Source organism: Anoplophora glabripennis, unplaced genomic scaffold (assembly GCF_000390285.2).
Source record: "Anoplophora glabripennis isolate ALB-LARVAE unplaced genomic scaffold, Agla_2.0 scaffold1208, whole genome shotgun sequence".
Classification (NCBI taxonomy): domain Eukaryota; kingdom Metazoa; phylum Arthropoda; class Insecta; order Coleoptera; family Cerambycidae; genus Anoplophora; species Anoplophora glabripennis.
Window position 1 is genome coordinate 1 of NW_019417282.1, and position 101,629 is coordinate 101,629.

Genomic DNA, 101,629 nt, shown 5'->3' on the forward strand with positions numbered 1-101,629 from the left:
CTGTCCAGGCCTACACGAGATGAGGCAGGATAAAGAGGGATAATCCCCCTCGATCCCAAATCATTGAGGCCAATTTCTAGCCATAGAATAATGGCGCGCGACTGAGCGCCGGGCTCCAAATCAGGCTCCAAAGTGTTTTCACCAAAGTCGCTCTATAAGCCAGTCTGAGCCAGTCTAGGTGGTTTGTGGTTCGAACGTACTTAACGCCAAGGGACGTTCCAATATCTCTAATAGAGAGATGAAGTGATGAACTCGATTACTTTCGATCCTGCAATTAACGGTTACCGAGCACTTACCGTTACCGAGTAACAGATACTTACATTACAAATTGACATAACATCTGTCATCATTGAATTAAACCGACTAACCTAAAAGTTTACGTTTTCATTAAAAATAAAAACAGTTACAAGTAGCATTTAGAAATAGGAATGAAAATAATAAAAAAATGGGTGATATAAAAATTATATTAAAATGGAGTGGTAAAGAATATGAAATCGAGATAAACGAAGGTGACAATGTGTTGGATTTGAAAAAGGAAATCGAAAAACAGACAGGAGTTCGACCTAACAGGCAAAAGCTATTGAACTTAAAATTGAAGGGTAAAACTAAAATGAAATTAACATGTTAAATAGATAAAGTATTTTTTTATTTTCATTTTAGTAACTAAAAGAATTATTCTCTTTTATATATTAAAAAGCTACATATATATAAAGCTTTATATAATAAACTATTACTAAAAAAAGTAAAATATTTTTGCTAATTGCTGATTCATATAAATAAATAATTTTAATCTCTTGGATAAAAGCGGAAATATGATTCAGAGAAAAATATTCATTTTTAATTTAATTATTTTGGCTTCTGGTCAAGGAATTGTTAATGGACTATAATGTAGTATGGTATAATCCTAGGTAAGATGCCAGATGAAGAATGTAAACTGGGACAGTTGAAGTTAAAACAAAACTTTAAATTGATGATGATGGGATCCTTAGAAGAAGATATTGAAGAGGTTAATACAGCTCCAACCGATCTTCCTGAAGTTGTAAATGATTTAGACATAGAAGAAGAGGAAGTTGCTATAGAAAACCAAGAAGTATATCTAGCTAAAATAGAAAAGAGAATAAAAGATTATGAAATTAAAATGCTAAATGATTTACGTCTAGATAAAAAATTATTGGTATTAGATATTGACTATACATTATTTGACCACAGATCAACTGCACAAACTGGTGCAGAATTGATGAGGCCTTATTTACATGAATTTTTAACTAAAGCTTATGAAGATTATGATATTGTGATTTGGTCAGCTACTGGCATGAAGTGGATTGAAGAAAAGATGAAATTATTAGGCGTAAACAATAATCCTAACTATAAAATAGCATTTTATTTAGATTCTCTTGCAATGATCTCAGTGCATACTCCAAAATATGGAGTTATGGATGTAAGTTATAGTTCTATATTTCATAAAAAAAGTATATATACATAAGTGTTAGAGTTAATTTTAAGCACAATATTGTCAGTGAATATAATCATCAGACCTCTACGTTTTCGAGGCACAGGGTGTTGAAAAATTGTTATTTTCTCGAGTTATCTTGTGAATGGAAACAATAATTTTTTGCGTGGAGGAAATATATTGAATTACATTCTATAAAGGAGGTGATTTTAATGCTGATAGATTCATCAGTGGCATACTTATTGGATTCATTTTACTATTATTTTCAAAAAAATAATGACGCGCCAATGTTTTAATGGCAAAAGCTGATGTACTTTCTGAAAAATGCCATCCATTCAGAAATCCTGCAGCTGCAACAGAATTTTTTGTTGTGTAATCCATACACATAATGAATATTTGCATACTCTTTTTTGGTAAATCAAAATGGCATTTTAAAAATTAACAATACCTTACCTAAATTAGTTGCAAAAATTGATGTTTTTAAAACATAACGAAAAAACTGTTGACATCTGTCTGACTATCTTGAGATTAAATAATTGCAAGTAAAACTGTACAGAGCGTGTTAGATTAATGTCAGACTCAAGGGTATGTGGCATTATTTTTGAAAATAAATAGAATTTTTCGTATTGAGATAAGATTGGTGATAAAATTAAAAAAACCTTTAAGTTTTCTAAATGATTCCCAGATAAATTACCTTATAGGGAGCATTTATATGCTCAATTTTCAATGTATTTTTTGTCCAGAATTTTAGAAAATCTAAGTGTGTGTAAGACAACTGAAATCATTCAAAGTAAGGAAAAAAAAGCATATTTTTACCTCATATGTTTATCTTATATTTCCTGAATTTTGCAACATAGAAAATCACACACCCTCCATAATGCTTTTAGGAAACTATTAACGTGCATTACTAACAATTATTGAGTAATTTTACAAATTTGTTGGACACAACAGGAAAGGTATATTTTCTGTTGTTTACATGTTCTGCATGATCTTTCTCTGCAATAACAAAGCAAAAAATTGAATGAATTCTTGTATTCCAACATTATTATAATTTTGTTGGATTTTCTTGTTCCATCATTGCCATACTGAAAGTGCAATTGTCTATAAAATGCCAGCCTTAATATGCTGTAAATCAAGTCTAACAACCAGTGGCACCCTCTAGGGCTTTTAATTTTAAATGAAAAATCTCTTTTGACATTGTCTGTTATAGTTTCATGGCCAAATCGATTTTTTACATTTTTTTTTAAATTTTATCACCTTGTATCTAGGGATCATTTTTGGAAAAGTGTTATTTATTTTTAAAAGGTCTATCTTCTAGTTTCAAATCCAACATTAAATCTGTCTTATCTTGTATCGAAACTATTTTACTATATTTAAAGGAAAAATATGTTTTAGGTAAAACCTCTAGGTGTGATATGGGGTAAATTTAAACAGTTCTCCTCCAAGAACACCATAATGTTTGATGATATTAGAAGAAATTTTATAATGAACCCAAAAAATGGTTTACGCATTAAACCATTCAGGGAAGCACATTTAAATAGGGCTAAAGATAACGAGCTACTTCGGTTGTCGAAATATTTGAAAGACCTTGCCGAACACTGCAGCGACTTTGCTACAGTAAATCACAGGCACTGGGAGAAATATAAACCTAAAAGAAGACATGGAAGGGGTCATTGAATTGCTTAGTGAGATAATGTATCGATTATAGAAATTAATTATTTTTAATATACGATTAATTGCAATTTTATTTTTTGTTTTATTTTGCTAATAATAACGTTTTCTATCTACTTTCGCTATACCTAATCTTGTATTATTCTTCTTTTATGCAGTTGGTTATTTATTTTAACTTTTAGTTTAATGGTATCAAAATTAAAACGGTTATATTTTTTATAATAAAACGGGGGTCCCATCTAGGCCGACAGAGATCTTTCATGATGAAAAAATTTAATAAAATTTGCCAAATAAAATTAGAGATGGCCTGAGATCTCAAAAAAGGTTGCATTGCATTTGTAAAATATATTTTTGTTATAATCAACTGATGGATTCAATCAGTATTTTTTTTATTCTTTTGAAAAATTAATTTTTCTTCATAGTGATATGTATTTAAATTATATTTTTTGGTAACATTTAAATTTTCAAATTTTATTACTCGTATATTTGAAAAACGCATGTTTGTGTCAGTTGATTATGATGGAAATAATTTATTTTTTGCAATTAGAAGTAGATTTCTTGGAAATCTGAAGTTCAGCCACTGATATTTAAATATTTCATTTTGCAAATTTCTTTCAAAATGTTTTTTTCACAATAGTTTTCTATGTGGACCAAGAAATCACCTAACCAAAGTTTCATTATTAAAATATTACTACTTTAATTTATGCAAGCCGTCACTGATGAAAGGAGGAGGGCCCCTAAAGCCGGTTTTTGGCTGAAAAAAATCAGAAAAATTTTTTTTAGGACCTACTAGCAATACTGAATCGTTTCCATCCTAAACGGACCAACCCCCTCACCCTCCTTTCACCCCTTAAATGAGATGACGCACATTGACATTGAATAAAACAATACATGTTTGTGCATATTTTATTAGCCACTTTGAATTTCGTGATTCTGAATTTAATTGTAATCAGTGATCCAAGTAAGTTTCTATAAACAAATATTTGTTGTCCGCCATATGGAATACGTCATTTTGAATTTCGTAATTCTGCCTTCAGATTCGTAATCAGAGGCCCAAAAAACCCCACTACAAAAAAATTCATGCATTTTAAAGACATTTTAATTTTTTTGTCCGCCATATTGAATCCTCCATTTTGAATTTCGTGATTTAGAGTCCAGATTCGTAAGACCCAAAAAGCCCATTACAGAAAAATTCATGCATTTTGAAGACATTTCAATTTTCTTGTCCGCCATTTTGAATTTCGTGATTCTGAGACCAGATTCGTGATCAGGGACCCAAAAAATTCTTCATATGTAAGATTCAAAGGAATTGAATGTCTTTCGCATCTCTAAGCTTTTTAAAGATTTCTCTAATAAGCGATAGTTTCCCCGGCATTTAAGGGGGTGGAGGGGGAAAGGAGGGTGAGGGGGTTGGTCCGTTTAGGGTGGAAACCATTCAGTATTGCTAGTAGATAGGTACTAAAATAAAAAATTTCAGATTTTTTCAGCCAAAAATAAATTAGGCCAAAAACCGGCCTTAGGTGCCCTCCTCATTTGTAATGAAATTGTGATATGAACACATAAACGGTTTATAAAAAATGATAAAAACAGTTCACGATTTTTACAACATTGAAATTCATATATACTATAAAAAATATTTTAAAATATAGTCTAGTCTAGACATAAACATGAAACTCCAAATAGATTTAACTTTTTAGTTTTTTTTTCATTTCAAAAATTGAAAAAAATGAAGCAATAACGTAATTCGAGGAGTTGTCAAGGCTTGTTAAAATCGGAAAATTAATCATTTCCTCTAATTTAAAATGGTAAATAAGTAAAAATATCTAAAAAGTCTTGCAAGGGTTAAGATCGATTCTACAATAGATGCATTTCATTCTTAATCGACAAGAGGCGTCACTTTATATGCACTCTGAACTGTCGTAAAGGTATATTGTACAAAATTACGTTTATAATTTATTATATCTCGTGACATAAACATATAAAAATGTTTTATAAATACTAGAACTATTAATAATCACAATTGTAAATGTTTTTGCCATTTATTTTATTCTATTATAAGGTACATAATTTAAATTTTACTTATAGCTTTTTATTGACGTTAAAACGCTATCCAAAACTTGTCTGTTTATCAATATTTCAAAATAGTCACTCACTTTTTTGGATTTCTTGAAATAATATAATTCAACTTACTTGTCAATATAACTCAAGCTGTCAATATAATTCAATTTACATGTCAGAGTAATTAAACATTCCTGTCAATATAATTCAACTTACCTGTCATCTATTTTACAATAACTTACCTGTCATCTGTTTTAAAACTTACCTGTCATCTGTTTTACAACTTGCCTGTCATCTGTTTCACAAATAATAGATCGTTAGCTAACTTTTTCGTAAAAGCTGTGTTTAATTTTTGCCATATGGTTAAACATCAAACAAAATTTTTCAAATATCATTTAATGCCCGCTACATAAGACTATTTGCTGTGCAGTTTTTTGCAACAAAAGTTGAGACAGTTTTAAGACAAATGTTTCACATATATCTAAATTTTCATAACTTAAATACTTGATACTGTATGTATAAGGTGCTGTGTAATCTCGAATCTTTTGAGCTATCGACGCTTTATAGAAAATATTTTCAAGAATTAATTTGGTTTACGACATATTCTATTCTAAGAAATAGTGTCTATAGTTTGAGGCAGCAAACAATGTTATTTATACAAATCACTTTTAGTTTTATATTTAAATACTATTATTTACTAAATACTTACCTGCGTATGAGTGTACTTACCTGGCTTACCGTTAAAAGGTACCTACGTACCTAATATTCCAAAAAATCCTTTTTTCCGTTTTTGTTTTACCAGAAATTATATATAAATAGGTTATGTAGTTCTAAATGAATGTCTTTTGATAAATATTAAATTTTAGGTGACTGTAACACTTATAAAAAATATAAGGTCTGTTTGCATAAAATGTGTGTAACTGTAGATATACTTTAATTTTTCATATGGTATGAGTACACCATTTCGTATCCGGCACTATTTTTTTTATCGTGCATTGTACCCAGTGCCTTCGCCATATTTTTAAATATGATAGGTATATACTTCGACAACAATAAAAACATGGGATATACATTATTTTAGATTAGGTATCCTTTGAAGTATTTTATAATATACATTTTTTAGTGTTCTTAAAAAAATGCATCTTTTTTCGGACAGGTATATTAGGTAGGTACATTTTAAGAAGTTATGTATATCTTTTAATATAGGTACCTACATATAGGTAGTTTTACTTGTAACTAAATTTAAAATGTTGAAATTAAAAAGCAGTGCAAAGTAGTCGAAGAAACAGATTATTGGTCCCATTTACAGAAAATGTGAAATTTTTAATCGTTGCCAATGCCACTTGCCAAAGTTGTTGCTCCTTACTTTTGCAAATTGAATATCACTAATTAGGTACAAGTTTACTATATAAATTCTGAAATTGTATAATTATTGAATGATATTACCTGTCGTTTGAGTAATTAGACATTTTTAAAAATTCACTTCTTTCCAAACTTGATTAAACACATTAAACATAGAACGTACGTATTTTTGAAGAAACAAATTGTTGAAAAGTATAATTTAGATATTTTTCGTACCCAAATTTCAATAAAACGTCAATGATTACATTGAGAAACTATTTCAACAATGAGGTTTTAAGTTAAAGTAATACAAATATTAGGATTTTTTAAATTAGCTTTGCTTTCCTCAAACTCATAAATTTTCTTGAAAAATGAAGAAACCTGTTTAAAATGGCATATACATATTATCGCAGAAGTCATAAATCTCATTAAATTTAATGCTTTCACATGGAATAACAAAATTTGTTTACTGAAACTGTATTTACTAAATGATGTGATATAAATTCATATATTTTCTTGTTTGGAAAAGCTTCCTTTTACGTTGAAGAACTATTTTAACAAACTGTTTCTGAAGTAGGTATCTAACTAATTTAATACTAATTTACAAGGTGCCCCATATCGTGTTCAAATTATGTGGTTTAAAGTAGATTTAATTTTAAAGTTAAAGTATGTGGTTAAAGTTAAAAGTGGTCTTTCGATTTTATTTGTTCCGAAGTTACAGACCCCTATAATTATGAAATGTAAATAAACCAATTTAAATTTCTAAACCAAATAAAAACTTACCGTATTTGGGAATAGCATGATGGTGCTCCCGTTGCATGGTCACTTAGATGACCTAAAAATAATTCTCTAGATTCTTGTTTACATTAAAGAGGAATTGTAGGAGTTATTTGAACGTAAACTACGGACACCTTGTATATTAGCACAAAATGAAACTATGTAATTGTAGGGGAAAACTATTGAAATTCCCTTTCATTTTGAGCCTATTTAGGAAATTTATATTGAACTTTTTTTGCGATTGAAAAATTGTCGATATCAACATATAAAAAATGACATATTTCGAACAGGGTTTTGTCTTAGAAGTAGGAGATGAAATTGTATAAAAACAAACGGGAACATAATTCCAAAACCCTTAAATAATTCTAAATGTGCTGTTTCTAAAATCTGTTTTATACATATATACAAATTTTTGACCCAATAAATTTCTCGACAAATTGTCACAATTTGCTGTAATATTTATGACACCTGTTTACACGTTCCAATAAATTGCACAATTTATTGAAACTAGTAAATTTAACACAATGTTTGTAGGTACTACATACATGTACCAATATAACTTTGCTAAATTCTTGATTCATTTACTTATTGGAACAATATCGATAGGGGAGACCGTAGGCAGTTGTAACAGGGTACAATTATTTATACTATTAGATATATGACTACTGACAATTTTTTTTGTTTTCGATAGACCCCCGCCCTCTAATATTGAATTGTTACAAATTCCTCAACTTCAAATGTGTTTTTGACAGTTGACACAGTGCAAGTTTTTACAAGTTACAAATGTTGCGATCACAAAGCGAATAGCCTACTGCACATTTTATGAAATACATATCTAATTGTGTAGTAAATCAAATAGTTATGAAATTTTTAATAATTCTTAAACAGTCTGGTATATAAGAAAACAGCAACTTAAATTTCATTAACAGAAGTATAACAATAATTTTATAATAAGTAAAACGAAATAAGTTGTTTGAACTCAAGAGAATATTCTAATATTAATTAAAATTCAAAGCAATTAAGTTATTGGTTTGATCCGTTGAACAGTGAGGAGGGGGAGAAGGGAGGGGGAATGATCCCATCATCAATCTCGAATTTTCCCATTATTAAAGCATGGAGTCATAAATTTCCCCAAATCATGCTTCAAATCTTCATCATATTTCATAAACATGTATGTTTTAAAAAATTTTACTTTATATGTAATTTATGTGTCTATCTATTATAATAAAATATTATGTAAGTACATAGGTACTATCTGTGTTATGTAAATGATTCCATTTATGGAAAGCCAAAATTTCGGCAACGACATGCTTAAATGGGATTCATTCTCGTGGACCCCAACTTACGTCTTATGCACCCCCAATTTTTTATTTCGCTGACATAGATCCCTTGCAGTTCCGAGTCGACCCCTAGGGATCTATATAGATGCCTTTAGGGATCATTGATTTAGATCAATGTCCTATGAACCGCCGAGATATATGAACGATTTTAAACACGATTATATATTTTTTGTTACATTGCTTGTTGGTACAGTATTTAAGTATTTTATCATAAACTATGATGATACTTTTTTGAGAATGATATGTATTGGAGTAATGTAGTATTGGATATTATAGACATTTGTAATAAAAATAACTACATGTACAAAAAGTCTTGTATTTCTAGTGTTAAGTTCTTTAATAGGTTGTAAAGAAAGAGAGAATTCTTGGCTAAAATTCTTTAGTTGTCAAGAGGTATATTTCTGGTAAAAAATTGTTTTCAATTTTACATGAATCAGAACTTAAGATGTAGGTATTTGATAAAATGACTATGGTCGACATAAGTCAGTTAAACATATCCAAGCTTCAATCATGTGTTCCTGGCTTACCTTTGAGTACCTACCTATAATATAAAATATAAAAACTAGTTTAAATAACCAATGACCTTACCAGAAAATTTTCATCAATTAATTTATTATTTATTACAAACTAAGCTTCCATTATATATTTTTTTGTATGTTAAGCTAATTCAGAAAAATTAAAAATATATTCCTGAAGTCTTATTGAAGTTAAACAATGTTCTTTGATACTAAAAATCTAGGTATGGGAAAATATCATACCACAGAGAAATTCTTCATTATTCTCATTGTCAGTTAAGAATCTTGTTCATGAGGTTATACATATCATCATACCTACACATACACTTTTACAGTGTATGTGCATACGTTTTACCGTTTATATTATTATAGTGGGATTAATTTATTTACATTATTACCGCGAAAATATTTTGTAGTACCTATTTTGTTTGTTGATTTACAACTTATTTTTTGATAAAAACCGTTTAGTACATCGTCAGTGGAAAAAATACACATATTACGATACTGATGTACAACGCGTCAATTTGAAAGCAATTTCTTTCGTTTTGTGAGGGCAGAGGTTACAAATTGGAAGACTCATTAAAATTAAAATATAATATTCAAAAATTATGTCTGATTTAAAAAAGTCAAAAAATAATCTATCGAATCAGTGTTCGATAGAATAGAAAATAATTCTCGCAAATATTTCTGCAAGCTGTTGCCATGCCAATAGCCACTCTAGCCCTTCGTTTATAAAAAATTATTGAACTATTTTCAATTTACTATCACTGTCATGTGAGACTACTACTGAAAATTGTTCATTCTTTCTTAATGATACAATTGCCTCAGTGACTAATACCTACAATTGATTCGAGATTAGGGTCAACTCTATCATCAATCGAATTGTTCTTGTCTATAACTTTTTTTTGGGGCGACTCGTAGTTAAATATCACAATAGAAATGTATTAACCGTAAAAAATCTCTAAAAAAAAAATTTATCCTCCCTACAGTTTATTTTTTTTGAATTAATGTCAAATAAATCTGTTTATGGACTTTCCCTTTAATCGGTTTAATTTAGGGAGTGAACGTTGGAGGATCTCCTTCGAAATGTGCGAGAGAAGAAACAAATTATCAACATCATGAATTTTAAAGCCACCCCGTACAAACCCAATTATAGTTTCTGCCCGTGGAAGTTATCCTAGCAACGCCAGTGTGTTGTACAACGTTCGGCAACTATCGACTTGCCTTCCATCGTGTGCTCATAAACCTAACCTAGCTATGAAAAAATCAGACGGCTATTGAATGTACTCATGGATTGATTCGGTATATTCGTTTTAATTACTGCCATTTTCTTTCGTTACAAACCCGAATAGCAGGCGGCGGAGACAATCACAGTCATCGCGGTAGGCTGGAAGTAGATCACGGGCAGACGGCCAAGAGTGTCGTTATATTGTTGCACCACTCTCAATTGTTCTGTGTTTAACCTGTTGATTGTTGACATCGATCACCGCGACTCGATTAGTAATCAAATTAGAACTCGGGCCAAAATATGAGGGCAGCTTGCATGAAATGTGCGTACGTTGATTTCTCGAGTGGTGGATGTGCTTGATCCTGTAAGATTTCTTTACTTAGACATTTCAGTTTCAGAAACTGGAACCTCTTATTTGACAAAGTAAGTACCGCATTCCATAATAGGAATTATTTTTTCCTCGTGCACCCAGTGCATCCGTCAATTTTTTAAAAATTTATACCAGTGGAAATATGTAATTATATTGTATAATACATAGTCGATTATAATCTGTTTAAAACTAAGAAATATGCATTTTGTAGATTTCACCATATGCAACAACATATAATCAACATTTTTTATTCCATAATAGGTACAATTGTGGAGCTAATAACCATTTTTTTAAGTTTCCCATAAGATTAACTTAAGGTGCTTATTAGTTTCGCATCAAGTCTCTGCTACATGAGAGTTATTTAAGACTTTTTATGTGAATCCTTGTTAAACAATTGATACATTGGGATAAAAATATATTTTTATTATTCTGTTTTGATGCAAATGAAATGAACCATATGTTAACGTACATACATTTGATTATATCTACAAAAATTTCTAACAAAATTCGAAAATATCGTTTACATTTTCATTCATAAAGTTTTATGCGTTTGTGTGGATTTAAATATTTTCTTTGATGTTAATATTTACTTATGCTTGAATTCAGTTAATATGAATTTAAGGAATATGTCTAATATCAACCTACGCTTCTTTGAAAATATATTAAAATAAAATCATTGGTATGTTTATCTGCTGAAACTGAATATACCTATTCTTATATAGAAATTTAATATTAACGATCAGCTATGGGAGTAGAATACATATAATGATATAATTACACAGTTGCATCAGTTGAAATTGGTAAAATTTTTTGGGAAATTTCATAATCTTGGAATAGGGTAATATTTTTTCAAAGTATAAATAAATATGGCTTTATTTTTCAGCGACAATTAAATAAAATATACTAAACAAAAATAAATAAACTTCCCTTCGAAATTAACACACCGCTAAAACTTGACTCGAATTTCACAGGTGATATTTTCGTGAATGGCTAATGTGATTTTAATTATCTTTTTTAATTATAAGTTTATTGCTCAATAATGATGCTAAGGAAGACATTTTTATTGAAGTTTTAGTTTTTGGCATATACAGGAAGTAAGAGACTTTTTTGTCACATAAATATAAACACTCTGTAGAGCACACCAGCTACATTAATTATTTCGATGAATATCTACTTGAATCAAACCGTAGTTTTCTTTTCAAACCGTAGTTTTCTTTTTTGAACAATTTGGTTTTAAATTCATGTCATCATGTCTATTTTTGTTTGTTTATTGTAGAAAATTAAAAACCTAAACATCACTGTGTTAAAAAAGACAGAGACAAGACAGCACACTTGGGTACTTTACTAACAGATAAAAAAATAATTAAATAAAAAATCTTGCGCTAAAGGAATAGTCTCATAAAACATCATTGATTAGATTTTCACAAAAGTTTCAAAGATTGTTAATTTCGTTTTTTTTCAGAAATGTCAAAATCCTAAATTAACAAATTAAACAATGAACTGTTTAATTCCAATAAAATTAATTTTTGTTTAATAAAATAGAGTCTTCTATATTTACAAATTTTTCAGTTCTGTTCTAAAAGGCAAACTCAGTAGTATTGTGACTTATGGTTACGGTTGATGTCACAAACAAATTGATTAACCCCTACTCATTCCGGAATCATTGACAATCGTAAACAAGGCAGGGTTAATATTTACGTTCCAAAATCACGTCAGATGCGTAATGTTTCCTCGAAATAGATGCAAGATAAATGTGAGAGATTATAAGATACATAAATCTCGAAGTTTGATGAATTTTGCATGAAATCTTTAAGAATTCTGAAGAAAAATTCAGCGAAATTTGAAAAATAGAAGTGAAATGTTTGATAATGATTAAAATGATTTTATGTTTAATATAACGATATAGTGCTTGCACTTCATATCAGTTTCAATCAGTTTCATATAACAAAGCGTTCCGGTTAATAAGTGAACAAGCTATTCATGTATTTACTAAAAAATAAATGATGCTCAAATATTTTTATTTAAATAGGGGCCACTCCTTGAAATAGCTTGCTACGATTTTTTTTCCGGTTTTTCAAAAATTGGCTCCTAAAAAAGTGGAAGAAAGCGCATGATTTGCAATTTTGAGGAAGTTGTAGCTACAAACAGGCAGTTTTTCAGTTTTACATTTGATGAATCTATACTTTATCATATATATAATCTAGTTTTTTTTTTCCCACCAGTTTTGTTCTATTTATGTACAAAAGCAAGAGATGTTGAAACAAAAAAAAACAAAGCAGCTAGATGTTAAACAAAAGTTGAGTGAAATGTTTATAATTTATTTAAGACATCTATAAAATACACTAATAAGCTCCAAGAGACATTTGAGCTTGAATTCAGCGATGATTACGATTCATGAGTAAGACAGCACAGGTAAAGATAGTTAGCAAAAAAAAGAAAGGTTCGGCCGAAATCATAGTGAAATTCGGCGGAAACTGAAGCAAGCATCCAAAAGATTTGGTAAAATCGAATCCAGTTTGTGCAATCATCTTTAATTAAAGTGCATTTATGAAACAAAAGCATATAGTCAAGTATTATCTTATCCAACAAAATGACCCATTTTTAATATTCTCAATTGAAATAAGCAACAGAAAATTTGATGTGATACGGAAACTCACTTACTCTGTCCTTATTTATGACGTTTCTAAAAAATTCCATACTAGATTCGATTTGATTACAGAAGGCTAAAGCGTTGTCGGCGGCTAAATTCGAGAACACAAAAAAGGTTACATAATGCACAAGTGCCACATTCATTATATTGGTGTCAAAAGTGAGTAAGTTTGAAGTTCGAGAGTAAGTGAATACCTGTTATGAGGTCAAGATGTTCAGAAATGGAAGAAGCTTTGAAGCTTAATGGAAATTAACGGGAATTAATGGAAATTAAATATATGCGATATGAGCAGATATATATAAAAATAGCTGTGATGAAATGAAAGAAATATGTGTAAAAGATGATGAAGAACAAGGATAACATGGAATAGAAAAGAAGAACAGTTTACAGGATATAAAAAATTTCCAAGACATGAAACGAAGAATAGTTTCCATGTAATTAAGGATATACTAAAAGATTTTGAAGAATCTGTTGAAGAAGAAATTGTTATGGAGAAGTTATAGTCTATTCAGAAATTTGAAAAGTTGTTCGCAAAATAATTTATTAAAGCTGAAGGTAGTTCTCCTCCATCATCAAGATTGTTGGGGAAGTGTCAGACCTAAAACAATTCGAAGCAACTGCTATGGCAAATATCTGGCTCGTGAATGAAAACGTAATATCCCTAATAGTGAGACACCGAGGTGAGGAAATGGAGGTTTTGTTACAAAATAAATATACTTAAAATAATAAACTATTTAAACAACAAATTTACTTACTTCACTCTGATGTATCAGTTTTCACGTTTATTTTATTAAAACTGATTGTTGCTGATATCAAATCTCCATGCTTTAAATATTTTTTCATGTTGTCGAATCTTGTCGGCCTTCGGTAACGCATCTTGTATCAAATCATGTTCGCCAAAAAGTTATAAATTTTCAATTAAGAACCTAATGAAGGAATTAGTGAGGTATATGATCTTCCGTGTCAGTATGAAAATAAAAAGCTTATTTGAAATAAATTAAAAAGTAAGTTGAAAAATGAGATACGACGTTGAATTAAAAATAGAAGATACAACAAAAACACATATATTTTATTTTATGCGCCAATGACAAGATATTTTGTACGTCTATAAATTTTTAATTGATGACATTGCGGGAAGGTACTACTCTGGGGACTACATGCAATATCTAGTAAACAGCTGGAATCATTCGTCAGCCCCACGCCCAGTCATATACCGGTTTTATACTTATTAATTCTCGTCAGTATGTCATAGGTGAGACAACCGATGAATGATCCAGCGGTATAATTCTATACTGGTTGCGACATGTAGGTCGCACATGAGTTATTTTTTGTAATATAATCAGTTAAAAAATCAGTTTGCCCAGTTGGTAATAGGCCGTGCTTTCATAGTACCTGCGATATTACAGGTTGCTCTCTGCCAGTGTATTAAATATTAATAATGGAATAAAATTACAAAATTATTTATTTTTAAATAAGAACTTACGTACCTATTAGTGATTAAATAAAATATAGTTGCAGCATCACCTCATTTTTAACTCAAATATGAATAAATTCTTGAATCTACCTACAAAATTCTGCTTTGTGCAAGTTCAGTAAACAACACATAAGTATACAGTACATTTTGCAAAAAATACTGTAACAGCGCCTTCCAATGGATGGACTTGTCCCTCCACAATTTGTAAAGTATTTTCAGTATTTTCAAAATACTTTCCATTTTATTCTAAACACAGTCTAATACGCCTGTTAAAGTTGTGACGTACTCGTGCAATATTTTCGTGATTGTTGCTGATCTCGTCAGTGGCCAAAATATTCTTTGTTGTGGCACTTCAACACTGTCAACTGGAGAAGCATAAGCGATACTTTTCATATTTCCTCAAAAAAAAATCCATGGGTGTTAGGTCGGGTGAGCGTGCACGCCAAAGGACAGCTGCTTTATTAACGCGACCTATTCAATGATTGGAATATTTTAAATTAAGCCATTGCCTAACTGTTACTGTGCTGTGTGCATGCATGTATCACATTGAAAACACCCTGTATATCTTATACCGTAGCAGTTACCGCTCTATATAGTTTATGCTTTGTGGACCTAATGAAGTATAATGAAGAAATCGTGTTGTCAATATGTCAGTCACCTCTTTAGCTATACGAATATACTCGTAGAAAGTCATATAATCTACTATTCCATTAGGCGTAAGTATCCATTAATATTTAGAAATGTAATTGGAATACAGAAGAAACATGCATATGGAATTAATTAACATGCTACATGTACCATGTCATATTAGCTAGCAATGAGAAGTGAAAAAGTGTTCATCAATTTCTCTTATTCCATAATTTTAGTAAATATTCATTATAATAGACAATTTGTTACGTACAAATACGTTCTAACAAAAATATTTTAATTTACAGTTTGGAGTAGCTTACGTGAAATAATATTTTAGACGGAATTTGCGGTGGAACTATTTCCTAGGTATTAATATTTTACAGCTGTCAAACAAATTTATAGAACGAGGCGACAAAATCCAAAATATTTTTATTTTAACGTTCGTTTTATAAGTACTCCGCACTTCTTGACCTTGCTATGAAAATAACTGTTTCATGAAGAATATTAATAGCCCCTAATTGAGATTTTTAAAGAAATTGGCAAATGGTAACAATTTTTTTTAGAATAGATATGAAATATCCCGAAGGAAATTGTAAAGCTGCAGCTACTACATTTTTTTCAGATATATTTCATAAAACCGACAATTTATTTTCAGAAAGTCTCTGAAATGTTATTTGAGGAAATTTAGAGGGATTAGTTGTTCCTCAAATAGTCAGCTTTAATGTTAAATATAATATTAAATGAAGTCAGACAACTTCAGTTATATTTCAGAAACCACAAATTGTTTTCAGGAAATATATTCTGTATTTTAAAAAACAATATATTCCAGGCAGCTATTAAGTTATTATTATAGTCGTTAGTGTCCGACATTCAACTGTTTGTATGAAACCGCAATAATGGAATAATTAAAATCATTTTGTATATTTTGCCACAGTTTTTGAAAGCCAGCTTGACTTGTCATAAAATACCAGTGTACTTTTCTGCCGTGATAATAAAGGTAATCTTGCGAGAATTTTGGGACACCACAAGTAAATGAAAAACAGTTCAAATAAGATTTTTGACATAAAACTGTCTCTGAAATAAAATAACATTTCCTGAAATACATGTGAAAAGATATAGATGATAATATCGATGTTGCGGAAGAGGTTTAAACACAGTTTATTATATTCATATCTAATCATATCCCACATATACCAGTCCTAATTTACAAAAATGTAAACATTACCGTTTGTGGCTTGCAAATATATGAGTTTTTCAAGTATCATATGATGTATCTACATACAAATATGTGCGCAAGCTGTGGGATTTATATAGGGGACGTTAAAATAACATGACAAGCTCCTATAAAAATTTTCCCTATAGGGCCCCCCTATGGATACAGGCCCCTAAAGGACGCTCCTGAAAATGTAAATAAAAGTGGCATTTTTTTTATATAGGCACGGAAATAATGCAAATTTCAGCGGTTTATTTCTCTTTACGGATATAAAAAATCATATTAAACAAAAATAGTTTCTTCTCGAAAACGCAAGAGATTAAGGTCCCAGCTATCTAAAAATATTATTTTTGTGCCTTTATCGTAAAGAGTGTAAAAAAAATGATATTATTGTGCTACAGCTAGTCCGTCCCTGGCAAACCAAATAAGCCAAATTGTTTTCATGGGCCAATTTTTAAGGAATCTGTTGTTCATCGTATTAAAAAATAATTAAATTACCCAAAGTATTTTAAAAGATATAAAAAAAATTGATTTTCAGGGGCATCCTTTAGGGGCCTAAATCTCCGTAGGGGGGCCCTCTAGGGAAAATTTTTATAGGGACTTGACTTGTTATTTTAACGTCTCCTGCCCATGTATTGAGAGATTGCCCACATATACTGGGACACACTGTATATAAAAAACCATTAGTTGCCTGTAAAAACAATTTCAAAAAATAAAAATAAAATTTGAGAAATCATTTGTACAAACCGAAGCACGCAATTTTATTAATTATGTTATTTGTGTTGTTGTATAACTCCGGAAATTGCTACTTAAAATGATTTGTTTGCATGAGTTTCATTTTAGTTCTTTACAATAAATCCCAAATAGCAAACAGATTATTGCTGGTATATACAAATTAAAAACATTGTACCTACCATATATTGATAACTGATAAAATGATAATTTGTCTTTGAAATGCATAAATGCATTCCTTTAGGAATATCCTCGGAACGGTGACCTTTTCTGAAGATAAATGTCGAAGAGTGCTAGCTCTAATTTAGTTTCATATGGGTCTATGCCTAGTAAACGCAAAAGACAATAAGTTTACCAATATATTATAACAAGGGGGCATGTTAAATTTTGTATTGCTTTCTCTGCGACTTGATGTCATGCAACTCGCGTTCACTACAATTTTATTATGAACACAGTTCAAGGTTATTTACATAACATTCTATCTCCCTATATCTTTTTTACATTGCTGTCTAGGAAAAATGGTAAATACCAAAGTTTTAGGAAATTTCTTTGCGATTTCAAAGAAATATATTAAAAAAAACAATCGAGTGTTGCATTTCGAAAATATAAACCAAGTTTTTTGGGTTTTTAAATGGAACACCCTGTATATTTGTCGCTTCTTCGAATTTATTTTCTCTTTGTTCTAGTTACAGTGAAGTGCAGGGTGTCTCATGTATTACTGGCCTTACAAGGGGTGATTGTACAGACAAAATAGATGAGACTTACCCAAATACATTCATATCTAAAAGCTCACCGTTTCCGAGATACAGGATATACAAGTTTTCGAAATTTTTATTATATTTTTTATTTACTTGAAAATCCTTCTTGATAAAATAACAATTCTAGGTTGTAATAAGAAATGCATATCTGCGTACTCATTTAATGTAAATTCAGGCATATTTGTATCAATAGCTAAAACAAGCTTGAAAATCTTCTCTAACAGTGACACAACAGTGGTAAATTAATTTTTGAAAAGTATAATAATTGTTTATGTCATCCAGATCAAGTAACAATTTACGTTTTTCTTAATAGCGTATAGGACTTACATAAGAGCTAATTATAAAACTATTGACTAATCTATATTTCTGTAACAGTAATCATAGGAGGCTAATAAACCAAAAAAGGCTCCAAAGATTAACGATCTTCAAGTGATTCTCAAAGGTCAATGCTTAAAGAAATTTTAAAACATTATATTTACGAAGAATTTACTCTGTTATCTTTGTGCAAACCTACAGAGCTTAATGAAACTTACTCGTATAACTTATTTTTTTATGCTTTCATTATGCCATGAAAAGCTGAATTTGCCTTAAATAATAATCTCTAAATCTGTTTTATCCACTCACTCTTCAATGTATAGCTTGTAGCAAAACAGAAATGTGTTATACCAATAGAAAAAAGCATATCAGGTTAATGAAATTATTTTATAAGTTTTCAAGCGTTTATGGAAAGCTGGCTAAAACATGGTGGTAATTTCAAAATTTTCAAACGACCAACTGTTTACTGTTGAAATGTATAAAAGTAGTTCTAAATTTTGAGTACCTCTTATTATATTTAAAAATTTATGAAAATTCTTAAATTTTATAATGACTGTCTTTCTGAAAATCAATTTTAATTATTAATATTATAAAACTAAGTCGATACAATTTATGTGTACGTGAATACAGTTTTTACACAGAAAATAGTGACATAAATTTTCCTTTGTTTTTGTAGAAAATTGTTCAGAATACAGTGTCCCCCTAAAGTCGTGCACAAATTCATTATTAGGTAAACAAAAGAAATTCAATCCGTTCGGTTTCACTTAGAATCATGTTTTTTAATTAATTCAAAAATACTCAATATTTTAAGGAAGAATAATTCAAAATGGATTTACTTGTACAATCTTAACAAACTATTTAAAAATGATTGCCTGCAAGAAATACACGAGCACGTTCTATCAGGCAGATAAAATTAAAAAAGCATCAAAGAAATTATAGCAAAAAATAATGACATTTTAAAATAATATGTGGTGATTTGATTCAATTTTTAGTACGTTTATTTATTTGTAAATAAATTTAGTATTTGTAAATAATGTGGGTATTGTTGTCCTCCCTGTAACAATTAGAAGCAACTTGTGGTATATTTTTGGAATCAGCTCAGTTAGGGCAATCCGAAAATTGGAAAAAAAGTGGGGTTCCATTTAAAAAAAATTGTGATGACGTCATTACTCGAACATAGGTAATATATTATATATTATATGTATATTAAATTATTATTTGAAAAAATAGTAAATTAAATTCAAAAATCGACCTGTTTCGGGAATTTTTAATAATTTCTTTTGTTTACCTAATAATGAATTTGTGCACGATTTTAGGGGGACACTGTATACATGTGGTCAAAAGTGAACACTATGGGAAAATGACCCGTTTCAGAATAAAACTGTTCTGATTTTTTAAAATACTTGTTAAGATATTTAGCTCTTATGAAAGTAATAAATGAATCATTAAGTACTTGCGCATAAGTATGATTAGGATTAGTTACCTATGAGATTTTGTTGGTCTATATAAATCCGTTTGAACCTATAAATTAGCATAATTTCAGTTAAAATTAAATGTCTGCATGGATAAATTATTTGGTGCTGGGATAAAATCCTACAGTCCTTGTTAACATTAAACTATTTTATATAGAACCATCATAAGACTGCTTTATTGTGGTCTTATTATTCAGACAGTTACCGCCTATACTTATTTCCTAATATTTGTTGTGATTTGGGGAATATCATTACTTAGTAATTTTAAAATAATTTAATTTGGCTTTGAAAAAAATTACCAATGCTTTAATTGTGAATCTAATACTTTCACAACCCTCGCCCTTCCTTAGTTAGGGTATGCTTTTGTTGTTCTGGGGCTAGACTCTGTGGGGCAGATCCGCTATCAGAACCCTTAGACTCGCCCTGATCATTTTGGTTCTTATTGCTGGTTCTATGGCCGTTACGGACGGAACCGTTCCTGGTACAATGGTGGTCTTTTGAGATGTTCCATAGAGTTACATCCAATGCTTCCTAACGTTCTTCACTGCCTTCATCTTCAGTGGTGACTGCTAAAGCTGCCATTGAACAAATCAGCGTTCAGTATACTTGTTTGAAATTGCAAGAAATTTTCCTAAAACTTTGGTCTTTACTAGTTTTTTCTAGATAGAAAGGAAAGTAGAATGTTATGTGAATGATCCTGTATCAAAATATTCATGCTAAATACAGTTCCCAAAATTACAATCCTATACATTTATTTATTTCCTTTTTTTCAAAATCGATATAGAAACTTATGGAAATAAGATTTATCTTTTTATATTTTAAAATTGTTAAAATAAGGTTAACACTAGTTAACAAGTAATTAATTTTATATTTACTTCAATTTATTAATAAAATAAATATTCATTTGACAGCAGTACAGCGTTATAAAAATTAATTTTGATAGGATATGCGAGTATAACAATATGTTACCATCACGATGCAACATGATAACATCCTGGTGCGTCAGTAGATTGAAAATTACAATGCTCTCATACGTCAATGTTGTTCACCTGAGTTGGCTGTTAATCATATTTAATTTCTTGTACCTAATTATTTTTTTTCATATATCACAAAGTAACTCAACCATCCTATCTGTTGCCAATGTATCACAGATCCGTTGAAGTAGTCAAATTACCAAAATAGAAATGTTTTTGCTGACTAAATGAAAAGAAAAAAAATGAAGAAGTATACCAGATATTTATAAAAAGTACAATTTTTATATGAATCAACTCGTATATTTTGCTATATTTAGATTGTTTTCATATTTTAATGGTAAAAGGACAAGAATGCATACGTATGTAACTTTAAGTGGTTTCATTTAGGGGTACATGTTCCTCAGAATACTAATTTGAAATTATTATTATTATAATAAATAGTGAAATTATAATTCGTCATTTAAATTGCATTTGTCTACGTCACTAACTTGGTTGTAATGTGCGCTCATCAGTGTTACCTATTGTTACATTTTTACCAAGTATATCACAGTGGCAGAGAGTTAAACTACAGAGGAAAATTTTATAACAACATATTCCTTTGTATAACTTTATAGCACGTTATTTTAAAGTCACCATATTTTTTTGATGTCAACGCGGACGAAATGCTGAATTTTATATTGTTTTATAAAATTATGTAAAAAATATTAGAATTTGAGATAACAAACTTATGATATGCATTTCTAAAGATAAAAAGTTGACTTCTTGTAAATATGATGCCCATAGCCATCAAAGCATGTGAGAAGGTAACAAAAGAGCCCCAACTCGGTATAATGAAGCTCTCAGTAAATCCAATAGAGACTCATGGAGAAGGAAATTGTAAGGAAACACTCCAGAATATGCCAGAATGTATAATATTCTTTCTAAATAATTTTAAATTGATGGAGAATACGAGAGAAAACAATAAGATAATTACTTACCCAGTTATGACATGACTGAACTACCAAAATACAAAACTGGAACTTGAAGGTGGGCGTCTAAGGAAAATTGGTAGATAGTGAAATGGATGATATCTACAAGCAGAATGATATAGTTGATAAAGTCTTTCGTCTTCTCTTTTTAGAAAAAAACTACTAGTTAGGCATATTGTGGATAATGTATTGGTAAACCAACTTCTACATAAAAAAAGTTTGCCTATAGAGGAGGACTGTTAAAAGAAACAGCTCTTTGCCGACTAATGGAGAAGACTGAATATGTGTTGCAATACAAAAGGAATACATTTAAATACGTTGTTGAACATTGAGATAGCAATACTTCCCTAAAGTGGATATGTTGCTTGCTAAGAGGGATTTTGGTTTACCCTACCTCAAATGCAACAAAACTGTGATAACCCGGGTCAAAGGGGATGAGAACTGAATATGCCTCGCAAGAGTCTTTGACTCGTAAATAACTTAGTCATTATTGTTTAGAATAAACCAACAATATAGCAAAGATATAACGCAGAAGGCTTTAAATATTGTCATGTTACAAGATTGACATGTAAAGGAGTAAATAATTAGTCCTTCCAAATCAATCTAATCAGCATCTACCAGAAGAAAGCTATACGAACTGGGACAGTAAACACCTGCAGCTGCGAGAGAATAACAATATAGAGTCATCTTAGGAGACCTACTTGGAGCTATTTGCTGAATAGAATCACGAAGAGGACAAAAATCAGCTTTGGTATAGTGGATTAAGATCGAGAAGTGAAGGCGCTATGCTGCAGATTTAGGCAAGAGACACAGGCTCGTTTGACAGAAATCTTGCCTCCTCTTCAGTTCCTGGTAATTGGAGAGGTTGCAACGAATTCTTCAGGCTGTCGTATGCTCCTGAGGACTATTGAGTTCATATCAAGCGTGGAGAAGGACCTTATAATTCCATAGTTTTATCAGAAACTTTGAGGCTACAACCTAAATGAAATACATACTAATAAACGCATGGATATCACCTATTACAAGGTATACAAATAGGTCAAAGACCAAGCAGCTGATATCTTCAGTAAAGTAAGAAACAGTGGTTGTAGCATTTCACCCAACTTTGCACTAACTTCCGTTTTCAAATCAGTATTGTATGCAGTACCTCCTACATTGTACAAGAGAGAATAATATGAGGATTTATAGAAATAAATGGGACCAAGTCACGTCGTCACGTCTAAGCTTGTTTGGAAATGGCTGGTACCAGAAAACTTATTGCGGATAACAAATTAATTAGGAAAACCTTCGTCTACTCCTTATATTAGCAGTGAACCTGCTACGGGAGTTCAAAATCACAGTACGGCGCCCAATAAAGGAATGGGTCAACAATCAGCATAAGTTATATTGGACGAATTTACTCAAGCACCAACATGAAAACATTGTAATGCAATTAGAAAGATCGAAAAGCTACTGATATTTCAGAATTTAGGTACCACGTATTGTGACAGATCTCCTTACAGACAAAATTGGGCTATATGGCTAACACTACTTACTAATTTCTAGCTGTGTTTCAGTTGCAAGTTAAATCTTTATACTTTTCAAGCATGTTTTTAATACTTACTACTTTGAAGTTAAAAAAACATGTTTCTAAACTTTCTTGTACATTTTTATAACTCCAGAGTAGTGTTTAGTTTACAAATTAATTTGGGGTTTAAACATAATTTAAAATTTAATTAACAACAGTGCAACTGATGAAAGCTTGAAGGCAGGTTTTGTTATGGAGCAACAGAGACAATCTATTATATTCTGTATAGACATTGATCAAAAACAGCAGGTTCTTTATGGACCACCAACAGTGAGTCTACATAAGTGTAAGGGGATCTTGTTGAGTATATTTAATTTTCCAATGTTGGAGAAATTAGCTTAATATTTTAATAATTGCAATCAGGATTAAATTACAATATGTCGAATATGTGGTTTAATTTGACATTGGCTCCTTTAGTATAAAAATTATCACTTTTGTTTGAACTACTTTTGCCTGTTCGCATTATTTCTAATATTTGTCATTTCTTAGCAATGTTAACCTGAGTTTGATTATCATTTAACTGCGAAACATTATTGAATCACTAGCAGTTTGAAATATAATAATCAGAACACTGTATATTGTTTGAAAACTTTAAATTTAAAATTTTATTTTGAGTTTTTACGTATATTTATGTATTACTGAAATATGAATATGATACGTGAATTAATGTAAATCTGAAATATATCGATGGCCGATTACGAAGTACTGAAAATATCTTTTCTTTTCATGTAAAAATTTTCCTGTAGAATAGTAATGTTTTAAATTGAAGTTCTGTAATCTGAAGGATTGAACTATTTTATTATAAATTAAGTCTTCATTAGTTTCCCTCAACAACTTACCTCGAAGTTTTCAGAATTTCCGGAAAAAAAATATTTTATTCTAAACGTCGGGGGACACATTCTTGTATTTGTGGTATGTGTACCCTATATCTGCTTAGAAAATTCTGTAATTTTTATCTAACTGTTCCGTAATTAGAGTAGGTACTCAAATTGGCGCTATAGGTTGGAAATTAGTCCAACCAAATTACACTTGGAGAAAAAAAAAATGTTACCTGGACTTTTACAAGTGGAAATGGTAAAAGGGCTTATAATAAATCTAAAAAAAATAAATGCGTTAGCAGGGGCGGCGGAGGTTTGATTTGGGGGGTTGAAAAGTTATGAAAAATTGTATCATTGGGATTTCTGGCGAAAGTTAAGGTCAAACATAAAAGTATCTAATACAATAGTTGTAGATCATGCAAAAATCTACAACTTTTGTAGAGGTCACTTTTTAACATAACCTCAAAATTTCCGAGAAAATTGCGAAAAACTGTTTTTTTTTTCTGATTTTTCGTTTTTTATTTCTCATTTCCCCAAAAATAATTTAATTTTGACGAAACTTGGTGAAAGTATACCTTTCCCTGGCTTAAATAACCTCAAATTTTTGTAGATAAAAAGATCAAGAAGTTTCTGAGATATTCAATTTTATGGCCCTGAAACACTTTTTTTCAATGAAAAATTCTACTTAAAAAAATGATCGTACGGAGTTCTGCCGGTAATCATTTTCTTCGTTTTGACATATATTTTTTGGTGAAATGAAAAAATGTGTAATAACATTTCAAATGTCGGATTGCAAAAATGTTGACGCCACGCCATTGTATAGAGCGAAAAAAGTGGCATTGTAAATATGTAATTTATTTAAACAATTTAGCAAAATTTAGGGTTTTTCCGGATATTTCCGGAACTACCCGGAATTTTAAAACTTTCCAAACAGCATATTGTTAGGTATAAAAAACACAACTTTTTTCTAATCTGAGCCACCCCGTATATTTCACCGTTTCCTAAATCCTAATGCTATCCCATCTTTATCTTGGACACACTGTATATCTATGAATTCATCAAACTTTAAAAAAAATAAGTACACTAATCGATCCTACGGAAAAAAAATTATTATTTATTTTATTTATTCACTACTTATTCGACTTATGTTTATAGCAATACTGTATAAAAATAGTTTTGGGTCAAACAATGAGACAGTTTTTTTTAATTTTTTCCGAACAATTGAATGGTGTAATCAGTTTTTGATTTTTATTTAAATTTAAACAAATTAACAATTACTGAAAATTTCATTGCTGCGTCATTTTTTACTTTTTTTATTTTTGAGCATATTTTTGAATTGCGATTGCATTGTATTTCACCAAAAAGTATATGTCAAAACGAAAAAAATTATTACCGGCAGAACTCTGTACGGTAATTTTTTTAAGTAGAATTTTTCTTTGAAAAGAAAGTGTTTCAAGCCGAAAAAATGAATATCTCAGAAACTTCTCGATTTTTTTATCTAAAAAAATTTGAGGTAATTTAAGAGAGAGAAAGGTTTCACCAAGTTTCGTCAAAATTAAATTATTTTTGCGGAAATGAGATAAAAAACAAAAAATCAGAAAAAGACCAGTTTTTCGCATTTTTATCGGAAATTTTGAGGTTATGTTAAAAAATTACCTCTACAAAAGTTGTAGATTTTTGCATGGTCTACAACTTTCGTATTAGATACTTTTTTTTGTTTGACGTCAACTTTCGCCAGAAATTCCAAAGAGACAATTTTTCATAACTTTTCAACCTTGGGGGGTTGAAAAGTTATCAACCCTCCGCCGTCCCTGCTCACGCATTTATTTTTTTTCGTTTATTATAAGCCCCTTTACCATTTCCACTTATAAAAGTCCAGGTAACAATTTATTTTTTTCCCCTCTAAATGAGTTAATTTGATCGGTCTAAATGAGATATTTTATTCAGTATTATTCTATGATGGTATATCATCTTTACCATAAAAAATATTTTTAAAAACATGATTTAGTATCACCATCAGCAGTTTTCTCATATGGAAAATGTCAGTTTACATACTTTAACAGAAAAATTATTCTCTAATTACTTGCAATGAAAGTAATCACGCAAATGCACGGCAGATTGTTTTATTAAATTCGTACAATATATCACAATATTTATTAATATCGTTTACCAATATCACAGTAATTTTTACTCCGTAACTTACTACCTATCAATGTACAGTGACTCTTAAATTTACTTCAGGCCCTTCTCTGAGAATTGCATCTAAAGAAGCTTTGGTTACTATTAAACAGTTTAGATTTTCAGNTTTACCAATATCACAGTAATTTTTACTCCGTAACTTACTACCTATCAATGTACAGTGACTCTTAAATTTACTTCAGGCCCTTCTCTGAGAATTGCATCTAAAGAAGCTTTGGTTACTATTAAACAGTTTAGATTTTCAGCGATATTGAGGAAATTATCGCTTTTGCTCGTATTTATTCCGCAAAATGTAGACAAAGCGACCGAATCCATCTTGGACGAGAGCTCTATAGTACTTTGATAATTTTCATCGGATATGGTAAACAGCCAATAAATAGCGTAAGAGCAGTGTGGTCTCCTTTCAGCAGACCCAGTCACCATCAGCCAAAACGAATTTATCGGCACCTGTTGACAAAACTTGCTGCACGTCTTTATGACGCTCTGTGAACTTTTGGATTTATTAACGTCTATCTTGTTAATTTCGTAGACGGTGATCATCGCTAGGCAATGACTCAGGTCGTGTTCTATGATGGAAACGTTGCAGGGTATACACAATTCCTTGCCTCTTTCGATGTTGTATCTCGGAATATCAGCGTGTTCGTGCTTGAAGTGTGTGACGAAGGATGATAATGTTACCATTTTGTTGCATGGGTTATGAGGGCATTTTATTGGCATTTTTGACATCGACAAAAAGCCGTTTTGCATAGTACATATCTTGGGTTGCACGTTCCCAGCTCTCTCTCCGGCTGCCTCCAAGAATGTGCTAGAGTCCGTGCGGCGTGGCGAATCATTCCTCCGGCTCAGTATCTTCCTTATTTCCTCGGATGGGAGTTGGAACAGCCTCTCGATGGTTATTTTTGGCGGAGGACTGTGGTGAGTCGGTGCGGCCTCGTGAGCTCTCGAATAGTTGTGACCTCTGTTTATCAAATTCGTGTTGTACCTGTAAGGTCGTCCTATCCCTGGTTTGTTTTTTATCTTGTTTAGGAAATCTGTGTTTATTTTGCTTTGGGCAAATACTCCGGATATTTTACAAATCGTACAGGTCGAACCCCCCTTGATATTTCCTGAAACAAATATTCATATTGGCAATAAATATACAGGGTGTTCCTAAATATAATGTACATAAGGGAGGAAGTAATTCTTTGGCTTAATTCATGACTAAAAATTCATATGAACATAGGTCCGCAAACCCTTCGTTACCGATCTACAGGGTGTTGAAATTTTAAGATTTTTTTAGTTTTTTCTCCATAGCTCCCACAATTTTTGAGATATTTAGTTCAAATTTGGACTGTAGTTTACACTATTCTACAGAGTGATATTTTTTCGGGAGTCATGCCCCTTTTCTTCCCCTGAACTTTTGTGCGGTGCGCCACTGGTAGATTCTAAAATCAAAATTGAATTTTAGTTTTGTTGAGAAACTTTTTAGTCTCTTATCATTTTTTCGTATCAGCGACCGTTATCGAGAAAAAAAAAACGATTTTGTGTAATTCGTTAAATGAAATTAAAATACTTAAAATGGTCCAGTAGGCTCTGGCTTTATTTAGATAATCTCTTGTTTCTATTAATTTTGACAGTTTATTCGCCACTACCTGTTAAAAGCTGGGATGACCCGGTAGCAATGATTTATTACAATACAAAGAACCTAAATAATAACCATAACCAGGAAACTATGTTACAACAATTGTCGAAAGTATTCATTGATCATGTATCATTCTATTGGGATAGTCTAGCTTCTCTTGCATTTCCATTCGCAAGGCCATACATGAAATGCATTTCAGCCATTTCAAAATTCGTAAAATTTGGCATTGTTTTGAGATTATAATGAGTATTTAAAACAATTTTACACCTTACAGTTTATAACTTAAACCTTTAATTTATAAACATATACAGACCCAAGTTACGATTTCAAATGCGAGATTATGCAAATAAATCCAGGACCTACTGGGCCATTTTAAAAATTTCAATTTCATCTAACAAATTACATAAAATCGTTTTTTATTTTTTTTTTCTCGATAACGGTCGCAGATACGAAAAAATTATAAGATACCAAAAAGTTTCCCAACAAAACATATTTTACGATTTAGAATCTACCAGCGGCGCACCGCACAAAAGTTCAGGGGAAGAAAAGGGGACATGACCCCCGAAAATATATCACTTTGTAGAATAACACGACCATTTAGTATGCCCAATGATGTAAGCCCTACAGCGTAACCTATATTCCAAATTTGAGCTAAATATCTCAAAAACTGTAGGAGCTATAGAGAAAAAACTAAAAAAATCTTAAAATTTCAACACCCTGTAGATTGGTAACGAATTGTTTGCGGATCTATGTTTATATGAAATGTCATGAAATAAGCCAAAGAATTACTCCCTCCCATATGTACATGATATTTAGGAACACCCTGTATATTTTATTTCAATTTTGTATTACTATTAATAGTGGCAAGTCAATAAATCTTATGCAAATCTGTCTCGTTTGTAAAATTTCAAACTGGTTCCTAATTAAAATATATACATACATCAAAACATTATTCTAAATTTTAGTTCTCCAAATGTTCCTGTACAAATTTGAAAAACTGATAGATACCACCTTTGCCAGATGTACTTCAAAAGGCAATTTCATTTTAAAATAATCATGTACTTTATTCGGAGTGATAAAAATTGTATTTATTAATCAATTTTGACCGTTTTGCCTCAAATATAGAAGACCTAAAATTGTACCTCAAGACATACTGCAATTCTTATTTTAGAAATTAAAATTCAAGAAAATGTATTAGCACTTTTTTAAAGGAGTTTGTATTAGACGTTAATAAAAAAAATTATATTTTTGTAAATACATTTAATAACAAAATATTATAGTACATTTATTATTACAAACATTGTAAGCCATGGAATATTAAAAACAGATAACAAAATTAATTGTAGTAATATTACTCTACTAATATCAGAGACTTGGACCTCTTGGGAACTTGGTTATTTTTTTAAATAGAACAACTGTTGGAGATTAATTCTTTGTGATTTTAATTGCTAATAATGTCCTTAAAATTAATTTTGATGCCTGCTTTTGATGTTTATTCCATTCATTACTAAGTTTGTCTGCAAAAATATTTAAATTTCGTTTTTTTTTTTTAATAAAATTTGGTATATAATGTATGCAGATTTTATATAAAAAATTGCCACTACCTTTTTTGATAATAGACCAAAAGAAAATCACGTCTATGAATTTTGTCCAAAAGTACAATTTTTGGAGTTTATAGTATTTTTTAAAGAAAATCCGGTCAAAATCGATTAATAAATACAACTTTTATTAGGGCGTTAAAATTTGAAATTGGTCACTCGGTATAAATATTTTACACAAGCTATAATAATGAAAAAAATCTAATATTTATCGTTGTTGCGACTGAATTGACATGTAATGATAAAATAGGGCTGTCAGAACTGAGCCGCGGGACATAGGCGTACGCATTATTTATTAAAAAGCAGCAAATTAAATTGTCTACAATACACCACCATAAACACCAACGGATAGGAATTAATTACGCAACATGCGTACGATAACAAGGGCCACAGTATGCTAACGTGACGTGAACGTGAAAGGCATTCTGAGGCAGCGGTTGACGTATTTCTCGGTGGACCCGCTTGGCACGCCATTGAATTGCGGCTCTCTCTGACAGCCCCAATGATAAAAATAAGAAGCAAAACCTTATTCTGAATGTATTGTCGGCTTGTAAATTGCCTTTTCCCCTTGAGAAAACTTGTATAACTGACACAGTTAAGATATATTAATCCTAACTTAGATTTTCTAAAGCCCTCGACAAAATTAACATTTTCTATTATAATAATCATTTCTGTACTTTTATATTCAATTAGCTTTAAGTAATTTGTGGACATTGTTTTGGGCTATAAAGCCTGTGTTTGTCCCTTGTCCTTAAATAAATAAATAAAATGACAAGTTTTCTCAAAAAAAAAAAAAAAAAGACTGCTATAAATTCATTGAAAATTACGCATAAAAGCGATCCCCTTAAAAAGCAATCCCTTATGGAAAATTTAAGAAAATAATAATTAAGTGATCCTAGTTTATTATAAATTTACAGTAAAATGTCGAGTATATACAAGTTGCTTAGCGTTTTCACTAGTGCCAATACACCTACATTTCTTTAGGTACTATACATTCTCCCAAATTCGAGAAAAACGTAAATTATCTACTAGGTAATTTTTTTATTCTGGAAAAAAGAATAATCTCGATCGAATATACTGAAGCGAGGATTTAAAAAAATATTTATAAATGTCTTTTTATTTTGAAACATTCCATATAAGAGTTCAGTGTGTAACAGGAATTAATACAACTCTAACGGTACAAAGAAGGTACTGATGAAATATGATTAACTATAAATAACTTCAAAACATACTAATAAATAAAAAAATATATATTAATACCAAATTAAGACGTCATGAATGCAGTAAAATTCTTTAGAGTCAAAATTGTAAACCACTATAAAATTTTGAATATTCTTTTACCATGTGATTTACCATTTTTATTATCCTTATTTTTCTTTTAAATAAAAATTACCTACCACTCTAGCAGAAAATATGACATACGTCATTTTGATTATCTATTAATATTTACAAGTACATAACAGAATCATTAAAAATTTTGCCTGAATATTTTTAAAATGTTTAGTTTGAAATTGGGATCATTATTTTTGAACATACTTATTTGAACGTACATAATACGGGATTACTCAACGTAGTGAAGTGGGATACTTGAACCAAAAATATAACATGAAAATGTCAGTCAGTAGGTATTTTGCAACACTCGTCAATTCGCCACGTTTGTTCATTCATAAGGTGACTTATACAGTGTACTTATTTATGAATTTTAGGCAGGGGTAGTGTGAAATAGCAAAAGGGGGATGTAAAATAAGTTGGTACCTCTATAATTCTTTCTTAGTTCACTAATGCAGTTGAAACAGTATTGGTGCTGGAATGGACACTGATACAATGGTGCACTCTCTGGAATGACTCCACACAAACTACATTTGGCCATGGTGGCCCAATGAGCCGGATATTCCATGCTGTTTTATGCAAGATCGTAGCATCCAATTTCTTTACAGTTCATTGTCCTTCTACGCACTATACAAAAATTTTGTGTTTTTTTTTGATGAGGGATGACTGATGGTACTTTAAATTTTTAGTGAAATGTCACACTGCTGTCAGTACGTACTTACTTCATGAGAGTGACAATGGCTTATTTTTAACTATTTATTCGTACAGTTGCGGTACAAAAGGCAGATCTAACTCATTTTTCTCTAATATCCATTAATTTTCAGGTGTTTTCGAACCTCATTTTTGAAAAACGATTTGCGTCACTAACCTTGCTTATACAAACGAATTTAGAGTACTATGACAAAGGTCTCGAAATACTTTAATAATGCACAGCATACCTACTTAATTTCATATTTTTATTTCTCAGATTTCGGAACTACAGGGTGTGTTAAAATAATATCAAAACATTTTTGAGGGCGACAGGATATATGTTCATTCAAACATATATCCTGTTTCTGACGCGCAGAGGGTACATCAATTAAGTAGATGTAATTTAAGAAGAAACAGTTTTGAAACAGGATAAAATATTATACCATTCACTTAATGTTTCACTACCTACTTAAATAGAGGAAAGCCATCGCAAAATAATTGTATATATACAGGGTGTTGAAATAAGGGGAGAAGAAATCAGTCACACGTACAGTTTATCAAAATACGAAAAAAGTTTAAAAAAGTATTAAGCTAATTCAAACAAAAAAAAATAATTAAAAAAATATTGAAATATATAATAAATGAAATCAAACGAAGTTCTTTCATACCAGAAATCTAGGTATGAAGAAGATATCCAACTCCTTTCATTTCTTTAGCCTTAGCTAGGAATCTTTGACCTGCTCTTGTTGTTCTCCAGCTAGGCTCTGTGGGGGCGGATCCGCTATTAAAACCTATAAATTCGCCTCATTTTACATTTTCAACGCATTTTATGTTATTATATTTTATAGGTATGTATTAAGCAAATTCAAACAAATTAAAAAAAATAATTTTATGAAATGAAGTCAATCTGTCGGTTTTAATGTGGCTACACATGTCCACAAATGACCCATCTTAATAGTCCAGGCTGTATCGTCTAGGAACATGATTTTCATTCGATTTTTTTCATAATCTTACTAAAAAAATGACCCTTAAATCATATCCGCATGTTGCCACACGTTACTAATGGTCAGAAATTGTTTAAACAATTTTTTTTTAAACAAATTAGTAATTTTCGATTTTTTCGCTCGAAATAAATTCTTTTAGGCTTTTTGGGGTATCCTGAACAAAAAAGTTCCTATGCAACTTTTCTCTAAAATCTACCGTTTTCGAGATAATAATTTTTTGTTCGAATAAACGCGATTTTAACCATCTTCAACGTCGATAAACTATATTAAAAATTGCAATTTTTAGTGTTGCCAACATTCTTAAATAATCTTTGAACATCCCTTAACAAAAATCTGAAGAGTTACGCCGGCATATTTTATTCTGAAGACTTGTTTTTTTATTGTTAATAAGGCTCGCGCGCCGCGTTTTTCGGCCGCTCTTGGCCTCCTCCATATACAGATGTCAAGTAACAATTTTGTATTCAATTAATAAAATATAAATTAATGTATTGTAAATAACTAATAAAACTTTATATAATTTATAAATAATTGAATTACGTAGTTTTTCATTGATTTTCCAAACATATACCTGAGATTACTATTGCTTAACTTTCTTTACCAATAAGCTTTTGTAATTATTATCCTAACTAAATTATCAAATTGTTTTTCATGACAATGATTAAAAAAAATTAAGTTAATTGATTTAATCGAGTACTTATATGCTATATTCCAATAAAATATAATAACATTTAATTTAAAGTAGCAATAGTTTGGTTTTGAATAATTCGCTTTCTTATTAACATTATTTATTAAATAGTTTATTAATATTAAGTTTATTATTATCAAAAAACAACAAACCTACCGGTCAATATTGAGCGATACAAGCGGATCCTTAGTTGTAGGCTAGAGTATACAGGGTCGGAAAGTCCCCATGGTTCATCGGCCGTTACGTAGGAGCGATAAAGTAAGTCATAGAAATCCGTGCGATAGAGAAAGATGGCTATAATGAAGGTGTCCGATAGTCACCGCCCATTTCGCCCTTCCACAAATAAGAAGTGGATCTTATTTGTGGAAGGGCGAAATGGGCTGTGACTATTAGACGCCTTCATTATAGCCATCTTTCTCTATCGCACGGATTTCTATGACTTTCTTTAACGCTCTCACATAACGGCCGATGAACCATGGGGACTTTCCGACCCTGTATACTTCGAGTGAGTGCGAGAGAGACGCAGTATACGGAGGCGGCCAAGAGCGACTGAGAAACGCGGCGCGCGCGCCTTATTAACAAAAAAAAAAAAAACAAGTCTTCAGAATAAAATATGCCGGCGTAACTCTTCGGAGTTTTGTTAAGGGGTGTTCAAAGATTAATTAAGAATTTTGACAACACTAAAAAATTGTTATTTTTAATATAGTTTAGGTATTGACGTTGAAAATGGTTAAAATCGCGTTTTTTTTTTCAAACAAAAAATCGTTAATATCACGAAAACGGTAGATTTTAGAGAAAAGTTGCATAGGAACTTTTTTGTTTAAGGTACCCCAAAAAGCCAAAAAAAAAATTATTTCAAGCAAAAAATCGAAAGTTACGAATCTGTTTAAAAAAAATTGTTTAAACAATTTTTGACCATTAGTAACGTTTCTCAGCATGCGGATATGTTTCAACGGTCATTTTTTTAGTAAGATTATGAAAACAAATTGAATGAGAATCATGTTCCTAGCGGGAGCGACGATACAGCCTGGATTATAAGTATTACGTCAAAAGCGCCAGCCTGACGCCAGACCGGCCTAATAGTTGCAAGGACAAAGAACAGACGCGGGACACACCAGGGTTCCAGGAAAAGTCCACGGCAGATTGGCGTCAGGACCAGATACATATACATGCGAGCGACTCCATACCAAGACTCTCCAACGAACGTTCGCCCCGACAACATTTCCTTTCACTGTACTATCGTTTTCAATAAAAATACTTTTATTTTACCGTTGAGAGAGAGTTTCATTTTGTTGCACACCAAAAGCAACCCTCAATGTGATTTCCTTTTTTTTTTATTAATTTCTTCTACAGACGGACAGGACATGTTTGTTGATTTTCCGAATTTGTTATTAACTATTTACTATTTGTCAATCTTTTGGAAGATTGGGTTATATTGAATGCGACCTGTTAGGTTTTCCAGATTATCAGTTTCTTCTTTGAATGCAAGTAGAAATCTTTCCTCTCCTAATATCCATGCTAATTCAGGTGGAGCAATATGAAAATGAATGCGCTGCGAACCAGTTGGGGTATCTTCAACTTTTTTTTTTGTCACGAATATTTTGAAATTTATCCCTAGTCGAAATGAATATAATTGACAGTACAACTGATATGATGTTCTAATCTTATTTATAAATCGTAATTAGTTTAGCATATCTAAATTCTTATTCTTACATCAGATTCGTAAAACAACTCATAATCTGAATGAATTTTCTTTTGTTGAATATCACAAATATTTCGAAAGTTAATCATATTCAGCATAGTTACGACCACATAAATTCCATTTCAAAATGATGAATGTAGTACTTAATGTTTGTGCAACCACTAACTGTTAACAACGATTCATTTCTATTAACACTAAACCAAGAAATATGTTTTGCAGTCTTGGTTAATTGGATGCGGCTAGAATGAAGCAGATAAATCTGAACAAAACTATAGTTAATCTTTTTACTACGTTCCGAAAAACTCTTTTATAAAATCATGAGAACAAATCGGTTAATTAGTTATAGCTTGTGGCAGACTGCATTTTTATATTTATATAGTTTTTATTAATCCATTTTTGAACAGTTTAGTATACTACAGTTTCTGTATAATTGAAGAGATACGTTGAAATATTGAAGATACAGGGTGAATGTTATACATGTACATCTAAATATTTTAATCAGAGGTAGGTACAGTTCACGCAATTAATAGTAACAAAAAATGTTTACAAAGTATGAATTCTAGAATCAGTGATTTTGAGTTAATGTACTCGATGAAAACTAATTTGGACTGAAACAATACTCCAAGATCTTATATCCAGAAGCTTTCCTTAAAACTGAATTGGAGATATGATATTGACAAATAACTGAATTAATGTTACGGTTAAATGTACACTTAGAAAAGTTCAGATGCAATGAATTATTTACAACAGATCGCAATAGCAAACAATCAGCATATATTTACAATATTTAAAACAAATTTTTTGTATCGTTTACGTGGTACATTATTAAACACAAATGCCCCAGATAGGACCGGTGTTGCCAGAGCTAGTGCTTTTGTATAACTAATACTTTTTTGCACAAATTAAAGAACTAGTGGCGTTGTGAATATTTCTTGGTACCACCGCTCTCCTGACAATAAACTCTACTTATGCAGAGAAATACCATTCACAAGAGGAAATGTCTGAAAAATAGAACTGCTGATCCCAAAATTTAAATTTGGACAAAATAAAATTGTCAATATTTAAAAAGATATTATGCAGATTCAGATTAGAATGAGATTTAAAAACTTGTATAGTCATAAAAATTTACATTTAGTCCAAAAAATCCAAAAAATCAAGAGTTAAAAATTAAGTTCTTTACTGAAGGAGTTGAAATGTTCCAAAAGTTGTAGTTTGAAGTATACATTATTTGTTTTGTCTACCCCACGATAGTGCAATAGCAAAATATTTAGCAGGCTGAATTTAATAAAAACGAAACTTCGTAATCAACTGGTTTCTGAATCTTCTAGTAGTTTATTGCTTTCCAAAGAATTATTAAATAATGAAAAATGTGCAAGCCAAGTGTAACACTTTTAAGAAAAATAGTGAGTTATAATGTCAAAGACGGAAAATTTATTTTTTATTTTTATGAATAAAATAAAACAGTTCATAAATGTACAAGGTGTTCCCTTTTTATTGTTCTAACTTTAAAAATTGATGGAGGACTTAATTTTGAATAAAAATATTCATGTGAACATGGATCGTAAATCGGTTCTTAATCTCGATAAAGGTGTCGAATTTCTTTTTTTAAAACTTTTTTCCTGATGTCTAAAAAACAGTAAATACTAACGAAACCATATCGGGTATGTATTGTGTCCTTAAAAAATGACCTACAAACGATTCACTACAACCACCAGTAGTGTGGTAGACTGGTATTCAGTGCCCTTTTTTAAATAGCCTGCGAGTTGAAATTTCACGAGACTTTTGATGTCGCTGATTAATTTTAATCGAAACTCGTCCTAAAATTATCATAAGATAAAAAGAGATTACATTTTAAATGAACTGAAAAATGTTGATTATTAAATATATAAAGATAAATTTGTTATGGCTTTATTTATTTGAAAACAGGTTTTAAAAACAAATTATAGCTACAGAAGAATATAGTAGTAAGCAGAAATTAAGGTAAATGTATTAATTGGAAGCCCTTCTGTTTGAAAAATAAGTGGCATTTTAGACTAGGCAGTATCTGTTTTACTTTGGGTGAATCGTATATCCACGGAGATTTTTGGCTTTTTGGCTTTCATATATCACCAAAAATGAAAATTTTTCTATGCGCATAAAAAAAAACGTGGGCTTAACTTTTGGCGGCACAATATGTTAAAAAAATGGAAAAATGTCTTAATTTTCTTCCAATTTAATTATGCATCTTTTTAAGAGTTGATTTTAGGCGAAAATGGAAGAGGAAAAAATGTTTCTAATTAAATTTTACAAAATATGACTAGTTACAAATCGAATGAATCATGATTATTATTATAATAATCGAAAAAATCGTCTCAAAAATGGGCTTAAAAAACATTACTTTTTAGGGAATTATTTTGGGGTCTTTAGTTTGGGTATAGGACTTTCATACTTGGCTCAAGAAAACTCCATGTTATGTAGAATCATCACACCAAATTTCATCAAAATCGGTTAGATAGATTTTGCATAATAATTTTGCAATCCAGATTTTGAAAAAAAAATTGCAAATTTTCATAATTGTACACAGCAAAAACCAAGGCCCTTAGATACTTGAAAATTTAATAACATATACCTAGAAGGGCTCTCAAGCTTTCAAACTTTTTATGGAAAATTCGAATCCGTCAATTAGGAGGGCTCTGACGCTTGTTTAAACATTTGTCGAATTTTTGTACTTATAAACAATTAGAATAACTTTGTGAATATTCAATCAAATCAAATTTTTTAAAGCAAGTTTTAAAAGTTATTGAAAAGACGCTTCTTTAAAAAAAAAACAGTTCGATTGGTCAATTAGTTACGTAGTTCTAGCCGATCAAAGTTAACCGTCATTTACACTAAATGTACTGGGACATCCGGGCTAATTTTTCGAAAATTACCTTTGGTATTCCGAATACTTACCAGGTCTAAGTTTGCAATACTTTTCTTCATTGGCAACCTACTTTAAAACGCGTTTAAAGTTATTTATGCAAGCGCGAAATTCAAGAAAATCGTACGGGTCGTGGTGGTGGGGGAAGCAGAGAGCCCGAAAATTTTTTAATATCTCAGCTTCTAGAGGTCCGATTTTGATGATTTTTTTTTAAATCGATGGCTCGCGATTTAAAAAAACAATTAGCGTATGTTCAAATGCGTATCGTTAATAATTATTGGTCTTTCAACAGTCCGATAATTATTTATCTTTAAACTTCCTTTAATTATTATTAACTTTATTTTTTTTATTGTATCAAAAGTAAGTGCATAAACTTATGTACTGTTTCTTAAAGGTCAAAAACAAATTTATTTAAATACTCTAAAATTGTTTAAACAACAATTATATTCAGAACATGTCAAAAATTAGTAATTAATTATTAATTTAATCATCATTTCCTTTGTGATTAAAGTATAATTCAAATATTATTTACTGTTTAAAATATAAGCAAATGAGAAATTAACTCATTATATTATAAAAATACAAAATTATAGTACAAAAATTCGACCAATGTTTAAACAAGCGCCGGAGCTCTTCTAATTGACGGATTCGAATTTTTTAAAAAAAGTTTAAAAGCTTGAGAGCTCTTTTATATGTGATTAAATTTTCAAGTATCTAATGGCCTTGGTTTTTGCTGTGCAAAATTTTGAAAATTTGCAATTTTTTTTCAAAATCTGGATTGCAAAATTATTATGCAAAATCTGTCTAACCGATTTTGATGAAATTTGGTGTGATGATTCTACGTAACATGAAGTTTTCTTGAGCCGAGTATGAAGGTCCTATACCCAACTTAAAGACCCCAAAAAAAATTCCCTAGAAAGCAATGTTTTTTAACCCCATTTTTGACGATTTTTTCGATTTTTACAATAATAATCATGATTCATTCGATTTGTAACTAGTCATATTTTGTAAAATTTAATTACAAACCTTTTTTCCTTTTCCATTTTTGCCTAAAATCAACTCTTGAAAAGATACATAATTAAATAGGAAGAAAAATATGACATTTTTCGAATTTTTTTAACATTTTGTGCCGCCAAAAGTTAAGCCCACATTTTTTTATGCGCATAGAAAAATTTTTATTTCTAGTGATATTTGAAAGCCAAAAAGCCAAAAATCTCCGTGGATATACGATTCACCCAAATATGGACCCTTTGAAACAGATACCGTCTGCACTATCTACGCAATAATGACCTTGAGTTTGATAAATGCACTGGTGTAATGGATGATGTAGTATTTTGAATGCATTATATTAGTTCCTCCTTTGTATTTATTGGAGAAGAGTATTCCTGATGGTGTTTCATGTGACCCCAGCCAAAATAATCAAAGGGATTAATGTCGGGTGACCATTGAATTTAATGATAATTTTCCAAGAACAACTTTTCTTTTAAAATTGATCAGCGATTTGAAAAATGTCATAAAATTTCAAAAATATCCATAGACGTAGAAATTCTGTTTTAAAAATGGGTACTGACGACCACGCCACTGGTGGTTATAATGAATAGTTTATAGCGTATATTTAACGAACATCATGTAGCCATAAGATATACCTACTTTTATTCCGTTATTACTTGCTGTTTTTTAGATATATCCATAAACCTAGGTTAGAAAGCGATTAAAAAGGGAACACCTTGTTCATACGTATTGTTTTTGAAAATTTTGTGTACAATAGTTTTGGTTTTTTAATACTTACTATTATTATTGCTAGAAGATTAAACAGTCCTTATTTAGTATTTAAAAATAATGTGTAGAATTGTAGAATAATCTCATTTCCTACAAAAAATGTATTGATGGTTGCATAAGAAAGACGAAATCAGTTTCTAGTGACTTTAAATTAATCTGGTGTTTTTTATCTGCATCTAGTATCACGCTATTCGACCATTTTAACAACATTAAATAGGACTCTTATTTAAAAACATATTTGGATTATAACTGTCTTCTGCAATAAAGTCATCTAGGATCCACCACAAAAACAGCTTCCAAGACGCGTAAATGTAAAGTTTTGATATCCTTTATTTCATAAAATCTGTATTCATAGAATATTCTTAAATGAAAAAACGATTGCACTTCAGTCTTATAAACAAAATTCCATCCTTGTAAACAATCGCGTTCTGATACGAACAGAATGATGATATTTCAGTAAACGACCCCAAAAATATCTCCTTCAACATAATTTTCCTTTGTTTCGGTTATTCTTGCATTAAAATACCGCGGAAGCTCCAAGTAATTGCCCAATATTTTATTTTGAATATTCGGAGCGGATCTGAACAAATAAATGATTCCATTCCTAAAATTATAAACGACATGCTCGACAGATTTATTTATACTAACGGTTATTTCTGTGTCCGATGCGAATCTATCTGTTAAAACGGAGCTGGTAGTAATTCTGAAGTTGTTGGCCTTATCCCAATTGCTGGACGGATTATGTTGAGAATTACGAGGACATGGACGCCAGTGAAACTGACCTATAGTCAGTAAATATATACGGCAGGCAAAAATGTTACTTCACTTTCATTTAAGTGCTGATGATTGAGGACTGCGGTTAATGGCTTATCGAGTGGATACATGTGTGCTGCTTTGGCGTGTTGAATGACCGCGGCTCTCAACTGTCCATGTTTCTTTAGATTAATTAGATGTCTTAGCAGTACAAATTGTTTAGTTATTGCAGAATGTAGCCTTGTTTCTGTCCTTTTTTTTGGGAAAGCTCGCCAAACAGTAAGATAAACGAATATACATATGACTAGTCGTGAAACTTAACCCATTTGGTAACCTCGAATTTTTAGGTATAAACTATTACACTTATAATAAGAGTGATGTACGTATTTCAGCATATAGTTTTACTATATCTCAAATATAACAAGTATTAGTTTCTTCTTACAATAAGGTTAAGCTCCAATTGTTTTAAGAATAAGAAATTCTTAGAATTAAAAATGCATGTATACCAGGAGTCTCAATTGTATTGTTCCAATGACATATCTGCACCATTTAAGAAACCATAAATTGGAAATTTGGGGTATCTGATATACACCTAAATTTCTTTAAATTGAGCCTATAATATTAAAATGCTTTCATTTTCCGTTTAACCGGAAACGACCGTAACTATTTTATTTTAAATGACACCCTGTATATTTTTCGTAAAATTTCCCATTTTCGTAAAGTATTTGGTATACTCCAGTACACTTTATATTTAGACTTCAAAACAGAAATGCAATTGTGTTTTAAACGTTTGCAAAATTGGTATTATAGACAATTATGAAAAGCAAGTGCATTATTTTGGATTTAAATTTCAAAGTAGCAAAGATACACTCTCGAAAATTAGTATTTTCAAGATCTCTTGAAAATATGATTTTCAAAGATTTTGTTGAAGGTAAAATAATAAAAAAATAATGTTTAATGAATTATAAAGAGATGCTATAATTATAAAGAGATGCTATACAGGGTGTCCCAAAAAGTGACGCCCGTCGTTCTAGGATTTGATTAAGGGGACAAAAGCAAATTGAAAATCAAGAGTGGAAAATTTTCCTATTGTTTTTCTTTGTTGAGCTATTCAAAAAAATACTCAAAAAACTAAAAAAAGTGAAAATCCATTTTTTTCTCTCGTAACTGAGGTTTGTGCTTATAGGATTTTTAATCAGAGGACTGACTTGGCATTATTGGTTGCTCTATTACTTCCATAATAACAGCCTGAATAAAAACTACTGCCTTTTCAGTATTTCTATAATTTTGCTGCCAACTTTACCTTTCAAATACACCAATTACACTTAGCTGCATTATTAATAATAATAAAAAGAATTATTGTTTTTTTTCACAGCTTGGGAGAATGACGAGTACTATGCCAACTGAACCATGTTTGCTCTGCACTCATACATTGTTTACTTATTTTTAATGGCTTTTGAAGAATAAAATAATTGAGATTAGTTGTATTAAAACGAAGTGATCTAGTATGTTGTGGCAATCATAAGTAAATTATTCAACATGATGGAGCTCCGTCACATTATGGTTTACGAGTAAGAAATTACCCAGGTAAATGGCTTCGAAGTGGTGGACCCGTAGCATGACCTCCTAGATCACCATATCTGAATATATATTTTCTTTTGGTGTTATTTAAAAGAAAAGGTTTACAGCGGACCTGTTGTAAATCCAGAAAATGTAGTAATCCGTATGCACACTGTTGTCGCGTTAATAGACCAAGAGTGCTACAAATGGTTCGTGCTTCAATGTTCAATCGTTCTTCAATCATCAATATTCGTCTTGAAGAAGAACACCTTTTGTAAAAAGAATTTATATTATTTAAGCTCATTATGTTTTTAGTTTATAAGTTTTTTTTCTCTCCGTTTTATAAAATTGTTTTATTATTAAACTGTTTTTCTCTATCCTTTTTAGGTTAAAATAATTCCTTACACACAGGTACTACCATAGTTTCCGATAGTCGGTAACCGACTATACTTACCTACTATTGGTTATAAATTTGTCTTGGTCCCCATAGGCACAGACAGCAGTTTCGAGACAAGAATATTGGATTTTCACTTCTTTATAGTTTTTTGAACAATTATTTTGAATAACTCAACAAAGAAAGACAATCGGAAAATTTCCAACTCTTGATTTTCGATTTGTTTTTGTCTCCATAATCAAATCACAGAAGGACGGGCGTCACTTTTGGGACACCCTGTATATACCTATTAATTTTATTTATATTTACAACGGTATTTATGACCCTCTTGACACCAAAGACTAACCGTGAGCGACAGAAAAGATGCTAAAGAAAATGTTCAAAATATTGTCCATTTGATTCAATGCTACACTCGGCTCGATGCAAAAGTTCACGACAGGCATCACTTTTTAATAATTTGGCATTAAGATTCTCTTTTTTAAATCTTCCAAATCTGCAGGCGTCTGGTATACTCTATCCTTCAAATATCCCCCTAGAAAATAATCTAACGGTGTTAGATCCGGTGCTCTTGCAGGCCATCTTATTGGTCCATATGTGCCGATTCACTTGTTAGGGAAAATTTGATTTAAATAAGCAACTACAATTCTAGAATTGTGAGAGGGTGCCCCGTCATGCAGAAGATACATGTTGGCACGTATATTCAGTGGAACATTTCATGAAAACATGGAAATTCGCTCTGAAGGAATTCTAAATATGCCTCACCAGTTAATGTCCCTTCATAAAACTTTGGTACGATAATGTACCCATCGATCATGTCCCACCATACATTAATTCCCCAAGTTCTTAGAAAATTAGTTTCTCTCGTCCAATGAGGATTATCTACAGACCAATAATGGCAATTGTGTCGATTGACAGTTTCATTATTTTGAAAACGGGTTTCATCTGACCATAATATTGAATTAAATTATACCATCTTCAGCAGTAACTAGCCAAGCAAGAAACGCCAGCCTTCTGTCATAATGTCCTGGTTCTATTCCTTGAAAGGTCTGAATTTGCCTGATTTTAGAATTCGTTGAATAGAAGAATGAGATATATCGCATTCTATTTCAATTTCTCGAATTGAAATAAGTGGATTATTAAGCACACTTCCCAAAACACCAACACTGCTCTTCATCAGTAGCAGTCTTTCTTTTTAAAAACAGTTTGTTTTTTTGAAATGGCCATACATGTTGCTAAATTTGAAGCCAGACTTGTAAAGTACCTACATAGCACTTGACATACGTCTGTCAGGATAACGATCTCCGAAAACACGGAAGGCATTACATCTGTTTTTTTTTTTTTCATTTCCCATAAATCCAACTTTTTCTGATTTGTAAAATCGTCGTTATTCATTTTTTTCGAAGCATCTTATTAATACAAATTTTAATAACATTTCATGAACTGTCAAAGTAAACAATCAAAATTATTCAAATAATTTCAAAGTCTGCTATAGTTTCCGAGAATTGCCTTGATTTGTACAATCCCAATTTTGGAAACATTTAAAATGCAAGTTCACGTCTGTTTTGAACTCTAAATACTTCACGAAAGAGGGACTTTTTTGTTGAATTCAAATTTTAAGAAAAATATACAGGGTGTCATTTAAAACGAAAAAGTTACGGTCGTTTCCGGTTAAACAGGAAGTAAAAGAATTTTAATATTAGGCTTAATTTAAAGAAGTTTAGGTGTATATCAGATGCCTCATCAAATTCATGGTTCATGGTCAAATTTATGGTTTTTTAAGTAGGTAGGTAGTGGAAATATGCCGTTAGAACAATACAACTGAGACACAGAGTATATTGGGTTATTATTTAGAGAATTTTTCTTGGTTGAATCATATACAAGGTGTCCCAATATTCCGTGTGCACAAAATAAATAGATTTAACTAAATTTACGTCCATCCTAAGTTGCTACGTTTAACCGCCAGGGGCATAAAAGTTGATAAAAAAATGTGTTTTTTATTTCAAACAACTTTGAAACGCCATATAGATGTCACCTTATGACTTAGAAATGAAATAATTATGAATTAATCGGTGGTCATGATAAGTACAGCTTCTATTTTTGTTTCATCTTAAAGATGAAGGGTTTGTTAAAAAATTTCCCTCTTGTAAAATGTTTGTATTTATAATAAATTTGGTTTATTTTTTTTATTAGATCATTACTAACGCATTTTCGATTCAAACTTGAAATAGTCACCTACGTCATTTCAAAAGTAATTTATTTGATAATATAAATTAAGTAATGAATTTTTAAAACATTTATAAATAATAATTTCTCTTTTTTTTTCAATGGGGAAAATACAAAGAAAGTAGAAAGTAAAAAAGTACTGAAAGATTACCCATTTACAGACATCACTGTACAGTGGATATATCAGATAAATTATTAAACCATTGAGTAAAAAGTGATTCCATTATTCAATGGTTAAACACAAAACTAGTACCAGTATTAATACCTCAATATGGATAAGTCGAGAACTGTCATTTATCAGAGAATGAATGGTATTATATCTCACAATAAAGAACCTCTAATTAATTACTAAGTAAAAGTTCTCAATAAAATTATATAAGTTACGAGTTAAAGTGCAACAAAACAAGTTATAATTTGTAATAAATAAAACATGAATGATAAAAATAATTAAGAATTGCCGTCCTTTACAAAGTCTGATTATAATTGTATTGTGTGACACTTTGATGATATATTATCATTTGTTTTTATTTACTGCCATTCTTTGCATTAAACATGCGATGCAACGTTTTTAATCGAATCGTAACAAGGTTAAATAAATATGAAATTATGTCTCAAATAATTATATATATTCCTACAGGATGATGGATTTAATTCGGACAAATTCGTACAAAATCAGAGATAAATTACATACAATTTCGAAATCGCTTCGTTTGGTCGCTAGATGATCTCGAAGGTATATACTGATCGACATTGACTATTTTTGGTTTGTCTACTTTTGCTTTAAATGGGAGTTAAAGTGGTTTTTGAAACTTACAACTGCTAGAAAACCGATGTGTGGTGAAATGGGAAATATACGTCTATAACTTTTTGTCACTCGTATAATTTATGATAAATGAGCGGTTTAGGTGCAAAAAAATATGTTTAAATGATTACATATCTTGCCACTCATACTAGAAGTAATACTTAATAATTTGCTAGTAGGTTTTGATTTTGTATTTGTGAACTGATTGTGAGAAGAAAAATTACCAATTAATACGGTATCAATCTCAAAGAAAGTAGCCCAGTGTTGTGTACCCCAAAGCTATTCCGAATTTATTATATAGAATCAGTTCAATAGAAAGTAATCTTAACTATATAGATTTGTGCGTTTGTGCCATATGATTTGTTCTAGATAAGAAAATGTTTTACACTTCTTAAGCAACTAAAGATAATGACGTAGCGAATTATACAGATTGAATCTTAAATGTGTATACAATTTAAACAGTTGTACAGTTTACTGTGTAAAACATGTAATTAGTAGTTTTTTTTGTAAAAAAACGAATACATTATCTATCTAATATAATTAACTTAAAATAATGTTTCGTTTTTATTTTATTTAGTTTATTTACTTACTTTTTTTATTCTATTTCTAAATGTTATTATTACATCTAAGAATCTATAATTTATTTCATTTGTTTTCTTATTTTCGCTTAAAATATGCACTGGAGTTGAATGGTAACTCTCTTTGAAACCATATTTTATAACTCTGGTGGTTTGATTACGAGACCGGCGCCGCAGTGCCAGTATCAGCTTTTGGAAGTACTCTCCCGTACTAAGTTGTATAAAAAGACACCATTTCAAAGGTAATTTAACCGTGTTTTCTCTTAATATTCTTAATTACGTTAACATCAATTAAAACGCACAATGGAAGAGGAAGATCTTATTCTAAATAAAATAATCTTTACATATAGCTTGTCAAATGACAGTTCATTAATTGGACTCATATAGATTGTTATACCAGTAGTTAAAATACCTACCTATACACATTTAAAATTGACCACGTATATTTTCCAGAAATATATAAAAAAGTTAATATAATATACGTAAAGTATGGAAAGGAAAAATTTATTATATTTGCGACCTCTGCGTTACATGCTAGATAAAATTATATATTCCTATATCATCAAGGATGGAAATGTACAAACCTGAAGGTACATAATATTTTACGATGTAAATTCACTTTTAGAGAATGGTCTTGCTTTTATTATTGTAAAAATTTGTATGTACAACATTACAGTTCCAGTTAAAATTAATTGCCTAAGTGTAAGGTTGCAATTCATAATGTAACATTTAAATATCATACACATTTATATTTGTATAATAACCTTAGAATTTGCAATGTTACTCGTAATTTCAGAATACTATAGTCCTACATATTGGAATCCGACCAGTCAAAGATAGATATGATTAAGGTGAAGGACATTGCGGAAATAATTGCGATTTTACTGAAGCTAAATTAAAAATTAAAATTTGTTAAGTGACGAGGTAATTTTATTTATTGTAAACATTTATAGCGAAATTAGAACAGCCTGTTGTCCTGTTTATTTTGAAACATTTACTTCGTCTATGTAGGTTGAAGTATATTCACTAGTAGATTGTTTATGAACTATTGAATCCAAAGTGGTTGAATTATATAAAAAATCGCTTCCAGCACTTGATGTACTTGCAGTAGGGTCAATTTTTTAGCTAATAACTGATTTACGAGTTATGGACTCCTTAATGTAGCCTTCAGTTACAGTCGAAGATTTCCATCCACCTTGCATTTTTAAAACTGTGATATCAGTTCCTGAATTTAATAGTTTAGCTGAAATTCTGCGGAAACAACGTCCCGTATATTCGTGAGCATCCTTCAATTTGAGAAATGCATATTTAAAAAAAATCTGTTATTATCTATTTGTGTAGGTCTTGCGATATCTACTATATTTCCGATATATATCTAAATATTCGCTTACAATAAAGGATCCTTTTTTCCTTGTTTTTAGAGTTGACAGAGTGATCATCAATCTATTTCCCATATCTTCAATATCTCCAATTTTTATTTGAAGTGATTCATCACATCACAAAATAATAGTCGGCATTCTTTGTTCACAAAAATATTTCGTTTATAATGTCCTTTGTACCTAAATACGTATCATCAGGGGTCTCCATTAGAAATTTTTTAATTTATTCTTTTTCTAAAATGCACGGTATGCATCCGATTGCTGTTTCAAGAATGCTTTTAATTTTAGATACTTTCTAATATCGATGTTGTATAGCCATTCAGAGTAACTCGCATATATTGACCATAATGAAGAATATTTTATACTTTTGCTTAATTCAAGAAAATATACCAGTAGTACGTTTTATGAAAAAGACATAATGTTATTTTCAGCCCGGTAATCAATAATTTTTTTATATGTTTGCTGATATATCTTCTTCGATTTTTCTGGCAATAAATTACCCATTAATTATGACTATTAACGAAACCATTTTTATAAAAAGTAGCCTCATCGGATCGGAGAACATGACCCGTTTAAAAAAATCATCATCTTGATTTAACATCTCAAGTGCCCACTGACAAAACTCCAGTCTCCGCTGAAAGTCTACTTTTAGTAACTCTTGGTGTAATTGAATGCGATAAGGATGTGCTGTGCTGTGCTTTTATAAAATCCTATGTATCGACGTTGTACTAATACAATTGCAAGATCTTCTTGACACTGTTAGATAAGTACTTTTTCGAACTTTAGAAATAAAGAACCTGATTTTTCTGGAAAACTGTTAGAGATAAGTATGGACAACCTTATATCAATCGAAAGGGCATTCAATTTTGCATTCAGCCATGACAATTAATATGGGTCTTTCCATTTGAAGAAAAAGCTTTTCAACTCGTAAGATTATTAAATGTAGGTCTCAGTATTTCCGAGTCTGAATAACGTATACGTTTTGCTTACAGATGACAAGATATAGTAATTTATGCCAAAACGAGCTGTGAAAACTGCAGGTTTCTAACTCTTACGGTTTAGAGACCATGTACATTTAATAAACTCTACCTAATATTAACCAAGGAATTCAAAAATGCATTATCATTACGATTATCATTACGATTATCATTACGATTATCATTACGATTATCATTACGATTATCATTACGATTATCATTACTATTATCATTACTATTATCATTACTATTATCATTACTATTATCATTACTATTATATACGGGGTGGGGTATTCGATTTAAAATAACAAATTTATGTAGCGCCCACGCGAAATGTAACACTCTGTAAAGCTAAAAATATTTTCTTTACATGACCCACATGAATCCAGACAACTTTTATTAAAACCATTTTTTTCTAAATTTTACATTTGCAGTTACAGACCCCCTCTTAGGTGGAACACCCTGTATATAGAAATATATTCTCGTTCAATTTTATATAGGCGTTAATTTAATAAAATATAATAAAAATTAAAATAACCGATAACATAAATTTTCTTTTCACTACATAATTAAAAAAATACAGTACATGCGAAATATACGATTTATAGGATCGTATAATTGGATTGCTCTTTTTTATGTTTTAATGAAATTTTACTTGATAGGTTTCATAATCCATTTGGATGGCCTCTAATATGATGTATAAAAATCGGAAATGAAGAATTTTTCAATTGGCCTCTAGCAAGGTTGTTTAGTTAAGTAATTTACACATTTTAGATTTACGTTTGGCAAATATGAATTACAGACATCTGTCAGTGACAATAAATAAGAGTTGCAATACATTAGTTGCTAATCAGTTAGATACACATATTTTCTCTTTCACAGAAAGCTACAGCTATGACGTAGTACTCGAACGTTCCCAATATTTGACACTCAGATTGCTAATAATAAAAGTTAAGATTTGAATAGTTAGATGTTTTCAGTATCTATTTCAATTTAAATTCTCAGTTTTATCTGATTGCATATGACGTGCCAACAATATATTTTTGCTTTTAAGCATCCAAAAACCTGAGGCATTAAATAAGTATGATTATTTTGTTAACTTTCTATATTTTTCTCTAATTTCTAAAGACTTCAGTACCTATATTGTATAAAGAACTCAAGTAGTTGATACGTCAAATATTACATGTCACGTATTACTTACATCTTCAATTTGAGTTAAAGGTTTAGGCTTAGATGTGTATTTCTAGTTTTATGTGAACAAGCTTTAGGTTAGTTACCTTATAAAAATTTTTAAATAAATGAGACATGTACTCAAAAGTTCAGTCCTCTCCGAGTTAATTAGGCATGAAACGGAATTACGTCTTATGTATTTGCTAGAACAAACATTTTTGAATAGCTCAAATATTGACCTTAAATATTTTAGTACCTCTAACAAATTTTCCCGTAAGGCAACGTAAGTGCAGGTTCGATGTAAAATTTTGTGAAATACTTATTTTATTAAGAGCATATAAGTCTGTTTAGAAATGAAAGAGAGTAATAAAAGCTTATTATGTATGCAAATCGTAAATAAATGTAGTACTGGTGCTTATATTCAATATTTTTATATTATGTATTATCAGTATAGATGAGGTGTACTTTTAAAAAAACTTGTGTGACCGGGTTGTACTAAATTGTAGCAGGTAGCTAAAATTTAATACCCGACAATCCGTCTTTGTCTATGCCGCTTCAATTTCTGGGTCCATTTCTCTTATAAGTAAACAATATAAAAACAGCATTTCAAAACATGAGGCTACTTTAAGCATCATAACCGGGTTAAGAGGGTTTTTAGTAATTCAAATAAAATTATTCAATATAATCAAAATATTTATTTAAATTTAATGAATAGACTTTTATTCCACACAAAAATATATGTATTTTGAAAATTCAAATTATGGTGAGTAAATGTAGTGTTGTATAAATGTACAATAAAGAAAATAAAAAAGTAGGTATATTAAAATTCATCCTCTGAATATTCTGATGAATTATCTTCGTCTCCTAGGTTGATAACGATAGGTTCCACAGTAACGTCAATTAAATTATCGAGTTCCCACATTTTCTCCTCTTCTTTTTGTACATGATGTATACATTTTTGCCAGTTATCTGCAGTTACTCGTTCCAAGGAATTTTTTAACTCTTCTGAGACAGCGCACATCTTTTCACGCTTTTAGCAGGTACGTAATCTGATAAGCTCGACATTTTACCCAAACAATATTATATCCACTGGCACAATAGTCACTAAACACAAGTCGAATTTTACTCTACTGCACTAGCACGTCTTAGTATATTCAGCTCTAAGACTGGATTGATCTGTCACAATACACTGGCTCCTGCCCTATGATGTATCCAGTAAAATATACTAATGTACACCCATTACCTGTTAGCATTAGTGTTACCCGATAATTACCTGAAATGAAATATTACCACGCCCATGGCCGGTTCTTATCTCGGGGTTTTATTATTCTCTTTCATTTCCAAACAGACTTATACTTCACTTTAATATTTTTTATGTTGTCATAGGTAGTTCGATAAATGTATGGTCAAAGTTGTAAAAATTCATATATGTAAATATTAAACAATTTGCTTAGTGGGTTAGAATTCACAATATTTTTATGCTTTATTCTATACTATCGTATTTGTAAAAAAGTTAGGAAAACTTATATATTCTGTAATTGTATTAAGCGATTGTAATTAGTGCAAGATACTAAAAGATTGCTCTTTTACTTATTCTGAACAACAATTTATATAAATTATATGTAAATATATTTATATAAATATACAGGGTGGTCCAATTAAAACAGCCCATCTGAATTATTTTCAATGTAACAGGTTTTTCCGGTTTTTCTCCTCATTTTAAAGGTATTTTAATTCTCTTTACAAATATGTAGAAAATTTTTTTGTTCTGCCTTAAAATTAATGTAAAAAACCTGTTGGAAGTGTCGGTGAAATAAATAAAAAAAAAACATATTCAAAACAAGTTTTAATTGATTAAGTGTTCAAATTGCGACCCATTTACTTCCATACAGTAATAAAACCTTTGTTCAACAGGTTCCCAAACATTTTATCGTATTTCAGGGTTATTTCATCATATGCTACCACTATTCGGTGGTGAAGATCTTCTAAAGAGGTAGGTTTCGTTTTATAAACAGTTTTAAATGACTTTGCAAGAAAATGTCCAATGGTATTAAATCAGGCGATCTTGGAGGCCATTCAATGATATCCCATCTATCAATCGGAAAAAGGTTAAAAAATCACGTACAGCAGCTGCATATTGTGGCGGAGTGCCATCCTGTTGAAAAAGTACATCATTCTCTGGGATCTGATCGTCGATTTCAAGAATCTCCACAATGCGTGGGTATATGAAGTCTTGAAGCAAATTACAGTGCAACTGCACTGGTGTAAACCATAATAATTTGAATGGCTTGCTTCAAAATAGCGAATTATAAAAAATCAATGGATTTCACTACCTAAACAATTCTGATTGATGTAAAATCGGAACAAAACTACATGTAAAATTCTAATAAAACCCATCAAGACTTTTTTACAGTTTTATTATCCGGTGAGTTCTTTATTACTGTTTTACGATTTATTTCACCGACACTTCCAACAGGTTTTTTAAATTAATTTCAAGAGAGAACAAAAAAATTTCAACATAGTTGTAAAGAGAAAATACTTTTAAAATGATGTGCCATCCCCCGTGCCATTTAAGATTATTGAAGGGGTTGCCACCCCGTTTAGGGGGATGATCCTACATCCATGAATTTATTATGAAAAGATGTCCCCCTTGAAAGCAAAATTGACCCGTTTCGGGGTTTTCCGAAAAAAGCTGTTACATTGAAAATATTTCAGGTGAACTGTTTTAATTGGACCACCCTGTATATTTTATTTATATAAATTTTCTGCAAATAGGGAACTGCAACAGCAAATAAAATCTAAATTGTAAACTTTGGAGTGATAGTTGAGTAAAAGGTGATGGTTGAACATGAAAATTTTTTGTCTTTTAATAGTCGATTCACATATCTCAAGAATCACGAATTTTTATGATTTCTAAAACATATTTTTATTGAAGCAATTTTTTCTGTTGGTGTTTTCTTTGTTATAATTGCATGACAAAATGTTTCATTAAAAATCTAATTTGATATTCACCTAAAACTCAATTTTTCACAGAATTATCTATTATTCGTTTAGAATATTTTGAAGGTTACAGAGAATAAATAGCACGTATGAGCTTTATAAATAGTTAAAATATGACTCATTTTAAATCGAAACAGCCTTATAAAAAAGCTTTAAAACTTCTTATCATTTGTTATTTGAATTTATTTTCAGTTATTAGTAGGTACTTATTATTTTTCTTTGCTAATTTGAAAAAATTAGTAGATATTTTTTTATTTCAAATATAACAGCTCCACTGGATTATGCACCCTCTCAGTTTGATTTGTATCAAATTTAAAGAAAAAATATTCATTGCTAATTGTAAAATTATTATTGCTTTCTGACCATGTCAAGTAGCCTGGGATTCCCCGCTCGACCTCCTCCAATTTTACTTGGATGGATGTGTTTACATATTTGGAAGGAAGTTCTGTACAGTTTTAGCTCCAGATACCAAATATCTGAGGCAGCATATCCTTTTGACTGGAGCTACTACTGATTGCGCTAGTTTCGCCACGACAATTCTGAAAAATTTCACGTGCTCTTGCAGCTCATTCAAATTACACAGCCATACAATAAAAGAAAAAAAAAACCAAACCCAAGAGAGCCACATATTATTTCCGAAAGAATTCGAACACTAACACCATCCTGTAGACAAAATTCATGACTTCAAGGCAAATTTCGGAGAAAAGTGAAAATTTTGGACGAGAACGCCCAAATATGGGTCAAAACTGATTTTTCCCTAAATTGTGTCTAAATTTTTCATTTTCGTAGTATTTTGAGACGCTAAACACAATGCCACTAGTAAAATTCTTCTATGACCTCTATATTTCTCAGAAAATCCACTATTTAGGCGAAAACTGGCCCAAATATGGGTCAAAACTGATTTTTTCTTAAATTTTATCCAAATATATAATTTTCGTAGTATTCTGTAAGTATCGAGATCATAGGTAAATTTTACTAATGGCATCGTGTTCAGCGTCTCAAAATACTACGAATATGTCTCTTTTGGACTTTTTTCTTGTGTGGCTGTGTTAGCGGTGATGCTGAAATTCAACATAATACTCGTAGGTCACATTTTTAAGGCAAGTGATGAAAAATAAATGATCAAAAAAGCAATATATTATTCACAGTTTAATCTCAAAGTGCCTCAAGAATTACGTTGCACTGTGTTTGTGCCATATTTTTGGCAACTATAATAGAATAGTTACTAACAATCTAAGTCGCATGAGACTGCAGTAATATGACAATAATGACTACCATATTTGAAAATATATTTGACTACAAACTTCAAAAAGCCAAATATGAACCATTTTTGAAGTCGAATATCTTAAAAATGGATATTCTTTAATTGTGTTCATTTTGAAATCATCAGAAAAAGTAGATTTTTCTCTACTAGAATCATCTTCTTTTACTTTCGTGTCTCGATGATTAAGGCAAGAAAAATGCCTTTGAAGATGGCCCACTTCATCCTTTATGAAGGTTATTAATTCACTAATTATTTCTAGATTTGCATCATATTCCCAGATGTTAAATGCTTTTATTATAGCTTATTAGTTCATTATTGATTTGAGTTGGCCTCATGGAATCTGGATATTCTGAAGAATTAGCGCCAAGCTCCATTGGTCTTGCTGACCATACAACATGCCATCTTATAACATACACGTGAGGTAAATGTACCTTAAAGTTGTTTCAGGACTTTGGATGTGAGCAATAGGACCTTCAATTAAAAGAACATGCTGCATCTGGAGCTTAAACTTTTCGGATGAAAACTGGCCCAAATATGGGTCAAAACTTTTTCGGCGAAATATATCATTTTCGTAGTATTTTCGCCAGTTTTCACCCAACTAGTGGATTTTCTGAGAAATATCGAGGTCATGGGTAAATTTTACTAATGACAAAATTTCACTTTTCTCCGAAATTTGTTGTGAAGACATTAATTTTAACTAGAGTATCGTGAGCAGCTCATCAAATTCCTTCGGAAATGATATGTGGCTCTCTTGGGTTTGACTTTTTTTTGTGTGGTTGTGTTTTCTAAACTAAGCTACTTGACGTGGAATGACCCTTCTAATACACAAAGAGTGTAATTTATGTTCATAACAAAAAAACTGGTTTTTGAATCTTATACTGAGTGTGACTTTCTTTCAATATTTTTATTATTAAATTATTTTCAAAGCACCCTCGCTTATCTATTGTGATAAAGCGTCTTTCAGCACTGAATTCTACACAGGAATAATTATTGTGCTTATTATCTTGTTCATGGCAACCAAGAAAAATAAACCCGATACATGCCAGGTAAGACAAAGTAGGAATTATCGATAGGTATTACATTTTGCAAGGGTACATAATATGATGAAATTTCATACCCCCAACAACAAAACTTGACACACAATACGTGCGGAGTAACCAAACAAAACAAATGAATCGATAATTTGTTTTACGCGTTCTTGGGCAGATCTCTTACAAAATATATAAAGCAAATAGAAACGCGGAATGGAGTGTGTATACACTTCAGCTCGATAACTAAGATGGACGAGTTTAAATCGCTTGGATCGACGCTCGTGGACTGGAGAGACGTACTTGAATGCATAAAGGCTGTCTTGGGCCTGCATTCAAGTTGATTTTTACAGTGCCCCAGAAAGTTTCGTAGGTATGCAAATTTGACGATTTAGATTAAGCTATCTATACAGGGTGATTCACAACTTATCCAAAAAAATTTGGGAATAGATGTGGCATGAGAAATGGAGTCAATAAAGTAAAAAAAAATTTTTAAATTCCTTATAGTTTCCGAGAAAAAAAAATTATTGAACTGTAGCTTTTAACGTCATTCGCAATATGCGTAGAGAGCCACGTGGCCTCAACGACTCCGAATACTGAAATCCGATTTTACAATCGTCGTTGCGATAGTGTTTACAATAGTTTTTTTTTAGTAGTTAATGTCAAAAATGTCTTGCGTATATAGCAACTCGCAGTTGATGGATATCGTTATTATTTATGGTAAAGCAAGACAACATTTGTATTTATGAAACATTTATGTTATGGTGAAACAGGACAACATTTGTGTTAGTTCGTCGAAACTGAGTAAGATGGGCCCAAATGAGTTTACAAGTCGGTGGACAAAGTTTTGAACCACAAATTAATTTTATTAATTAATAATATTAATAGTGGCAAAAGCAGTTCAATTTGCTGATATAAAGTAGGTGCTATAAAATTCTATTTATTCCTTTCCTTGCGAAATTCTTTCAAGTTTTTGTCCGTTTTTATCACTCTTTGCCGCCGTCCGAGGACAGGTTTTACAGTGGATCAGTTTCCAGTGCCGTGTAGAAGTGTACTTTTAAATCATTTTCAAACTGCCCTTTTTAATTTTTTTCATTACAAAATTGTATTTGTAAGAGTCCCCTGTATATCCAATTTTTTTAATAATATAATAAGTTCTGAATCACCCTGTACACAAGTGTAAACGCCTACTAAAATGTAGGGAACCTAAAAGGATAGGTATATTTTGCATACCTACATTTTTGGTATCAAAAAACATTGTTTGATTAATTTGATAGATGCAAATTACAATAATTAAGCTAACATAAGGGTTTTTCCATTTTTCATTTTTTTTTATTTCTCCGGAACGACTTTAGACATTTGATTGAAATTTGGATTCTGATAAGTATTTAAAAATTGCATATTTTAGTATGATAACGGTATGCGGTTTCACTCCCTAGTGTACGCTCAAAATGGCTTTGAAAAAAATAAAAAAAAAATTGTACGTCACCGAATTTTTGCTTTTCAATAATTATTACATTCTTATCTAGACAATTAAATTGTACAATTAAAGTTACCTCTACTTTTTTATTACGAAACACCAATACAGTTGTGGTTATGTAACACAGATACGTTAGATGTCCTAATATTTACAATACAGGGTGTAACTCTGAATGGATATCATATTTATACCGATACTATCTGTGACCTTTAGAAACACCCACCAATAGCTTATTTTTTCGAACTCCAACGTGAAAACTTCATTTTTTACCTTTCTATTAGTAATGTTCATACCCCGCCGCTGGACAAGATAGTGTGACCTCAAACAATGGCGCGCGTTAGACGCAGCGCTTGCACAATGGGCAACTGGGCTATGCATTGTTGTCAAATATCATAATTTAAAGGAAAGTATATGAAACACTACTTAACAAGTAATCTAACAGAAAACTCAAGCAGTACTCAATGAACTGCACAAAAATAAGTAAATAATTTGTTTAATCACCTGAATTTTACAGCATGTAACACTTGAAATTTTGTAGCTAATCTTCCATGGCGTTTAAAATATCTGGTTCCTAATTTCTCATTCTCCGAGTTGGTTCCCTTTCAACATTAGTGTATTAGCGTTCAAAGATTCCATAATCTCATAAATGTTGAACCAATTTAACAAACAATTTCGTATCTGACATCGTCTTCTGCTTTTTCTGGGCAAAAAGTAGGCTCTAACCGTAACAGCTCTTTCTTGATTCGTATACTTTTCACAATATCATACAATTTGAAGATGAAGTCACAAAAATACGCTGGCACTTTACGAACAAATCCGTTTACCATCCCGTCATATCATACCAGGTCTGAAGATAATTTGCAGTTGCCGTCTCTCAGTGGCAATAACAATGGCATTTTAGAAGTATAGCTGCAGCGAACCTCCATTCCCTCCATTCGGGATATGATGGAATTCTGTTTAAATTTAAACTGTGACAGTGACAGTACTATAATCCAGCTAAACTAAATCAATGTCAGAGGTCATTGACACTGAGATTCACAAATTAAATACATACACTGCTGAAAAAAATTACAGTATAAACAATTAATTATAAGTCGACTATTTATTTGATTAAAAAAAAAAAGAATTTCATTTTCGTATTCAGGAGAACACGTACCCTAAAAAAACTGAACCCACTTAAGGTTCAGGACTCACACCACCATTGCGGATCTTTAAAACTTTACTTTCCATGTTACGTTTGACAAGTTCTATTTTAATACAATATTAAGACATTTTACATACGTTTTCCTTCAACGTTTGTATTGTACTGTAAATTTTGTAAAATCACATTTGTTATCTTCTCCTGTTTTAGTTTGACGCCATATTTTAGAAACATTCTTATAATGGGTTTTTATTACCCTATCTCATTTGGAAACGAAATCTATTGGTTAATATTAACCCCTCTACAAGTGAAAATTAATGTTTTAAATTAATCAAAATTGCGCTTAACTGAAAGTAGCAACAAATATCGTTTATACTTTTCTACTTGTAATATGCTATGTCTATAAAAATATTCTGCGAAGTTACTTCCGACATTAATGGAATTTTAAATTTAAAGTTAATTAAAAGTTTTATCAAATTTATTAAACGATGATGAACCCAAATTTTATTCTGCATAGGTTCCACCCATGATTCCATAAACAATATGTAGCGGTATACTGTTGTTGTTGGTACCCAAGTAGTATGCATTGGAACAATAAATTATAATCCATTTTAACTAGCAAAGTGTGTTAGTAGGTAATATACCATTTGTTTGTGAAAGTGTATATGAAGAATGATACATAACTGAATAAAAATATTATGAGACTGACAATTACAATTAAATAACGGATGTTGCGCCAACCAGTAGTATGGCGGAGTACTATTTAAAACCGAGTGGTGACTGCATAAACAAAAGTTTTTCCGTTAAAAATATTTTCAAGAACAAAATGCAAAATTTTTAACATACGTGCAGAAGAAATCTTGCATAGCGCATTATATTCAATAAATAGTACTAAACCACAACCAAATGTATTTTTTTGCTTTCAGTTTTTATAAAATTATTTTCCATTGCAATTCTGCTCTCTGTCATTTCGTTAATTTCATAGTTGGTTGGAAAAGGTAATACGCAATATTGACAACGTGCAAACAACAGAGTTCTGGAACTTTTTAGTGTCAGTGTAGACAATAATTTAAGTGTAGTTTAAGAAATGAATTATACAATTCGACTATTTATTTAATTTAACAATAAATATTAATAATTTCATATTAGTGTTCTGAAGAACATGTAAGTACTGTTATACTTATAAGCTGATTCTCACTTAAAGTTACACCCTGTGTATTTATTGAAGAGCTTGCTACATCAGTACCTTATGTATTCGAACTTTTCAATTATACAATGAAAATACTGGACAAAGTATTCTCTTATTCCTTGATCTTTTTTTATTTTATTAATCTCGAATTATCCAGAGTAATGACCAAACCTTTATGATCAGATCACTTCACTGCTTTAGAAAATAACATGCCTTAAAAGGACAAGTCACCGACAGAAAAAAATACGCACCGGGCGTTTAGAGTTTTAATTGCTAGGTACATCTATTTTTTTTAATATTTGTAAACATATTGGTAATTGGAAAAATATATTGAAATAACTAAATTAGTAAGATATAAAAAAATGTTGTTTGTATTGCGAAAATATGCACGTATGTAAGTCTGCTTGTTAATTTGCCGTCTACAATTTTTCGACCCTATATTCTCAATTCTGGGAATATGTAAACGAAGGTGAAACTTACTAAAAGTACTCGTAGTTCAACTGTTGTTAAAGTTCACTTAACGAAGACAAAATAAAATATGTAAATAACAGTATGTACCCAATAATCAATATTATCTCAAGGCTAAGTTTCTTAGTTCAAAGCTTAAAAAACTTCAGAAAGGAGAAAATTATTCAGCTTTCTCCGACTTTCGTCTAGTTTGAAATAACCCTGTCGAACTGTCAGATAAATAGATATAATATTATCTCCTCTGTACAAGGCGATTCTTTTACCTTGAGGAAAAGGCAAAATCAAGCAAAAAGGTTTATTCAAAACTTGGCCAGAAATGCCCGTTTCCGACCTTCAAAATATAAACCTTCAAAATTTTTTAATTTATTTTTATATTTTTTAAAGAACGTGCAATGGAAGCTTCAAAAAATTTGAAATAGTAATACCTAGTTTGCACTTATAAAACCATGCTAGTAAATCCGAATTTAGATTATCAGCGCGATATGTGGAGGTCAGTCTCTTTCGTAAACAGTTAGTTAAATTTATATTCAATCATCAAAGCCTACTTAATAATTTTTTAATAGCCCCTACGTAAGGGAAACCCAGCTAAAAGTAGTTGATGATGCTCGAGGTCATCTAGCCGACCATCCCTGTGAAGCATAAGCCTCTGAGCGGAAATAGAAAATATCGCCTATGTTTTGAATTTTTTGACTGAAACTGTTCGTTTCAAACATTCTAAGCTGCAGCAGACGATATCTGTAGTCCGATACCTAGTGTTTACTAATTTTTTTTTTCAACATACGTATTTATCCATGGGCGTAGGTAGGGTGGGCCTAGGGCCGTATTAACCTATGGTATGGCCTGGGGCTGCAATTTCTATGAACTTTAAAAAAAAGCTCACGCAATTAGTGACTTACCGATAGAAAATTTCAAAACCTTAACACGTTTTGGTTTGATTTAAAAAAAGTCACGCAATCAGTAACTTACTGATGAACATTTATAAACCTAAACACCTTTTGCTTTGGCCTGGGTGGATCTTAAGAGGCCAGCTGGTCAGCCGGCTAATCTAACCAAAAAGATATTTTTGGATCTTTTTTTTCTGGGGAATTATCTACAAAATATTTTATGATTCTTCTAATACCTATTTGTTTTTTTTAATATCTTTATTATTCAATTTAATTTGTATTCAATTAGTAGTTGTAGTTTTAATACGCATAAAACATTATTTTGATGACCTGTTATTATTTATTTTTAACATAAATTCCTGTGTATCTTGGTTGGCCTATGCTTTATTTTTAAAGCCATTAAAATTCAGTACCTATTCATACAAATTTCTCATTATCGTAAACTTTACCATAAAATATTTTTACTGCAAATCTTTATAGTAAAATTGCATTTAATTTTTTTTACAAGAAATGTTAAAGAGCTGTCTAAAATTTCTTTTATGTTGACAGAAGGAATAACCCAATAAATATAGGAAAATAACATACAGGGTATCCCAACGAAATTTGACCCCCCCTATAATTGGAAAACCGAATAATATTTCAAAATTCGCCGAGACCCGTCGATTTTTGTTCTTGGGGGAGGTTTTTTGACAGTCAAGCCAACTCGATATGTTCATCCCCCTAATGCCTAGCAACCCCAACTTAAAAATTTCAAATGCAACTACCCCACTTGTGGCACATCATTTTAAAGCCCTTTTCATTGCGAATACAGTGACGTACCGTTTTTAGAAATCGGTTGAGATTTGACAGAATTATTGGTTACAAACGAAAAGATGACAAACCAACTTACGCGTAGTAATTTCTACACAAATGCCCACCACTAATAAGTTTTTCATCTACTACACATGACCGCATTACCTAATTGTTATTGATGTGTCTATCAGTTTACAAAAAAGTCAGAAATGAAATAAAAAAGCTGAAGCAAATAAAACTAGATACTAAAATAGTTATTAGTAGAAGATACTTAAGTTTATAGGAATTCAGACCTTTTCAAAATAACAAAAAATCAGTACTACAAAAAAAGTCGGTGTTTTTTGCTTGTGACCAAGAAATCGTTAGTTTCAGCCGTTATTGAAAGTATTAACGTGTGTTCGAAATGGTTTATTCTATCGCGGAAAGAGTAGAAATTGTTGCAATTTATTATCGAAATCACGATTGCGCTAAAGCTACAGCACGAATTTTTAATGCCAATCATCCTGAAAAAAATGTAAACCACCAGTACGTTAAACACCTGATTGACAAATTTGTTGCAACAGGTTCGCTTTTAAACAAGAAACGTGAAGTAATTGGGCCAGTTCGAAATGAAGCAGTTGAAGTGGCAGTTTTGGGTCATGTACAGATGGATAATAAGCAATCGATTACAACTGTGTCTCAAGCTTCTGGCGTATCCCGTTCCAGTGTTCATCGAATTTTGAAAAAACACAAGTTTCATCCATTTAAGATGACGCTGGTTCAAGAGTTACATGAAGATGACTTTGATCGCCGTAACCAATTTTGCGAATACTTTAGTGAACAACTTCTACTGAATCCAAATCTTCTCTACAATACATGTTTCTCCGACGAATGCACATTTATGTTGAATGGCGAAGTGAATAGACACAATTGTCGTTATTGGAGTGATACTAATCCGCATTTAATCAGGGAATTTCATACTCAGACACCTCAAAAATTGAATGTTTGGGCAGGCATTTTGGGCGACCATCTTGTTGGACCATTTTTCATCCAAGGTAATCTCGATGGAAACACCTATCTAGAATTATTGGAAAGTACAATTGATCCTAGGATAACAGAGATTTTAGAAAGTGACGACAATTTACTAGAAAATGAAATAACCTTCCAACAAGATGGTGCGCCCCCGCACTATGCTGCTGCTGTGCGACAATTTTTGGATGACCATTTCCCGGGGCATTGGATTGGCAGAAGAGGTCCCGTCGAATGGCCACCAAGATCTCCGGATCTGTCCCCTTTGGACTTTTTTCTGTGGGGTCATTTAAAATCACGAGTGTACGCCACTCAGCCGGAAACATTGCAAGTGCTACGTCAGAGAATTGTAGAAGAATGCCGATTAATAACTGCGGATGTCTTTAATAATGTTCGAACAGAATTTGAAAACAGACTGTATTATTGTTTGGAAGTTAACGGGGGTCATTTTGAGCAATTCATCAAATAAATCTGATTTATTATTTGCTTCAGCTTTTTTATTTCATTTCTGACTTTTTTGTAAACTGATAGACACATCAATAACAATTAGGTAATGCGGTCATGTGTAGTAGATGAAAAACTTATTAGTGGTGGGCATTTGTGTAGAAATTACTACGCGTAAGTTGGTTTGTCATCTTTTCGTTTGTAACCAATAATTCTGTCAAATCTCAACCGATTTCTAAAAACGGTACGTCACTGTATTCGCAATGAAAAGGGCTTTAAAATGATGATGATGAAGTGGGGTAGTTGCATTTGAAATTTTTAAGTTGGGGTTGCTAGGCATTAGGGGGATGAACATATCGAGTTGGCTTGACTGTCAAAAAAGCTCCCCCAAGAACAAAAATCGACGTGTCTCGGCGAATTTTGAAATATTATTCGGTTTTCCAATTATAGGGGGGGTCAAATTTTCGTTGGGACACCCTCTATTATTATGAACACATTAAATTAACCATTCTGTAAATATTCTCTTGAAAAAATAACAGGTTCTCTCTGATGTTCAATCGCCTATCGAATTTTAAACAATACTTTAAAAATTTCGCTCTTAATCTATTGGTTTCACTGTAACACAATAGTGCACTGCAATATTTTACCTCATCTACGAGATTAGAGCTCTACTTTCTCTTTTAATAATACATACTATTATCTGCATTTATCACACTTTAAATCAGTTGTGAAAAAAATTATAGACTAGTGACTACTATAGCAAAGAGAAATAAACGTTATTAAATTGACAATATGGTTCAAGTTATAGAAAATGGGTACATAGATATACAACAATATTAAAAATATAATTGATACAATAGAAACATTTAACAAAGCCGAATTGCCGATATTATCAGTGTCTAAGCACCGACATTATTTGATTTTTTACTTTCTTCTTTTTTTTGTATAAAACTGTTTTCACATAAAATGTGCTAAATCAAAATGAGTATAGAAAGGCGTAAGAACTAACAAGTGAGAGGCAATTTTAACATAAGAAAACTTTCATTTGATATTAATTGGAAGTAAAGAAACTTGCGAAGTGGTCTATTTAATAAATTCCAATAAAATAAGCTGATAAATTAGAATTAATGAAGGATTAACGAAATTCTTTAAAAGTAATCTAAAAGTCGCTTTATATTATGATCGTCAGTACGTCAAACCAACAATCTACAAGATTATACTATTAAAATACAGTGTTTTCCTAAGTAAGTGGATATACAGGGTGCAGCAAAAGGTCCTTGTGAAGTCTGAACTATTACGTACTAACATAATGAAATGAAATAAATGTTAACAAATCAGCATACCGCTCGCTCGAGCCAGAGTCCGCCCATCACAGATATACAAATTGGTGATTTTGTCATCTACTTTCAGATGCCGTTTTCAGAATTTAAATCGAACCATTTTTGATAAATAGCCACGCTGTGCAAAAAAAGACCCTAATTTGTTTATAATGCAATTGTGCAAAAACTATGCATCGGACATAAACAATCCCGCTCACGATTAAACTACATATTATTATCTGTCATTTTTGAAAAAAAGGTCTATTTTAGAGGTTTTTCTAAATTTTTTCTGTAAAAAATGAACCGATGGGTCGCACAAAAAAACATTTTATAGCCATTTATACCATTCTTATTCTCTACAAAACTCCTATTGAGACGATTCCATAATTATTTTTCGAGATATAAAAAACCAAAAAAATGTCACTTTTTTGCAGTTTTTATTGTATAAAAAAAAATTAAGTGTGCCAAAAAATCTCTATTGGTTGGCCTAGTAGTGAATCGTCGCAACAAGAATCTAAATCTTTGTCTAAAGAGCATGTTTCGTCTTTAAGAAAGTGTTTCTGATTTCGTATAGGTTTCCAAATAAACTCAAAAAACGATAAAATTGAAAGAAACCGAAATTTCTGAAATCTCAAAAACTAACAGATATTTTAGATATCTCTGCGAAATTATTACACTAATTTTATTTTACCCAAGAAAAACAATGTGCAAAGTGCAAAGAGTTTTGAACCACATAGGTACACACTTTAGGTATTATGGGAAGGAACCTATCGAGTTTATTATTCCAGTAACTGAGATGACTAAGATGGAAATTTTGGAGAGTTTCCTAAACCAACATCATCTGAATAGAATTAACATTAAAGGTTTAACATGTATTTATACTTATTTAATGCAAGTCTGAGTTCAGTTACTTTGACTATGATATATTCTGAAGGTTTTATAAGTTCATTTTTCGATAGTAAGTAAAATAGATTTGAAAGACATCAGATTGGCTGTGTACACTAACGAAATAGAATCATAATTAATAATAATAATGTACCATGACGCCTATTGAAGGAACAAAAATGCTTATTCATTGCTTACCTGGCATTTTAAATGACCACTTGTGTAGTTAATGAAAATTTACATACTGTTACCTATATGTATTAGGTTTCCTTGATCCATCGATTTTCACCTATTATAGTTTGTTTGCTTATTATATTAAATTTATGTAAACATACAGCTTCTACAAATACAAATTCGATATACCGACTTTATTCTGTCCTAAAATTCATGTGCTAAAAGTTGGATTTGAAATCACATAAATAAAGATAAATGTTCTGTGAGTTTTATATAAAACTCTCAAGCCAGATATCTCGAGAACCAAACGAAATATCCAAATTAAAAAAAATGTAGATAAATGATTTAAATTCTGAGTGCAAATTACATTTCTCTTGGTAGTAAGGGCGACGCCGACGTCGCGACACAGATCTAAATGCAATTTTGTAATATAAATAATTTAGATATCTCCTGGTTTTTAAAATATCGGATTGGTGAGTTTTAAATGAAACCTGTATTGGTATATGCGGCAACTCTAAACATGTGCATTTCTAATACTAAGTATACATTTTCAGTATCTTTGAAACATTAAATGTAGCATTAAAAATATTGAACATATATTTAAAATTCCATGGTTCTTCCTGTTGTTACGCCATGGCCTGATCGCCACCAATTATAGACTTACAATGCGCTTCCTTACTCTTAGCAAGGAATCTTTGACTGTACTTATTGATCTTGGGTTAGGCTCCGTGAGGGCCTCGGATGCGGTAAAGGTTTTACTAAGTCGTCACTGAAGATGAACTGCGGAACGGAACATCTCGGAGGATTACCACTGTCTGATAGAGCGTTTCGGTACGATTATTCTGAATACCGATTTTTTTCATCCCGATACTCGATATTACAGCTTACGATACAATGCGATCTTATTCTGGCAATACCTATCGACGGTGAAGTGAACCTTAAAACTTGAGCTATACCTAGTTAAAAAGCATTATTTTAAATATAATTTTTTATACTCCGCGGTCGAAATTATAGAGAGTGACTCAAACATAATATAAAAACACTATTACCATAATGCGTATAAAATATAAAATGATTTTTATACTGTTCAATATTATTTATCTTTGTGCCGCTCGCTACGCACATCGATAGAATCTATAGTCGTCTATAGACTGAATTACACTGAACGTCGATCTATATTCTATCTCTGTCTTTTGCAGTTGGTAGGGAATAGGGAAATGCTTTTTAGTGGGTGTAAACGGACTTGATTTACCCGTCCTGAGAAACGTCATAGCATTTACATAATTAGAACTTCCCACGAAATACATAACTTCTGTTTTACTTCCACATTACCCCAACCTACGTAACACTAATGTATAATAAAATTTCATGTCTTCAAAATACGCATGTGAAAATAAATTTACTAATATAAGAACATTCTCACCATAATTTATCGAAGTTCAGTAGTATGTGCTATAGATTTCTTATATTTATAAAATCTTTGAAAAACATTCCTACACGATTCCATACATGTTATGCTTTATTGGCTGAAGAATAAATTAAATTTCAAATAAATAAGTAGAACTTGTTCTCGGAAGTTTCAAATAGTTACGGGTGAAAACATTTTAAAAATTTGTAAATTCTTATGATAAAGATAACCGAAAAACGTCAGATTTAATCCTTAAGCTCACGTTTTACAGGTAGGTAAAGATGGTCGTATCTCCTACACATTTCTTTAAATATTCTCGAATAAAAGTGTGTTTTATGTTTCTAATAACCTTTTCGAAAAACATTCCTATAATGTTTCTAAAAATACACAGTTATTTAATTATTTTTCCTACGTTGGCATTGATGGAATTTTCAATCAAAAAGTTATTTTTTTAAAAAGCTTTAAGTTGCTTAGATCACTGAGTTCAAAAGTGATGTCATAAACTTATATCATGTTTGATTTCTTATCCACAAAGTTAAGCACAAAAAATAAGTTACTTGCTCTATTATTGCATTTTGACAGTTAGTTGACAGCTTGTTGACAGCTGTAAGCTGATGACTACATAATTTTATATCATATTTATATTCACTTATCTAAAAAACTTGAAGTTATAAACAAAAAATAATTTTTTGACTTTATTACCGGACTTTGAAGAATTGTTGACAGCTAAATGACAGCTGCCGATAGTCGTTGTTATTGATTTGATATCGTCTTTGAACTTACCGAACTAAAAAAAAAGAAAGATAAAACATAAAAAAACAAGTTTTTGGCTTTATTATAGCACATTGACAGCTATTTGACCGCTGCCAACTGTCAATTTTGAAATTCTAACAACAGATCTGAATTCAGCAACCTCAAAAATATAAACCTAGATAATAAAAAAAATGAAATAGGCTATTTCAAAAGTCTATACACACTGCGCATATACATAAATCCGTGGAGGATATTCGGAGCTTTAAAACTCTGTACCGGCCAAACTATCCATTTTTGAGCTTTGTGGCCATTGAGACAATTGACCAGTATGATGAACTCTATCACATATCAAAAATTCAGCGAATTTGACCGGGACCCAATTTCCATAAGATTTGTGCGGGGTCCTTTGTAATGAGACATCCTTAGAACCTTCAGACTATTTCCTTTCAGTGATCTAAGTGATCTGTAATCGTTTTTGCCGGCAAAAAGATTCGGGGTTCTTTGTCTATTATATTGGATCCGCCATTTTGAATTTTAAATCTTCAATAGTAAATTTCTAACTGCACTCTCAAAAAACTCCAGACGTTACTTTATGTGAGATGTACTCGTTTTTATATGCGTTTTATTTCCGCCATATTGGATACGCAATTTTGAATTTCGTATTTCCGATGATAGATTTCTTTTGAAAGCCTCTTAACAGACGAACATTTTAAGACGCTCTACACCTAAATCGGTCAATTCAATTTTTGTGTAGGGTGATCGGTTTGACGTGAATTGTTCAAATTTTTTCCTCTTTATTATATTAGAGGTTTAAGTGAGACCAAATTATCTTCAATAATTATACTTTTGCATATCTTATTGCATCGATGCAATTGAACTCATCTGCAGAGACAGTACACAATGATTCTGACCAGGTACGTTATATCTATGTCCACTCGGCATCTTGTACATAATTGTTTTAAACATACCTAATATCGACGATTGGTCTTATGGTTTTGCTCGTTAAAAATTTACACGTCTTTTTATTTTACTTTTAAAAAGTTGAGACGAGAAGAATTTTGGTTGGGTTCTCCGTTCAATCGCGCCAACTTCCAGTGCCGCCATTGCGATGAATACCTACTGTCGGAAACCTTAAAAAAAACCGTATCCTTGTCTGCTTTGAAATCTGAAATAAAATCATTACTTTCGTCTACAGAATTGTCAGTTATCTTTCTTTTGTAAGATAAAATCATTATTATAGGTGATACAAGAAAAAACTCGAATAAATTCAGTTTTATCCACCCTTAATGCAGGTGAAACAATGTATATATATTTATGTAACATTAAAACTGTACCTACAATCTGCATATTCATATTTGATCAAAGTTAAAGTATAAAAAGTATATTTTCTGAAACTTTAAGCTGACTAATGAGCATCGTATTGCTTAAAGTGTACAGAGTGATCTAAATATTCAATACATTTATTTCTATACTGTTCAAACGTTTAAATGTGACAAATATTTTTTTCTACAAAACTGTTAAAAGTGGGCTTTTTAATTGTCATTTTTGATGTTAAAAATGTCATTTTTTGACACGCGTGTTAAAAGTAAGTTAAAAGTAACTTACTTTTAACACGCGTGTCAAAAAATGACATTTTTAACATCAAAAATGACAATTAAAAAGCCCACTTTTAACAGTTTTGTAGAAAAAATAGTGTATGATATACGTGTTAAAAGTGATTTTATTTTGTTCGTGAAGTTAAAAAACTCGCTACGCTCGTTTTTTAATCATCTTCACTCACAAAATAAAATCTTACTTTTAACACGTATATCACAAATAGCTATTATGTAAAATTAGAAACAATGTTTTGTAATATATACTCAGATAAGAGTTCATTAAGTGCATTAATAATAAGAGCGATTAAAAGGTAATTGCTTTAATATTGATCTTAAAATGATTAATATCAAAATTATTGCAGAAATCAAATTTAATTTGTATAGGTATTTGCTACTTTTACATACAATAAATAAATAACATAATTGTGAAAATGACGTTAAATTGTTATAATTAGTTTTGATAACAAAAACGTTAAATTAAAGTGTATCATTTGCGTTTTGAGATAAAATCAGCGGTGTGAAATTTCTCTTTAAATAAAAGTAAGTTATGAAAAATCCTATCTTGACTAGTCCTATACTAATCTATATACATTTTATTCTTATAATTCTTCAAAAACAGCCTTATTAAAACAACACGCCTGTCAAAACCCTACTACAAATTAATTGTGGAAATATGCTTAGAAATTAAGTTGTTTTGATGTTTTGTATCTTTTAAGAGTACTTATTTGACATCAGCATCACATTTGTATTCTAATTAGAAGTGTCACATTTAATTATCTTATAAATGTCAAATAAAAAGAAAATTCAACATGGTTTTAAGGTTAACGATTATTGCTACTGGAAAAATTGTATAAAATATGAATTTTCTTACGAAGTTAATTTATTGGAAATAAGGTAATTTCGCATGCAGAAGATGGCTTTTTTCGTGATGAGAATGATCCAAGTATAATACCTATTTCAAATTAGATCCAGCAGGAGTGAAATAAGGTAACTATTTCTCGCGGATAAAAATAAAAATTCCATAAGAATTTTCAAACAAAATATGAGGGTATAGAGGTTAAGCGCATTGTTATTAGCGGACCATAGTTGAAAATCAGAATATTCCAAAATTATGCACTTTACATTTATATGAATACCTACATGGATAGATTCAGCTTTTCAGTTTTTGAAAAATTAGTAACAATAACTGATTTCTGTCTAAAACCCTCGGTGTTGTCAAGGCTTAAAACTGTCATGGTTTTTGAAATTAAACCGCGCGTTTTCAAAAAAACCCAAAGGTATAGACCAGGCAATAAAGAGAAAAATATGTAGATTTTCGCGGCCCGGTCCGATTTGAATGCGGTTTTTTGCATTTTGTTCAGAAAGACCGTCGGAAAAAAGTCCCACTTTTTTTATTATCCGGAAGTGGCGGAAATGCATCGCGGGTGCATAAAGTGCATCTAGAAATGCATCGCATCCGAGAAACTTGCCAAAGTGCACGAAATACCGCAAAAATTGGTACTCGGGGGTTTTGGGGGGCGCAGAATTCGAATATGCATATATCCAGTCCACCCGACCCCCCGGGGGGCGACTTCTGTCCGCCTGGTGGGCGCGGGGGCGCGGGGGGCACATGGATTGCAAGGTTCTCCGAATGACTGGAAACGTGGATCACGGGGGTTTTCGCGGGTGCTGATTCCGAATTCGAGGGTGAAAAATATCCCCTGTGCTCGTGGAAGGGGGCACTGGGGGGGAGGGGTTGGGTATGAAATCTAAAGTTCCCGGAATGACTGGAAAAATGGATCTCGAGGGTTTTTGCCGGTGCTGATTCCGAATCTGACCCTGCCAAATGCGTCCGATGACTATTTTGGGGAAGGGCGTTAATCCTCTAAGAAGGATGAATATAAATTAATGGAAAATCATGGGACGAAACTCAATCTAAAAAGTTCGGTTGGAAAAAGGAAGGATAAGCCTGATAATTTTTTTAAATATATTTATTGTTCTAAAGTATAAAAGTATATTTATTGTTTTCAAATATATATTGTCTTAAAATATATTCAATGCACATTCCTTCTGTATTAATTGTCACACGGGCTCATTTATCAAACAACTATATAAACAACTATAAGTACCAAACAAAATTATCTTCCTCCTCTTCCTCTTCCTCGTTCTCTTCCTCCTCCTCCCCCTCCTAAGATTAATCGTTATTGTTCATTTTCTGTTACAGTTTTTCGAGTGATCTTAACTTCTTAACTTATACACTTAATTATATTGAAGTTTCTCGGACTCCTACTGCTCACTTTTTGCTCAAAATCATGTATGAAGGAATCAAATTATAGAACTGTACTCTACCAACTTTGAAATCTATATACAGGGTGTTTCTGAAATAAGTGCGTTCCTTTAAAAGCGTGATAGAGGGCATGAAAATGAAATTCTAGTAAGCATGGTCTAAAACATTACGTTTTAAATTGAAAAAAAATCACATGAAGGTTTAAACAAATTTAAAGCCGTCCCTGGTGCGTCAGCCAGAAAACATCTTTGATATCGAAGCTGCCGCGTGCCACAGTGCGAAACCGCTGATGGCGATTTTGACGGTTTAAACTTTGTGTTCGAAAATGTTACGGTAACGAACCGCATACAAAGACAAGTCTCATTTAAATTGTACTGACATTCTCCGTACATTCACACCATATCTGTTAGTTCTTGACCAGAAAACATTTTATACGCCGGCTAAGTAATGCTACAACAAACAAGTAAAGAACAGTACTGACCTACCATCAGATTTGCTTGATTGTAGAAGTCACGTGGAACGTCAGCCAATTAGAGAAGCGCTTCACGCATGTAGCGAGTCCAAAGCATTCTGGCAGCGCACATGCACAAGATGCACAGGGTCGGCTTACATTTATGGTTAATTTTCTTAATTAATTTTCTCGAAAACAGAAGCATTTAGACCATCAGTTGCTCAATAAAAGTTGCTCAATTTCGTGCCCTCTACCACCCTTTAATAAACTAGTTCTTCAGTAACTGATTAAAAATGCATGCGTTAGGCGGAGCCACAAAAAGTACACATCGACACAAATAAATTTGCGTTTCTAACTCAGGCAGAGATAAGATGTAGCCGAGGCGATTTCGGATAGAAACCTTTTCCTTGACATGTCTATACTCGGCGGCCGAAATTATAAAGAGTGACTAATACATAATATAAAAACACTATTACCATAATGCGTATAAAATATAAAATGATTTCTATACGGTTCAATATTATTTATCTTTGTGCCGCTCGCCATGCACATCGGTAGAATCTATAATCGTGTATAGACTGAGTTACACTGAACGTCGATCTATATTTTATCTCTGTCTTTTGCACTTGGTAGGGAATAGGGAAATGCTTTTAGTGGGTGTAAACGGACTTGATTTGCCCGACCTGAGAAACGTCATAGCATAAGCGTAGACGAGGGGTCTAATTCCATGGCTATAATAAATTTATAAATTAAAAAAACACAACTGGGACGTTTTAAAATGCTGTAATAATTAAAATTGATCAAAGTGCCGGTTATAGCAAACCGTAAAAAATATTAGATGTTATGTTTTATTATGTTTTTTCAATATTTTCTATATCTTGTTGCCTTTTACGCAGACACGCCAATGGATTTTCGTTCCCGACACGCTTCATCCCCCTTACTAGTCCAAGAGCTAGCGATGAATCACTATCTATAATTTTGGCCGTCGAGTATAGTGCGCATTTGTGGGCGGAGCTATCTTACGTTTTGGGTTCTAACTTTGAAACCACATATTTAAGTAAAATTTAGTAAAATGAGCAGCAACAACTAGAGTTTATTTTTTTAAAAGTCCAAAAGCTTTTGAATAGGTTGGTCATAGCTTACGATAAACAAGTTAAAGATTGAAAATAAATATTTACGTAATAATCAAAATGAGAAAATTTAAATATCACTTCGACAGGTGTTTCAAAGCAGCTGCCCGTAAACTTTTTTATTCTACGAACGTTTGTGCACTGGGAACATGAAATAACATTCCAAGATTGTTATGAATTTGATTACAGTTTTATGTTATTCACAGTTTTTCTAGTACAGAGCCTTCATAAATGTTTACAAGCCACGTAACCACCGAGCTTAGGCAACCCAACATTGCATAATTGGTACTGGTAACAAAAATTCCCTAGATCTTGGCGTCACCAATATTAATGACTCGCTTACAACGATCAATAATAAACCGTTACGACAACGCTCGAGATAATGCGATCGCTGATTGGTGGAATAGTATCTCGTGTAAAACTACACCAATCACAGTTGATCAAACAGAATGTTGCGTCTTAATGTGATCTTGATCTTATTGTTAATAATTTTTAATTTTACCGAAATTTAATTGCCAATCTGAAGGAAATAAAATTATGGTTCCAAACAAAATTACTGGTCACCTGGCTTGTAATCATTTATGAAAGCTCTGTATTTGCGAGTGTTAAATAAATGTGTTCTTTTGGACGACCCCACAAAAAAGTTAAATAGATTTAGGTAAGGCAACCTAGGTGTACATAAAATATACCTCGCCTTTACCCATCGAACACCAAAAGCTTGTTTTTGGCTCACCAAACACTGCAAATGTGGTGAGCACAATCGTGCATTTTGGACACTTGCTTAGCAAATTGTTAACTTGTTGCTCTTGGTTATTTCATAGTTAAACAAATAAAAAATCGTAAAAAATTAAATTCTGCTTGTTGCAAACTAATTGCTGACTAATTGTTAACTAATGAAGAGTACTTTCTTACGGAAAACATCTTTAAAGTGGTTTTACTAAATAATAGTTTCCCTTTGCATGTTATCAGTGTAAAATTATGAAAAAATGTGTGTTGGGCCCATTCGTTTCTGGATACTCTGTAATAAATCGGTTTAACATCAAATCATGAAATCTATAATACAGTCGTAGTACAGTAGGTACGTCTAATTGTTATCAAAATATAAAAGGTAAGTTCGAATCGAACCTGTAAATCTACTGGTATCCTTTTGGTTCCGGATATCTCCGTTAGGAAAAAATATAAGGAGTACTAGTATTATTTTGACATCTCCTATTCCGAGCGATTAGTTGCACCCGGTATTTTTACCATTGTTAGTTAAGAATTAAAGTATACCCTACACCTACATCACACCAAGTTGCTCTTTCCTGAAGCAAGTAGCAGTGGGAAAGGAAAAATACTTTTATTCTGTAGATCCATGGTAAAAAAAACTACCTATTTAAAAATTATATATTTTTTTAGGTCTTGGATATCTTCAATACGATTCGACACGCAGGCGTGATAGGCCTATGGGCCTCACCGGTAAGCGGCAAAAAGCCTGGGGGGAAGCTCGGACCCCCCGTGATGCGCCAGTCCGGATTTGGGAAATTAGGGGGATTCTTAAACACAGCCGTTTCGGCTACCAAGAAAACCGCTCCAGGTAAGCCACAACTTTCTTGAAAAATCTTGAGAGCATGTAAAACGACTTCGCAAACTGCTACAATTGTACATACTACCATTGAGTTTAAAAGTAAAAGAAGTTCCTTGGGCCATTATCATTAAAAAAAAAACCTTAATGAATCAAGGATCTAAAGCCAGTTCTCAAGATCGTATGATTTTTTTTCTAAATACTTATACGATTTTAAACACAATCTAATCATGAAGAGTATGAGAAAATAATTGGCACATTTTTCCCGTGCCAAAAAATGAAAAATTTCTACTCCATTGGTTTATTCAGATTTGTCATAATTAGGCTATATTTAAAACTTGCATTTCTAGCGAAATAAATCCTATGATTTTATTTAGAAATAACTAGAGTTAGTATGTTACATTTTGTGAAGTGTTTTGTAGCGGTAATGTTAAGATAAAAAAAGTAATAAATCGGAAATGATCCTTTTCTTGAAAACACCACTAGAAGTTACAAGCAGTGACTGAACACAAACAAAGAGTTACAAAGAGTTACAAAGAGAGAGTTAAAATACCTTGCATCTACAAATTGTAGGTATATGATGAATGTGCCAATTGAATTAGCAATGTTAATAACAATAACAATACTCGTAAATTTAATTTAAAGTACTGTAATTCTTTTCTGCTTCAAGTTCATTTAAAATTTAACAGAATTGTAACGGTAACAATTAACAAATTAAATAATTTAATCATAAAGATCTAAAAAAAAGTTAAATACGGATCTGCAGTCGTTCGCCGCGGCCATCTGCTGCCACCTTGCAGTTCTAAATCAAAACATAACCACCTTATTCTAATTCGTTCCTCAACCGTATCCGGTGAAGTCGCTGTAGTTACTGTCGTTGATCATTTTTTGTGGCCTGTGGTCTCTCTCATGACGCCGTGTTGATTGTTGTAAAGTGTACCTACGAAGTCACGTCCAAAGAATAGATTTTCTGTGAGATTAACGAAAAAATATTCACATGAAGTACCACGAAAGGACCTTAGTCAACGGGAAATCAGGCCACGACACACCGAAACGTTCGCGAATTTCGAATAGCCCGCTCGTGAACCGTGTTATGGCCGGTAAGTTGTGTTGCAACATCGCCGTTTCTCGCCAACCGTGACCCCGATGAGGGGATATGTGAATTTTACTTGTGCAAAACAACTGTTTAATTATAAATAATGGAAGGTAATTTTGTTATTTGATATGGTGCAAACGATCGCATATTCTGAGAAGCAGTGACAGTCTGTGTTTTTTTGTTGGTCAAAAAATACGCCACATTCCTATCAAGAACTTCATGTCATGCCCATGTCGCTAAAACTCGGAGGGAAACTTTCTCTATACTTACGAGTCATAAAATTCAACCTCAAACATTCTACCTGCTTTTATGTTCACAAAAAATTATTCTGGTTTGTTATTCTTTGAGCCAATATGAACGCCAAGTTCCTAATGGCAGATCTTTTTTTCTCTTATTCTCTGTCTGACATAGATGTGTACACTTGAAAACAAATATATGAATCAAGTTTTACTAACATTCGGAAACGTTTCTATTGCTTTATTTAACAAATCCTGCTCTAATTTGCATTCAACTTTTTTCTTTAAAATAGGTTAGGGTCGAGGTTAAAGCAGAAATTATAGCAGATACACCTACCTACTGTAACTTTTGTTAGTAACATGTTACTATTATTATCTGTTATTGAAATTACTACAGAAAGTCTATCTGGAACAAAAATGAACATCAAATTAATGTCACCTACCAAACCAAGTAAAAATAAACAGTAATTTAAAATTTCATTATAATATATTAATTTAACATAAGTTGTCTCTATGATTAGGTTTCTTTGTAACAGAATTTAACATTTATTTTGCTAAATTATACATTATCTCATGCAGATAATGGAAACAAATGTTTGAATTTCATTATCTCATGTTTTTGTTATGTATACAACTTTTCCCTTATTTCAAATAAAATTTTGCTTGTCTATATATTATAAAAAAGATGCATTTAGTTATTATGAAATCAAAGATAAACATGACAATTAATATTTATGAATTCATTTAGAGAATTTAAACAATATGTTAATATGTACCTACTTATATAACTTAAACCCACTTTTAAATCATAAGTCTAGAGTTAATTTCTGTTGTGTTATTTTTACATAACATATAACCTATAACATATAACATAACCTACATAGGTAGGTTATCACAACTGACTTTTTTTCAAACATCTTTCTAACACCACCCAAATTGAAAAATGGAGATGTAAAAGGCAATATAATAATTAAAAAATATATAATCTTTGCTGATTAAAATCCTTTACTTACATCAATATCATATCAATTTTGCTTGATTAAAGAAATCTATTAACATGAATAAATCCTTTTACCAAATATACTTATAATTAAAAAAAATCATTGAGTTTCAGACTAGATACCAAATAAATGCGAGTTAATACTTAATCATATTAATTATTTTAAACATATCCAAATAGCTTCAACTTCTTTGATCCATGTTTGTTTCAGGGAATTTATATGGTAGATCAAACTTAATTAACCTTGACTTATAAATTTGTGTATCTATTTGTATTGTTTTTTGCATTCATCATTTATATCATTCTATCTTATTTTAAATTGTGGCTTCAACATTAGCACCATATCATGATATTACTAATTAAATCTCACAAGATTTAATAAGCATGTAATTTAAACTGTTCTATATTCATGTGTGCTTTTTAACTCATTGCCTAAAATTCATACCCAATACGGAGAAGTGGAATTTATTTATTTAATTAGTTTATGTAAACTGTTAATAGAATATAGTTAATCATGCTACTCGGTTTTTGCTTAATGTGTATATAGTATAAAAATTGAGAGATAAATAAATTCCATAGCATAGTCGTGAACTTTTAAAAAATGGTAAAAAAATATATTTTTGTATCTAGGAAATGGAGACATTCAGTGGTGCTTTTCTCAAGTGAAAGGGACATTAGATGATGACGTAACTGAAGCAGATATTATATCATGTGTAGAGTTCAACCACGATGGCGAGCTGTTAGCAACTGGAGACAAGGGCGGACGTGTAGTTATTTTCCAACGTGATCCAATTTCCAAGACGGTACTTCCGCGACGTGGTGAATACAACGTGTATTCTACCTTCCAATCACACGAGCCAGAGTTTGACTACCTCAAGAGTTTAGAAATTGAAGAGAAAATAAATAAAATTCGATGGCTTAAGCGGAGAAATCCAGCCCATTTCCTGCTTTCGACAAACGATAAAACTATAAAATTGTGGAAGGTTTCCGAAAGAGACAAAAAGGTTGAAGGTTACAATACAAGATCCGAAAATGGTTCACTCATAGATCCTGCCAATGTTAGTGCGCTTAGAGTACCTTCAATAAAGCCCATGGAGTTAATGGTTGAAGCTTCCCCACGAAGAATATTCGCAAACGCACATACTTATCATATAAATTCCATATCGGTTAATTCGGACCAAGAAACTTATCTTTCTGCCGATGATCTGAGAATTAATCTGTGGCATCTTGAAATTACAGATCAGAGTTTTAATATTGTAGATATAAAACCTACGAATATGGAGGAGCTCACCGAGGTTATAACGGCAGCAGAATTTCATCCTGTAGAGTGCAACTTGTTTGTTTATAGTAGTAGTAAAGGGACAATTCGGTTATGCGATATGAGAGCTGCTGCTCTTTGTGATAGGCATGCCAAACTGTTTGAGGAGCCCGAAGATCCTACAAACCGAAGTTTTTTCTCAGAAATTATTTCCAGTATTTCCGATGTGAAGTTATCGAACAATGGCCGATATATGATTTCTAGAGACTATTTATCTGTCAAAGTTTGGGATTTACACATGGAGACTAAACCTATCGAAACTTATCCTGTGAGTATTATTAGCATGTTATTAACTGTTTGGTGAACGTAAAGGGTACCCCAAAATTCATGCAAGAAGTTATTTCGATAGAAAACAAAGGTTTTTAATTAAAAATTGTAAATTTTTTATTGCTTCAAGAAGTATACAGTATAGAGTTATTTATGGAATAGCATATGGGGTAAATCTTTCTTTTATCAAAATTTTCCATGAGTGTTTTGCATAAATGGGGTTGAATTTTGTTGATACAGCCTTTAATTTACTCCTTCAAAGCCGGTCATGGGCTTGTTGGCATTTCAAAAAACCTTAAAGAAAAAAGTCAAATGGCATCAAATTTGTGATCTGGGTGGCAAATTCTGATCACCAAAACTGGAAATTATATGATTAGGAAATGACTCGTACCATAATTAAATTTTTTCTCAGGTTGTATGGCATGTGGCACCATCTTATTGAAACCACATGTCATCTACATCCATATCTTGCAGCTTAGGCACGAAAAATGTGATTATCATGTTGCAATAGCGAGCACTATTAACTGTTATTACTTGATTAGCATTTTTGAAGAAGAATGATCCGATGATGCCTCCAGATCAAAATCTGCAGCAAACGGTGACACTTTGTGGATGCATTTGTTTCTCAACAATCAATCGTGGATTTTCTGAACCCCAAATGCCATGATTTTGTCAATTAATGAAACCAGCACAATAAAAATGAACCTTATCGCTGATGATTTTGTTCGGAAAATCTGCATCCACTTGTTCTATAATTCATTCAACGAAATCTACTCCGTTGAAGTTTGTAAGCATGAAGAATGAAATCTTTCGTAAGAATACACAGTAGAGAGCTTCTTGAAATGCCCAATTCTTAACCACAGTGCTGCTAATTGATCTGTCTTCAGTCTTCCTGAATTTTTGAATTAATCTATTATTTTTAAAATATTGTTGAACAATGTAAACGTATTGTTCTTTTGTGTAGCGTTCCATTTTTAATACCCTGAATTGTCAGCTGTCACAAGTGTCACACTGTTTTTTCTCTCGTTGGCAGCACTATACTACCAAACAAATGGTGCAAAATTCAAATCTTGCTTCAATTTTGGGACTCCCGATATAACATTGTACTTTTTCAAAAAGTAGTTATAAAAATATCTATATTACAAAATGATACAGCCGAGGGGGAAACCACTGCCTAAAATTTGTTTATTAAAATAATAGAAAATGAGTAAACGGGAATGTGAGGTAGCGTGTGTCGTATGTGCAACATAAACAATTGTTTTAATACTTAAATGTTACTCTAACTTGTACAGGGTGGGCAAATAAGCGAGGTAAGCGGCTGTATCTCAGAAACTAATGATCGTAGAGAGCTACGGTAAAAAATTTTATAGGTAAAGTGGGCAAGGGAAAATGCTGGAAATTATTTTCAAGTTTCCAAGATGGCCGCCAGTGGGCGTTTCCACCATATTGAATTACATAAAGTTACGTTTCTCACGATTTTCCCCAATGAATGTAACAAAAAAGTATTTGCGTTTTAATGTTAACTTAAAGTCGAACATTTTTTGTAAAAACAATTTTTCTCTATCTTTCGAAATAAAGTGGTGGGGGGTATTTGAATGTTGTTTGAAATAAATGCCTGTAACTTCGAAACGGCTTAATGGATTTGGATAAATTTGGTATCATTGAAAAGAGCATTTCTTGGGCTTTTAGGTTTCTCGTAATCATGACAGTTGCGACCTACACGGCCGCCGATAGAGGGCGTTATTCGATATTATAACCAAAATATTGGATTTTCTCAAAAAATTTAAATGCGATGATATGACTTTTTTTAGACTAGAAAATAGACAAATGACCAACCAATAAGCCTGCGCAAACCGCATCTTAATATCTTTTTCCTAACTCAAATTATTTAAAAAAATACTAAACCAGGAAAATTCATATATCCCCATTTAAAAATGCATCGGTTGCTTTCGATAAGAAGGCAAGTAGTAGGCCATGGACACGACAATCGCCTAACAAAAATATTGCCAAGTAACGTCAAACTTTTGTCACACGCAGCCTAATATTGTTGATTGCGTATAATTTGAGTACTTTTTAATCAAAATGCCTCTCACAAATAATGAAGCCGTTGACATGATTGCGATTTATTTCGAGTGTTTTCAAAATGCAGCTATAGCTGCAAGACAGTACGCGGCACGGTATCCAGATCGCCGTCATTACGGGAGAAGAATGTTTCCGCGCTTGGTACAGCGATTACGCGATACTGGAAGTTTTCGTCGTCCTAAACGTCGCAGGCGTCGCAATGGAAGGACCGAAGAAAACATTATCAATGTCTTGGCTTACATAGAATTTGATAGACATGTAGGAACTAGAACATTGTCTCTAGACTTGGGAATAGCACGAACAACTGTTAGAAATATTTTGAAAGATTATAGGTAAATAATTTTATCTTATTCCAAGTATCTTAGCACATACTCTCAAATACACAATTCAGTGTTATTCTGATTATATTATTTTTACGCATATGTTGTTTTTTACTTTTAGATTACATCCTTACCACATAGTTTTGCACCAGGCGCTAAATGAACAAGATTTCGATAATAGATTAAATTATTGTCAATGGATGCTAGGCATGCTTGAGGAAAACAGAAATTTCTTAACGGAAATTCTCTGGACCGACGAGGCTACCTTTAGTAGTGATGGTAGAGTAAACCGTCATAATATGCATTATTGGTCCGCTGAAAATCCGCATTGGTTAAGAGAAGTGCAGCACCAGGGACGCTGGAGCCTAAATGTGTGGTGCGGTATCATTGGGGACAGAATTATTGGACCTTATTTTTTTGATCAAGCTTTAACTGGTAACCGCTTCTTAGAGTTTTTGATCAACGACTTGCCAATTTTGTTGGAAGATGTGCCACTCGAAACTAGGAGAACTATGTTTCTGCAATTAGATGGTTGTCCGGCACATTATTCAATTAATGTCCGAAACCATATTAACGGGACCTTTCGAGAACGCTGGATAGGAAGGGGAAGCCTATTTCCTTGGCCGGCAAGATCTCCGGACTTGACATGTCTTGATTTTTACTTGTGGGGACGCTTAAAAGACATTGTTTTTCAAACTCCACCAACAACACGAATGGATATGGAAAACAGAATTCGAAACTCAATTCGTCAACTATCAGCGGTAGAAATCGAGGCTGCGGTTCTGTCGACTCAAGAAAGACTGGAACAATGTGTGGAATATGACGGAAGGCAATTTGAACACAGAAGGCATTAATCTTTTTTCAAAATCGGTCCTTTTCAGGACCACAACTTTATTTAAAAGGAAAATCGCTTATAAATACGAAAACGTGCGACTTAAAATCACAGCACTAAATAAACTGACATTTCTTGTGAATATTTTAGAGAGGAGTTTGTCTTTTATTTCCATGGCCTACTACTTGCCTTCTTATCGAAAGCAACCGATGCATTTTTAAATGGGGATATATGAATTTTCCTGGTTTAGTTTTTTTTTTAATAATTTGAGTTAGGAAAAAGATATTAAGATGCGGTTTGCGCAGGCTTATTGGTTGGTCATTTGTCTATTTTCTAGTCTAAAAAAAGTCATATCATCGCATTTAAATTTTTTGAGAAAATCCAATATTTTGGTTATAATATCGAATAACGCCCTCTATCGGCGGCCGTGTAGGTCGCAACTGTCATGATTACGAGAAACCTAAAAGCCCAAGAAATGCTCTTTTCAATGATACCAAATTTATCCAAATCCATTAAGCCGTTTCGAAGTTACAGGCATTTATTTAAAACAACATTCAAATACCCCCCACCACTTTATTTCGAAAGATAGAGAAAAATTGTTTTTACAAAAAATATTCGACTTTAAGTTAACATTAAAACGCAAATACTTTTTTGTTACATTCATTGGGGAAAATCGCGAGAAACGTAACTTTATGTAATTCAAGATGGTGGAAACGCCCACTGGCGGCCATCTTGGAAACTTGAAAATAATTTCCAGCATTTTCCCTTGCCCACTTTACCTATAAAATTTTGTACCGTAGCTCTCTACGATCACTAGTTTCTGAGATACAGCCGCTTACCTCGCTTATTTGCCCACCCTGTACATCAAATTACTTCCGCGGTTTCTCCAACAGATACATTTGCAAACTAATATAATGAAAAATATTGTTATTGCTTCAGTTTTAATGAACAAACTTTACTTAAACAAAATATAAGTATATACAGGTTTTTCCACTGAAAATAATCAACCTGGTAACTTTGATTTTTATTTATTTTTTTTAATTGAGATACAGTACAGGGTGTCCCGAAATTAATACAACAAAATTTGGTCACGGATTGTTAAGCCAAATTTAGGGGACCCTCTTGTCTTTGGAGCCAAAAAATGTGGTTGCATATTTAAATTTCTCAAAAATTATTTGTCCACTAGAAAGCCATTAAATTTAGAAACTTTTTGTACCGTGATACTTTTTTCGTAAAACCCAATGTTTTCGAGAAAAATGTCAAAATGTGATCGAATGCATATCGTGATACACCATTTTTCTCAAAAACATTGTGTTTTACAAAAAAAATATCGAGACAAAAAAGTTTCTAATTGCAGTGGTTTTCTAGGGAACTAGTAATTTTTAAGAAATTCAAATATGCGACCAAATTTTTTTGATTCCTAAGACAAAGAGCCCATGAAAAAGTATCTTAAGGGGGTTCCCCACCAAAAAGCGTAGCACTATCAATTCCACATGTCATAAAACCCCTGTGTATCAAATTTAGTGATTCTCGTACAAGATCCTGAGTTATGAAAAGGACTATTCTTAGGGGAGGATTTCGGGGGCTGTAACTCCGAGAAGGGCCATTTGGCAAAAATAAAAAATATGGGTTTCCTAAATTTGTCTTAAGAATCTACGACCAAATTTTGATGCATTAATTTCGGGACACCCTGTATTTTAAAATATAAATGTTTCATATCTTTGCTTCATTAGCTTTTTTTCCTAGACATTTCACTCATTACATTACAGCCAATTACATATTTATTAGTACATGATCAATTATGCCATTATTATATTGACAAAATTTAACTCTACTGACATTTTATCTCAGTTCAAACCTTTTATAACCTGTAACTGGATTGAATTTTGAAATATACTTGTAAGATACATAATTTATAATAATTCTCCTTCAAACTGCTGTTGTTGACTAACTTAACCTCCATATGCGTGATAGCGGCAACGCCGCGGTTCTCGACGTAGCGTATTATTTGAAATTCGCAGGCATGACATATGATGTATATTTCAAGTTTAGGCATCCAAACAAACAGACTGATCGAACTCGAGCGAGCGAACGCCGTGCCGAGCGCGCCAGCCAAGTACAACGTTGCAAAATCTAAAGGCTTACTACTTAATCACTAGCGAATCTACAAAAACTCTCATTTGACTTCAGACGTACCCGATAAACCTCCTTAAATGATGTGTGTAGTTTCAGGAATTTGTATATTTATATTCCATCAAAATATTTCAAATTGAACTCACTATGACATAGAGCACTTTCCAAAAATGTGTATTTGTCTCTAAGATGTACCATTTTGAATTAAAGGAAAAAATGTATAACAATTCAGTTAAAAGTTTCGGGTCATAAAGTTATTTTTCAAATAATAATCATAATTTGAATAATTATGTTATCCATGAATAAAATAAAATAAAACATATATATTTTGCAACAAGCGATGAAAATGCTGTTTTTTCATGAGTGAACTAATTGTCTACGAGTTGCATCAGTGGCAAGTGGGGTAAGTTGACGAACGAAGTATTTCATCTTCAGTTCAAAATGCTATTTTTTCTGTTCGATTTATGTTCAATTTAATTCAAATTGGATACAGCAGGTTATTATTCTTCTATTTGTTTCCACCGAGGCTTCCACATAACAACACTATGGAATCTAGTTAAAATGACCCTTTTTATTTTCATTTTTTAAATATTTTTTGGTGCATACAAAACATTGAAATGAAGTTAATACATAATAAAAATTTGACATTTTCACTTTCGCTTTAGGAGATAAAAATATCAGTTTTGGCTTCAGAGGTAAAAAATATCACTTGTATTGACTAAGTTATGAGAAAATCCTATTTTCACAAATATGAAAATGTCTTTTCCTACACTTTTTTTTACAAATTGAAATATCCCTTTTTTACAAATTGAAATATCCCATATCTTTTCATTAATTTTGCATCTGTATCTCAAAAATAAGCGTTTTCGTTTAGTAGGACATGTTTATTAATATATGACAGAACCGTTATTAAATTTTGGGCAAACATTTTAGTTTGTAAATACCTACTATTGGTATAGCAAAATTTCTAATGTACAACAAGAAATATGCTCAAACACTTGAAACCTTGCATTATTATGATCACACCTTCAGTGTACAATCTTAAAATAATCTTAGAATGATAACACAGCTCCACAAAAAAAAAAAAAATTAAAAAATTACTTCTTAGGTCTGACTATGTCTACCATATGTTTTCGGGTTCGATGAATCCGAATCCAGGGTCCATTTAACCTCATCACATCAGGATTTTTCATAACCTAAAAAAATAGGGCCAAAAACTTAATAAATCTTCTATTCATTGACCACTTAACTCCTATAACCCCATAACCTCGAAACCCAATAACCCCGACACCCATAACCCGACAAGAAAAAGACTTTTGTTGGGGGAGCCTATGTTTTGCCGATGAGATGTAGAAGGCTTCTGTTTACTTCGGGATGCTTTATTAGATACGGGGGATCCGACCCCAAGCTTCGTAATTTTTTGCCATGTGTTTGCGATGATGGCATGAACACCATTATCCAGAATCTCTGCCTGATGACGGAATAACTCAGTTGCCCACCTTCAACCCTGAATTGTGAAGACACGAATAAATAGTACAACAATGACGTACAAAGTTTAAATTCTTGAGAGTTCATGCAAAAGTCTATTCTTGACTGGATTTTGAGGTTATGAGGCTGCGTGGTTATGGGATCATTGGGAAATATGGGATTAAGGCTCAAGAAGCACGTATGGCTCGAACATACTGTGTTTCAGGGCTTAAACACTCATAAGTCTTCTTACCAGGTTATGGGCTTTTGAGGTTATGGAGTTATAAGATTTGATAGTGGTCAATGGATAGAGGATTTATTGGGTTTTTTGGGCTTATTTTTTGAGGTTATGAAAAATGTCTACCATACACAAAGGGACCATCCATAAATTACGTAAGATTTTTTTTTGGGGGGGGGGTTCAATTTTTTCATACAATTTCTTACAAAGAAGGGCGAGGGTGTCAAAGTCCATCTTAGGTAATATTTTTAAAAAATTTTGAATCTAAAAAATTAAGCATATGTATTGATTAGATCTTTGTGAATTAATTTTAGGTATTACATGACAAACTAGCAATATTTAATCATACAATAAATAGAAGTTGACTAGTGACATTATTACACTGACACAATAAAATACGATACCTTTGATTTATATAAAAATTACGTAATTGTTACAACTAACACAATAAAATACATTAATAAAATGCAAAATCTTCGATTTGTATAAAAATTACGTAATTGTTACAACTAACACAATAAAATACATTAATAAAATGCAAAATCTTCGATTTGTATAAAAATTACGTAATTGTTACAGCTAACACAATAATAGTATATTACGTAATAAGTGTTGTAAAAAGCATTTTACGCACGAATGGAAAAGTTACGCACGACGCCGCGTAGCGGCGAGTGCGTAATTCTATAAGTGCGTAATTGCAGTACACCACGTATTACGTACTATACTTTACCTACGACCACTACTGTAAATACTGTGATCAATGTAAGATTCCTATTTTACGTACTGTAAAAAAATCGCACAGTTTTTTAAAAAAATCGTAGTTTTCCTAGCAACTGCCTAGCAACGGTCAATACAAACAGTATTGTATTGACCGTTGCTAGGCTGTTGCTAGGAAAACTGTGCGATTTTTTACCGTACGTAATAGGAATCCTACATTTATCGCAGACGGTGTGTTTTTAAGTATTTACAGTAGTGGTCGTAGGTAAAATACATTAATAAAATGCAAAATCTTCAATTTGTATAGAAATTACGTAAGATAAGGGGGGTAGGGGTTGCGAAAAATCTTAGGATTCCTGAGAGGGAGGAGGGGGAGGGGGAGGGGTCAAAAATCCGTCAAAAAAGTCTTACTTAATTTATGGATGTCCCCATAGTCAGATCCCAGAAGTAATTTTTTCGATTTTTTTGTGGAGCTGTGTAATTATCTTAAATGTTGTCACGTTTCTTTACAGGTGCATGAGTATTTAAGGGCGAAATTGTGCTCACTATATGAAAATGACTGCATATTTGATAAATTTGAGTGCTGTTGGAATGGTAACGACACTGCAATAATGACTGGTTCCTATAACAATTTCTTTAGGATGTTTGATAGAACAACGAAGAGGGAGGTTACATTAGAAGCTTCGAGAGACATAGCAAAACCTAAAACAGTTTTAAAACCTAGAAAAGTTTGTTCACAGGGCAAACGAAAAAAGGATGAAATAAGTGTGGACTGTTTAGATTTTAATAAAAAAATATTACACACAGCATGGCATCCAACGGAGAATATCATAGCTGTGGCGGCAACTAATAACTTATTTTTATTTCAGGATAAGTTCTAGTGTAATATATAAAACAATTTTTCGTCGTATTCAGGTTGTTTTTTTTTATTGTTATTTATCTACTTTTATCCTTTTGGATAACCATCCCCTTATAAATTATGAATTTTATTATACTTTATTACAGTGTCTGATTGTTGTCAGAACCATACAGCATTCATTTGTTTTCAGCTTTACCGTAACAAACGTTTGAAGGCTGCAACTTTCTCACATAAAATCTCAAATTGTTATATTATTGTTGTGATAATTATAATAAAATAATTTCTTTTTTACATCCGACTATGTCTCCTTTATTTCTTTACTTTTTATTTTTTATTAAGTGTACCGTGCTGTGCATATGAAGTGGTACGAATTTTGAGGTTAAATTTGTTGGCCTTTATGTGAAAAAGCTTCATGCCTTTAAGCCAGTGTGATATTACTGATTGATATTGTTCTAAAGCTGTTTATTAGTAGAAAAATTGTGTAAAAAGATTAAGCGTATTTGACCGCTAATAAAATTTTACCTCAAAATTTTAATTCTTAACGACTAGGCGTGAACGGTTTTATTAAAGTTATGTATTAGAGGTTATTCACATCCTAATATACTAAAGTGACAATTTATGAATGTACATAATCAGAATTGCATTGGACTAGAAATGTTTCATACATAATCTTTTTTTTTTTTGTAACCAGAGCTTCGTTGTATGGTGTTACAGTTGCAAGGTGGAAAATATGATGTAAAATTGTACAAATTGTAAATAATATACATATAATTTTTTACCAGTATGTTTCCTAATGTAAAATTCTTTTTTGTCGTCAATATGGATCAGTGTATTAACCAGTGACGAGTTCTGACCTCATTCGATGCAGTTACTGCTATATTTAAGAAAATTAAATACTGCATGAAATGAAAAACTTAAGGGGTAATGCCACTCTAGAGGATAGAAAAAAAAGTGATTTTTGAGAATTTTTAGGGAAAAATTGATACAAGATATAGTGTCGGGAACAAAAAGGCTTTATTATACATGTTTTCAGGTAGTATTGTAAATTTTTTCTAATAATTTGGATTCAAAATGGCGCCTGTAGGTGATAGCAAGCAACGACACTTTTTTTTCAGAGGGCTGTATGGCCAGAAAGGTTTTTTTATTAACAGATGGTCATAAAACAAAGAAATAAAAATTTTCTGATATACGGGGTATCCCAAAAGTATGAAAACCCCAGAATAACTCGGAAGTAAAGGGCTATACGGAAAAACGTTTCATACAAAAGTTTCAGGATTTTTTCGAGCTATTCAGTGATGATTTTAAATTTGACCTTGGGCTTGACCTTGAAGGTCATTTCAATGTCAAGGTCATTTTTTCAAATAGGAACCCCTATTTTTTATCATGCCATTGGAAAGAGCGGAAAATTTTACGTCTGAATGTGGCTTTGCCCATGACCTTGAGATCATGGTTATTTCAAGGTAGGGGTCAATCTTTGTGAGGGTAACCCATATTTTTTATTGTGGACTTAGAAAGAGCGGAAAATTTTGCTTCCGATATGACTTCATGACCTTTATTTTTTAGACCACTTTTGTATGAAACGTTTTTCCGTATATCCCCTTACTTCCGAGTTATTATGCGGTTTCTAGGCGGTATCTATCAACAATCTTATTTGACCTTAAAATAACCTTGACGATGGTCTCAAGGTCATGGTCAAAAATTTTCAACTCCGCATGATAAAAAGTAGGGGTTTCCTTTTGAAAAAATGACCTTGACCTTGAAATGACCTTCAATGCCAAGGTCACAGTCAAGGTCATCATTGAATAGCCCGGGAAAAATCCTGAAACTTGTATGAAACGTTTTACCATATAGCCCTTTACTTCTGAGTTATTCTGAGGTTTCCATACTTTTGGGATACCCTGTATACTAAAAGTTAAGGAACATCGTAGGAAAATTAAAAAATATTTTAAAAATTGTTGGTTTAATAAACATTAAAAAAAAAAGGAAAAAAATTTTGCATTGCTAATAACAATGAAAGTTGTTAATCAAACAAACGTCTACGATGTTCCCTGAATTATGTTATTGTGAAGCTCTGTACAAAATTTCAAGTCAATTCATGTTCCCAGCCAGTTTTAAAAAAGTGGTTTCTTGAAAAATGCTTTTAAAGTGTTTATTGCCATTCAGTGTAACATTTGTTATATGTATACCTTATGAGCGATGACTGCACTGTACAATTGGCCTTCTGTATTCATCTTTTCTTCATCCTCTTCTTTTCGGCTTGATCTAGCCTCTATAATAGCTAACTATTGCACGTTCTTACGAGTTAACGATAAGCACTTCTAAAATGTGCTGCGAGTGGTTGCGCACCACCTCGAAAACACTTGTGTTCTCGATTTTTCTTCCACCTAAAATTTTATCCTATATTCACGTAATAAAGCATTGCTTAAACCATTTATCCAAAAATCGATTTTTTCGCAATTCTAAAGCGGCTTTACCCTTAAAATATGGTCTTTATTTAAAATTATAGTGCTGGCATTGGGACAATTGTTTACCATTCTTTGGCAAACGAAATTTAAATATAGGATTACATTATAATTTCTTTCAAATAAAGTATTTTAAAGAATTTGACAAAAAAATCTGTCGCTTAATTTTATTCATTTTATTGTTAACTGATACCCAAATTTATTAAGTGCTAAACTGTCATTAGTGATGAGGATTATCTAATGTAAATTTGAAGTAAACTTTTTTTTCACTCTTGGTATTGTATGTCATATACAGCTTTTTCCAGTAGTGACTGGTGGAAACTGAAGTGATCATAGGCGGGATTTCGCTCAAATCATTGAGGGGGCAAACATCTCGAAAAATTTTAACTCCCTTGAAGTTTAACCGAGTTTAATTTTTTTAGCTCAATTGCAATTTCCCCCCCTCCCCTTGCCCCCCTCAATCTTGCCTATGAAAGTGATCATATTTTGATAATGAATCATGGGGACCATATTGTCTTTTAGGAGATGATAGGATAGGAAAAAAATTCAAACAAAATTTGCAAAGCAAAAAATTAAAATAAGGGTTGCTTACCTTGCGAAGAAAAGGGTTGCATGTGTATGTGCAAAATATATATTTTTTCACAATCGAGTGACAAATAGAATTGTGTTTTCTTATTCTTTGGAAAATTAATATTTCTTTGTAGTTATATTAGTTAAGTTTATTAAATTTGATGCAACTTTACGCCTGATTGTATTTTTTCGGTCGATCTAAGTTGGGATCTTGTACTACAAGCCTAACTAACTTATTTCGTAAATTTCATTAGAACTTTTTTCATCACAAAGTTCTCTTTGTGGCCTTGAAATCATCTCCCAAAAAATGGTATGTGTGCTTTATAAAACAATTGGACAATTTAATTTTTGCCAGCCACCATTGGGTTTTTTCAAATACTGTCTGAATCATGGTTTTAAATCTCTCATATTATTTTTTCAAGAATAGAAAAATTTGGAAACTTATTAATCGTAATAGTTACCATTTTAAATTGAATTGATAAAGAATAAACAGGAACACATTAAGTTTCTGGTTCAGTTTGAAAATCTAGGTTTTGGAAATGCCTGAAGATTAAATATTAACCAATTTCTGACTGCTGATTATTGGTGAATCTGCTGTGAATGTGTGTGTGTGTATTGCTGAATGGTGGTCTGCTTTATAAGCAAACTATTACTAGCTTTAATTATCAGTGTTAGTAATTAGCTAATTTTTCATATTCAGGCATTTCCAATATCTCCTAGACTTAAACAAAAATTCATAAATTTAAATACGTGATGATTAGTCAGATTTTTAATAAGAAAATCCTTGAAAATAGTAGAACCCTCTCTTTATATAAACAAAATTAATTTAAATTTTATATCCCAAAAAAATTTTAGAAGGGCTTTCTTATTCATAGTAGTCGAACTGTAGGTATATATCTTTTTAATTATCAAGACGATTTTGGATGATGATTTGCACTTTGCTCTTATCCATTACATTTAATTTCAAATATATACGTACCTATCTGTTACCTATGTCCAGACTCAATTTTAAAAATTCAGTTAGTTAAAATTTTGGTATCAACCCTTTAGACCTAAAAATAAAATTTAAGGATGATTCTATATACTAAAAGTATAGTAACTATAATTTATAATGCTTTCAATAAGTTTTTGAAAATATACTTGACACATTAAAATTCAATATATAGAAAATATTCACTGAAAATTATCTTGTATACAATATGATGAATTAAACTCTGAACTTTTGAGAAACTAATATTAGAAATGCATACTGCGAAATTTAATTTTAACTTTATGAACAAAAAAAAGATTTATAATACATAGAATATTATGTTTATTAAATTAATGTTTTTAAACCCCGATGCCACCAAGTAATTTTTATATTTTTTTAAGTATACAGTAACTAATGTTGTGATGACACACCAATCTTTTTGACAATTTAATTTCATTTTCACATTGTTACCATACCAGTCAGCTGCATTACTGTAACGCTTCTTGAATATGGACGTAAAACTTGCAAATTGCCTACAGTGCCATGCCGTTTCCTTTGAATAAAAAAAAATCAATTTCTTGTACTGCAGAGATGTATGAAGCTTTGCTTAAAGTTGTCTGTGGATTGAACTACAGTCATTGTAATTTTTAAGTTAATAAATGTACATTATAATTTAGATCTTAGTTGGTTAACATTATGGACACCAAATAAATTATGTTTACTTTTCATGTACCTATTTTAAGTGTTAAATTATTGATTTGTTGTACTGTACATTCCGTTAATACAAATCAAATCATATTCTAAATTGCTGTACTCATATTGTTATACATTTACAGTAATAGAAAATTAAAATTTTAACTTTGTCTCATTTTGAGTATTGATATACCTTGATTCCTTAATACTGCATCTTCTAGATTATCTGAAAAAAGTTATCTAGAATAGTTATATTTCCTGTTAATAGTGTGTTGAGTGATTTACATACAGGGTGTTCTGATCTATAGGTGTAGAAGTTACGTTCAAGTTACGATCATAGGTAATAAGAAAAAGAATGAAGTTCAAATATTTTTTATTAAATTATTCCTAAAATAGATCCTTATTTGAGAACAACGATTTCTTCAAAATTGCTTATTTTATTGGAAAGGACCCCTCACAAACCTTATGGAAATGGATCCCCGGTGGATCTCTCTCAAATTTTGGGAATGAACTGTTCAGAGCATCCTGATCAAAAGTTCTGGGCACAAAACCTGGAAACCCCCCAAAGGTCAGGGGCTCATTATACCACACCACCAAAAAAATGATCAGCCAACACATGCAATATATGGTTTCCAGTGTATTTTTGAGCGCTGGACACGAATACGTCATCATTTTTGTTCTTGCACATATCAGTCTTCAGCAAATCACTGAACAAGCTTCAGAAAACTGAAGAAAGAATATTGTGGCCTGTGATTCATCAAATCTAATACCACATTATGAAATTATTGAATTGAATGAAAATGCAGTAAAAATTATATAATTTAAATTGTAACATTTTTCAGTTTTAAGAAAATTGAAAACTAAATTTGGGGTGTCATATAATAGTAAAATCGCCCGCAAATACGATTTTTAAAAAATTGTAACGGGGTCTACTAAATATAAATATTTCAGCTTCATATTTATTTTTTATGGAATTAACTTGTATACTTGGAACACCCTGTAGGTATGCATAATAAAATGTTATGTACAAAAGTGACCTAAATGTATATTACTTATAAAAACTAAAATAATTTTCCAAACACATATGGACAAATACAAAGTCAAAAGTCAATTTAATAAAAATTGTTTTTAAATAGCGGATTGTCTAAATTTAGTAAAGCTAGGTACATTCACCCAATATGAGGTATCACTATTATCAATACTATAGAACTAGAATTGTCCACTTAATAACTTGAATTTATATGCAGTCTAATCAACACCTGACCTATGAATTTAATATCCAATGACCATTTGCTAGCGTTTTGTTGTAATTGTACCCTAGGTAGGTACACAAGTTGTCGAACAGATATCAATCATAAAACATACCTATTGATTATACGACATCCATTTCATTGTAAACACAACAGATATCTACACCACATAATATATATCCTGTTAGAAATTAGTGGAATACTAATTTTATTTTGCATTTAAAATAAGAACAAAATAGTAATGGTTTAATAACCTGTTTATGGATAGTGTTAAATTATACAGAATTTATTTAAACAATGGGATGAACAGTTTCAGCTAAATTATCGACAAAATCATCTAAAAGTGACATATCAAATTCCTTGAGTTTAAAAAAAGCGGAATTATCAGAAAGGAACCAGTTGGACTCAAAAAAACCGGAAATAGTTGACCAGTACGCATGCGCCGTACTTGCCAATCAACTGACTGTTGACTCTGATGTAAGGTGAGGTGTCAAATTTAAAATAATAGTGTTATTGAAATTATGATGAATGAAAATTTATTATAAATGTAGAAATATTTTAACTATTTTTAGGAAAACTAATTCGCTGCTTAAAATGACTGGAAAATCTAGTACTGAAGTAAAGAAACTTTTAAATTCTGATAAAGGCTCTAACCTCACTTTAACTTCCTTTACAACAAAGGGTAAAAATTTAAAATTTCAGGTTTTACCTAGTCCTATTCAAAGTGAGAGCGACAGAAAGGAATACAAGTAAATAATTTATAGTTGTTATGGTGCATTTATTTATGTCACATATTTTAGAGTAATTAAACTGGAAAATGGTTTAACTGCCTGCCTTATTTCTGACAAAGCTCCTATAGATTTGATAGAAAATGAGTCCACTGAAAGCTCAGATTCAGAAGACGAAAGTTCTTCTGCTACAAATGAAGATGAAAATTCAAAGGACATGTCTGATACAGATGATGAATTCTTTAATAAAACCAAAGCACCTGAACAAAAAATGGTGATTGCTCTTAAATAACTGCGTATTTGATTTTAATATTATTATTACATTTCTATAGGCAGCAGCTGGTTTATGTATTGGTGTGGGCAGTTTTAGTGATCCCAAAGAAGTGCAAGGAATGGCTCACTTCTTGGAACATATGGTTTTTATGGGGAGCGAAAAGTTTCCAGAGGAGAATGATTTTGATTCATTCATAAAGGTATATGTAATTCTAATTCTTGGTACATTATTAATTATTAAAAAACTGCAGGCATGTTTAAGTATTTAAGGTAGGGTCACTGCAACGGTTTTTCATCATTTATTAATTTTTTTGAATTTAAGAATTGACAACTTCATCAAAAATTATTTGGAATCGACTTGTTACGAATCTAATAAAAGTAGTTCTAGAATCACTAAATATAGACAAATGTCTTTATGAGTTGAACGATTTTTGAATGAAAAAATAGTTGAACTCATTTTTTATCTGTTTTTGATCAACTTCAGCATGATTTTTACCTTAAATATTCGTATTTTCGACCATTGCTTTTATGTTAGAAGTAAAAGTTGAAAATAGAATCATAAAAATGCCAACAAAATAAAAAAAGGGATCTTTGGAGAATATTTTAGGAATAAATACAATTTATTTTTCTTGACTATTTTTGGATGACATACTACAATCCAAAGAATATATTTCAATAGAATAAGAAAAAAAAATGCATCCTAAATAATAGAAACCCCATATCTGTTGGTGGCCAAAAAGTGTCCATTTTCAGGTATTTTTGAAATGGATATTCATTACTTTGTATCCAGTATATTTTAATGTTTATAACATGAAAAGATTTTATACTAAGTGAAACTTATAACTTATAAATATGATATAGTCTTATGTACGAACTACGTAATCTTTTTAATGTAACATGAATTTGGGCATGTCACTGCGAAATGTTATTTTGTTATATGATATATGTTGCCAGTGATAATGTTGACATCGCTAATCACTATAAAAGACAAGTTATGAAGTTTGTCTATTTCAGAAAGGAGGTGGCAGTGATAACGCCTCAACAGATGCTGAGACAACTTGCTTTTACTTTGAGTGCCTTGAGAAACATTTGTATGAAGCATTAGATAAATTTGCTCAATTTTTTATTTCTCCTTTGATGAAAAAAGAAGCCATGGGAAGGGAAAGGGAAGCTATCGATTCTGGTAAATGTCTTTTATGCGATGTCTATTGAAAATTGTAATGTTGTTAATGTGTTCTTTATAGAATTTCAGATGGCCCTTCCTTCTGATGATATGCCCAAAGAGCAATTGCTCTGTAGTTTGGCGAACCCTAATTCGCCTGTGAATTCTTTTGGATGGGGGAATTTGAAAACATTAAGGGATAATATATCAGATGACAAGCTCTACGAAGGAGTGCATGAATTTAGAAAACGACACTATTCTGCACATAGAATGACCCTTGCTATACAGGTAACAACAAATTATTTTTTAATTATATAAGGAAATTCAGTAAAGTGGTAGAATAAATTATTTAAAGCACACAAATTTCATATAAAATTAGATAAAAATATATATTCTCAAATTTTTTTGAGGATGTTTAACGTGCACTGATGAAACTTGAACCACTGATTTACCTTGTTGGCAGCAAAAATTTGCTTAGTTGATTTACACATATGTCAGCGGGTGGGAGAATTTTGATGCCATCTCATTTAGTACTTTTTATTATCAATGACATTTCTTTGAAAAAAATGTCTCCCATTTTGTTCGAAGAACAAACCATTTTACAGTTCTAATCTTTTTTTTATTTTAAACTGAGCTTACCATACAGAATAAATTGATACTAACTAAAACTATTTCATCTACAAAAACAATGTATTGTGCTTACACAGATGGGTTATTGAGTTTTAAGACTGTAGCCAGAAAATAAAGGTAAATAGTCTGAATGTAAAAATTTTTAAATTTATCTATGTACGCCTCTCGCACATCAATATAGCGTTAGGCACGATCTGTCATTTGTTGCGTGCATTTATCGAAGTCTTCTGGTACTTCTTTCAGCTCCTTCATCATAACCTTTTAAATCGTTAGAATATCGTCAAAAAGACGGCCTTTTATATGTAATTTAATTTTTTGGAATAAAAAATAGTCAGCCGGAGCCAAATCCGGTGAATATGGTGAGTGGTGAAACACTAACATTTTTTCGAGTCAGAAACTGTCGAACAATGACAGCATTATGGGCTGGCATGTTATAGTATAACAGAACCTAGTCCATGGATGCCTACAATTCTGGGTGAACTCACGCTCTATTCAACAAATGATCCAACACATCTTTCTAAAACTCAGCATTGACCTTCTGCCTGGTAGAACAAATTATGGTTTATGCTCTGACAGTCGAAAAAATAATTGAGTCTCTTCGGTTTTGGAGACCCTTGGCCTGTCCATTCAGCATTCTGTCTTTTAGTCTTTTTTTTAGCAAAGCATCGCGATTCATCACTGGTAACGATTTTTTTTTTTAAATTCAAGATTGTTACTATGTGATTCGAGCAAATCCGAACACGAGGCTACACAGTCTTCCTTCTGCTCAGTCATCGAAGAATGCGGAACAAAGCAGGCACAAACCTTTTTTTTGCTCAAATCCCTGGTGATTATTTGATGGTCTCTTTATTGATGTGTACACTGTCCGCCAACATTCTGATCATTGATTGATGATCACACTTCTGTACAGAGCAAAGCTTCAATGTTTTTGATCATTTGGCTTGTGTGTTGATGCCCCGTTCTATTATTGTCATGTACGCTGTCTCGACCCTCACAAAACGTCACGAGCCACAGGAATACAGTTGGACGTAATACACACTCTTCATTGTACACCGTTTGTAACAGTTGATACATTTCCATGACTGTTTTACCGACTTTAAAATAGAACTTGATTATTGTATGCTGTTCAATGTCCCTTTCCATGACAACTATCAAAAACTCACTTCACATAAAATGTGGTAGATACACATATACTGCTTGGAAGTTTTCTCATTGCATAGTTCCATTGACCGCACATAGATAGCGCTAAGCACTTTGCCACAATAAAATCAGTCTTAAAACTTAACAGTCGAACTGTGTATGTATTTTCTAAGAGTATAAGCTACCAACAAAATCATATTTCTATTTTATGAATCTGTGACATGACATATTACATATTTGTAAAAAAAATTACCTACATTTTTTTTTGTGAAACAATTAATTTTAGAATCTTTTTCAATTTACTCGATTTCATAAGGTTAGTAGAATAAAATGTAAAATATATTTTTTCTTAGAAATATTACTTTAATTAAAATAAAAATCCAAATTGATGCTTTCATTGGCACTGATTTTCTGAATTTCCGCCACTGATTGACGTGTTTGTAAGCCGGCTAAGCAAATTTTTATCTCCAATAATACAGGGTGTCCCGAAATTCATGCAACAAAATTTGGTCATAGATTATTAAGACAAATTTAGGGGACCCGTATTTTTACTTTTTGCCAACTGGCCCCCTCTTTCGGAGTTACAGCTCCCTGAAATCTGCCCCTAAGAAGTCTTTTTTGTATCTCAAAACCATGTTGTACGAGAATCACTAAATTTGGTACACATAGGTTTTATGACATGTTAAATCTCACAGTATTACGCCTTTTGTCGAGAAACCCCCTTAAGACACTATTTCGTGGGCCCCTTGTCTTTGGAACGAGAAAAATTTGGTCGCAAATTTGATTTTTTTTAAATTATTAGTTAACTAGAAAGCAATTGAATTTAGAAACTTTTTTGTCTCTTGATATTTGTTTCGTAAAACGCAATGTTCTTGAGGAAAATAGCGAATCACGATATCCATTCGATCACATTTTGACGTTTTCCTCGAAAACATGGCGTTTTACGAAAAAAGTATAAAGAGACAAAAAGTTTCTAAATTTAATGGCTTTTTAGTGTACTGATAATTTTTAAGAAATTTAAATATGCAACCAAATTTTTTTGGCTCCTAAGACAAGGGGGCCCACGAAAAATTGTCTTAAGAGGGTTCCTTGCCAAAAAACGTAACACCATCAGATTCCACATGTCATGAATCCTCTGTGTGCTAAATTTAGTGATTCTCGTACAACAGGGTTCTCAGATATAAAAAAAAGATTATTCTTAGGGGCGGACTTCAGGGGGCTGTAACTCCGAAAAAGGGGGACACTTGGCAAAAATAAAAAATACGGGTCTCCTAAATTTGTCTTAGGAATCTGTGACCAAATTTTGTTGCATGAATTTCCGGACACCCTGTATATCTATATCACTGACAGTCTACTTCAAATATTCTGAGGGATAGATAGATTTTATATACAGGGTATCCAGTCAGTATCTACTAATCTCTCGGAAGCGTAAGACATTCAAAATGTCTTAGACGGTCAAAATAATATTAGGACTTCCTGTAACTTTTTTTGTCTAATGTACCTACTAGGAGATATTGGGCACTAAAGGGGTACCTAGAGATTTATGTTTTAGGTTTTAACCTTATATATTTTGATAAAATTTTGTCATAAGGAATGGCAGACAAGGTTAAATAATTTGAATCAGTTTTTTACTATTATAGAGTATTTGAAAATGGACTGGTTCCAATGTATATATTTTTCAAAATTTTGATATATGTCAATCTGTTTTGATATTTGAGAAAATATATGTATAATTTAAAACGAAACATTCTATGACCCTCGATTGTATGAAACCTTTTGCTTAGAATAATTTGTTTTATAATCCGAATCTGATTAAAATCTGAACCACCCTTTATAGCAGTAAAATACATTTTTTGTAGGCAAGATTACCAATGGAAACGTTACAGACCTATGTGCTAGACTGTTTTTATAATGTACCAAATAATAACTTACCCCCAGAAGATTTTTCTAAATTTGGGGATGGAATTTTTGATACACCTGAGTTTCAGAAAATGTACTACATTAAGCCAAACACAGATTTGTGTCAGGTAAATTGGACTATTATTTAATATTATATCAAGAAAAAGAAAGAAAAATATATCACATATTTTTTATATATAAGTCATTGCGGACATTTTTCAAACTTAACCTCTTCAGTCCCGAAAGTAAAACAAACCATTTTTTAAGTGAATATCTTTATTTATTAGATAATAAGTATCGGTAAAACATAAATATAGTACAAAATAAATAGTAATTTTTGTTCGGAATAATTCAACTAATTTCTCCAATGATTTCCCAAGAAAAGTAATTTACAGTACTAGCTTGTTTCCAAATTAAGTATGTTAGGAGTATTGCTGAAGTGTAACCTATAAAGAATTTTCATATTTGTCTGTGCTTTGTAGCTGTTCCAACATGAACAGCAAAAGCGGCAGCTATTTACCCTGTCACGTAACCTAAGATACAAATCGCGAGACATTGATTTTAAAAGAAACTATTTCTCATTATGAATTTGACTCTTTTTCAGTAGTAACACAATTAAAAAAATTACTATTTTGCTATTATCGCCTTAAAGCCAAAAAATTTTTAATGTGCTCTGTAGAACCTTCGTGCATTTTAGTACTACCACTAAAAGTCTCTAAAATCATCTTTTGAACACCACAAATTTTTTATATTACCCAATAAAATACATCGCCAGCGCTACAAATTTTTTTTTATATGAACTTCCACATAGCCATTGGTAAGTATCATACCAAGAATATTGAAATTTTTGCGAACTTTCCCGACTTCTATTTACGTTAAAAATTGCTGTTATTTTTGGTGTTGGCCGATTATTGAAAATTTGTTTCTTTACTTCATTAGGTCTTGAAGAAGGGGATTCATTATTATCTATGTATATGGATAATATAATATCTATTCATTATTATGCTTAATTAGTTGTTTTGTTGTAAGGAAGTTGTTTTTTATTTATTTTAAATTAATACCTGCCTTGTCCTTAAAGTCTTTATACTTTGTACTATGATCACTCAATCTAGACGTTACGTGGGTACTGCGAAATTGACACTGTAACTGTAAGCTAGATAGAGAGAGAGAGACTAGAAGCATGAGAAATGGGTCTTAACTTCCCCGCATATGGACGTTATTTTAACCACCTCGCGTGGAGGGGGAACTCTAGTATATTGTAGGCAAGTGTGACGCGCCTACAAGCGAAGAAATTCTGGCCTCGCTGTGGTGGGGACTAGTGGAGAGTAACAGTATCCAATGCCGCGCCGATGGAAATGATGGGCGGCGAGATATTCAATATTCAAACAATTATTTTATACTGTTTATTTTTTATTAATGTTATAGGTAACTGGAAATTAGTTTACCTAATTGTTTATTTAGGTTAATAGTAGAATAGAAGTTATCAAAATATATGGTGTGAGAGTCATATTTTACAGTGAGGCCCGGTCTTAGTTGCTTCATACGAAGAGTCGCGACTTGTGTAGGTGCTATAAACGCATGACTAGTATTACACTAGATGAAATAAACTTTTTTGAACTGATGATATTGTGAGAAAGAGTTGTTACTCCATGAACTATAAGTCTCTACTGAGAATTGAATTACACCCCAAAATATCTATTAAATAGAAAAGATCATTCATCAGGAGGGTCACTAGACATAGACCAGTGTCAAGCTTTTTAGCTCTCATCATTATGCTATAATAAGATGACCAACTAATAATTTAGCTATTTGGATGTTTATCTATATATAGACATATTTTGATTATCAGTGAGTTATAACCTATAAATGTGCAGACTGCCATTGAGTTATATCCTCAGTATCTAGTGAAAACTAGGACCATTTATCAGAAAAGTCAGCAGACATAGACCGATTTCGAAATTATTATTAATTCTTGTCAGCGTAAAGTAGCAATGATATTTAAAGATATGATATATCTGTAGATAAACATTCAAAGCTAAATCAATCATCATTTGTCTCACCTACTGACTAGAAGTAATAAGTTTCAAACTGGTCTGTCTGGCGACCGTCCATATAAATGATTTTATAGCACCAATGTGGAGTAGTTGTTTCCATAATAACATCAGTTTAATAAATATGGGGCATTCCACGCCAAATCGACCACTTTTAACTCTGACCCCTTTCAATTTGACTGAAATTTTTTTATTGTTTTCTACCCTATTTCTATTTTTTCAAATTTTTTCGCCCGACAAAAAAAAGAATTTTTGAAAAAAATAGCTATTTTTTTAAATTACCATAACTTTTTCAAAATTTTTGATTTTAAATGTACTTTTTGAAAAAAAATAGATCAAAATTATCTAGACCTATCCACTGTTTTTTCAATTTTTGAAAAAAAACGAAAATTTCTCGATGATTACCATTTTTGAATTTTTTTTTTTCTTATAAAACTTTTTTTTCAGTCAATAAAAGAAATAAAAAACTAAAAAAACACCACTGAAAAAATTTGAGGATTTATAAAAAATGTCAAATTTTTTTATAACAAATTTTGTTTCGAAAATTGAAAAAAAACAGTGAAGATAGATCCAGATAATTTTGATCTATTTTTTTTTCAAAAAGTACATTTAAAAACAAAAATTTTGAGAAATTGTCCCGATAACTCAATTTTTGAAAAAGTTATGGTTATTTAAAAAAAAGCTATTTTTTTTCAAAAATTCATAACTATTTTTGAGTTTGGTGAAAAAATTTGAAAAAATTCTCAGAAGTTCTCAATGGGGTAGAAAGCAATAAAAAAATTTCAGCCAAATCGAAAGGGATCAGAGTTAAAAGTGGTCGATTTGGCGTGGAATGCCCCATATATTTTATCACTAATTGATTATCTAGATGATTGACTTATAAATCAGTATTTTCAGTCGGTAAAAAGTTTTGATTTTATTTAAAAAAATTAAATATAAAATTATCCCAAAAATCTTATCAAATGATATCAAATGTTCTTTGATACCAGAAATCTAGTTGGAGAATGTAGCCCACAGAGTAGTTGTTTTCCGCAATATCATCAGTCTTGTCTGTGAGATTAGATATCTTTTGCTTACCTAGATCTTTGGTATCAAAGAACATTGTTCGACTTCATTTGATGGGATTTTTCATGACAATTTTTTAATTTATTTGAATTAGCTTAATGTCTTTAAAATAACGTAAAAAATATGAGAGCAATTGTAAAATTGTAAAAACTGTATTTCTTAAACTCGCAAGATATATTTTCAGCTTGATTTGACTTGGAGCTTACCCTGTCTTCAAGACAAATATAAGACCAAACCACACAACTACGTGGCTCATTTGATAGGA

At 31.5% G+C, this 101,629-nt stretch overlaps 4 protein-coding genes across 6 annotated transcripts; 3 read left to right on the forward strand and 1 right to left on the reverse strand.

The window, feature by feature from the left end:
• Positions 1 to 348: 348 nt before the first annotated feature.
• On the forward strand, positions 349 to 3,197 carry LOC108916010 (ubiquitin-like domain-containing CTD phosphatase 1). The gene is made up of 3 exons (XM_018722189.1): positions 349 to 599; positions 909 to 1,438; positions 2,846 to 3,197. Exons 1-3 carry the CDS (start codon positions 446 to 448, stop codon positions 3,125 to 3,127), a joined length of 966 nt encoding a protein of 321 aa, XP_018577705.1. The 5' UTR covers positions 349 to 445; the 3' UTR covers positions 3,128 to 3,197.
• A 7,231-nt stretch (positions 3,198 to 10,428) lies between these two features.
• Positions 10,429 to 87,249, forward strand: LOC108916011 (protein phosphatase PP2A 55 kDa regulatory subunit). Of its 3 annotated transcripts, XM_018722191.1 has the most exons (4): positions 10,429 to 10,803; positions 73,741 to 73,918; positions 76,869 to 77,824; positions 86,125 to 86,493. In XM_018722191.1, exons 2-4 carry the CDS (start codon positions 73,843 to 73,845, stop codon positions 86,491 to 86,493), a joined length of 1,401 nt encoding a protein of 466 aa, XP_018577707.1. In that variant the 5' UTR covers positions 10,429 to 10,803; positions 73,741 to 73,842. The 3 variants fall into 3 exon arrangements, with proteins under 3 accessions (XP_018577707.1, XP_018577706.1, XP_018577708.1); XM_018722190.1 differs by lacking the exons at positions 10,429 to 10,803; positions 73,741 to 73,918 and adding an exon at positions 74,904 to 75,006 and having other exon boundaries at positions 86,125 to 87,249; XM_018722192.2 differs by lacking the exons at positions 10,429 to 10,803; positions 73,741 to 73,918 and adding an exon at positions 74,917 to 75,112.
• Positions 26,671 to 31,636, reverse strand: LOC108916008. The gene is made up of 2 exons (XM_018722186.1): positions 31,495 to 31,636; positions 26,671 to 27,626 (listed from the first exon to the last, which is right to left on the reverse strand). Exons 1-2 carry the CDS (start codon positions 31,634 to 31,636, stop codon positions 26,671 to 26,673), a joined length of 1,098 nt encoding a protein of 365 aa, XP_018577702.1.
• Positions 87,250 to 92,850: 5,601 nt separating the features above from the next.
• On the forward strand, positions 92,851 to 101,626 carry LOC108916009 (nardilysin-like; the record flags this gene model as incomplete). Its single annotated transcript, XM_023456121.1, has 8 exons — positions 92,851 to 92,898; positions 92,989 to 93,165; positions 93,217 to 93,418; positions 93,477 to 93,617; positions 94,432 to 94,600; positions 94,662 to 94,867; positions 98,209 to 98,376; positions 101,549 to 101,626. Coding segments are annotated over exons 2-8 (1,119 nt in total), but the record flags the coding sequence as incomplete, so codon positions are not given.
• Positions 101,627 to 101,629: the final 3 nt, after the last annotated feature.

Coding starts and splice junctions, on each gene's coding strand:
- LOC108916010 (XM_018722189.1), top strand. CDS start 446: ATGGGTGATATAAAAATTATATTAAAATGGAGTGGTAAAGAATATGAA. Junction 600..908: donor ATTGAACTTAAAATTGAAGG/GTAAAACTAAAA, acceptor GTATAATCCTAG/GTAAGATGCCAGATGAAGAA. Junction 1,439..2,845: donor CAAAATATGGAGTTATGGAT/GTAAGTTATAGT, acceptor AATATGTTTTAG/GTAAAACCTCTAGGTGTGAT.
- LOC108916008 (XM_018722186.1), bottom strand. CDS start 31,636: ATGGAATATCCGGCTCATTGGGCCACCATGGCCAAATGTAGTTTGTGT. Junction 27,627..31,494: donor ACTAAGAAAGAATTATAGAG/GTACCAACTTAT, acceptor TATTTGTTTCAG/GAAATATCAAGGGGGGTTCG.
- LOC108916011 (XM_018722190.1), top strand. CDS start 74,904: ATGAAGTACCACGAAAGGACCTTAGTCAACGGGAAATCAGGCCACGAC. Junction 75,007..76,868: donor CGTGAACCGTGTTATGGCCG/GTAAGTTGTGTT, acceptor TTTTGTATCTAG/GAAATGGAGACATTCAGTGG. Junction 77,825..86,124: donor AACCTATCGAAACTTATCCT/GTGAGTATTATT, acceptor GTTTCTTTACAG/GTGCATGAGTATTTAAGGGC.